Below are 144179 nucleotides of genomic sequence, written 5' to 3' on the forward strand. Positions count from 1 at the left end.
CTAGAAGACCAGTACTTCAGTAACCTTTTTAATAAATGTAAATGGATCTCTCATTATCTGCTCTCCTGAGACTTTGAAAGTGTTAGAATTCTTAGGTCCAACCTTATCTATTCCAAAAATCCTTGTGTCCCTATATGTCTTTCTGTCTTCCTTGGGTTCCTGAAGACTCTTTGAGACATGATGCATATTAAGAACTCTTCTTGTTTCAATAAAAACTCCAAAAAGGAAGATTCTTCATATGGTATAAATGTTACATTTCAAAGGACATTTCTAGATTTTACAACCCCAGAATTTAAGACTTTGAAAAAACATTATACTTTTAGGAAAATGGAACTTTATCAACAACATCTTTTGTGAAGTGGTTGTTTTGTTGTATCACAACCAAACACTGCCTATTCACTAATCATAGCATAAGGCTCTTTAAAAACATTTCTAATCCTTTCCCTTATTGATCTATTTAGGCTTTGAATTACATGCCAATATGCTCTGATTTTCATCAGTCACAAAGCCTACAAACTCATAAACTGAGAATCTTGGATAAATCACTTGACTCTAGAAACTGAAGATTTATGTGCATCTGTTTAAAAAAAGTAGCACTGCAAGTAAAAGCCTATAAACTAAAGGGAAAGAAAAGTTTATTACTTATTTCTAATCAAATTCAAGGAGTAGACAAGAAAATAAAGTGGGAAAACTAGATTAGCTACTTTAAGTATTTCTTTTTTCTATAAGAACTCTTGGTAGACAAGATGAGGCTTATTTATAACTGAAAGTATAACTTAATTGTTTAATTTTCCCTATTGTACTTCCACTCAGAGTTCCTAGTCACTTGTCTTGGACATGGAACATGGGTGTCTTGAAGGACACGTAGAACAATGGAAATTGTATGGCACTTCTTAAAAAAAGTAAAGCAAGGCTTCTTACTTCATGTAGAAGTACAGAAAACCTAAGCTCACTTCTCTGGAAATTGGAAAACCTCTTCCCTTTGATTGTTTTTTTAGAATTTATAACATTCAGAAGAAGGCTTGAATTTAATGACAGCAGAATGGATCATATCAACCCTACACAGTGATATCTGCTGCCTCAGATCTGCTGATGCTCCATTTTGAGGGGGATTGATCACCACATAAAAATCAGTCCTGTGAATTATGACTTCGCTTCAAAACTGTTTTGTGGTTATCTAATGCTTCCCATTACATTGCAGTGTTGCAATGACAGATATTTTACCCTGAATGAGAAATAGATGAAAAGTAGCTGGAAATGCAGTTTCTTTGGGTTTTTTTTCCAAAACAATATCAATTTATTTTCTCTATTCATAACCTAACTTGTTCAGCTGATCTTTACAAAGAGCAGGTATAAGTTTTCATAGTGCTTTTGTGTACATCATGCATCACATTTTACATAGCTACAGTGACATACTATAAAATGGGAAGACAACTTCCAAACAATGCTCACAAGTTTACCAACTTTCCCTGATAAACAGCAAATTTGGCTAGACCTTTAGTGATTTTCTTTCCAGTGCCATATGTCAACAAACTACGACTCATACCAAATTCACATAGCCCGTAAGAGAATAATATTAACTCTGGTTGAAGCCAAATAACTCAAAGTCTTTGTGTGTGAGCAGGAAACAGATCCAACACAAATTTTTGTTAGATTAACATAGCAATGAAGGGGCTACAGCAGGCAGAGGAATGAGCTGTTGGGTTGGATTTGCCTTGTGGTTTCTGAGAACTGACAAACTGTCTTTCAGAGCCTATGGGTATTTCCACAGAATCAGTAGGTCATGGCAAAAGTCCTACTGACTTAACTGAACTACTGCTGACTGGATGGATGTTCCCAGATATTTAACTGCTGACTTGCCTGGAATTCATCCTGACAGGTCAGCCTGCAGGCACTGATCCTGAATAACGCAGAAGAATTTGATAGCTACATTGGCTATGCAGTGCATGTTGTGTACCGCAAGCATAATAATAAAATTGTGTTACATTGCACAATAACCCTAAAGAACATACGCATGAAACCATAGTAACTATTGAGAGTTAACAACTTTTAATCTTTCTCCATTGTGCCAGTAAAGCAGGAGTAGCCCATTAGTTCAAGACACACACTCTTTTTCTAGTGTAGCTGCAAAATATTTTAGTGTATTATCACAAAATTCAAGAGAAAGTGTATACTAGTTTAAATGACCATATACTGAATATACAAGCTATGCAATAGTTATTAATGCAATTCTTAGCCAGTAAGGAGAAAATATTAAGACTATTAAAGGAAATCACAGTAGCTTTTAGCTGTTGTACAGTCCCCTGCTAATTTCTTGAAATACTCATCCATCTTTTCAATTAGTAAATATTTACTAAATCTGGAGTATTTTCTTTTTTTTCACAATTCTTTTTTTCACCCAAAACTTTTACTGCTATTGTTTCCACAATGAAGCCACGCAGCCAGCAATCCCAGCAATCACTTGCCCTTATTTGTGATGCTGTGTACCTCTGCAAGGCAGAGGGAAAAGGGAGTGTGCAGGAACGTGAAGTTTTTGGTCTCCTGCTGCTGCTCTCCTGCTGGCTCCAGGATCCTTGGAGGCTACCAGAAAAAGATTAAATTCAATCTCCTCTCACCCTCTGAGTATCTAGATAGGCACTGTATAAATACACAGAGATTGAAGCTTATTAGGTGACAGCATTATAAAAAAGAATATTGTAATGGGGTTCATTACTAAGGGGCTCACTCAGATTAACTTTTTCACCTCAACTTCTGCCTGGCAATTTTGAAAAATTAAAACTCTGCACTACCAATTACTGAACAGGCATCTGATTAGTTTTATACCATACATTTCAATATTTTATTTACAATTGTGGCTGATGTCTTATGTCTATTTTCCAAAGTAGTACCTGGGAATACCCTACCCTTTTATGATTAAAAAGTTGTAAGAATTGCTTAGCTTTGCTACTAGAGCACAGGAGCAGAGTGTTTGGCAAATGTAAATTGCTGTTTCTCTGAAACACATACGTGCAGAAAGTTGCAACAAACAGGCACTGAAACTAGTAAGCCCCACTTCTGTACGCTCAAATGGGGGTTAGAAAGAACACAAGACACATATGTGCTGAAAGCATATACATCCAGGATTATTGTGGCAGCATGAAAAACTAAGGATATAACTTTACAGCGTGGTACTGGGCGGGGGGCGGGGGGTATCTGCACTAGCTGAGACATTTGAAGCAGCATGTTCTGGCTCAGGCCACCTATCATGCTCCCTCAGCCCACAAACACTTCATACTGTATAGACAAAAGCTCTGTTTAAAAAGTGATCAGCATCCACAGAAACTGTGCTCAACAGCTTTGCTCCAGCTTTGCCCAAAAGCCCATGCTGACTCTGTATGGGACCTGTCACTTCTGCAGAGTGCAGGGAGGACAGCCTACAATGTTTCCTAAATTCATGGGCCAGACTACCTGAATGTCTGTGATTCAAATTGCCACTGCTACAAGCTGTCATAGTTTCATTGCTGACTTTTGCTCTCTTGTTCATACTGCCTTTGACCTCAGTGCCCAGACCTCCATTTGCTAAATTCATATTTATAGGTAAAACACCCACAGGACAGCACAAGGTCAGTGCAACAGAACTGTGTCAGAGAACCATATGCAAAGCTACCCAGCACATCTTTGCACTCACCGGGATAAGTAGCCCCACAACAAAATCTGGAAATGCGTGGGACTTGCCCATGCACACACCAGGTTATCATACTCATCTCCATACCCCACTTCTCCTCTGCTTTGCAGGCACCAGCCACAGCAATTACTCAGTCTCTCCTGAGCAGCTGTTCTCAGTGTGTATTTAGCTGCACAGGTTGCCAAGAATTTTAAACCCAGAGACCTTTTGCGATGCTTGCACGACAGAAGGTTTGTTATGGAAATCCAGTGTGTGCACACCCACCCTTTCAGCTTACACTGTATCCTGATATTGCAAACTGCTTTTGGACCTGAGAAGTCATGGGAGAGACAGACTACTCTTATGAAAGTAATCTGAAGCTGACACATCCCACACTCACAGCCAGCACTGCCAATATCAAACAAATGGTAAATGAAAATAAATGAAAGGGAAGTAGGTTGTAAATGAAATATTTGCAGATTGTTTGTAAAGAACAGTTAGGGACTTTCCAGAGATGTAAAACAGGATCACCTTTTTCCTGAAGAAACTAATAAACAAGGGCAGAGAAACACTGGAGGATTCTTATGCACAAGATACAGTAGAAAGTCACTGGAAATAATTTAATTAGAATGTAAAGAAAAAATATTTTTTATCATCAGAGGGAAAGTTGTTAAACAACCTCTGAATGCAGGCAAATTATCCTTCACCCAAAATTACCCTTACAAAATTTGTCATCACATACCATATTATTAACTGCCATGTTTAACAGGGAAAGAACTTTCTTTAAAATTCCACTAGTTTAAAATTAATCAGTAGATCATCAGCTGCAATAGCAAAGGCCATGGCAATGCTATAAAATAAGTACTTTCCAAGGCTGCAAGAGAGATTTCCTGCAGAAACCTGAAGGGAACTGCACAGCAACGGTGCTGTTCTGTACCTTCTCTAGGACATACACAATGTGGAACAGACATCAGAATCTGTCTTCTGCAAATGTCAGCAACCTTACTGCTTGCCTTGGTTTCATCTAGGATATCAACTTCTGATATGGTAAAAAATGTTTACAAAAATGCTTTATGTATGAAAATTAGGTACTAGTATTAAAGGCAACTCATTCTTCCTACAAAAAAAAAAAAACAAAAACATGTATTTTTATTGCTGTTACTGTAAATACTTTTCATCTTCAGGTACAGACTGTTTTCTCTCTGGGTTTTAGAGGAAACACTCTCCCAAAATTGCCATTAGCTCATATTGATCACCAGCTTATAAATGGGCCATTTGTGTGACTGAACTGCTGCAGTATCTGCTGCCATACTGGAAAGAAAGTTTGATGGCATTTTTCTCAACCGTGTCCCTGGGAGGTGATGGCTTGTCCTAGTTCACTCTGAGCTCCTGCCAAGGCCTGGGTTGACAGTCTCAGAAGAGAATAAATCCCAAAGAAAAAGAATTGCTGGCCTCTTTTTTGTACATGATTGATTTGATAGTTTGGAGCATGGAAACATATTCCTTTGTGCATTACTAGCAGAAAATTAATAGCCCCTTTCTTTTTGCCACAAGAGCGTTAGGTGCTTGCCTCATGAATTCTGCCCCCTTTCTCAGCTTAATTAGCAGGAATGAGTTTAGATGAGAAGCGCTTTGGATACTAAACCTTAGCTGATGATTAATGCTTTTGGGAGATTTCAGCATGGTAGTGTTTTAGACTCTCCTCCAAAACATCCATCATGTGTTCACCTGTCTCCAAAACATCTCTGATTCCGTGACATGCAGTGGCACACTACTCATCTATTGCAGCTGCTGATTTTTGCAGTTGTGTATGCTTTGCTTTGTAGTACTCTGACACAGGTAAATAAATATCCACTGAACACATTTAACAGCTTTTTTCTTGTATTTATCTAAAGCTTTTGTGGGCTGTTCTTGTTCCCTGACACAGGAGTTAATCAATGTGCCAAGCAAAGCTGCTTTGACATCTTGCTGCTGAAATGTAAAGCTGTAAAGTACTTAGGAGTTGATCCAACTTTCCTGGTTTAAGGAAGGCTACTGCATGCCTTAAGTCAAAATGTCTGTGGGAGAACAATTCTTGCCTTTATGGGACTGAAATCATGCAGTATTGCTTAGATGCAGTTACAGAAAGATACTGACACATAGGTAAATTGGGTGCCAATCAGTAAAAAAAGTTAATTTGGCCAAAATCTACATAATTTTTTTTTATTATTTTTAAAATAAGGGTTTGTATGTACTTGAAGATGTAAGTTTGAACAGATAGGTTTTAAGCAAGTGTGAGAATGAAGCTTGGTACCTACCCTGTCTCGCAGATGTGTTTTGGATCTGCTGAGTTTACAGCAGGTCAAACAGTTCTTACATAGTCAGCCCTGCAAAGCCTGCCAGAGAGCTGTCAAATTAGGGGGGTTTTGTTGTTTTGTTTTATTTTTTTTTTAATCTTCATTAATTAAGTTCCCACAGGGGGAAAGGTTTCCATTTTTCAGCATCAGCAATTGTATTCTACTCGTTGTTAAGCCATTTAAACTATACTGAAAACTATGAAGTGGCTTGAGGGTTGCTGACTGGCTTCCTGGTTACAAATAACATGGATTTTCATCCCAAGTGCACCTTAAGTAGAAAAATAATTTGTTGTGAGCACCTTAGTTTATGAGTCTTGCCTACAGTAGGGATTTTTTAAGACAAAAATCCCCAGTCACTTCAAGTAAAACTAAGAAGATACATAGTTAATGTGCTGTTGAAAAAAAAGTGAGGTGCCCTTAAGTTTTGTATTGGCAATATATCCAAAATTAACATTTAGAGATGTGATCTCATTAGAGGGAAGGTAAAAGATCTAATTATAGGTGGGTTTTTCTACATCAGTATTGTGATGCTAACAACTCTAAAACACATAAATCATTTATTTTAATTTCTAAAATATGCATAATTGATTTCAAATATAGCCTAGCTGCAAATTTATTGACACAGAAGACACCATTCTTATTGTCATGTGCAAAAGAATAATTGCTCTTTAAATATAATTAAAATCCTCAGAGAAACTTGTTCAAATATTTAGTGATTTGCAGGTCTTGCTAAAGTGATGCTGATTAGTTTTCAGATTCTGAAGCCTTCCAGCTTTGGGAGACATTTTTGCTCTGAGTGTTACATGTTCACATAGATATCTCATGACTACTAAGACTGGAATTTAAAATTAACAGGATAGTGGGGTTTTTTTCCAATTGTGATGACCACAGTGCACAGGATATGCAGAGTATCTGACAACTATAATGTCCTTCCTTCCTCCACCTCTTTAAATATTTGTTAACACTGTCTTTCTGCACATGCTGAATATTCTGTGAAGAAAACAAGATTAAATAAGAGTAAAATGTGTGGGGAAGAAGACAGGGGCAGAGGGAGAGGCAGATGACTTAAGGAGCAAGCTGGAGGGAATAAATGAGATGATTTCTAATGACTGCAGGTAGACAGCTGGTCCCTGGCCTGAGCTGATGCCATCTCTCTCAGCAGGACATGGAGAAACTGCTGGTGGTGACAGATGACAGCGGAGAAACTGGGTTTCACAGGGGACCGAGGGGAAGGTGTGTGAGCAAGGGGCAGACATGACAGCTGAAGGTTGTGCTGGGGACCTTTGGGCACACTGTACCTCCCAAGACCTGGGGATCCACTTTGGTAATGCCCTCCAAGGCTGAGGATGTTGCCAATAGCAAAGTTGAGGTCGGATGCAGCAAAACTGGGAGCAATGAGGAAAAAGTGATTTGGGGCAGGCTGTTTATCTGAGTGGAGATAGGAGGAGGTGGGGAAAGGGATGTTAAGAGGGAAGTTAAGGTGATCAAGAAATTAAAAAGGAAAGGATAAGAGAGAGCAAGATAAGGTGTAGAAACAATGTTAACTGGAGGTAGTTGCAGAGCAGCCCAGCTTGGCCACAGGCTCACAGCACCATTCAGGAGGTCTCAGCCCAACCTCCTGCTCACAGCCCTGAGGTCAGACTTAGCTGCTATTGGCTTTGTCCAGTTGAATCTTGAAAAACTGGGGGTCATCAATGCCAGGATGCCTAAACTATTATCATTGTCTCACACACACCAAATTTCATGCGTGCATCCACAGCCTGGATGGCTGGAGGCAGTGGGGTGCTTCCCCCTTCCAAGAAGCTGGACACATTGGGCATCAGCCTCCCTTACCAAAGCTGCACATTATGGCAATGCAACCCTCCAAAACTGTGTTTGGTATGTCTCCAATGACTATTTGAAAGCATCTTATCCTTTATGCCCCTCCTTGTCCCCATATCTTAGGTCATCTGATGGACACAGACACAGGGCAGGGGTTGTCAGAGGTAAGTGACCATACAAACCAGGATCAAACAAAAATTTGCCACCATTCACCTCACTTTAGCACTTTGCATCAAGCCTTTCCTGCAAAACTAAGGATAACATATAAGAAAGTGGTTTTAACCAGGATAATACAAGCCATTTATGCAAACCAGGCTGCCTACCCAGTGTTTCCACTTTAATAAATTGTGACCAATTCTTAACTTAGCTCATTAAAAAATTTGGTACCTAATCATGTAATCACTCAGTTCTCTGCATTTGTCAGATTAACCAGGACTAGAGAGGCCCCATTTCCTTATGTTTCATTTTTGATTGACTGTTTACATGAAAAACTCTGTGATCTCAATGCCATCACCTCATCCTCAGGCAGCAAACTTTGTGATTTAACCCCAGGAAATATAATTTGTGCAGCCATAAGGCAGTAAGAGACCTAAACATGTCAGCGAGTCTAGGTCTCACATCAAGGCCAGGGAAAATTACACATAAAAATAAACTGCCTAACCTGAAGGCCTTTGGTTGTCCTAGCTCCACAAGCACTCATGCAGGCTCTTCCACTGCTTCATATCCTTGGGATGTTACTGCAGCACGGTTGGACCTGGAGTCCCCAAATGTTCTCTGATCCTCCTTTGTGCAGTGATAGTACTCAGTGACTCCTGCTCAACTGTACCACCTTTCTTTTATCACTGTGATAAAAGTCATCCCTATCTCAAATTTCTCAACATTTTTTAATTCTAAACTTGTTCCCCTCTGCTCACATCTTCTTGTGGCCAAGAAAATCCGTGTAAGAGACACCTTGAGCTAGGTGTAAATTACCTGCTCTCTAATCTGGTGTGAGACACCAGTGAAGGCGTGGCTGGGTTCTCTCCACGTCGGCCTCCCACAGGCATTCTGTGTCCACACAGACTCTACTAGTGCTCTGATGCCCTTCAGGGCATTCTTTAATGAATTTCCCTTTGTAGCTATCTAGTTATTTTTACAAATAGTGTCAAACTTAGCATTTCCAAAACCTTTATCCCACTGCCAAATTCATTTGACAATAGCCAATAATTTCATAATTATTCAGCGGGAATAATACAGACTTCTGATACCAAAAGTGAGAATTCTCTAAAAAAATAATAAAAAGTTGGTTAAGGCATTTTGTGCCCACGTTAGTTAAATAATTTCTTCATTTGCTTAGAAAAATTAGACAAATCCACTCCTGTTTCTGCTATAATTTTCAAGCCCTGTCATAGAATAAGAACTCTTAAAGTAATGTCTCGGGCTTGGAAAAGATGAGATATTTTCTAGGTACTAAGAAAATAACTGATGAAAGAGTTACCTGTTCCATCCAAAAATATGCTATGATACTCAATTTAAGAGGTAGCTGTTTTCTATCCAGAATACCAAACTAAATGAAGAGGTGTATTTAGTGCAAAACTTTGTTTCTAATTTAAAAAAAGTTACTTTGAGGGTAGATTTTTTGATGGTTGATGTGTGGGTTTCTTTTGTTTTGTTTGGGTGGTTTTGGGGTTTTCTTGCTTAATTGGTTGGTTTGGTTGATTGCTGGGATTTTTTTTTTCATGGTAGAGAGTGTTGTTATTTTCACTTTGACTTCCAGACAACAATAAGCTTCTGATTCTCTTTTCTTCCCCCCCCCTCACAAAGTGTCTGTTCAAAAGAAGGAAGAAACAACTACTGGTACTGTGCCAGCACTTTAGATATGTACAATAATCTGTAGTTGACATATTTCAGCACTAGAGGGAAATCATTGCAGTGCTCTTCTCAGCAATGCTGGTAGGCGCACTGTTCTCTAGAGTTGCAAAATGTGCAACAGGTTTCAGTTGGGATGCAAAAGTCAGCACCTGCCCCAGGCCCTGCTCCAGCCCTAACATCCCTGAGGGTGATCTACATTCCTACGAGAAAGACAGAAATGAAAGAGAAATGCTAACAAGAGAGCAAACCTGATTTTCAGTGCTGTCTCTTTGGGATTTAGAGTACATTTTACCTTTGACTTCATTTGGTAGAAGTCAAAGTGAGTCAATGAGAGAATTTCTAGTGTAAATGTTTAATTTCAAGCTAATTTTGATTTCTGTCTCCAGAAACACCATTTACACTGTTTTTACAGTGACCTTCTGAGGTGAAGCACTACAGAAATAAGTATTGCATATGTATCTGGCATTATTTAGGTATTCAGTCAAATACTCATTTTTAATGGGAGAGTTCCCACGATTCAATTATTACTTTTTTCCCTTCTTAAATAGTTTTGTGTTCCTGACCCTTCAAATATTAAATCAAATTATCAAGATATTTCAAACCCTGAACTTGATGCTATGAATGAAAGAAATAATAAAGAGATTTCTGAGTGATTTCTTGATAGACAAATCCTTACTTTTCCATCCATGCTTTCAGAGTTTTTGTTCTGCTTTGCTCTCCTCTCCGTTGCAGTACTACACACCAGTAACTACTTTGCTGCTCTGGCATCCTACTCACAGATGCTGAAAGATGGAATAAATCTTTGGATTGACACAGGGTTACATTGACTTATACTGGGATCACCCTAAACTCTGATCAGGCTTCTATATAATTTCCCAATTATATTGTTCCTTTAACCCACTGCAAAGTGATTTTCATCTTCTTACACAACTTTCTTTGAATGCAGTAGAGGATTAGATTACAAAATTTTCAGGCTTCACAGATGACTGCCTGAACCTAAGCCTCATTAACCCTCAGAGATCAGACTGAAGAAACACTTGCTGTAATTCTAGTTTTGAACAGCTGTCAAAATCCATCCAACTTATTCTGTTTCAAAAAACTGGAGTAGCTCTGTGTTTGCATGTTGAAAAACCAGCACGCAGTAATACATCATGTGTCCTAGGAGGCTTTTTCTCCTAATGGTGTTTCATCTCCTAGGAACAAATACTTCAGCAGACATTTTATGGCCATATAAAAATGGCTTAGATGGGTTTTAGATTCTATTCCTAGATAACAGCAACTAGCAGACAGAAGAAAACAGGAATAGAGGGAGGAAAATAAAAACACTAGGGAGATTGTAATCAGGTAGCCAGCAACAGTTGATCAAGTCACGTTGGTGGAGACACCAACAACCTGCCTCCTCTGTCTTGTTGCTGTGTGTCCCTTTTTGCTGTGCAGGCAGGCAGGACTTCTCAACTTACCTGTTTTGGAGTGAGAAATAAAAAAAAAAATTAAAAAAAAATTCAGGACTGTTTCTAGATTTTTTTCCCTCCAAAAAACAAGTATATTGGGAAAAAGAAATTTAACTTTCAGAAATCTTAGAATAGTGGCCCTTTACTCACATAGGTCGGCTGCTCTGTGGCTGATTTAATTGCTTTCAATGTTTTAGAATTGAATTCAGAATTTAAAATTTAAATGCTCTAGAATAGTGAGATAAATAATTTTCTCTACTCCCTGATTTAGCCAAAGTGCCCTATGACAAATTTCATAGTGATGCTTTCGGTATGAAACTTACATCCTTAGCCTGGAGCCAGGGAGTAACATCTTTCAGTATTGTTTGCATACACATGTGTACATGTACACAAACTCCTAGAAAAACTTCAGTCCGAAGGATCCTCCTGATCTCATCTAGTCTGATCCCTGCTCAAAGCAGGGCCAACCTTGAAGTTAGAGTCAATGTTAAAATTAGATCGGGTCGCTCAGGGTCATGTCTAGTCAAGTTCTGATTATCTCCAAGGATGGAGATATTTGCTCTTTCCATAATAAACAAGTGGCTTAGATCTAGAGCGCAGACAGCTCAAGGACTTAACCTTTTGGGATTTATCTGCAAAACAAATTAAGGACACTAGTGGAAGGGATCATGTAAAAGCATAGACACTTCATCCCATCCACTAGACCCAGACCTGGGTTTCAATTATAACCTACTGCTCTGATGATTAATTTTGGTTTTTCAATTCTGGTGTTTTACGTTCATCCTAATATCACAAAAATCATAGGTATTTTTCCCCTTAGGAGAAAAAATTAATTACATTGCATGCAATTTAAGGGTTAAGCTTAAAATTGTATCAAGACATTTCCTTCTAGGTTCTCTCTCACCCACAGATGCTAAAACGCTTCTTTTACTGATTAATAGATTCTGGCAATCAAACAGTCCAAAGTTTTATTGGCAGGACTGAACTCTTTTGTACTTTTTCAATGATGAACCTTTTCAGAGAGCTATAAAAGTAATTAGTTAGGCTTTTTAATAAATTACCTTGGGAAAAAAAGTCTTTTTCACCACCTCAGAGTTATCAGTAAGCAAAATAATAAAATAAATTGGTGAAAATATATGTTTGCTTCAAGGTAAGTTTCAAAATGTGGCATTTGATCAGTTCCACATTTATTTTGGAAAGCTATGCAAATTGTTGATACTTCACATTATTAAATTTCTTACTTAAAAATATAATTGTTTTGAGAAAAAAACTAGCTCAGACAATGTTTTAAACATGCAAAATATTGAATAGCTATGTTAATTTTTTCAGATAGGTAGAACCCAAGTAAAATATAGGATGAGACTGGAAAACAAAGGCTGCTGTAACTTATGGCAAAGTAATTTCAGATGTTCTTTATCCTGCTAAAGGTCTCTGTGTTCACCAGTGAAGATTGCTGAGCCCTTGGAGACATTGTCCTGTATCCACTCTTCATCCATCACAGTCATGGCCACTGCAAAATTCTCACCTATGAAGATGGGCTTGTACTAATGTGCTGATTAGTAAACTGGGCTATATACCAACCTGGCACAAAGCTGACACCTCCAGCAGAATGGGGCTAAATCCTCCAGTCCACGTCTTTCAGAGCTATTAGGATCAACAGTATGCTTCAGAGCATTTTTCCCCAAATGAGGAAAAAACTCCAGATTCCTTCTCCTTTTACCTGCCTCTCATCTCTTAGAAGAAAAGCTTAGTCAAGTTTATACCAAGGCCATTCCTGCCAGATCATGCCATCAGGAACTTTACACAGAAGAACATCTATTTTATGGTTCCTATAATCAAGGTGTCAATCTTCTCAGCCTGGTTAATTCCTGGGAATTCTCTTGAACCACATATAGATGCTACAGAAGCCATTCAGAAAACTGAAGTCAGATGGGAAAGTTTTTTTGTGGATATTAGTGGCAGCACTTAGGCATGGCTTTTAGGACCGTTAGTTTTGGACGCTGGGCAATACTTTTGTCTGGCTTCTGACAGCCTCAGCAACAGCACATCAACAGCAGGAAATAAAAGAGGATCAAGGCCCAGGCTTCCACTGCACAGACCTAGTCCAGGCAGCTCTGTTCATCTCAGGGGTTGTGGGTGGCACTACACCCATAGCAGCAGCCAGACTACCTGCAGAGAATGAGCATATCCAAGGAGGTCACTGCCCTGTGACACAGCACTCCATGGAGTGCTCATTCCTTGCTCACTCCATGGAGGAGTGGTTAAGTGAGACAGCTTCACAATGAGATGACCACAAACCAGGGAAGTCGCTTCTGTAACCCCAGCTGGCCTCTCTCTGCTAGCCTGGGTCTCTTGTGAATTGGGATGCAATCAGCTCCTCTTGTCCTGCCTTCCAGGCAGGATATCAGCACATCAACACATCACTACAGTGAGAAGCCTGATCTTAAATCCATCCTTTAACAAGGCCTCATGTCTTATTTACCTGAATAAATGCAGCACTTCTTCTGAACCTAACCCTAGCCTTAGCTCAGTCTGTGCCATACTGTCCTCAAGCTGTTTGCATTCCATTTTCCTCTTGGGACATCAGAATTCAGCTATGACCCACCAGAGCATTTGTCCTGTGCTCAGTCTCTAGCTTCCTAAAGCTAAAACCACAAGTGCAGCATCAGTCATAATCTTACCAAAATATTGCCCACTTAGAAATTGGGTTGATCAAGAAATGAAATGGGATAAAGTTAAGAATACAAGTTACTGAAACAATAGCCAAGATTGTTATGAAATTAATTATTTTTTCCCTCTTGCCCAACCATATTAAAATTTACTTTCTGCAAAAACTTGGTCCCCAAACCCAGAAAGGATCCCATGCTTTTTTACAAAGTTGACATGGGAAGGGGATGCTGGCATGTGACCCATGCTGAACTTAAGCCAAAACACTGAGAAAAGAGCATTACCTGCTATTGCCAGAGCAAAATTCATCTGGCTACCTCTGACAGAGGCCAGAATTTTTCAAAACAGTTCCAGCCCTCTCTGCCTCTCTTTGAGGACACCATGATTTGATGGCTCCTGACACAGGAGAGCCAAAAGGGTTGGGGCTTTAAGTATGGACCTGAGGCTACAGTGAAGGTCTGGCTTCAGGCAGGACCTCCACCACGGTGGGAGGCCACTGTCCCAGTGCCAAGGACAGGACAAGGGATGAGGTTACAGAGCCATAACTCAAGGCTGTTGAGAAGGCACCAGGGGCTGACCAGCAAGCTGGCACCTGCAGGGGTCTCTGGACAAGCCTGGACTTGCTCTCTTGTGAGGGCTCCCACACCAACCATCCCATGGGAGATGGTTTGCTGGGTCAGGGGCTCATCCCAAGAGTATGGTGGAGCTCCAGGAGGAACCTGAGAACACATGCATGTGGAGCCATGGACTTAAGCTGGGTATAAGACCCTGCAAAGCCCTGTGCAGGAAGGTGACTGAGCTGGCCAGGGTTTGCTGGGCTGAGCTGTGGGCTGCTCTCTGTAATTAGTATCAAAACATTTCAGCACTTAAGGCTACACAGGATGCCTAGACCAGGATTAGGTTTGGGATAATTTTCAGGACAGCATGAGTACCCAGGTTTAAAAAAATGGGTTGTCCAGCACACCCTGCAGGCTGCTGCCCCTTAAAGCCAGCACAGCTCCTGCAAGTAACAGGACACAAGGCTTTGCTTTGGCTCTGCAGAGCTTTGGGATGGAAGTTTTGCTTTGCCTAAATTTGCCTAGATCTGCACGAGGCTTTCCTTTTACTTGGTTTGATTTGTGGCTTTAACAGACATTTTTCTAATGACCAAGTAGCTACACTGAACTTGCATTGTCCGCCTTCCAAAGGTATAACCATGGCTTTTATACGGAGTGTAGCAACATGCAGCTTTTGTATGGAGCGTGAAACTTTTACAATCCTTGCAGAATGATGCAATGCTGGCCTGGTATGAGAGAAGAGGCTGCAAAGGTGGGCTCCTAAGAGGTGCTGTAGAGGAATACAGGCACAGGATGTTGGAGACAGGACATGGGCTGATGCTGAGCACTGCAGGGCTATAACCAGCACACCAGTGGTGAGCAACAGAAGTGCTGACCTGGAAGCTGAACTACACCCATCTTAGGAGTAATGTACCATATATTGTAAATTCAGATGTAACATCAAATTGCAGAACAATGAAGGAAGAAAAAAACACAAAAGGTGTTGGGAAATATGAGTATTACCCTAAGTGGATCTTAGAGGAGGAGGAGGAGGAGGAAGAAACCACCACCACCACCACCATACTTATCCCATTGAAGGACTCCGAATGCTATTGTTGTGGGTATGAATGCATACCCAGTCTGCCCAGGCTGAAGTCATTAGCCCAGAGGAACAGTGCAAGAGTGAGTTGGACACCAGAGGAAAGGGGGAGCACCTACACCATGTGTGCACAATAGTTTTGACTGTACTATTATTATTTGACTGTACTATTATTGAGGCTTTCCATAAATAATTTTGAAAAACGAACCTGCAGAATGACAACTTTTCTATTAGTCTGATAAGACTTCAGTTACACTAATGTTAAATTCCTGGCTAAAGCTGGAGTCAGAATTTGGTTTAAGGCTGGATTCATGGCTCAGGTTTGGAGGGTTTTTTCCAGAGCGTGGGCTGCAAAAGGGCTATCAGGTGTGGCTGAACTAAACCCATGTCATTCACTGTAATCCCTCCACATCTGTAGCTACATTTTTGCATCCCCAACTCCAACAAAAGCACTGATCCCTGTTCAGTGACCCTGTGCAGAGGCAAAGCTCAGCAACCCTTGCAGGCATCAGCTCCACCTTTTTTAACTTATGAGTTGCCTTGGTATGTCCCAAATTCCAACCGTGGCCAGGCTGTGGGTAAGGATGATGGCTCAGGCTTGCACACACCTCTGAGTAGCGGTAGGCTGGAGCTGAGTCTAACTGGTACCACCAGCCCTCCCACCATCCTTCCCAGCTGCTCTGCTGCTTCTGCCTAAATCTGGAGGCTTGGAGCTCAGTAAAGGCTGATGCTGGGCCAACAGGCAAGGAAATGGAGAGAGGCTTCCCATGGAGACCCCAGAACAGCTCACTGTCCCCAAAGCAATCTGTTTTCCCTTGGGCTTCCTGCTCTCTGGTGTCTCTGAACTTGGATTAAGTCTGAAGGAATACATAACTCTGAACATTTTTCCTTCCAATTTGGATACTGGAACTTGACAATGGCTCTTAGGCAACAGAAATAGTTAATTAAGCTGTGAACTTCTGAATGGGGGTTGTCATGAAACAGGGTCAATTTAACTCTTTTGCCTTGGACTCTGTCCCGAGACTGTTGCCTTCACATAGTCCAGAAGGACACAAAGTTCAAGTAAACAAAAGATTATTGGTCTGCTTGGGCAACTGAGAAGGACTGGAAAGATAAATTAAACTGCCTGGATAACCATAAAAAGATTGATTGCTACCAGTGCAGGGATAGAGAAAGAATAGGAGGTTTATCCAAGTTTTGTGGTGACAAAAGATAGAAAAGACAACAAGAACAAAGCCTTTTCCATTTGTATTTATATGAAAATTATTCAGCACATAGACACTGAGTTTAAAAATTTACTGAATGCAGGAGGGAAAAGTTTCTTGTAATTTCTTCTCTTTTTAAAAAGAAATCAAAACCAAATGTAAAGACCATTATTACTTAAAAAAGATCAATCACCTTATATTCTTTTCTGTTTATACTCTTCAGGTTTAAAAATAATTTTCTAAGATTAAAACATTTTTTGACCTATTATTACACTGAAATAAATAGATCTTAAGGGGTTTTCCCACTTTTTTTTCCATTAAATGTTTTAGTAAAGAGTGTTTTTTTACAGAAGACAAGACAACACTACTGTGATTCAAAATGTTTGTTTCATTATGTCTCTGCAGTTAAGCCCACAGCCTGACTTAACTATATTCCTCATCCCCACAGAAAACCTTTTCGACAGTTAATCAACTTAACAAGACTCCTGAAAGGATGCCAGCATATGGTCCCTTAGCACAACTTCGTGATGCCCTGCTTCTAAGGTCACTGAATTTCTCCTCATTAATATTTACTTGTGTGACACAGCTGATCCTGGCACATCTTCAAAAGAGCCCCTCAAAGCCCTCAGGGAAGTGTTTGCTCTGAGAGCTTAGCAGCCTTCAGAGGTGCTAGTGGAAAGAGTCTTGCAAATACAGCCACACTAGCAGAAAGGGAAGAGTTACAGATGCACAAGGGACAGCCCTGAGCCATCACCCTTGTGACCCAACCCACTACAGCCAGGCGAGTTTAAAAACCTTCAGTTGTAGCTTTTAAACCCTTGGCCACAGAGGAGTCAGCAAATGCCTTCAGCCAACACACCAGCGCTGGCAAGCATTGTGAAAACACACAATGCATGATATGAATCTTCTGTGGTGGGTGGGCAGCTCTCTTTCCTCTGAACCATGACTACTTAAAAACAATAAAATCCACTAGGAATGTAAGCATCTTCCAAAAACTCCCCTGGACACAGACCAAGCCCCTCCATGGCTCAGAGCCCTGTTATTTCAGCAAGGTCAGAGGGAGTTAGCCTGAACTTATGGTCAAGAAGCATTTTGACCAATATTTCTTAAAGGCAGTTTCCTTCTGCCTCTGCCTAACTTTCAATTAAAGGCACAGCAAAACTGGGGAAGTGGGATTGAGTGGGGTGTTTATACAGATCCCCCAGCTGCCCCTGCCCATGGCATGCTCTGCATCACCCTGTGGGGGACAGAAAAGCTTTGAAAGAAGAAAACACTGCAGCAGAACTCACAAAAGCCATGTAATCCCATATGGTATAGATGTGAAGGAAAAAAATTAATGAATCAGCTCAACCTCTTAGAAAGTCTTTTGTTCCTTACTGCTCACATTGTCTGGCAACAGAACAGCTCTATGTTTGGGCTGAACTCTTTGTCTTGGCTGTATTTTGGCACAGCTACAAAACCCAGACACAGGTTTTGCCCCACAGGGGAAGGCATTAAGGACTCAAAAGAATATGGAAGAGAGCTAATCATTCTTAAGTAGAAGTGTGAACAGAAGTTTTCAAAAAGAAAATAAGTGTTCAGTGCTCAGTACCCAGAGATGAGCAGCTAAGTCTGAGAATTTAATTTATAATGAGAGCTTTCTCTTTTTCAGTTGTTAACATGTATCTCCATATATGCAGCTAGATAAATAATTGGCCAGATTTCAGCAGCACAGAACAATAATCCAGTGAGGCTTTGGCATTAAGCAACCTTAGGACAGACCTTAGCTCAGTGAATCTGTTTACTTTGCTCAAGTGTTTCTAATAAATACTGTCTTTCTTTCATGTCTGTGTCTCCAAGAAGTGCAGCTACCTTGGCACTAGGTCTCAAGAAGGCTGAAGTATAAATGGAAGAAGGGGGTGAAGGTGACCTTGTTTTACCAGCACAAGGCATCTCGTGAATGCAGCTTCTCTGGTACAAAATATCTTTAAACTGAGCCAATGGTGCCCATTTCAGAGGGACCAGCCTGGTCAGTGCAACAAAGCACTGCCAAAATGCTCAGCATGAGGATGTACTCTGATGTCTGAGGAGGCTGCAGCACCTGGAGCATGGTGGCTTAGCTCAGTACAGCAGCAACATGGGAGGGAGCAGTCAGATGGAAATCTGTCACTACCCAGAGATAACTTCAGAAGTCCTCTGCAATTGAAAATCAGCACTCCGAAAGTGGCATAAGAAAAGCAACTCCTATTTATTGAGAAGAGTTTCTAGGAGTTTTCAAATCCATGATCTTTGCCTTTGATGCCCATTGCCTGGAGCAAAACTTACTTTTTCATTTACCAATTAAAGACTGTTAAAATTGCACTTATCTTCCTCATTTTTTTTTTTCTATTGCCATCAATTGAAAAAGCCCTGGTGAGTCCCATGCACTTTTCTATTTTGCTATCATAATTCTAATTGCTGAACTGCCTGGTGACATGTTAACTCATAATATAATTAAAAACTAGAGGACCTTTTGGATGCAAACCTCAGTATTTGAAGTGTTGGCAAACCTTCCTTTAGTCTTTAGAGTGGAAATCAAATGAAGTTCTCACCTTGCAAAGTCATAGGATGTACCCAATGAAATTTTTATTACTAGGGCAGAGATATAAAATGCATATACTCTGACTTGGGCACATGAAATTGTAATAGAAAGGCTCACTCTGTGTAATCAAATGGAGGAACTGGGAGGAGGATGATAACTAGGGTATATGGTGTACCTTCCTCTAAGGTCTGAGCCACCTAAACAAAAGCCACTAAATTTTGGTTTGATACTATTTTCTGTTTATGCTGTTTATAGTGTAGCACATTGACAAAGATAGACTAATTTTATTGTACACATAAGAGAAAAAATTGGCATATGCTGAGCAGCTGCTTGTGGTCTACACATCCTACAAGGATTTGTGGCCTGCACATGACTGATTCACACAACAAGATGTTAAAAATACATAGACCTAAGCAAACGTGTTTCTGGAAAAAGACTGTTCTTTTTCAGGGCATTTTGATGGCACTTTGTTGCATAGACAGCGTTGATCCCTCTAAAATGAACACTGTTGCCTGAGTTTAAAGTTTCTTTGAAGTTTTAAATTAAAAATAGAGAAAGTATATTTATTATATACTTTGGATATATTTTTGTGGAAATCCTGTTTCCTTCATGATATTCCTAGTCACTGATCTCCAGAGTTAACATCTGAGCCAGGATACGACCAATGAATAATAGAAATCATGATATTTGTATGACATTTTCAAAATCTGTAAGGCCTTTTTCATTATATTAATAAAACAAGTATTAAAGTAAATTTAGCCTTCTTCCAATAGCATTGTGCTAGCGGATTCAAAATGAGAGTATTAAGGGAAGTTTTCCCAGAAGACATTTCCCAGAATTACCAGAGTGTTGTGTGCCAGAAGAAATAGGATGCTGACACATAGTCCCCTGGCTTGCTTTTCAGTAACACGGCACAGCACACAGCTGCAGTGCCTCACAGCGCTCACACGCCGGGGCTCAGTCCCTGCTTAGCTTCAAGACAAAGCTTGTTGTCTTAATTCATTCCACACTGCCCATTTTTAATTGTGCTGGTAGTCTACTTAGTAAACAAAAGGAAATCTAACAGGTCTACAAATTTGTACTTATGAGGGAATTTACACTCATCTGCTTGCTTGCAAGCTGCATTGCTGACACCCTTTTCAACAGTGTTACTGGAACTCCTGAGCATTCCAAACAAAATCAGAATCTGTTTGCCAGGGTTTCCTTTCACACATGAGAGTGAAGTCCCTGCAACAATTGATTTAAAATATATGGATTTTTAAAGTACAAAAGGAATGTAGTTTGGTGGTTTTTTAACCCTATGCTGCTTTGTTTGGTTTTTTTTTTTTTTTTTTTTAATTGCATAACAGAAGTTGGAAGTAGGAAGGCCATCTATTTTTAAGGGATTCATAATGACCTTGTGATGACTTCAAGAACAAACTGAAAAGTTCCCACATGAAAGTGTGTGACAAGTCTGGAGCTGCATTCTGATGCTTCATGCAAACCAGAAGTGAGGCCCAGCAGAAACCAGTGAGGTTACGCCTACAGGAATGATGCAGACATATCCAAACTCACTCTAAACTAGGCCAGAGTCTGCCCAGGCTGTAAAACTTTGTCCAAGAACCAGGATAAATATGCAATCAGTCCATCCGTTCCAGTAGAAACAACAATGCTGGATTCATAGCAGAGAGAAGAGAGTAAAAATCTCTGCACTTAGCAGTTTGCACACAGAGCTCGGAAAGAAAATTGTGGACAACAGTCCTTGTTTCACAGGCTGTTTCTCTCTTCTTCAGCCACCCTTCCTGCTCTTCCTCACCTGTTGACATTTATTTGAAGACACCAATTTACTAAGTGAAAAAGCTTAACATTTGTTTTGAAGAGTCTGATCCTGTAGATGTGTGTTATATGTGATCTGAGACACAATCCCAGATCAAGACTCTCCTGGGACCATGGGGCAGGATAATCTTGTCTGCCCAAGCTGGCACATCCAATAGATGCTGAGCTTCTCAAGCCTGTGATTGTCTTGCCTTCAGCAAAGGTGCAATAAATTATCTTGCATGCAACCAAGACTAAGAGCAACCCAAGAGCTGCCTGAGAACAGCTGGTTAACCCTAAGTCTGCACACCCCAGCTTGTACTCTAGTAACTTGTTCAACCACATCCTCATGCCTGAAGATCTCACCATGACAACAAGATATATAATAACCTGCATTCTCAAATGTCTTTGTGACTTCCATTGGGTCAAAAAGTAGTTCAACAGAATCACCTAAAAATAAAACAGTTTTCTCATTCTGACCCTGGAAGCTGTGACTACTCAAATACAAACTTCACTTGAGTGTTTTTAAATTGCTTGTCCTCCTCAGACTGATACAGAGAGTGTTATCAACTGCAACACTACTCTGAAAATGGATCCAAATAAATACAAGTTGTGAATCCACTCAGGTTATAAATGAAAGGATGTATTTTTCTGTTTCCAGGGACCAGCCCACCACCCTGCTTCTAAGGCTTCTAAAGCAGCAGGTTAAACTCTTCTTTCCTATCCTCAAGCACCTATGCAGAAAACACACCTCTTATGGATATCTCTGCAAGCCACATTAAGACAAGTGATACTAAAAGCATCAACTGCCTTCAGAAATCTGTGACAAGAGAATGATGTTTCCTTTTTGAAAAAAAGTCATTTAGGAAAGCACACCCCTAGCTTGGCTTACCTTTTTCTCTCTATTCATGCCCTCCTAAACCTTGAAGCAGTTTCCAGAACACATTTCCCATCGCTGACAGGTAAAACACCTATTAATTTCAAACAATACATGGCTGTTTTTATCCAAGACCTAAATAGGTGGGACTCCAGAGACACAGTAGAGAGCTCTCACCCTGCAACAGGATCAATCAGGTTTATCCACAGACCAGGGTCTGTGGAAAAAAGTGAAAATTTCTGTGGTAATTGTGCTACTGGGTACAGTTCCTGGACTCTGGAGGTCTGCAGGAGTTCTCTGGTGTTCTGTCCAGAACCACCGAAAAACCTTCCCTGAGGCTTTCCAATGCATAACTCTTCTAGCCTGACAGTGCTACTTTGAGTGAGCAGAACTGACAGCCATGGGCAGTACTTAGGCTGTGTCCACCTAAGTGCAGCAAACTGTTGAAGTACAGGCATAGGAATTCTACTACACAGGATAGAAGTAAAAATGTACTCCCTTACACATGAGACTGCAGTGTAATTCTGTTTATTCTGAGCTTTGTTTTAGCAGCATCAGTATGGACCATTGCATGGTCCCACTTTTAGAAAGTCACATTTTATGTCCCTGCTTACAAAAAACTTGCGAAGAAAATGTCCAGGATTGTTTTATGCACACTCCTACATGTAAAAAGATTAAGAACAAGTCTAACTTGTTTTTAGAAAGAACAGATAATCCAGCATTAATCATCTACCAAGATCCAATGTTCCAACATTTTCTCATTAATTCATGTGCTTGTCTGCCCACCTACTTAAAACCTCAAAGTATTTCAACACATAATGAATAAATCACAGGAAGGAATGTAATGAAGTATGAAAGTAAAGTGGAATTCAAATATGTCATCCATTAATTACTAGCTTCCCCATAGGTGTGGACAGGCATTAGAGCTAAGCATAGAGGAGCATTAGTTTCCTCCTGCTTCTTGTTCCTTCTATGCCAATTCCGAAATCCTTTTCTATATTAAAGAAAAAATGCTGTAATACTATTAATCTTCTGTATGTTTTGTGCACACTGATATAGCTCATTCATTCCCACTGAGTTTCAGTTAAATCATTGCCAGCCTTGCAGAAAATACAGGAACAGTTTTGCTTCAAATGCCCATGAATTTATAAACACTGTGTTACCCTCAGTAGTCAAACATACAGAAAATAAAAAATAGCACCTTTGCATCTTTTTGTCTCTGAAGAAAATTTGTGATCAGCTTCCATTTACCTAGCTTGCCAGCTTCCCTCTAGCATTCTGTAAAACCCTGACTGCAGCATGATGGCTAGGAAAAGGCACTGGACCAGCGTGATGGAGCAAGGAAGCCAGAGAAAGGAACAGCACACTACTTTTTTCCTTGTCATCTCAGAGGGAGCAAGCGAACAAGCTGTGAAGGCTTTACTGCACAGACACCAAGAAGCAGCCAAGGCCATCTCCCTTTAAGGGGGAACTCCCCATCACTGTGCATTCTTATGAACAGAGGACAGGCAAATAAAGGCCAAAAATGCAATGCCCAAATAATTTAAGGCAGTGTAAACATTACAAGGTTGTACAAGCAGACAATAAAAGATGACAACTGATTTAAAGCATCAACCACTAAAGCCAGCCTCTTAAAAAAATAGTATTTACTATCAGACAATTAGAGCAAATACTTTCAGATTGGATCTGTGAACAAAGAATTTTGTTCTGAGAAGAAAGCAGACTGTCAATTATTTTCCTTTTGCTGTCAGATTGTAAAAACATTGAATACCCTTAATTCACTTGCTTTTACAATAGCACAGTCATTCATTCCTCACCACACCCATATATATTTTCTCTTCTCCTAGTCATACTCAAAAGCTAGTCATCTATATGACACCTCTAAGGAAAGCAGCTCTAATCTTAAGATTATTAAAAAGGAAAATAAACCTGATCATTTTTCTAGTTTAGATCTATCTCCATTTATATTTAAAAACCCAAAAGGAATGTATCACTCTGAGGAACAACTTGTATTCACACCAGTGGAGGGGAGTGCACATCTACATTTGCATTTTTACTTGTATCAGTTATTGAAGCACTGCCTACTCATCTGTACTCACCATGTTTCTAGTTCACATTGTGGAAATTCCCTGCACATGCCAGCTTGAATACTTTTAGATGGGACTGAACTTCCATAGCTACTCCAGGGAATTGCACAAGTATCCACTATATAGGACCAAAATAGAGCTACATCATATTAAAACTCCAACATATACAGCATGGGAAAAAAGCATTTCACAGCAAGTGTTCCACATTACAGATCCACTTCAATAGCATTGCTCTATCTGATGTGGGCATACTTATCTGTCTGAAATTCTTGGGAGGGGGAAAGCTATGCTTTCTAAAGTTGCCCTTTTTTTTTTGCCTTGCCTAGATATATGGACTTAAGTGTTGTTTTAAAAATTAAACTTGATTCTAAATACTAACTCTGAGTTATTATATCCTTTTTAAAGGTTATCTATAAAAATACCAATAAAGCTTGAAGTTTTAAACTCTGTTTCACCACATTCAGAGGGAAAGCCATGGACAAACATGGACAAAAGTTAGTGCTTAATATGAAGTTGATGGGAGCTACAGTAAGTGCATTTCTAAGAAGTGCCCCAATAGGATATCCCTTTCAAGGCCTTCAAAGAATTTGGAAATGAAGGTGTTTGAGCCAGCAGGTGTAACCAATTAAACTTTTATTCATGATCATTTACATATGACTAAAAATGTTCACCATAAAATGCAAACTTGTAGTTATCTTGTATTCAGCAGTGAAAACAGTCGCCTCTTCATAATAAAGCACCAAAGCACATAACAGAAGAGTCAGAAATAGATTTAATTTATCAGTTTTTCCCCACACTATGTACTTAACAAAGTTGAAGATTTTATCAAAGGCTTAAAGTTCCAGAACAAATTCTACAGTCACCTGAGTGTTCGGCAGGAACAGTACTATTTATTAGCAGTTACTTTTTTCTGCCTTTTTTGAACAAAAGAGCTATTTTTGACAAAAATGAGACAGACATAATTGGGCCAAACACTGAGTTTCATATTTCACCTGAATTTTTCAATGGGAGACAAACAGAACAGTTTGCTATATGAGTACCTACAACAACTATAAGAGCAGTTGTCAAAAAAACAAGGAAAAAACCCCAGCTCATCACAGGTGATTGGTTAGGCCCAACCCACTTCCAGGCACTATAACTCCACTCAGTTTTAATCATTACGTTTAACTTGCATTTCATTCATACTACATTTAAAAAGACAACATGATGTTTTTAAGTTAAGTTGTGTACATGTACACAGTTTTGGTAGTTTTTTAAAGCTGTAAAATGTATAAGTAAAGAGAGTCCTAATGACCCTATTACAGATTAAAGAGCAATAACCAGAATCAGTGTAACATATAAAATAATATTCTACCACAGAAACCAATACAGTTATCATAAGTAATTAATTAGAGAATAAAAGTGTTATACAAAAAGAGAAATGGTGCCTTTTTATCACTTCACAGCAGCATATAAGAAGGCAACATTAAGAAAAGTGCACAGCAGAAAAAGAATTGTTTCATTTTCTGAAAAAGTTGAATTTTTCTTCAGACATCAGGCTTTTCTCCAGGAATATATGGGTTAGGATTGCTTATATTTTATTCCAGAGTATGTGTTCTCTTCTTGCATTAATTCTCAGTAAGGCATTTACTCTGACATGTAGGAACGATACATCAGGGCCACGATAATCGCTGCTATTGCCGGGATCACCCAGTTGGACCATGAACTAAAAGGGAAGTTTTTGAAAAGGCAGTTTAGAAGTGACAACCAGCAAGTTATAAAAAGAAAAAAGAATAAGTCATTGCTTAAAGAAGTCCTTTCTACCCACTCCAACAAATACTTCAAATTCACGGCAATAGAACACCTGGATTGGCCAGTAATACTCCAGACAAGGGAAGAAGTTCGTACAGTAAAGTTTTGTACTAAAACTTACAAGAAGTTTGCTTACTAGAGAAGAGCAAAACCCTAGGCACATTTGAAGTTATGGTGTGCTGCCCAGAATGTCATTCATTCAAAAGCTATTTAAGTAGCAGCATCACATGACACTTCTAAGCTCCCCACCCAGAGGGTCATAGAGGAGTCCTCTGAGGTTTCAGCAGTAGGCAATTGTCAGCAGGATATAACTGTAAAAAGTTTTTGCCATCCATGTCAGTAAAATAGTTGGCAATGGCACTAAGAGTCTTCCCTTCACGTGGCTCACGTGGCAGACTCCAGAAATAAAGGCCTGTGCAAATCAAACCATTTGGTAGATACTGAACACCTGCCAATATGAGAAAAATATCTACCTAGTAAGCTAACACACTTGTAAAGTAGTACACAGATGCCAACTTGGGCTTTACACAGAACAGAAATTTTCATGCACCACCCCCTGATATCCCAGCTTCCAGCAGATAAAAGCTATTCAGCTTTTTAAGCTTCAGAAAAACACAAGGAACTTCAAGTTTGACATCAGATGTCATACTGTACCTGGTAGTAGACTGAACAGTGGTAATAAGAGTTTCCTGGAAAGCAAAGCATAAGAAGATATTTACTTCAGGAAGACAACCCTCTCCACCTTAAGGAGCCTCACAGTTTCTCAAAACTCATCAAGTGAGACTAATTCAGAAACAACTCAGAGCATGCATTTGCACTAATTCCTACAGCAGTTCAGTTGTATTACAAGCTAGCTTGCAGTGATTTCTATCGCTAACCTGCCATCAAATTCCTAAAACTTTATCAACAAGAATTTTGCTGCACGTTTTCTATGAAGCTGACTTCAACCTTGGGTTACATTTGAAAAGTTTCAGTCATCTTTAAGACAGAAATCCTTTCATTGACTAAAATCAAATTGAAAAAAACTTGGAATTAATTAAAAATAATTTTTATATCAAAACTACATAAAGAAAGCTACTAATTTACATCTAAAAAGCTTATTAAAGTCAGGGGTTTCAGTGTGGTGTTTCAGATTGTGTAAGAATCAGTCAAATTGTTATAGCTGCTCCTGATACTGATTTGGACTTCTTGTTCTGTTTCTACAGAAAAAGCAGCACTACAAGGTCAAATCCCAGTTGGGCATATGTGCACAATTTACATGAAGACTTATTAATTTGAGTAACTCTACTTGTGTGTGACCCTAAAGTTCATTTTAAAAATCCAAGCATTAAAACCCTACCTAAATTTAGTGATGCAAGATCCATCACTGCAAAATTACCTGCTCTGGTACCAGAACATCTGCAATCAATTTAAAGAATGAAGGATTTTGCTGTAGTATAATGCTATCACACTTAGTAACCCCCTGGTATGAAGCCACACAAAGAAAATAACGGTTAAGGGAAAGAACCATTTGAAGCAGTATCAACAGGTCTAAGAGATTTAAAACCTGAAGCACTGAACTTAAACTGAATTATTTCTTTTTCTGGGGGTATATCATTCATACACAAACACTAGGACACTGTCTGTTATGTCCAAAAGAAACAATGTGGCATTTCAAGAAGCACACTTACTGTTGGTTTCTGAAGCTTGGATCTATCGTCCTGCAAGAGAAAAGAGCAAGAAACATTTAGACAAAATCTGAAGCATTGAAAACAAAACCAAACTCACACAATTTATCAAACTCACTAAACTAAATTCAGTTTGCTATTCATTCTGTTAATATGTAAGTATTTTTCCCTAAGTAAAAAAAGACTTGCAAGAGAGCAGATGTCAGTGATTGATTTTGAGCTAACGTAAACAAGATCACTTCCTTAAATAATATTCCCCAGTATGCAATGAAGAAGTGAAACATGAGCCTCCAAAAAATTTCATTATTCTTTGTGCCCACATTTTCACCTTTCCTTTGTCTCTGGAGAGTTCATAACCTTAGCTTATACATTGACTGCAATCATACTGATTCTGCTTACTGTAGTACTATCAGGTAATGTCAACTAACTGCTTGTGCCAATGTCCACTGGACCAAAGGTCCCAAAATCTAGGGATCTTTCATAAACTCAAAGCTCTGCTTGGCACAGTTACACTCACTACAAAAAAGCCCAACAGTATATAATCCTGTCAGTGCTGTATTTGTACATTACACTACCAAGCTGTTTGTTTCCTATCAAGTGGAAACAGGCACTTGCCAAACAAGGAAGAACTGGACTGATAGCCAGGTTAAGAACAACATTAGTGGCATCAGAAATAGACGCCAAGCCTGCAAAGCCACAAATACACAAATGTGCTTCAGAGCCAAATCACTTCCTATTAGGACAAGCTACATTAATAATATTTATCAAGAGATGACCTGAGACAAAAGAGACAAACAAGATCGGGAACCTTACTGTGAAATAGGCTACTCACAACAGTGATTTTTACCTGAAATGCAAGACAAGACATACATGAAACAAGAGGAAAAGAGAAGAGGCAGGAGTGGGCAGTAAAGTAGAGCAGATGGGCACACTAGCAGCCTAAATCTCCTAAGAGTGGTTTTCAACTACTAAGATGCAGGAGATTTTAACTATGGCCTAGCTGAAGGAAGTCAAGGCAGCAGCTCTGTAGCTAGAAAGAAATACTTAAAGACTTAAGACAGCAGAATGGTGCTCATTACAAGTACAAGAAATGGGATGGACAGTATAAAAAAGAGGACGTGACAGATGGTACAGTGGGAACTGATCATAAATAACTCTGACAACCACAAGTAGGGAACCATGACACAGCTAAAAATGGCAGGAGACAGAGAGGGGAAGACAGAGCAACAAACCAGAAGTACAGTGCTTATAATAACCATTTTCTAGACATATATACAAAGAGCCAGGATTGCACCTTTCGATGCAGGTGGGAGCCTGGCAGATATTTACAATGGTGAAGGCATGAAAGTGGTTGTTCAGTAGTCACTCTGCATAGTGGCATAAGAAAAGGCCTAGACATTCTGACATACCGCCTTCAGGGGTTACAGAGTTTCATTAAGAAGCTGACAACGTATACCAGAAATTACATGATTCCATGCTCAGTTTATTCAAGAACTAAGCTGTAAGACAATTTAAATAATGAAAAGATGTGACTATCCTTATGCTACACTAATCAAATCCCTTCACATTGGGGGAACTATCTTAAACCTAGGTCCATCCACAAACATTTGCAGGACTGGCATCCAACCAAACTAGCAGTTCTTGATTTTGAAGTAATTACCATACAAATAACTGGATGCAAAAGCAGTATAGTAAACACAAAAGTAAGGATACGCTCATATACTCACAGGATGAAGTTCCCCAACAATAAAGGATTCTGACAGTGTCCTTGCATCTGTGGAATGGCCAACATCTTCAAAGTTCTCAGTAGCATCTCCCCCAGCTTGCTCCCTAAGGACCTCTTCACCTCCTGGGTGCTGCAATTTTTAATGAGTTTGAATTTGTTACTGAAATACATTTCACATTCTAGAAATGGAAATTCTGCATTTTTACATTTCTAAAATTAAAAAAAAAACAAAATCAGAGGCTAGACTTTCTAGAGTAAACATAAGCCTTTCTGAAGAACTCGAGAGCTTTATGTACTCTCTGAAGCCAAAAACAAGGAAGCTAAGTCTCTATTTCATTGGCAAAGAAGCAGTAACAGGCATTACCCCTTGCAACTAAAGCATTTAGAAAGTTGTGTGGGAATCAGTCTGTATTTTAACACCAAAACATTCATTCTGTGTTTTCACTTCTTTAGGAAATGTGTATTTTTATCCAAGCAATGCTTTATACAGCAGAAGGATAAAAGCCAAAAAAGTATTAGCCATAGCAAGAACATTCCAGGAAGATAAAAAAATCTGTCCACAAGATGTGTGAATCAAGCATTGGCAAAACAAGCTGGCAAGGTACTAAGGAATCTGATTTTCTAGTTAATGCTGGTTTGAGTGGGGAGGTGGGCCAGATAAGTTTAAGGGTCCTTTCCAAAACAAATTATGGTACAAATATCAAGTAAGACAGCTCCTTTGGAAGTGATTAAGCACAAGTGAAAACTCACTCAAGACCCTAGAATAGCAATTTGGTTTTCATAGACTATGGAATCCCAAAACCACATTGTTGATAAAACCCCTGAGATACAGAGAAGTCATCTCCCGGCATCTTCTAATACCTCAATCCATCACCATTCCCTTAACATACACCTCTGTTCTCCATTAACTTTTATTCTTCCCCAGGATGCACTTTGGGGGTTTTATTAAATTTTTATGAAGTACATTTTTATCAAATAACTCTGCCTGAATATACTGCAAGATCTATCACATCTTCTAGTTCAGTGCATTTCCTCAGCTCCCAGTTTCTTATTCATGTAACAGGTAACATGCCACAAAAATTCACCACTCAACTTTCAAGCAGGCAAGTATTACATAAACATTGGGAATGATTAGGTAAACAAGTTAAAAGCACTTACTAGTACTGCCTTGGATTAAGGCAACCATGGAATATATATTAGCACCTTACCAGTAATAGAGAAGATACAAGGGTTTTGAAGATGAATTCAGTTTTTAATGCTCCTGAGTACAAGATACAACATTATGGAAAACAGGCAAAATTTCCACAATTTAGGGTCATCTTGTGGGGAGAACAGCTTACCAAAAAGCCCACAGGTTAAAGAAATGGCATTTCTACTAGTCTAGGCAATTCAGGTTAGCACTTAGTTCAAATCCTCCTATTAATCTCATATCAAAACTTCTCTTCTGACAAAACCAGTATTTGATCATACAGTTGAACCAAACTACTACTATGAATTTCCAGCAGTACCAGAACTCCATAACTTGAATCTTCACATTAAACACAGACATTTATTTAAACAGATTAAAGAAGTTGAGGAGAAAAAAATAATAAACAAAAAAGCCCAACACAACACTTTTTAAAGAACCAAGATACCATAGTTATTAGGGTAAAGGATCCCTAGCATGACTAAGCAAAAGCAAGATTAAGCAACTGATAGAGAGATTAGACACAGCAGCTGAGTCAAAAAAGGTCAGAAGAGTACAAGCAGAGTAAAGATTACACAAGCAACCTGCAAATATGGCATGCTCACCAAAATCCTGTCCTTGAATCCATTCTGGTAAGTATTCAGGGAAAGGAAAGGACAAAAGTTGAGGGAGCACTCAAGTTCAATGCCTTGAAATGGTACTTAAGAAGCTGAACTTGGGTCTAACCAGCACTCCAAGACATTACCTCAACTAAATCTTCCTAGAATTTTTTCTGCAATGTGGGTTTGGGTTTTTTAATACCAAGCTAAAGAATTTTGCCCCTCCAGATAGAAAAACATATGTGACCAACTTCAGCAGAAATGGTGGCACAACTCCTTGGAAAACATGCCTGACAAACAAGGTATCAACAAGCAGCAAAAGGCCCCAAAGTTAAACCACCCAAAAAGCACCAGCAGCATAAGCAGCATGTAAACTCCTACTCATGCATTGCAATGAACCCAAAACCCACTCATACAAGCACATAAAATACCAGTTACTCCAGCAAGTCAAAGATCACATGGTTTACACTACCTCACCAAAAAAAAAAAAAATCCACCATCCAGCCAAACAAGTGGATACCTACCAACATAACTGCATCTGCATTAAAATTATTTCATGGAGTACTTAAACAAACTACTTGCAGGTTGCCAGCTACCGAATGATCATGCACTAACTTGTGCTCCCAAATCCCTCCCTTGTGCCACTACAAACCAATCATGTAGCAGTATGGGCAGCACCACAGAGGCACTCCAGCTTTTCTCTGTAGAACTAGTTTTTTGTCTAATTAGCAACAGATCCCTCTGTCTATAAAACCACAATATTAGTATCCAGACAGTGACTGCAACCAATCCTTTCTACCAACCCTCTGATGACTATGACAGGTCAGCTAAAGAGGACAAATTCACCCTGACCTCTGCCACTACAGCTGGAAAACTGGTAATTTTTTTTATGACATGAGCAAGGCTAAGTATGGAGAATCACACACAGAATCCCAAACTTAAGCCATCTACCAGATAATGTTAATTATAACCTACTAGACATTGATGGAAGAAGTACTTTGAAGCTAAACGCTTTGCTTTTAGATGCCACCTCTGCTTAACGATATGAACTTACAAACCCTCTGTAAATAACTAGCACATAATACACACAATTAATGAAAAGATTTCACCTCCCCTAATGAAAGAGAGCAACTGTAATGTCTCACAGAAAGGGCAAGAACTGACTCTTCTATCAAAAAATGAGCACCTTTCATGGTTGGATGAGTTTTCCAAAGCTTATTTATACAAGGTTTTTGTTCATGATTCTTCCTGGTAAACAAAGCCTGCTACCAGAACTGCTACTTTAATGAAGATCCTCTGGATAGACGCTGGAACTGGAAAGCCCACAGGGTTAGAGATTAGTGACTCCTAAACCAAAATTCTGTTGATAAAAGTAATCAGAGTTCTTGCAGGTAAAACTGTAGTTCAGGGGAAATGAAAAAGCTTTTGATGATAAATTAAGACAGCCTAGCTCATTCCTAGGACATTCCCTTTATAATAAATAATCTAAGCTATATGCATAACAAATACCTATACAGAGCCAACACTACTACAGAGCACAGACAGATTCCTACCAGCAGCACATTAGAAAGTTTTAGATAAGGCAAATACGTAGTTAATCTTGCTGCTCTCATCTGGGTCAAAAGTCCAGCTCACCCCATCCTGAATACCACCTTCTCTCCCCCATGCAGATTTCTCAGTGTCATAGTACAAGACTCTATTAAATCATAAATACCTTAATTTGCAACTCCTGTGCCCTCTCCCTTCCTACACCAAGGAAATGAAATCTAGGGTCCAATTTAACTTTCAGGAAGATCAGCAAAGGTCTCCATTAGTGGCAGTCTCATAAACTCACATTTCCCTTTCTGCACTACAGGAATGAAAAGTAGCAAGGGGGCAGTGACAGAGCCAGGAACACTCAGAGAACCTCAGCTCTATTATGCAGGACAGACAGACAAATGCTTGTTTATTTCAAGGGCATTTTCATGTAGCCTGAAAAAAGAGTCCTCCAAATTATTTCTATCATCTATTTAAGTTTCAGGACAGAAACTGACAGCTTATGTAGAATGTCAGGAGGCTAGGAAAGAAGATCCCTCTCTGAAAGTGTATTTTTGAAAACTATCATTAGGCTTTTAGATAAAGTGCAAATTAAATACCCAGTAGCTTGGTGCCTGCCCTGATTTCAGCTGGAATAGAGTTGCATTTTCTTCTTGGAGACTGGTACAATGCTGTGCTTTGGATTCAGTGCTATGAGTGCTTATGATTCAGTGATATATGAGAACAATCAGTGATAACACACTGATGCTGCAGTTGTTGCTACGTAGCACTTGCCCTAATTCAAGGACTTCTCAATGTTCCATTCTCTGCCAGCAAGAAGGTGCACAAGAAGCCAGGAAGGAGCACAGCCAGGACAGCTGATCTGAAATGGCCAAAGGGGTATTCCATACCACAGAACATCATGCCCAGTATACCAACTGCAAGGAGTTGGCTGGAGGCTGCAGCTTGCTATTTGGCAATGAGCTAGGCATGGGTTAGCATTTCTTTTTGTCTCCTTTTTTGTTGCAATTGTTATATTTTATTTTATTTCAGTTATTAAACTGATCTTATCTCAACCCACACATTTTATCTTTTTTCCCTAATTCCCTTCCCCATCCCACCAAGGGGCTGTGGGGAGCAGTGAACAAGGGGCTGCAGGGCACTGAGGTTAAATCACAACAGTGCCCATTTCCCGACTTACAAAACAGTTACGGCTTGCAGAGTTTCACATGCAAGTGCTAAGAAGTACTATTTCTTAAAACATTTTCAAATTCTCCTGTGAGTTTCATCAGAGCTTAAGGAAGTGTTAACACTGGATTTAATCCTCAGGCTGCAAGGTTCTGCAGGAACATGTCCCATGGTTCACTGGCAGACTCCAAATGTGCCAATAAAGGCATCTTCCAGTGCAAGCTGATCATGACACTAAACATGGAAGGCACACTACACCTCTACAACACCATCACACTGCATGAATCTAACTTATTGCCACATAGGAGAGTGAACATTCTTCATCCTGACATAATAGAACAATATTTGTTTTTTGCACTTTACTTGACCAGCATTACAAAACGCATTTAGTGGCAGCTGTCCATTCTAGGAGAAGTTTAGGAAAAGTGCTATGGATGCACAAGTTCATACCATATGAAAAAAAAATATTTACCAATAATGTTTTTGCTGAATTCTTAGACCACTAACAGTTGAATTAACCTAAATAAATCTGTATTAGATTAATAGTAAATGAATGCTATAGTTGGTTTCCAGAACAAGAAACTCCTCATATATGTAATTATCTACAATACAGATATAGCCATGACATCCTGCTGTGAGTACACATGCATTTCTAGTAACTATCTTACTCTAAATGACATAGAACCATACCCTGGTTTCAGCTGAGATACAGTTCATTTTCTTCCTAGTAGCTGGTACACTACAGTGCTTTGGATTCAGCATGAGAACAATGTTGTTCATGAACTGATACTTTGGTTGCAGTCAAGTAGTGCTCACCTAAGTCACGGACTTTTCAGTGTCCCATGCTCTACCAGTGAGGAAGCACAGCCAGGACAGCTGACCCAAAATGAGCAAAGAGATATTCCACACCACAAAATGTCACACTCCATCCATAAACTGGAAGGAGTTGTCTGTGAGTCACCAATCACTGCTCAGGAGAAGGCTGGGCATCAGTCAGTGAGTGGAGAACACGCTGCACCATTTGTTTCTGTTGGGTTTTCTACTTCTCTCTCTCCTTATCATTACCATTATTGTTACATTTACTTTATTTCAGTTATTAAACTGATCTTATATTAACCTTTTTCTGATTCTCCTCCCCATGCACTGGGCAGTTGCAATAAGCAATCATATTTTTAAAAATCATGCAAGCCCTCAAGAAACTCATAGCAAGAACAAGGTCAGATGCCTTGCCTGAGGCTGGACAAGCTGCTGCTAAGCCGGAGTTACTGCGTGGTACATGGGTACTCCGTGGGGATAAACCACAAGACCTGAAGCTAAGGAAAAGGTTTCCCTCTTCTGCAACACAGGTCCGACAGCCTTTAATGACAAACAACATCAAAGTTTCTGGTTTCAAGAATACTCTTTCTTGCCAAGACCTTTTAAATAATGCATTCTGTAAGCTGGGGTCTCTTGATTTCTTCTCCCAAACTTGGAAAACGAAAGAAAATTCTGAGATGAATATTCAAGCTATGAATTTTCCCCAACATCTGCCACTTAAAAAAAAAAAATAAAAAACAAAACAAAAACCCCAAAACAAAAAAAAAAAAAAGAAAAAAATCAAACTGACTAAAAAAAAGCAGTTGCTGGAATCTTCATTAACCCCATAGATAAGATATCAAAGCACACAACTGTTCCCTCATTCAGCAGTTTTTCTGTAACTTGTATGATCTTTTTTAAGCCTTGTCCTGTAGGAAGCCAAGCTACTATGGGTCACACCATGCCATGCCTCCACTCCCAACACATACATGTCACCATCCCCACCCCATTTCCTATCTAACTTCAATCAAGCATCCACAGAGGCTGATTGTTCCCCAAAGCCAAACAAGTTCCACTAAACATCTACAAGCTCCATGAAGACACAACAGCTGGACAGAGGGAATACACCCTTTAGCTACTGCCATGGAGTGAAAAACAGCACCACACTTTCACTTATTAAGCACAAGAGCATCCAAGGTGACTTCAAGATTGAAGCACAGTAAAGTTTTCAACTTCATCGTTAATAAGAAAATATTTCCATAGATTAATGCAGTAGCTGAAAAGATGGCTTATTGGTTTAAGAAACAGGACAGGTGAGCTTAGCTGCTGCTCCCAGCTCTTCACTCCCCAGTAAACTAATACTTATGTACGGCCTGGGAATAGCATGAGTGAGGTGACGCTTTAGCAGTCCACCCTTTTTAATACTATTGGACTCAAATTTCAGTGGCCCACATTTAAGTCATATAATATGTTAAGCTTTTCTACTTCCAAAAGGAACTGCAAGAAATAAACCCGAGTTTAACCAATAATGCTATCGAAACCTCTAACATAATCCCCACCTTGAGTAGGGTTTACTGGATTCTGGAATGAACTAGTAAGAGGCTAGCTTCAATTTCTCCTCAGCTGTCACATGTAAGTGTCTCAGGGTGTCTGACACTATCAAAAGAATTAGAATAATACTTGATAAACTAAGTACCAAAAGCATTCAAAAAAAGATTAAAAAAGTGCCCTACGAAGTATCTTGATCAAAGCCTCCCATAACAAAAATCACCTACACAATCAATATTAAAATGTCAAAGAACTTTCCCTAGAACTGCAGCTTCACTTAAAATATTTTGGGTAACTATTTCCAACAATCTCAGTGATTACCTCAGAATGTCTTCAAAATTCCAGCTCAAAACCAGCCATGTTCTATTGAAAGCTGTTTAGTGTGAGGTTGAAGTCTGACTTATGCATACCAGAGCATCTCAAGACATCCCTTACATTGTTCAAAACCCAACTATTTAAATACTTACAAACTGAATTATTTTGATATGCTATGAAATGATCAGTGTTGGCCTGAAAGATGAAAATGAGGTTTTCTTGGAGAAATTTACACAAGGTGATGCCTCTTAATATTTACCAATTTCACCATATGTACTGAAGGAAGAGGCTGTGCAACTACTTAAACTCACAAGCTCATTAGATCCTGGATTTTTTTTTTTGTCAAATGTTTTTTTTTTTCTTGGGTGGGGTTAGGTCTAGGGTTTTTCTAAGGTGCGCCTTTTTGTTTCTGCCTCCTCAGTCTGAACAATATGTACAAACAATAAAATTATGTATCAATCAAAACTGATCAAGTTCCCAAAAGCTAATTCAGCTTTGCAGACTAGACAAAAAACTGCATTCTCCTCCAGAGCTTCTATAATTAAATTGGCCCTGACTGCATAATGATATAGCAATGTCCATAACTAATGGATGAAGATGAACAGGGGCACTGCTAGATGAGAAATAATGAAGGAAGAGTCAGTAGATCAGTTTCATAATCTGCCTTGCTGAAAAGCCAAACAATTTACATTGACACACAGCTTAAGAATGAAATACTACCTGTGTCAACACTGCCTTTGAAAAATTGCTTTTCAATCCTCCTTTGGAGAATGCTCAGTTTCTCCTTTGAATTGGAAGTTTACAAGCACAAAAATCAAGATGGGGCTACAGAACTACTGATGCTTAAAATCCATCATGTCTCTACCCATCTAAACTGTTTTCTTTAAGAAGTTAATGTGAGTCTACCATACACTTTTTAACTGATTGCTTTTAAGAAGAATTTCTTCATAGAAAGAGTAATTAGACATTGAAATGGGCCGCCAAAAGAGGTGGCAGTCACTGTCCCGGACAGTTTTAAAGAAAGACTGGATGTGGCACTTACTACCATGGTCTAATTGACACAGTGGTGCTTGGTCAAAGACTGGATGAGATCTCAGAAGTCTTTTCCAACTAAATTGATCCTGTGATTCTACCTTTGCTAACTGGAAATACAGAGCAAGGGGGAAAATTCAAAATATCAAAATCCCAGCGCCATTCAATTACTGAAAAAAAAAAGTGGTAGTTTTATTTCTGCATTTCCACTGAATAATGTTTTAGTCCAATAACTAAAATGCTTCTTTATTAACCATGACTATCAATGATTACATCAACTGCTGTCTGCCAGAGATCAAAAACATCAACCACTAACTGGGAAGAAAAAAGTCCAACAAAACAGAACCAAAGGAATTGAACTTGCCTCTAGTGCTCTACACTAGAGCTGGAACTGCTGCAGCTTTGCAGCACCGCACATTCCTGCACAGAGTGGATTAGGGCAGCAGTGCGAGCCACCTAATTTTCTGAACCTGACTGCCTGTATGTAATGCCACATCCGCCATGTCCCGCAAAAAAAGACCACCCAGGGCTTAAGGCTACCCCAGGATGTACGAATTTGGCAGACAGGAGCACAAGCCACTGTGACCAAGAGGCTTTACCAAGGACTGGATATAAGGAAGAATGTTTTTACAGTGACAGAAGTGAGGCATTGGCAGAGGCTGCACAGAGAAGCTGGGAATGCTCCATCCCTGTATGTATTCAAGGACAGGGGCTGGGAGTAACCTGGTCTAGTGGAAAGTGCCTCTGCCCTTGGCAGGGGGCTGGAATGAGATGAGCTCTAACGTCTCTTCCAACCCAAACGATTTTACGATTCTGTGACTATTAGAGTAATCCCAAGATCTGTGATATTCTGCGTGTTGTGGTACTTTCCTTTTACGTTGTGAAGTTTCTTTCCTATTCCATAATACAACACACACTACAATAGTGTGAAGAGAGGATCTGCTGACCTTTTAGTTCACAACATAATATGGCTCTGGGTCCCAGGTGAGTCTCCACTTTTAATTCTGTTTTCATTTGGCACACCAAAGCAAGAAGCAAAAGAATTCAGCCCCACTCTTGGTACCCAAGATTCACGCAGCCAGCCCGCCTATCTCAGCCCTCAACATTGACTCCAGTTTTTCCTCCTTGTCCTTATTTACTGGAAATTCAAGCCCCAAAGTGCCAGGCGGGCGCGGGCGCACAGCGGATGGCACGGCAGCGTAGCCGGCGTGCAGAGCACTCGCGGGTTTCTCCTGCCCGAGAGGCGCCCGGAGCCCGGGCCCGCCCCGCGGCTCTTCCACCAGGGTGCTATCGCGGCTCCCGCCGTGCCGCACCCGCGGGCCGGAGCAGGCGGAGGGGAGCCCGCCAGGGGCACAGCGCAGGGAGCCGAGGAGCCGCCAGCGAGCCCGCCCCGTGGGGCTCCGGTGCCCTCAGCGTCCCGGCAACGCGGGCACCCACCTCGTCCAGGAACTTGGTGACATCGTAGATGCGGTTGTGGATGATGATCCAGGTGCTCTGGCTGTTGTTGTGCTTCTGCACCTCCTCCAGCCGGTAGTAGCGGCCCCGCCACGGCTCCTTCCCGGTCTCGCTGGAGCCCACCATCTCCTGCGCTGCGCTGGCCCGCGCCGCACTCGCCACAGGCCGACACCGCGCACACCGCCAGGACCCCGCCGCAGGCCCTATCACCACCCGCCACCGCCCCGCCCCTCCCGCCCTGCCGGCTTCTCATTGGCGGAGAGCAATGCCACTCAAAGCAGACGGGCAGCCTGGCGGCGGCCGCCGCGGCCGGGGGCGGGACTTTTGACGTCGTGCCCCGCCCGCTCCCGCCTCCCCGCCGACCCACGTGACCGGCCGCTGGCGGGCGGGGCGGGGCGGGGCGGGGGCGGTGCCGGGACGGTCCCCGCTGGGCTCGGCCGGGCCTCCGCCGGTGCGGGCCGCCCGAGTCGCAGCTGCTCTCCTATCCACGCCCTGGGGTGGTAGTCACCCCAGCGTTCGCCACCTTTGGCAGCCCCGGGCTGCGGGGCTGCCGGTGTGCGCTGCGACGAGCTAATCGCCGACTTGCAATGTAGAACCGCACTGGAATGGTTTGGGTTGAAAGGGACCTTTTAGGTCATCTAGTTCCAATTCCCCTGATGTGGGGACCACTAGACAAGATTGTTCAAAGTCCGATCCAGCCTGACCTTGAACATTTCCAGTTCAAGAAAGATAAGGAACTGCTGGAGAGTGTACAGCACAGGGCCACAAAGATGTTTAGGAGTCTATAGCACTTCTTATGGGAAAAGACTCAGACTCTTCTCAGTGAGACAGGACGAGAAGCAATGGCCATAAACTGAAAAACAAGAAGTTTCACCTTAACGTTTACACTGAGAGTGGCACAGATGGGCCGGGTGGGGCCGCCCAGGGAGGTCGTGGAGTCCCTCTCTCTGGAGACATTAAAAACCGACTTGTACGTGTTCCCGTGAAGCCTGCTCCAGGTGACCCTGCCTTGGCAGGAGCGGTGGACTAGATAATCTCCAGAGGTCCCTTCCAACCCTAACAATCTGTGATTCTGTGATTCAGGCTCCCTGGGCAGCCTGTTCCAGTGCCTCAGCACCCTCGCAGTAAAGATTTTTTTTCCGAACATCTAAGCTGAATTATCCTCGTTCCTCTGTGGTAAAGCCGGCTGGCGCCCCGGCTCGGCGGAGGGCTGCCTGCGCCCGGCTAAAGCGCCCTTGCCACGGGCACACGTAGCGCCGGGCGCGGGCTGAGTTACACCCGGACACAACGTGGCTTTGCCGGGGCTCTGGCCGGCGCCGTGACCGCCCGAGCACCCTGCCCTCTCCTGCCGGTGTCCCAGCAGGCAGGGGCTGCCCGGGAAGTCACACACCCTCGCTGATCCCGGCAGGCGGCAGTGCCCGAAGGCGGGAGGCGCGCGGCTGCCGTTTTTCCCGCGCAGCCCGTGAGGCGATGCCGGCGGGAGCGCCCCTGCCACAGGTGCTTCCACACAGCTCCTCAAAGCCTCCCGGCTGTCGCACGAGTCCCTCGCCCCGCCTTGGGAGAGCTCCCCCGCGGGGCTTGGAGCGAGGCTTCCCCGTGGCACTGCCCCGCTTTGCTGCCAGGTGGGCTGAGGACGCAGGGAGCAGCAGTGCCTTCCCCTTCTCTCGGTGAGGCTCTGTCACCAGTCCAGCACCCTGTTTCCTGCTTCCCAGCAAACTGTTTCCCTGCAGTTTTGGCTGAGGTAAAGTACGTTTCCTTTTCTCTGGTCTCAGATGTGTTCCATGGCTTTTTCTGTATTTCAGACCAGTATGGGTCCCCACATCCCCCTGTCACGGCCATACACAACGTGGGTGCCTCAGCAGCAATAACCTCGTGGACACACTCAGGCGTGATTATAGGCTGGATTTGTGGGGGTTTTTTGTAGCATAAAATTTACCCAGCGTGACATGTCACCCTTCCTGAAAGCTGGTGTTTAACTTCTGCTCCCTGAACCTGAGTGCAGGACAGCTGTGTACTTCATTGAATGTCACCACCATCTTCAGATCCTGCCTCAACTTTTCAGTCAGCCTGACAGTAAGAGTAGGTACTCTCCCTCCGATTGGTGTTGTGCCCAGCTTTAATAAGGAGGTTCTTCATTCCGACTTCCAGGCTGTCACTGAAAATTGCAAATACTGCTGCCGAGCTCTGGGCTTTAGTTGCCTGTTCAGACAGAAAAGACAGGGATAGCCATTCCCTGAGTGATGTTCTGTTCAGTTTAGCAGGAGCTCAGGTTTCAAGTTCACGTGCTGTGATTATTGGCATGTAAAGGTACGATTTCCCCCACACACGTAAAGTGCTCTTGTACAGAGGGCGGTTGTGTTCGTTTCCGAGGATTTATAACCATGTTTATTTCTTAACGGGCAGTTCTGTGTTAACTGCTACTTTTCTCTTTATCCTCTCCCCTGAAGGGAGAAGCCTTTCGCAAGCACTCTGTCCCATTAGCTTTTAAGATGTCTGGGAAGATTTAACTTAGGCTTAATACAGCAAGTTGTTTCCACAGGGGAGTCATCCTCAAACAGCAAGCAGGGCACTGGAGCATTGCAGCATGTGTTTTACAACATCTCTGCCACAAAACCCCCCAATAAACATTATGAAAGCCTCAGACTCAGGCTTTCTTTTCCATGGTTGCAAAAGGACGAAATTTTTTCTCATTTGTTTAAAATTGAGCTTTCCCTTGAGCTGTAGCTTTTGGAATTCTCTGATGAAGTGATAGTCTTGCCTGGCATTTAAAAAAACCTTACTTTTCATGACTGATGAAAAAAACTGAAATGCGTTTTCCTTTAAGGGTAAGAAAGAAGAAAGCATTATTTTCTTTTAAATTACATTTATAAAACACTCACCTTGTGATTTTTCTTGGATATGATGGAGGTTAATCTGTTTAAAGTGTTACACTGTAAAGAAAGCAAAGCAAAATCAGAACAGCAAAGTTATCTTTGACCTTGTTCCTCAAAATACACTTCCAGTTCATAATAGTTTTATCACAATTTACAGAATTTCTTTTCAGGTGAATACCTGGTGAGTTCCTAAAATTTGGGATCAAAATATTTATTGCTGTCTTCATTGTGCTGGTGAGATCATTTCCTAAAATTTTTTTAGGGTTTGGAGAGGGGAGAAATATTAAACCAGCTTTTTCTGGTGTGCAGTGTTCGTTCCTGGCTTTCTAACTACGTGTCTTTCTTTGAAATACTTTGAATGAAAAAGATGCTCCAGTTAAAAGGTATATTTTTGTTCAAGTAGTGAAATGTTAGATTTTTTTTTTCTGTCATGAATATTCTACCTCATTACACTGTGCCTGGCCTGTGCTGCAGGGCAAAGGAGCACACCACAGGCACTCAACAAGATGGGTAATATGAGTTCATGTTATCCCCATTCACATGTAATTTGTTAGTACTGCATCAAAGAGTCATATTCTTAGTCGGAAATTCTTGTTCTTTGGGTTCTTTTTGGTGTTTTTTATGAAGTTCCAAAAATGACAGAATTCCATTGCATGTGCTTTGTTAATATGGCAAGGATCACACATGTACTCTGTATTCTTTTGTCCTTGTCTTTACTCTGAATATTTTGGCTCTTGCAAATAATTATTTTTTCAAGTATAATGAATTATATATACAAAAAGGATATTCAGCTGTTTTAGCTGACCAAATTATGTTGTATTTTCTCTATATTCTTAATCAAGAGATAATTGATTATTCATTTACCTAATAACATATAAAGTTCTGTAAACAAATACCTACCTGCTTTACAAAAATGAATTATTTTTTTTATTTTAATACCCAGGTGCTGCATCGGGGCAATCAACAACATACCATGAATAGCACCAGACACCAGTCTCTGTTCTTTGTCAGTCTGCCTGAGCTGCAAAAACTGTGTGCTGCTACAGTAACACTGAGTTCTCAAATACGAGAAACTGAGGCAAGGACTACACAGATAAAAACTTGCAGGTAAAGAGTTTTGAGGACTATTATTTCCAGAAGCTGCTAGTGGTTGTTATTCAAATATTTTATTAGCTGTACTAGAATTAACTGTAATAAAATCAGCAAAATTCTTATCAGTGGCAAGAGTACAAAATTGTTTAAAATAGCTTTTTTTTTTTCTTGGGCAGGGGACTTGCTTGCTATTGGGGAACAAAAAAAAATTCTATTTATGTTTTAAATTTCATAGGCTAAAACTAATGAATCCACATACTTCAAAATAGTAAATGGTTATAATTAATCTGTGTTTACCTGCGAAGCTGGAGTGCTTCACGTAGGTTGAGACTAAGTGGAAAGACTATTTGGAAAGCAGATGTAGGCTCCTTAGCATTCACCAAGCATTATGTTATTCCCTTTAAAAGAAAAGGGGAGAAATGAGAAATTCTGCCAAAAGGAACACTTTTGGAGAGCTCCATTTGTGTGCCAAAAGCCTGTAATCTTTGTCTTAGACCATTGTGGGTCATCTAGAGCAAGTAACTTGGACTAATCCAATTTATTATACTGAACCAATGGAAACTGATTAAAAGTGGAATGTATTGTGTTTTCAAAAGGGAAGGAAAATAAATTTAAGCTGAGAAAATAAAACATTTTTAATTTCTTTCTCACATTTTTCATAGACAATTATTATTCCTGTATGAAGAGATCCTTTCTGCACCTGTTATGGGGACACTGAATCAAATTTCGGTTGTGATGGCGGTCAGTATCACTGTGTAAATAAGTATCTGTAATTACAGACTTCTGTAGATGAGCAGAGTGCACCTCACTTAAAAGAGAGAAGTAGCACTATGTTTTATTGAGGTAAAATAATAATTTGACAGAGTTTGATGGGTCTGATGGAATTTAGCAAGGTTTTAACAGTGTTCTGTCAGGTTAGCAAGGTTTTAACAGTGTTTCGGTTCATAAAACAGGAAGTTTGATGCCAAGGTTTTCCTTAATAATTACACATGGAAGAACCATGAAAAGGAAAACTGAGTTAGAATGACTCAGAGAGAGACCAGAGTAAAGAGATGTCAGGTTCTGTGGAGACATGAGGTTCAGAGTGGATGCCTTTTTGGAATTCCTTTTTGGAGCCTATGTGTGGCTGTATCCAATCTTTGTCTCAGACTTGGTCAACGGTTCATGCCTAATGGAATTATCCCTACAATGTTTATAGTATCTGAGTAGCTGCATGGACTAGTAATTCTTCATAGCATGAATTCAGCATGCTTTCAGTCACTAACTACAAATCACAGGTAAGGGGTATTTTGACCTTTTGTAAGGAAGGTTCTCTGAATTTTCAGTATGGAATCTTTAAACTTGAGAAGAGTCCCTGCTCAAAACAGAGTCACCTGCCATACAGGCCAGCTGTCGTACAGTCTGGCATTCAGGGAGTGCTCAGATTGGGCCCATCCTGATTTTAATAATTAAAGGGTGGAGAAGTAGGCTCTTTATCAATAGTATAGGCAAGACAGGTGTCTTTGATTTAGTGCTGATAGCTCTTTCTGTACTTTGGTTATCTTGTACTTTTGGGTTTTGAAAACACCTTTTGAAATATTTTTCAAGACACCTTCACTCCTTTGTAGATGAGCCAGGGACTTTCCAGCTTGCAAGTTCATCCCAAAGATGTGAGGCCTGTTGCTTCTTGGTCAGTCTGAACCAAAGTATGTCTAGGGGTCAGTTGTATTTGTCACACATACATGTTATGTTTCTCTAAGAAGTGTTTTGTTTGAGGAGCAAGGATAAGTAAAAATATTTCATTTAAAGCAGACTTTTTTTTGTGCATTAGCGGTGTAGGGCAACTTAAGTCCATTGCTTTTTTGATGAAATGGCCTTTTCAGATGATGAACCAATCTGTGGGATGAAATGGACTCAATTGGTAAGGTACCACCCAATTCACAAGATAAGAAGCAGGTGCAGAGTGCTGCAACTTTGTTTTGGGCAGTCTTTGGCTCACTTGACTTGCTTGTGAATGTATCTTTAGCTAGAAATGAGATTGCATGATGACAAATGCCTGAGCTGATTTTAGTTTTCTCCTTTAAAACACAAGATAAAATGTTTGCTTAACTATTCCCTTGCATGATTTTCAAAGGCAAAGTTACTGTCGTACCAGAATTTAATTTATGCTTAATGCCAAAACCTTGATTTATTTTTTTATTCTTATTTTTAGATACCATTTTATGAATCAGGAATATGTCAAGCCTATGTAGAGAGACATGGAGCTACTGTAAGTGATGAAATATGACAGAGTTCTTTAGGCTATTATACTTGTCTGCAATTGCTGTTGCCAGAGATGAGTGTTTTTCATAGGCCCTGCACTTTGCACTACAGAAGCCAAGTTTCAGGGTTGAGAATTCTGCCCAATAGACAAAATGTGTCCTGTGAACTGGGGCATGGTAAATACAGTTTGTTAGACTCAATAGTTTTAAGAAGTTTGTGAGCGATACCTCTAGATTTCTCTGCTGCAGTGGCATCCTGCTCCTGCTCAGAGGCATTGGGGACTGACCTTGAGACATCCTTTGGGCCACAGACCTGCAGCTTTCCTGCTGGTATCATGCCCTTCATCCAGCGGGAATGTTCAGGTAGCTGAACTGTCTCCCCATTCACCTTTGGGTTTACCCAGCCTGTACAGGACAGTCTCAGGGAATCCAAACAAAAGCATAGGGAAGAAATGGAACACCTGAGCTTAACAGCCGATATATTTTTAGACCATTATGCATATGATTTACTATCTTCTAGTATGCAACATCTATGGAGTTTATGAATGTACATGTGGATGCACTAAAATTGGTGAGTCAGAAGACTGATTGTAACCAAAGCCAGTAGCTCTCATAATTCATTTGCACAGCCAGCTGGGTGTATCTTAATTTGTTCCAAATAGTGCAAATGCATATGCAGATTAGTAAGACATACACGGTTCAACTATGCTTACCTTACAGAGCTGTTTATGTTGATATGTGTAGGTGATGTGTCATTGTTAGGTTTTCCAACACCAAGCAGTTCCTTGCAGGAATCATTAGAAACATCCTTCTGGAGGTGTATTACTTAACTCTTTTTAACCTGCTGTAGTTAGTTTCTTAACTAATGCTGATGATCAAGAGAAAACTCTTCAGGACAGGCAGGCAAGTAGAGCTGTAGGGTGAGCAAAGCTGTGTTTATCTACTGTGATTGCCAGAAAATGTCTCTGGTCTTGACTCTGACAGCAGAGGTAACATCAAGCTTTGGATGTTGTGCCTGTTGCCTGGAGGGAGTTGCATATCTAGTAAAGTACTCCAGAGGGTTCAATTAATCTTTTCCCCAAGTCTATTAGCAGCTCTGTGAAAGCATTCTAGGAACTGTTATGCACCTCACTTTTATGGCACATGAAATCCAAATGCCGACTTCAAATACTGTGCAATCTTCCTCTTGAAGTGGATAAAAGCTAAACATGTGTGACACATACTAGCATTTGGCCCCAAGATGAATTAGCCGTATATTTGCTTAAATTTTGACTGAGGCCTTTAAAAAAATCTGTTAAATTATTAAAAATGTATGTTTCTTTTTGTCACTGTTGTTATTAGCTGAAAGCACCGCAAACAGTTACTCCAGCCCTTCTCCAAACCTGTCTCTCCTACACACTTACAGCCAGGCTTGCACCCAGATGGAACAAGGCTGGTCATCTCTTGGTGCAAGGTATTTGACTCACTTTGGTCAAGGATCAGGCATTTAGTTTTCAGTTCTTTATTGTAGCATTTATTTTCCATCATTTAAATTCCATAATTAGTTCATTCATTATAATAAATTGTTTCATTCCTTTATCGTATTACTTTTTTTTTCTTTATTTAATCTTTTATTGTTTTGTTATCCAAGTTAAACGACTCAGTATTCTGAATGGACATGATATTCACCTTTTCGTCTTCTTCTTTATCTTTATAATATATCAAATGATTATGTCAACTGTATGCAATGTACCAGATAAAACCAAATATTGTTGGACAGAGAATGTCTTCTGAAAATTTGGCTGGTTTTTTTGAGTCATGCTTTCAGCAATGACACTTCTGCACATGATTTGTAGGCTCTTCTAAACAGAAGTAGTTTTCTGTCAGACCCTCTCCTTCTACCAAGTTCTCTCTTTTTTGGATCATAGTTGCTTTACCTGACATCTCTGCTAACTCCTGTGTAGTATAAATGTGAATTACCAAAGTATAAAAAACTGTAGTGTGCTCATAATAATTAGAGCAATTGTATACATAATTTCAAATATGTGCTGAGAAAAGTGTGCATGTTGTTATCTTATTTACAGCCACAATAACAACAGTATCCTGTTCTCAGTATCTTCAAAATATATGGTTATCAGATTGAAATCAGCTGATTCAGGAGTAGTGGCTGAAGAAGAGGGTTAGGAGGAAAAAGTGATGTATAGATTGCTGCCCACTAATATACCTTTACATATCTTTCTTTCTTATAGATGTTAATGAATCAGTGAAAAGTTAATTCATAGAGGGGATTTTATCTCCTTGAAAGGAACACACTTTCTGTATTTGGGATAGACACAAACAAAACTGTGATTTCTCATTTTCTTTTTTTTCACATAAAGACTTTAGACATACGGTTTAGAAAATAATGTCTGTCTATTCTATTTATTAAGGGAAAGACTTTTTGTCTCATTCAGGAAGGCAAAATGCTGTTGGTAAGTACAATATTCTGTTAATGGCAAAGTTGAGAGAGCAAGGTAAAGTCAAGCACTTTCCTACTGCCATAATCTTGGTATTACCAGCACAGGGTCTTTGGTTTTCATTCTGAAATAACTTCTGTCAAAGTACTCTTGGTGGCAGGTAATGTTCTGTCTGTAATAGTTGTCAGCTCAACTGAAAAATTACTCACAAAGAAGATAATTTTTATACTATCAATCTACAGACGTAGACTGATATTTGCCATTTTGAAGTTATAATTATTGCAATTAAATGCACTTGCCTTAAATTAAGAGTCTTGCAAGTGATGTGAAAGTTCTATAATAATAGATAGGAAAATGAGCTATGGTGACTGTCCAGAATGTACTGTTTGCTGTTCACAAAAGTGAAGTCAAAAAGCATGCTGGTTAGCTATTGCAAAAATTACAAAGTAGTATTTTTATTCCAGTATAAAAGTTAAAGATTACATTTGGTGATATTGGAGCCTAAATTTGTAGCAGAGATATATGTTTAAGAACTCAGAACTGAATGAAAGTTCTGGAGGTGTGTCCATAAATGCTTGCCTTGCTCATTTAGTCTTTCCTATTGACAACTCCTGGATGGAAAATACTGTGCTGAATGACTCAGTGCAGCAAATGGTTATATGAACTACATTTCCTTTGAAAATGGTGTTTGTTTGTCAAGGATATGAGGATCAAGCACACAGTTGCACAGCCAGCCTTAAGTATCTGAGTTACTATATGACACTAATTCATTATTATTTTTATTTTTCACAGTTAAAATGCACCTAATTTTAATTTCTGTGCTGAGAAAGTCTAGCCTTTTGATTTTCAAACACAGCATTTTGACTAACAATTACCTTAAATAAATATTTAGGTAAACTTTCTGCCTAAGACATGAGCTGTAATTCAAAATAGGGCATTGTGCTTCTTTTTTTTCAATTTAGTTATAGACCTCAATGTGTCAGAGAGACAGCTTTGCATCAGTGTGGAGCCTTGCTCAATTCGGCTGCCACCCCCTGAGGTATAAGCCAATTATATTTTCTATGTCTGTGTTTGTTTTATTAGTCCTTATCTTCTTTTCTGTTAGGTGACTTCCAGTTAGCATGGAGGGCATAGAAGTGCTTATTTCTGATTGCATTGAGACATTAACCATATTCCCTGACTATCTGCACAGGTTATAAAAGCTTAACATCCGTATTGTATCTGTATTGACGCATTCTAGCAAGTGTTGTAAAACTGAGATTCAAAGCTAAGAGAGCTTTCAAAAATGCTAACAGAATATAGCAGTGACGTGTCTTTTTGACTCTAGATTTCCTTCTAGCTGTGTTTTCTAGAAAGCTTTCAGTCACACTGTAGTACACAGACAGTTTTGAGTAAAAACAGAGCAGCTACAGGTGAGCTGTAGGTGCCATGTTCAAGGTCCCTTTATATAGTTATTATGGAATCTGCTAAATTTCCATGCAGCTTCCAAAATATTGGAGCAGCTAGGACTATGCTGCTTGTAAGTTTAATTTATACATTGTTTAAGAAATCACAATTGAGGTTGAAAACTTATTATCCTTTTTGACAGCCATGCCACCTGTGGTGAGTATATCCATACGTGCAGGGCATATTTGTCAGGCTTGCTGGTTTCTTCTAAAATAAATATTTCTGATCCAAGCTCTTTTTTTGTTGAAATAGAAAAACAGGATTTCTTCTGAGACCTGCTTGGGACAGCATAAATATTAAAGCTATGTATAAGAAGCCAGTTCCCAAATTATATAGACCAATGATAGAAAAGATCATGATGTGGCTTTATTACCAGTTTGATCCTTTCAATACTCTTCTAAAAAACAGAAATGGCTAGATTTTCTTCTCAGTGAATAAATGCAAACCCTTGTAGATTATAGAAAGATAAAATGTTTCTCAAATCTCTGTTTTTGATTGTTCCCTACAGTCAAATTCTGACACTGTGAAAAAGTGTGGTGGTTTTTGACTTCTCAGAGGATGAAACTGCATGTCCCATTAATTCTGTTCCTTGAATACTTGCACATGTCTAGGCAAAGTGACACACACAGTTACTAGAATGTCGAGCATGGGTATCTGATTTGAACTTTTTAAAAATGTGTGTGGAAGTGAGACAGCTCTCAGTTTGAGAAATTCCTTCTATACTCACATTAAACCATTTCAAATAAAGTTTTAATCTCTCTGATTTCAATAAACTTTAAACCTTGTACTTGCATTGCTTGTGGAAGTGTAGGCTCTAACATAAGATAGTGTGCAATTTGATGATGGGAATATCTTCTGAAATAATTAGTCTCTGAGAGCTGATGAAAGAATGATAATATATCAAGTTTAAGTGTATCATGATGCACAATTATTTTTGAAGATTTTAAATTTGCACTGCTGTAGAATTATTTGCAAATAAGCTTTCTTTTCTGTTTTAAGCTGGGAGATTTTGATATTTCAGCAAACACCGTAAAGCTGTTTGACAGCAATGAAAACACAGTTATTCAGCAACATTCCATACTAAGTAACTGGTGCTATGTTTTGCCAAGGTAGGAATCTGTTCACATTTCAGCAGAAACAAACATTTCTTGAAATGTTTGCCCTACAAATTGTGAATTTGATGCTAATGATAAGAACACTTCTGTTTTGCAATCTGTTTTAAATTCAGGCATTTGTTGTTTTTATTATCTCATTGTTAAGGAAAATAAGAAAAATTAATCAACAAATCATAAATTACACATTTAAATACTATTTCAATTTACTAATCTTTGTGCTACTTATATGGTATGCAAGAGCATCAGTTTTTCTCAAATACAGTTTTACCAGAAAGTCGATTTAAAGAAAAAGTATTTCAACCTTTGCCATTAACTACTTTCATTTTTATCTAATATTTTTCATCATTACATATAGATGTAATGATGATATTTGCTTTTATTCTATATCCACTGCTAGCGAGTGTTGAAGAGAAATGTCACTTGTAGCTGTCACTTTATTCTGTACCATACTTCAGAAAATATTGCTATTGTTATGTCATAAACTTATGAGCTAAAGGTATTAGTCTTCAAAACATAAAAATAATATCTAAATACTTTGAATTCCAAAAATAAGATCTTTTTTTTCCCCAAAAAAACCAATATATTTTCAAGTGGATTTTATGACACCCTTTCTAAGCAGCCCTTCTTTATCCATACACAGCATGAAAATGGGTCAGATCATAAACATCAGCCACATAATTCCTCCAGAATCTCCTTTCCATTCATATAAGGATTTTCAAATGCACTGGAAGAGTCTAGTAAGAAACACATACATTGTTTTCATTTTTCCCTCCCTTTTTTGTTTGTCTATTGAGTTTGTCCTTGTAATACCTGTTTTTATTTGGTTTATCTAAGTATGGATATATTCTTCCTGAGGATCTTGAAGAGACAAAAATATACTTGAGTATTTACTTCAAACCAATAGGGGAAAGGTTCTTCACGTATCCTTTCAGAATGTATTTGTTATGTTTCCTCTCCTACAATTCTAGCAAAGCTCTGCTTTTCATTTTTGAATGTGCCAGATATCCTTCTTTCAGAATTTCATAGTAGTCACTATAGAGGTGTTTTAATAGACAAATTGAAACAAAATGTTTAGTCAAATCTCTGTCCCAGTATCGAATAATCGGAAATCAAATAGAGCAGTTTATATCATGGCTTCCATAAATGTGATAATGCCACTTTAAATGTGATGCAAAAGAAAGTGGTGTAAAAGAAAGTCAAATTGTGTAAAAATGTGACCAACAAAAATTTCTTTTAAAGAGAATTTTCCTGCCAGGAAACACTAGACTAAGGGTTTCTTATATTGAGTAATCTTTGCTGTTATAGGTTGGCGTGGTATAATTGTGCTGAAGTCCTGTAACTCTATAAACTTCATGCCCATAAGAAGTTAAGTGCTTTTGTTCATCTTTTTAAAAAACATTTAGACAAACTCATGTTTTCTTCTCAACAAAGATGATTAATAATTATAGAAATATAAAGAAACTTGATATGCATCCTTGAACACTTACTCAGGTATCCTTTAAGTTGCATCCGAAGTCAGCCAGTGCAGTATTTCCCCAGAACAGATGCAGAAAGTGTAGTGAGCTCTTTTCTTTCTGACATAAAGAGCAATTTTTCACAGCTGTGTGGATTTCCAGTAAAGATGACAAGTAAAGCACTTTATGCTACAAAGGAACTCTCCAGGGCTTCGGTGCATGTAAGGCTTTCTTTATAAACATATTAATGGCACATTCTTTTTCATTGCATGAAGTGGTCTTTATCATATTCTGAGCACAGTAAGGGTATATAACTATGCTTTTCACAACAAACTATCAATCCTGTAACTTTTAATTATCATGTAAGTAAAGGCTACAGTATTTGCCATTCTAAAGTTGTTATTAACATTATAAATGCAATTAAAAACTGATTTGGTGTTAATTAGTTGCTAGCAGTATTTGCAATTCTGTAGATTTTTTTTTTTTTTTTTACATTTGGATAGCCAGAACTTTCTCAAATCTCTTCCACAGTAATAAAAACAACAGTAATAACAACAATAATAACAGGTGAGGCACTGGAACAGGTTGCCCAAAGATGTAGATTCTCCATCTCTGAAAGTGTTCAAGGCCAGGCTGGATGGGGCTTTGAGCAACCTGGTCTGGTCAAAGTTGTCTATGCCCATGGCAGTGGGGCTGGAACTAGATGATCTGTCAGGTCCCTTCCAACCCAAACCATTCATGATTCTATTATTATTGTTACTAGCAGAGTAGTAGTATCACAATTTATTTAAAAGTAAAAAAAGAGGACTATGTGGACATAAGCATTTTAAAACACTCAAGCTGTAATATTTACTCCACATCTGGTGATGAAAAGGAGGCAAGTAATCAAAACTCCTATAATTTGAGGTTGTGACAGAGGCTAAGGCTCAAATTTCTTTGGTAGTAGTGTGTGAAAGAAGAAATGAAGTAATTAATTCTGAACAAATAATAGTGACAGAAGTTGCAGAGGTTCTAAAATACTATAATCCTCTTTCAGAAAGCAGTTTCTGTTTATGTCTCTCCAGTGATCAAAGATAGAATGGGTCCTCTGTGTCATGTGCAGTTTTATAGACATCCAAACTGTCTTTTGCTCAGAATACAGATGCTCTTAGAAGTCTTAAGAGATGAGGAGCCCTGTCAGTCAAACCCTCTGTAGAACTCCTCAAAAGGGGTAGACATTATCCAGTTGGAAAGCACTAAACCAAGATAATTACTATAATTTAAGTCTTTCCTTCTGAGAAATACGATATTCTAGCATGGTTTGTAAACAACAAACTCGGGGATGATAAAAAAAACCCCTTAATTTATAGTGACAACTAAATATTTTTATAAAATATAGTCATTCTAATCCAAAACACAAAATTGTATTCTTATATGTTGTGATGTCTATTAGGTTGATACCATATAGCAATGCATTAGGTGGCACTATTAGATCGTTAAATGCAGTTTATTCAATTTAGCAGCTCTTGATGTGTTGCAGGAAATAAAACCTAAGCATACAAAATTGGACGGTGAGATGGTTTGTGTAGTATCTCTAACGCAGGCTCCTCCAAGAAAACCTAGTTTGCCTGGAATTCCTTCACCGTGCAGTACGGAAAACAGCCACTGGATGGAGCGTTTGATCAAAGAGCCAGGAGCAAACAGTTTTCCCCGTAGCAGTAACCGTGCAGGAGGGGTTAGCATTGAAGCAACAGAGAAATCAATGAGCAGTAAGCAAATACCAGGCGTTCCACAGTTACCAACTGCAAAATCTTTAGGAACACCTGTAAACTCAGCCTTTGAAGCCACGCTCCCAAAAGTCAGCAAAATTATACCAATTTTCAAAGGAAAGTTGATGCAAATGAATGGAAAGATCACAAATCAAAGAGATAGGAAGAAAAAGGAAAATGCTGAAAGGCATTCACCAATAAAAAGTGTGGCTGTTTCATCTTCTATGCTGTCTGTGCACAAATCCAGCATAACTCAGATTTTCAAACACATTCAAAATATGCCAGTCAAAACTCCTACTGACAGCAGCGTGCTTCAGGTAAAAAACATGAAGACACACACAAAACATGGTACACCCATATTCCAATGGAAAACCCAGTCTAGTGGACAAATGGCTAACTCTGATTTTTCTGAAAACTCAGCTTCAGGTGGGAATCCAAGTGAAGTCAGTCACAAAAAGGCAAATTCTCCGGTCTTTCTTAAGAATTTTGGGCCAGTGCTGCAGAAATCAAACACCAGTCCACGTCTGAATACGCATGAATCTATTACTTCCAGTGCAAGAAGGGGGAAAAAGTTTACAAGTCAAAATACTGCTCAATTTCTTGAGAAACAACACCAGTCAATGGAAGTGCATTTGCAGATTTGTAAATTAGACAGTGAAATGACAAATTCCAGTTTGTCACTGCAACAAACAAAGAGATCAAATAAAGGATCTGGGTTAAATATTCATGAATCTCTCTTCAAAGATACAGTGTGCATGGCCAAAAGTGAAGAAAACAAAGCAGCATGCCACTCTAAGGACTGTACTGCAGAGACAAGCAGTCGTCATTCCAAACCTAACTTTGAACAGGTAAAGGGCTCATTCTCAATACTACTCACACATTCAAAAACAACGTTAGGCAATAAAGAGCATGACTTTCATCGTGTTCTACCATCATTCTCAATATAGTTTTCTAAAATTTACCATATAACTTAATGTTTTCAGCCACTGCTGCTTTTTTTTTTTTTTTTCTGAAAGGGAAGATGATTTACTGTGTTTTTTGAAATAAACACTTCCTTAATTTGAGACTTTTATGGTGGGGTAATTAGTTTTCCTTTGTTTTAGACAGTTTATCCAGGTATGTGTGAGGTTAACATGGTGACATTTTTTTGGTGTTCAGTCTCCATACAAAACCATATTGATGGAATAATTCCTTCCTCCTGGAAGGAATCTCAAACTTCATCAATTGTGTAGTGCTGACAGCACTTGTGTGTAAGGCATTGTGCTGCTAGACAAACATGGACGTTTTGCAAATACAGGTTTAATTGTAGTTTCACAAAAAGCACAAGTTGCAACAGAAAAAAAATCCCTCTGGTCAGGAGGAAAAAATCCTCAGTGTGAGAACAGCTAGTCAACTACTAGAACAAGTTGCAGAGGGAGGTTTTTGGGTTTGCTAGCCTTCCATATTCTCAGATTTTTACTGAATGGGACCCAAAGCAAGATGATCTATCTTTGAAGCTAGCTCTATTTTGAGTAAGAGTTATGATTAGGTGACAGCTAAAAGTACTTTACCACCTAATTTTTCTGTGCTTCTCCCTGCATTTCAATTTAAAAAATAGTTGAGCTGATTTCAGTGTAATTTTTACGAGGATTATATTCCATATATTTGGTACATGAATGAAATGTCTTGGGCTTATCATGTTTTTCATCTATACAGTGTAATTTAGTGGGTTATCTCAGCTTTGTGTGATGAGAGCACCTTTTGAAAAAGCAGGGAATTTTAAAAGTTTGAGATCTTGTTCAAAATGTTGTGGGGTATTTTTCTAATGAAGGTATAAACTTCTGTGCTTTAAGATGATTACAGGGAACAAGTATCTGACCTGTGAAACACTGACCTCAAAACCGACTTTGCCAGTCAAGGAGAGCAACATGGAAGCATCTGTAAAGAAAAGTTGTGCCAGAAGAAGACAGGTAAACCCCGCCCCCCACACACACACACACATACACTCCTTAATCTAGTACAGAAGGACCTGAATTAAGAGACAAAAAAGATATTTAGAAATGTTTAGTATGTTCCAATTAAAATGGGCAGGCTAAGAAATCTTACTGACCTCTCTGGATAAAATTAACCTTAACCAGGATAAAAGTAACAGTTACCATTGGGTATGATACTGTCACTTGAAGGGTTCATTTAAAATGTTTGTCTCCAGCAAAAGATGCTACTGAAATGTTTAATGATGTTACTGTTTCTGAAGCAAATTTTCTGATTCTACAGAAAAGTTCTATCCTGCCCAGTATAACTCTGGGCATTCTCAGTGGCTCTGTGAAATTTTCATCTCAAGGACTTTAGCAACATGCTGTGGAAATTACTTTTTGTTTAGTTATGCTTTTAAAGCCAAGTACAAGGCAATTCAGGATGTTTTAACTGTAATTAAAGGAACACAGTCTGTGCTCTCCGTGCAGATCAGAAAAGGCCAGTGTAGCAACGCCAGGGGCCTCCTGCAGGAACACACTCATACCCCAGAGCTCGAGCTGCAGCAGGGAAGAGAGAGGAGTCTGTGTGGGAAGAGCCAGCCCAGCTGCTCTGAGCTGGCCCCATCCAACTGCAGCTGGGAAAGGCCCTTCCACAGGGCCACAACCGAGTCAGTGGCTACAGGCCCAGCACTGCAGCACTACAGCAGTAGAGTCACTCTCAAAAAGACAAGAAATACAGCAACTAAAAATAGCTGTTTATAGGATTAACAACTTCAGGGGTCTGGGTTTTGAGGGGAGACTTTCACCACAATATGAATTAATGAAGTCCTTCGCCTGCTCCTGGGAATGACACCAGGGCTTGTGAGCATGGAGAGCTTGTAGCTGCTCTGGCAGCTCTGTTGGAATGGGGAAGGGGCACTGTCCTGTCCTAGTCAGGAGCCACAAGTGCCCCATGCATTCCTCACTCTCCAGGCAGGCTGTGAGTAGTACAGGTACCTGCCTGAGCCCTGCAAGCTACTTCTGGGAAGTGTCAGGACACAGCAAGTTCTCACTGTCACAGTGCCACTGCAGTGCTGCCACTGCTGGACTCAAGAGAGGTGAATGTGCAGCTCTCAGGAAGTTTTTTTGGTGTGTCAGGAATAGAAAAGAGGCTTGTCTGTTAATTGGGGTCAGGATGGACTCTCTGATGCTTATTGGGCTGATTCCCCCTGTTCCCCTATTAAAATATAATGGTGCTAATTGGGGAGAGTGCTAAAGACATCTCTGAAGAAAAGGCCTTTGTCATTACCGATCATCAGAAATGATAGCTGGTTTTGAAAGTCATGGTTATCAACATATAAAGGGTATTTTCAAAGCAGCCATGTTCCTAATTATTTAGCCACAGTGTTTATAAACATACTTCAAATTATTTATATTGGAAAACAGAAATTTTTATTAATTACTTCTTATTCAACTAAGAATTTCACTCAGAAACAACTTTTTTTAGTTGAACTTTTAGCTTAGTATTGCTGCTTCATTTGCTCTATTGGCTTTTGCCCTTTTCTGTCTGTCTTGGTTTTGTAAGCAGAAAGAAGAAGGTTATTCAAAGTTAAAGAGAGCCAAAAGAAGTAAAACTTCTACTTAAGATGTTCTGGAGCATTGAAAGAAAACTCTGGGTATGTTTATTAGAAATTTAAAATATTTTCTTTTATTAAAACAGTATTGCATGTCTGTAATAGTTCCTGCGCTTTTGGATCATGATGATGGTATCAGCTGTCTACGAAAGAGTCACTTTACTATAGAAATGGCTTCTAGAGTAAACTGATGGGGTAACTGAGGTAACTAAATTGCAAAAGACACTAGCAAATAAAACACTGTGCTTTTTTGTGAAACGAGCTATATTAAAAAAAAGGCATTTTGTACTTCCTAGAACTTGGAGTTTGACATAAATTTGTCAAACCATTTTTAAGTGGCTCATTTTTCTCTCAGATTAAAATAAACCTGATTTTTGGGCTTCGAAGTTTCCCTTGAATCTGAGCTGAAGTTAAAACCAAAAACCATTAAAGTGGAGCTATGTATATTATTTGATATCATTACAAGAAATGTGTCTAAATGCTCTTGTATTGCTGAGATCTAATCACAGGACAAAATTGTCTGTCATAAAAACTGAATAAATTTAGTTTTGTTACAAGATATTTCAACCCACATTGTGGGTGGTTGTCAATAATAGTCTTGCAGGATAAAACAAGCTTGTCCTTTGAACGTTCCTTTGAATATCAAGAATACAGCATTAGGACATAGTATGAGAAGCTCACCAGGTTGAAGGACCAAATGCCTATCACAAGTTATCAGTAGTAAAACGTGCAGGAAAGGGTAGCCTATGCAGTTAACTGTTTCAGAGGTTAATGGAAGTATATTTATTCAGATTAAAATATTGATGTAAGCAAGATGGTCACACAGACAGCACAAAAAAAAAGTATATTATACAAAGCATATAGAAAGAGAAATAAAGATGCAAAATATAAACTACGTCTTTTAACCTGGCTTTTAGCTTTAATGGAAGTGATAGCAAGTAGCCAAATGTGCATTTTGTCTCAGAGATGCACTTTGTGTCCTTCCTTTCCTTATTGGGATATATTTCCTCCAGTGAACAAATATATCAGTTGTCTGCTTTTCCTAAAGAAAGTCTCTGGTATGGATGGAAGCTTTCCATCTCTGGCCTTCACACTTTGATATTCATCATATTCCATCCCTGGGTTTAGCATTTCATCTCTCCTGCTTCAAGCCAGGCAGTTCAGGTATGATCCTTCTTCAGAGGTGATCTGTTCTAGTGATCAGCACAGATATCCACAGGTCCAAAGTCTGTGACTTTCACTGAGGACTGATGAGCAGAAGTGGTGTTACTGTGAATGGTCAGAACTTTACTTTTTTAACTCTGTTTTTTTTTCTTATTTATGATTAAATGCCACAGCATCACATTGATCATGGTAGACAGTGCTTAAACCCCTGAGAGAAAACAGTGTTTTCCATACAGTGTTTAAAATATGGTTTCCAAGAATCCCACTGGTAAGGGTTCTTCCATTGGTGTTGATGATTTAAAAAGAAAACTAGAGCTAAAACAACTTCTGCTGTTGGACTCTTGCCTACAGTTTTGGTTCTGTAAATCTGGACTCTAAATTCCTATATTATGGACTACTACACATGCATTCAGAATGCATGTTTTCATTTGAACACTTGGGAATTACTTGTGAGTTTTCCAATTTACTGTGTAGCAAGATTTATGTGTGAGAAGTCCTTACACTGGAATTCAGTGATGTAGTCAGCAGAAAGGACTTTGTTTTATAACTCATGACAAAAAAAGCATTTTTTACAATTATCTTGCAAAAATGGTTAGTTTTTATGACTTATGTGCCAAGTTGCACAGCCTCTTGGCTTGTCCAGGAAATCACAGCATAATCCTAATTTTTTTCTTTGTTTTGTTGGAGTGTGTTAATAAAGCAATGTGACAGAAGTATGTAACATTTTAAGAAGCTGAACATTTGATTCTAACACTAACAGTCTCCATGCTTAGTTCCTTATTAATAAAAGTCACCCTATCATTTTCAAGGTCACAAACTACTGTGAAAGAGAAATTTGTTTTCTAAGACAAATCAGAAGAGCAGAGTTTCCAAAGCACAGCACATACTACTACAGAAAGATGTTTTTAAAGAAGCATTTGCAGCATTGCAATTGTTGGTGGAAGAACAGACATATTAAAAATGTCAGCTCTGAAGCTTCCAAGCTTTTTCCACTGATCTGCAAAACTCTTCCTGTTGTTCTGCTCCTGTGTTGTAGTGAGATACTACTGGCCTTTGTTTCAGTTGCCAAATTTCATTGAGCAAATGAGAAGATAGAAATTCATCACAGACAACAACAATAGCAGGATTTCACCTGAAAGTATTTGCTGTTATTACTGTAAGGATATTAAGGTAGTTAAGGTAGTAGTTCCTCACAATTGGAATTATAAAAAAATTCTCAGCAGTCTTGGGCTGAGATCTATTGGACTGTTTCTTCTAAAAGGTGCATCTCTTAAGCCTACATTTAGGAATTTATCTTATAATTTGAAGCTATTCTGCAGAAATTTCAACAAAGCTGTCTTTCAAATGTTTTCTTCATGTGAAATAGTAGGCTAAAATAATATCTTTCCTATGTAGTGAAAATATTTGGCTTCATTAAAAAAAGGACTCTGAAAATGTTCAGTCTTTCAATGAAAAAGCAAATTATTTTATGATGGGGGAAAATATCCTAATCAAATCTAGTAGCAGAAATAACCTTTGGACTGTGTACATCAGTAGGTTGTGGGTACCTCAGTACCCAAAAAAGAGTTGCTATTGTGATTTTTTTTCTGTTATCCTGTCCATTTTCTATTTCTATGGGATTGATTCGGGTTAATACTTAATTTATTTTATGGTTGACCATTTATAAATGCTAAAGAATGATATCTTATGATTCCATCTCTTACTTTCTCATAGAGTTAAGAATGTAGTTTAGCTGTCTAACCTCAGCCAAAGGTCAAGAAGGTGTGAATAGACTTCTGCAACAGAAGTTCCTTCTTCTGGCACCAACAACATATTTTGAGAGCTTTAAATCTAAAAGGCCATGATCTAAGAGAAAGAATAAATATCCTTTATGCATATATGTGTACATATATGTGCATTATACCACATAATTATGATGGAGAGAATTCTTTCTTGTTCTGTATAAAAATGCAGACATTAAATTTGAATGCCCTGAACATAAACTTTGTAAACAGAATGCAAATACAGATATGGGAATACAGCAATGTTTTTTTCCTTCATATTAGCCATAGAGTTCTCAGCTTTTGTTTTCTTCTATGATGTAAATTTTTTCTATGTTTTCCTCCATTCAGGTTCCCAAGAGGGAAGTAACATACTTGAGGATCTCTGAACTTCATGTATTTTGCTGTTTGTCATTGGTAGCTGTTTCTGGAAAAAAATTTGAGGGTTAAATACAGTCAAGTATCATCTACTTCTTCAGACAGTTCAGGTTAATAAGCCTCTAATGCATTTGAAAATTTAACTAAATTGTTTAGTTTTTGAATCACATTATGTATGTCCTACTGCTTGCTTACACAGTTAATCATTCTTCCAAATTATTTTGTTGTTTCTAGTCGTGTTTTTAAAGATAAAATATTTAATTCTTTGTTACAGTGTCTGGGCCAGTTTGATTCATCAGTAAAACATTCCCAAATAAGTTTTCCTTGTCAAGTTAAATGATTGAAAAATAAACAATTTTATTCCTACGGGAATATTTTAAAGGCTGGATTTGACTCAAGCTGCATTAATTTTTGTTGTATTTTTTGATGACTTTTCAGATATGAAACTGCTCTGTAAAAGATTTTTTAAGTTTAATTGACAACCCCATTCTTCAGAAGCTCATAGAGAACCTGTAGTTGCCCTTTGAATAATTTTATTGTTATAAGTGTGACTTCAGTGACCTACTTTGACATGCAGAAACAAATATATACACGTATATAAGATTGTTGCCTCATAATCACTGCTTTGAAGTGAATGCTATTATGTTACCTGGAAAATAAGAACCCAATGTCACACTAGCTCCTAAACTCAGATGTTACAGAACTATAGTCTAACACTTGTTTTAGACATACATTTGCAAATCTTTTTTTCTAAAGGGCTTGATACAATGGGACTTTATGCCCTTCATTAAACTTTTTTTTTTAGGTTTATATTGCAATAGCTGTATTTCTCTTCACTTCATTTTTCCAGGTTGGATTTTGTCCTACTACTATGGCAATTTTTGTTTTGTTTTGTTTTTTTCTTGACTGGTGACTGTCAACATAGCTCTAATTTCATGGTGCCAATGTTTAAAAGGAAGTGAGCTCTTCAGCAACATGTCATTTTCTCATACATAATATAAAAAAAAAATCAAGCCAAGACAAATAATAAAAGAAATTAGTGCAATATGCTCAGCAAGAAATCAAATTATATTTACCCTTTGTCTGGAAGCTGGTATACAAGGCTACTTTTCAAATGCTCTGGTTTAGTCACCTTTCATAGGTTTAGCTGTATGTAACTGATCTTTTTCCTGTCTTACATGGAAAAGCCTGTAGATTAATTGCATTTCTGCCATGCTATATAAATTAGTGCTTTGCCTAATCTGTTTCCTGTTGTTGCTTTTAAAATGCTGCTGGTTGCCAACATTTGTCTTGTATTATCACAGAAATAATTTTGCACTATTTTTGCATTTTTAAATGTTTACTACATTTTGTGTTATCTGTTATAAAACTGAAAATATAGAAAAATGTATTTATCTCAGCTCCAATGTGTTCCATTTAAATAAACTATAGAGTTACTCCTCTGTGCAAAATTGCCAGCTACTTCCTGGTCTAAACTGTGGGGAAGAACCTTGTTACTTCACCCCCCCCACCCATTCCTTGTAAATGCATGGGAAGGTGTTTATAGTGAGCGGACCTGCGCTGGGTGCAGGAATGGTGGTGGTGGAAATGCCACTAGTGGGAAGGAAGGAAGGAAGGATTGCTGTGAGTGCCTTGGGAGGATTTGGTGATGCTGAAGGGACTTACTCTTCACTAGTGGTGCTGCTGCCTTACTTTCCACTGTTTATGTGTAAGAGCCCACCTCAGTTTCTGCTTTTAATCAGTTCTCACTAACGGGGCAGAACACCCTCACTTCTGTCAGGAGCCAGAACCTGTCAAAGCAGAGGAACCCTCAACGTCCAGGATCACATGGAGCTTCCACATGTGATATCTGCATGCTTAGTTTCTCAAGATTAAAGAAACACACTACTCCACGGGTCCCAAATATACAAATGTACATAGGAACAAATGAAAATGTAAAAGGTTAAAACAATTCCCAGGTGTGAGAAGCTGGTGAAGAGGTCAACTGGCAAAAATTATCACTTGCCCATTGACATCCAATGGGTTTTATAATGTTTTATAGCTTTGCCATCAGTTCTCAAAATATCTGATTCTATATCTAAGTCAGTTCAGATTTACATTTGCCAAAGCTTTCTTTGGCCTCTGTATTAGAGGATTCAGCAAATATTTGTTGGGTTGAAGTATTCATGATGAGTTCACAATATTTAGTAAATATCCATTTCCAGAGAGTGATCTTTCCTCAAGTGTATTCCTAAGCTGACACTGTTCTTATCCTCCCTCGTCTTCACAGATGTAAGCCAGAGGGAATTTTTATGTACTTTAAATTGGCGTACGCTCAAGCCTTCTGTCAAATCTCAATTTAAAAGTTTACAGATTATCTTGTAGGTGCTTATAACTTCAGGGAATCTTGCTGTTTAGTTCCTTTGGTGCCAGCTTCATACCAGCTTGTGGTTCAAACCAGATGGTTTAAAAAAAATCCACAGATTAAGATCTCTGGAAGTATTATGTCACTCTATCACAAAGTAACTTAGCAAATGCAGCACTTTAAGAACTTTGGGCTGCGTGTTTTCTTGCACCAGCATGATCATCCTACCTTCATGGAGAACCAGGTACTGAAGAATTGTGGCATATCCTGAACTAGCTCAGGAAAACATCTTATCCTAGCCCTAAAAATTATACAGTATTCTTCTGTCTCTGCAAATCTGAGTGGTTCTATTGACCCATGCACAGCACAGAGCAGCAGCTCAACCTCTCACTTAAAAATTCGCAGCCAGGATGAGCAAGTCTGTTTTCCCTCAGATTTGTGCAGAACTCAATGCAAACGCTGTACATCTTATCCCCCCAGGGTAGTGCTAGAATCTGGAACAAGGCAGTCCAACTTTGCTGGAAAATATGTGAAAACTGTTTGCAAAGAGCTTACAGATCCACCAGGAACACACACAGATTCTTGCAACCATTTCTTATTGTTCAAAACAGTGACCACAAATTTCTTATTTAACCCAATATGTAGAAGAGATTTAAGCTTGTTCCAGTGGGAGAAGTTCAAAAGTATTGAAGGCTAATATGTCTGATCTTCTTGCAGGAAGCTCTTTGTCTGGGATTAAATAATCACTTTCAGAGAGACACTTCTGTTCCATGGTGTTAACAGCTAAATACGTGTGTATGTTTATACATAAACATGCACACACATCTGTGTGTATTAGAGCACATGTGAATATGCATATACATACATATGGCTGTGCTTCATTAGAGATGTTTAAAAAATATGCTGAGTGTGTGTCATGTGAAAAATATTATTCTAGTACAGACAGTTCAGATTGGGCAGCAGCATTGGGAAATAGGGAAGTTCCCTGTTGCCAAGTACCAGGGGGTGGTGCAAGAGGGATAATTTTCATCTTGTTTCCCTGATTCCCCTGTCCACAATACAAAACTCAATTTGCAATGACAGGAGTGGCTGTCAAAGTTTAGCAAAAAAAAAAAAGTTTAACTGTACTGAGCTTAATTAAATACTGTTAAACCATCAGCTGGTATCTAAATAAATCAACAGTAAGAGAAGTGTGCTGGTAGCTGCAGATTGCAGCATGGTTATGGCATGAAATCTTGGGTGATGCCAACTCAGTAGTGAAGGTAAAACTTTGACTCTTCTCTGTGTGCCAGGACCTACCTGTTCCAACACTTGTCTGTGCACTGCAGGTACCTGGGAGTTGAAAGTGGTCACCTTGGTGGATGACCCAAATCTGAACTTCAACATAAATAAACACAGAGCATGTTGTTACGTGCTTCTCAGCTTCTACGGTCAAATAAAATGCATTTCCCTTAATTATGCATAGTATCACAGCACAGATTTTGGCAAGAAGGAGCGTTTGTCTTGCAAAGCAGGTGGCCACCTGTCTCAGTGCAGCCAGTGAGTACCAGGGAATGGTGACCAGTAGGTTGAGGGAGGGGATTTTCCCCTCTGCTCTCATGAGACCCCACCTGGAGTGCTGCATCCAGCTCTGAGCCTACCAACACAAGAAGCAAGTGGACCTTTTGAAGGAGTTCCAGAGTAGGGCCCCGAGGATGATCAGAGCACTGGAGCATCTCTGCTATGGGGACAGGCTGAGGGAGCTGCGGTTATTCAGGCTGGAGGAGAGAAGGCTCTGAGGGTTCTCACAGCAGCTTTCCAGCCAAAGGGTACAAGAGTGTGGGACAGGGGCTGTCTACAAGGGCACACAGTAATGGCATTAGACTGAAAGAGGCAGGTTTGGATCAGATGTTAGGAGATATTACTGTGAGCATGGTGAGGCACTGGAGTGAGCTGCCCAGAGAAGCTGTGGGTGCCCCATCCCTGGAAGTGTTCCAGGCCTTCCAGGGGCCCTGAGCAACCTGGTCTAGTGGAAGATGTCCCTGCCCATGAGAGAAGGCGTTGGAACGATTTTTATGGCCCCTTCCAAAACTTTCCATGATTTTATCGAATCAGCTAAAACTGCTCAGTGCCAAAGTGTTTTCCAGAATAAAAATAAGAAGGGTAATTCTCCTGGGAGGTACAAGCAAGAAACCCCTATTTCCACACATCCAAAAAAGAAAGGTACCTATTTAATTTTTTATGTCACCTTTTTTATTACATTATGCAGCAAAAATATTTTTATTGCAACTGAAGTTTCACGTCTCTGGGATATTTCAAAGCACATGAGGTAAATGAAACTAAATTAAACCTCTGCTGAAGAGGGAAAAAAGGGGTGGTAAATCATAATTCAAAGTCGTAACATATAGTTCTTAGTCTTCAAAATAAAAAAAAATCAGAACATTAACTTAATTTATTTTCCATTTATACAATGGAAAATAATATGTGAAGAAATAAAATGGAACCCTGGTAAAGCAGATAACATTCTGCAGCTTACTGTGCAGCTCTTACAGTTACTTCACTGTAAAGTACAGAAGTATGTGTAAATTCAAACATTTGTTAACCAGGAAAATTCTGTAGCTCTCCTTGTATTGCAAGAGAGATTTAAGTAAGGTTCAGTTCCATAAGTTTGTGTTTTCTGGGAGTTTGGATGCTTTGAAGACTGACAAAATCTTTTCACTGTATATCAGATTTTGCAGCTCCTGTAGGAATGCCCTAAGTAAAATGCCACTCAAAGTGAACACATTGTCCCAGGTTATTGTTTTTCAGTCTCATACTACTAGTTGAATACTCTGCCTCAGCAGTTTTTTCTTTTAATTTAGAAAGATTAACAATAAAGTCCAAAATCTGCCCATCCAGTGAAAATAAATGCATTCCAGTAATGGAAAACACATAGCTCCCAATACCTGGGCACCCAGCCAGCCCAGCTTGGCATTAATCATACATATTCATTAATTCCCATTTAGAGATGAGTCAATTGTGTTAGCAGTATAAGTGCACACAGTATGAGCCACCATTCAGCTTTAGAGGGAAAAACAACACCAGTTTGGGGATTTCATGTGCACTGGGAATACTGGATAAGCACACATCCCTTGGCCACTGGCATGCCTGCATCTACTGAAGTCTGAGGCTACAGCTGGGTGAGGGATGCTGAACCACACTCCCTTGTACCCTGCACTCCCCTGGCACAGCCAGATCTGCTGTCCTTTGTACCAGAATGCCAATTTTACCTATTTTCCTAGGCTTTTTGTGGGATGGAGGGAGCCAGCTGGGTGGGAGTGGGCAAGAAGTTGAGTTAAATCACAGAGACTCTCCTTTAGAAAGCTGATTTTCATGTTTGATATACGACTACAGAGATCAATTGATTTTAAATTACTTATATTAAAAGGTTAAAAGCTACTTATTTGCTGCATTTTTAGTTAGTGATAATAACCCTGAGGGAATTTGTTGTAACAATTATGCTGGAAGTTTCAATACTCTGAATGCCTTAACTTTTGCAGCTTTATGGAGAAAAGTTCTCATCTACTGGGATCTTTTTAATTAGTAATGGAAATTTTAACATGTGCCATAGAAAAAAGATTTCTTTTGAAATATTTGAGGTTTTTTCCAAACTTCAGTTTAAAAAAAATATTTTTATGCTATTATATGGAATTTTAAACCCAGGCTGAAGATCTAACACAGTCGTATTGACAACTGGAAAGGAGAAGGAGCTCTCACAGAAAGTCCCTGCAGATTAAATAGAAAAAGGCAAAGAGAAGGAAAGTTTTTTGGTGATCTAAGCCCATTCCCTGCCGAGGGGGGATACACACCCCTGACTAAGTACCTGCCTAGCCGGAATCTCATCTGAACCTACTGAGCTGTGCATCAGTAATGAGATAGCACGGAAAGTATGCATCATTAATTTTTAAGAGAGCTGCTGTTAGAAGAAAACTATCAGACTTCGTGAAGAGTGTAATAGACCTGTCAGGGCCACGTTTTAACACCAGAATATTTTTATTTTCATGTCTCTGAGAGTCAGTATCTGTTTAAGTTACAGCAACACTCATTTATTGTGCAGTTTCACACAGCACCCGGGGGAAATTTGATGCAAAGTTTAGCTCCTTCAGATCAACTGCACATGCCTGCTACTGCATAATCAGGGCAAGTATTTTAAATAATTCAGAATAATAGCAGTAGCCTTTTAACATGTTCATTACAAAAAAAAAAAAAAAAAAAAAAGTTTAGCATACAGTGCACCAGGGATTTTTTTTTTGTATTTTTGTGAACTTAGGCTAAAACACTTATTCAATAACTCACTATTTTATCAAGATATAATATGTTGCATTTTCATTTTCATGTATAACGGTCACATAAGTTCAGAAAGTCTGTAAAAATTTAAGAGTCACATAGCATCAGTGGATGTGGTACTTGCAGTTCTGATGAGCTTATACTCAAGCAGAACAGACACTTTTGGAGGCACAAATTATGGACAGAAACAGAGAGCTAGTGAGTATCAAAATTTACAGCTGGTTCTGTGTCACAGTTCCCATCCAGCTCCTTGCACATTTAATCAAATCTCCCTTTATGATTATGGTGGTACTTGCATTAAAGGCAATTAATCAGTCATACTGAATTCTGTGTATTTTTTGTCACTCCTCTCTCCCACGAGTTTATGCATGCTCAGTCCAAAGGTGCAGTTCTCTGCCTCCATCCAAATGAGGGTCTTCCCACCTCTGCCTCATGAGCTACAATGTGCTTAGAACTGCAGTGTGAATAATGCACATTTGGGAATGCTCTACAGAACATAATTAATGGGACTGGCTTTCATTGCTGGGGTGTCATGTTTGGTCCAGTAACAATTTTCATATGGTTTAGGTTGCTCAATCTTGTTTAATAAGACAGTTGTGATTAAATGCATTCAGAGCATCCGAGCCAGGTGTCTTTTGAAAAGGAAATCTAACAAGAATTGAAATAAGCTTTATTTTTCCCATTTTGGTCTTTTGAGATTGAGGTTTTTTGTTCATCACCAAACACATTAGATTTCTTTTATCTTTTCCTTCTAACATTTCTTCTTGGAGGGAAAAACATATTTTGGCTTAAAACCAAACTGTGAGCATAGGTATTCAGCTCATGTATATGCTCGTGTCTTTGTACATGTCTTTTTTTATCCTTGGTCTTTTTGCACCAACTTCTATTGCTTCTTGCTTGTGCTTACAGTGTGTTGTCTCACAAAGCTGCCAACTCCCATTTGTGATGACGTTTTGCTGCTTGATGCTTTTCCTCCTGCTCTCTTCCCAAGTGCATCACCCACAACTGCAGCTCCTCAGGGTGTCCCTGCCCAAGGTGTCCCTGTACCTGCTCCAGGGTGTCTGTGTGTCTGCCAGCATCTCTCTGGCCAGGAGTGTCAGCCCAGCTATGCAGTACCAACACCATCATCTCCTGTAGGTGGACATCCCTGGGATGGCAGGGCTCTCAGGCAGTGCGACACGGCTGCAGCCCTGGTCAGACAGCAGGACTCTGCCTTCTGTGCCTCACACTCTCCTTGCATGCAGTATGAGAAAAGATCTTAACACACATGATCTTTGTTTGAGTGCAAACTTTTTGCTTTAAAGTGCTGATCCCACTTGGTACCCCAGCTCTGGCCAACCGGATGCCTCCCATAATGTTCTGATGCCCATCCCTCCATTTCCCCATCAGAGGTTTCAAGTGATTATGCAGTTTGGTTGATGCTGCTACATGAGTTATATGGAGATGATTCCCTCCCAGGCCAGGAAGGGCCCAGGACCAGCTAATTCTGTCTGTGAGTACATGCCAGAAGTCTATTTATGAGCAGCCCTGTGCGTCCCAGAAAACCAGACAGTGCCGACTTCTCCCACAAGGCTTGGTCTCTCTCACAGTCTTACTCCAGCCTGATGTTTTCTTAGTTTCCCAGACAGAAATCTCTGTCACTAATCAGTGTTTTCTTACCCCTGACTTGACTTCCACAATTGTATCTGTCCAAGCAAAGATCCAGGGAGGAACAAGAAGTTTTCCAATTTTTTACTCTTTTGGTATTTACTTTGAAGGGACCTTTGAAAGATGGAGTTTGAGACATGTCTTTTAGAGCAGTGATTTTTTCAGCATGCAAGATTAAGGGAATGTGCTGCTGATTTCAGACAGATGATGTTCTTCCCCTGACTGCACCACTACCTTTCTTCCAGCTCCTACAGCCTTTCATGCCTAATGATCCATGATCACTGCCAAAATATATGTTCTTCCAGTTGTGTATCTGGATATCTGGAAACAGATCCTCTAGCATCCCAAGATGAGTTGGCATGCCAGTACAACCTCCCCATTCCTGCCAGAGCTAGAGTTGACACAGAAACCATCCTAACAGGAAGGTTTGCGGTGCCTGTGCTGCCTGCACAGCTTTAGGCAGTACCAGACCTGCCCAGTGAACAGGTGCACAGAGGGCATTAAAGGCTTAAAAATCCCAGAGGAGCTAGATCCATGACTGACACTCATCAGTAGCCCTGCAAGCAACTAGGTTTCCATATATAAGATTTGGACCCAAACTATTCCTAGTACTTGGGGAGGACATTTTGTTGCTTATAGTTTGTGATTAAATGGGGAAGTAAGTTCTCATGCCCCTTTGTCTCCCATTCATCAGCATGACTGCATCAAAATGAAAATAAATTACCTTAGAAAAGATAACTTTATGTTACAAAAGTACCCTTACAGAATGTATGGAAAGCATGTGAATATTTCTGAAATATGATGAAAACAAAACCCAGATGACTGTAAGAGGTTGAAGTAACATTATCTTTTCTTTATTCAACGCACCCAGAGTTAAAATCTGCTGCAGGCGGTCTTTAGAAATAGCACTTAATGCAATGCCAGAGCATCCTGCAGAAAAGGTACAGCATATTAATGTGCGTGGATTGTCTTTGATTTCCTCTAGCTCTGTGAAAAGGCTTAACTGGACAACTGCACTAATGGTAATTGTGTAATTGATTCATTCACAACAATTACCTAAGTGCAGTGTTGTTCTTCCATGGTGGAGAACAAAAACAAGAAGTTAGATTATTGAATCAGTTATTAAAAGAGATCTTGGTCACTTTGGTTTGTAGGGGTCTTTGACATTTGAGTGAGAAAGATGACAGTAACTTTCAAAAGTAGCTCTGGGGAGGCTAAACCCTGTTTGGAGCCTTTTTAAATATTTTTACTTTTCCTGCCCTTGCCCCTGGGCTCTGCCTGATTTAACATCTCTGTGGGCTCTGAGGTTGGTGGATTGTCTTAGATTGTTGGCATGTCCTTTTCTTGCCATCCTTCTCAACCCAGCCTGTAAAGACAGAACCAATGGATCCACCCTACAACAGTGGTGTTGACAGGGCATGACACTGACAGTCCTTGAATCTCATGGGACTGTGAAACAGAAATATTTCAATCAAAGTAGTAAAGCATATCTTAGCACTGAGAGCAAAACTTCCATCAGTTCCAGCTGATGCAGACACAGATTTTTTAATTCTTCTATCTACTGTATGTTTAATATTTTTGAGTCATACCTATTTTTTCTGGGTATCTGAGGACTAAGTTTCTCTATCCATACTGATTTCAGAGTAGATTTTGCAGAGAGGAAACAGCTTTCTAATAAAAATATAGTTATTTAATGCTATGGCTGGGTCTTTAAGGGGTTTTTTTGGAATGAGTTTTATTAGAGATAGGTGAAGCTTTGAGCTTTATTTCATTCTCTTTAGTCAGACTGTCATCTGGAGTTTCTTTTGAGTTTTCAGTACCGTTCTGGCCTACTGCTTATGTAGAGGATTTCTCTAACTTCATAAACAGACACTTGAGGTAGAAGAGAATGCAGATGTTCATAATAGAAAGCAGAAGAACAAATACATAGTTTGTTTTTTTTTTTATTTTGTCAGTTCTCAGTAATACCTGCCTAGAGAAACATTAAAATAAAACCACATGTTTATAGAGCACAATGCCTTTTAAATTCTGTACAAAACACTAATCTGCTGTGGTTTGTTTTTCTGGTTTTTTTTTTTTTAATTTCAATTCATTTAAATAAATATGCAAAGAGTTTTTCAATTAAAAATGCCAACAAGCATTCTTGCAGAGCATTTTGCTTGAGTAGACATAGTGTGCCAGTGCCTGACCCTGCCTTACCCAAAGCTGTCTTACTTCATGAGAAAGACACTGGAAGAATAGGAGGCTGGAAGCCAGCATCAAGCAGACTTAACTGAGAAACAAGTAAGGGTGATGAGCCACTGGAACAAACTGGGAAGAGAAGTGAAGGGCTTTCCCACATCTGGATGTCTTCAAATCAACAATCAAATCTCACATGGAAGAAATTACTAATCAAACAAACAATGTTGAGGCTCATCAATGGGTAACTGCATTAAAGCCTGTGACCTACAGAAGATTACATTATTCAACAATTCCTTCTGGATTTAAGCCTGAGCTTGGGGCAAATTAGAATACTGATAACATGAGTGTGGCTTTCTGAACCCTGAATTCCCTTTCACAGATATTTTTTCTTCAACTCTGCCAAACTCTGAACACCCAACTATTCAGTGAGTATGGAAATAATTTTCAAAAAGGCCAGTTTTAAAAAGTTGACAAGAAAATCATGGGACCACATGTTACAATAGACATCTGAAGGTGAAAACTCCTCACAGCAGAAAGAAGCTGTTTTCATCCTGATGGGCCATCAAGGAGCCAACTCGACTGAGATGTTTTAATGGTGGCGTCTTTGGCCCAGAAACCCTTTTGGTGACCTCAAAGGTCAGACCAAGATAATTCTATTACTCAGAAAGTTGGTCTGGATGGACATCAAATGCAAATGCTGACAAGATTTGATTGTCTTCATGCTTGACAAGTCTAAGGACAGAAAAATGGATTGAGCAAACTGACTGGTAAGCTATCACCAGTTCTCCCAATCACATTTTCCATCTAAGCACTCACTCGTGTGATAAAAGCATTTTATCATTTGATAAAACTGAGCTGTCAAGGTTTAAAGTGCAAGAACAGGTTACCACATGGCAAAGAATTAATTCCACACACTTATTTATTCAGATGTTTGTGGTGGTGGAGTCTGTGCTCTGAGCCCAGTCAACAGACACCCCTCAGGACTGCCCTGGTTGGTGCTGCAGCGAGGGTAGGGAGCACAAGTAATCCAATCACCCCTCTGTGGGAACAGCTTGGATAGTAAGAAAAATGTCAGTATTTCAAATACCTACATGAACAGTGGTACATCTTCTGCCCAAAACTCACAAATTAATAGTAATTAGAGGAGGAAGAATTCAGTGGCTCTTCCCTTAGCAATAAATTATAATCTGTGAGATATTAAAAGAGCTTCATCTCTTTAAACCCATTTTTTTACTAGTTCTCTAGCAAAATAAGTAGATACATGCTTTAATTTCAGGCAAGCACTGTAGCCAGTGGGGTTTTGTTGTTTTTCAAAGTTTGAAAAATTGGTTCCTTTGCTGAGTGGATTCCTGTAATCTAAAGCTGCAGTGCCTGTTATCAGTATGCAGCTGCTTGCTTTAAATCATTAACTTCTGAAACACTTTCTCAAGAATTCCTGAAATAGAATATTTAATGTGGAAATAAATGAGTTTGTGAAACCCTTTTAATTATTTTGCTTTAGTAAAAAGATTAAGATCTAAATCTCTCTCGCTCCACATCCATGTTGCAACTTAGAGAATATAAGAGATTTATCATTTTCAAATGCTGAATACAGAACAAAGTCTATTTTTTCCTTTCCTCCACACAATTTGAAAGCCCTCAAACTCCCCCATCCACCTACTGTGCATATGAGTTGAACATTGCCAAGTACAAATTAAGGATCTGAGCTAGCAATTGCTTCCAAGCATAGGCTTACAGAGCCGTGCCAGCTGTGCCAGGGAAATCCCAGGCTTGATTCAAAGGCTGCAGAGCACTTCCCAAGGACAAGGGGGATCAAGCATCTCAGAGGACTAAGAAGGCTCTGAATCTGCAATTATGGCCATATATAATTGTGGATCTAAAAAAAAAAAAAAAAAAAATATATATATATATATATATATATATATAGTAGGAAAATTTATTATCATTTAGCAATAGGGTGGCCTGATGTATTTTTGGAGGGGAGGGTGTATTTGTCTTGAGGGGTTGTTTAAGTCTCATGTTGGTGAGAAAGCAGACATCAAGATTTGAGTTCATATGGTCTTGCAGTGCCATTTATTTTCAGGGAACATAGTAAGCCTCCTGCCCGGCTCCCAGGGAAGCTGTTCCCTGGGAATACATTAGGGAACAAGGGCTTTTATGTAGCCTAGGCTACAGCTGGTGAATGCCATGCCACTCACTGCAGAGCCATGAAAACCTTGATTGCAGTTTGGATCGCTGTAATTAGCATTTTGTATTTGCAATATGCATTTTAAATCAGGTGCACATTAATACATCAGTTATCAAGAATGAGCAGCACAGAGCATCAAAATTTTTATAAAGACTTATTCAACGTTAGATGATTTTTAATGTGTGTGATTAGTTGCAGCCAAAATTACAGTAATAAATAAAATTATATACAAAACAGAATAGGAGGATTTTATATAAGAATGAGGCAACTGGTACAACAAATGCCAAATTAATTTCTAACGCTGGTTCAAATAAAATATTTATAGTAATTGCTTATGCTTTGATCTCAGTACTGAAAAATGTGAAGTTTTTGTTTATTAAAAATATTTTAAAGCTATTAAACTCTGTTAATGTAGAGCATGCAAGTATTTGTAAATGCCTTAAAGAGTGACACAAAAATTAGAAGTTTGTTTTATGCAGCATAATGCATAAATGTCATGTTGCTGTGATGTCATTCACAGCAACAGAGGAATCCCCAATGTTATGGAGAGCTTATCTCAAAGTCCCCCTTTGCTCAAAATTTCCAGCTCCCAAATGATGGGTCTGTTCTCTGTAAATCATTATTTGAGTTGGGACTTTTACAGTGCCAGTTTTGCAAAACAGTTTTTGAAACTCTGGGGAAATTATGCTTTGAGGCAGCTCACAAATTGGGGCTATTCTTATGTATCAAAATTTAGGCATTTGCAGGACTGCTCCTTTTGCTGAGAAGCCACAGATCAACAGATTCTAGACATTAAGCACAGTAGGTAATTTGGGCAAAAAATGCACTAGTTCCATGCAATTTTTATATTCTTGTGGATATTTTTCAAAGCAGATACTTTCTTTTTTCAAAATATTTGCTTTGATTAATTTGTTTTTCTCATTCTTTAAAAAGGTGCTAAAACATTCCCAAGCAGCTGGCTGAGGAGGGTTTACACTAGAAAAGATACTGAAGCACCCTTGAATCCAATCCTCATGAGCACTGCACTTCTCTAGAGCAGTTTATCCCCAAAGTCTTCTGTAGGGTTTGATCAACTGTTTTCTGTTTTCCCTGGCTCTGCTCCAGGCCTTGGAGTAATTTCTGTCCCCAGCTCTCTCAGTGGCTTCACCCTGAATAGCTTTTCTGCTCAGTTTCAATTTTTTCCCATGTCTCTCAGGCATTCTGGGGTTCCTAATGGAATTAGTTTGTGCCCCTCAGCTGTGATTTAGCTGATAGGAAAAAGGCTCTCTGTTCTTTGTATTAGATGTTTATTCACCTGTTTCTCCATTTGTAGCATATGTGTTTCAACACATTTCATCACCTGCTTCCCTCTGGAACACTGCCAGATGCCACCACACCTTTGCAGCCTGCAAAGTAAAGGGAATGAGCTGGCAGTGAGCTCAGGATGTCCTGGGTGCCTGAGCCACCCTATGTCACCTCCAGTCCCTGCAGCTCTAGTGGAGGCTTTGCTGTGACTCCTCTTCCCCCTTCCAAAAAGAGTGAAGGAGAGAGGCATAGACATCTCCATGGAGATCCCCACCACCTGATTTCTTTCCAGTGCTGCAGACCATGGATATGGTTGGGGCTTTTGAGCTGTCGATGCCAGCACTACCTCGGGCTGTGCTTTGCTGGGCAGGCAGGATGCCAGCCCAGGCTGGCAAGGCAAGGCATGGTAATGCTGGCAGCTTCAGGGTGAAGATGCTGTCCCAAAGGTCAGGGATACTTTTCTTCCTGTATTTTTTGTAGGCTGTTTTTGTTTTTTTTTTTTTTTTTTTTAGGGAAGGCCAAACCCTCGAGGAATTCAATCCTAGATGTCACCTGCACATTTCTCATTAATAAAAATGAATTTACTCCTCTGCCCTGAGGTAACCAGTAAGAAATATGAGGTAGTTCATAACAAATGCATGTCTCAGAGCACAACTTGACTGTGTAATTTCACTTGCAACACTAGACGAGATGTTAGTCTGTCACTAGAACCATGCCAGATTGTAACCAGTGAGGATCTGACTGCTAATTTTTCTCTCCCAGTGGTATGTACTATTTTGCAAAGAAGTTTTCTTTAATGAAAATTCCATTAACACTATTCTCTTTCACTCCCATGACCAAAGAAGTTTTCATTTACTTTATTAAAAAATGGTTTTTCAAATGCACTTATTCTGACACTTTCTTGTTCTGGTGATGAGAAAATCTGTGAATAACGTGAGAAGAATAAAAATGCACTGCCCTTTTTTTATTCCATAAGTAACATATTGTAAAAGATACCAGTTTCACCAGAACTGTTTTTGTGACAGCATTTGTGGCTTTCCTGATAGCAGGGCTGTTAGACAACTCTTTTGTCTGACTCAAGAGTTGCTGACATGTCTTATTTGATAACTGATGCAATTGCACAGCCAGTTTTAAATGTTCAGCACCAGGTCCTTAGACCATGTGAAAAGCCCCAGCTCCATTAACTTCATTGGAGATGTGTCTATTATTATCAGCTGGCACAGTGGGAAAGGCAGCTATTGTCCAAGGAGGGAAGAGGATAGGAAATGCCGGACAGGCAGCCACTGACCGATAGATTATTTCTGACAACAGAAGTGGAGCAGAGTGAAATTCCCATCACTTTTTTTTCAATACTGCTATTAAATGCTGATTCACTAACTAATGCCACAAATATTTTTCCTCCTTCAAGCAGCAGGCTGGCATCACAATTTATAAAGTGCTCACAATTTCTGAGGGGTCTACTGAGGAGTATCCTAAAGTTACACTCAGATATTTGCAACAAAATTACACCAAAGATCCTCAGGTATTCATCCTGGATGTTAAAAAGTCAAAATGCTGTTGTCAATGGTCACAAAACAGCTTGTATCAGAATTCCTGTGAAGGCTGTGCACCTGCTGAAGAGAGTTTGATAGGCTTCTGTGCTACAGCCACTTCAAGTTCTGATTCATGACAATAAAACCCCAGGGTGCCCCAGAGATTCAGCAATTCCTGCCAGCAATTTCCAGCTGCTGACTTGGTGGATGACAATATCCCTAATTCTCAGCAGCAAGCCTTTACTCTCTCTCTGAGCCCACTGACTCAGAGGAGTCAGATTTGGTTTTGCTTTTAGCAGACACTGTTCTCTGTTTCCTTCTCCAAGCGGCAAAGAGCACGGTGCTGATTAGAAAACAAGGGGGTTTATTGCCCCCTCTCTACAGATCTGATAAGTTCTGGCAAGGTATACTTAGCCTTTATCCTTTCTGGCTTTCTGATGAACTGCCTTAATGATGTTTTGGCATTGCCCTCTCACTACAATGGAAGGATGAAGGCAAGGCTGGAGCATCTGTGCCTACAGCTGAATGCCCTTGCAGCTTCAAGCAGAGGAGGAATCCCAGGCTGCCTGAGCTTGTTCCTGTTTAGAGACCCATGGGACACATTCAGCCCTCTCCCTCATCTCATATGGGTCAGATTTATGAAGAAATAGTGGCTTTGCAGCCTTGCAGGTGGCCAATTTTGAGGTCTTCAGCACTGTTTTATTAATGAAAATCTATATGGTAGAAAACTGCTAATTAAGAGATCTTAACACCCTTCAACTTAATCTTCAGATCTGTTGTAGGTTATGTATGAAGGATTATTATTTCATGCCATTATAAATTAATGAGGAGTATGTTATTAGTGACAATGAACTCTTTGTGGTTTATGGTTTACTGAAGAATATTTTTTAAAAGAAGACTTTGTGCTCTCAGGGCAATTTATGCTGGAACAAGAGTGTGCGTAAACTGCAGGTGTCTCATTAAATTCTGCTGGTGATTAGAAGAAGCAGCCATGTGCAGAGATCTTCATCAGAGGCTCCGTGATTTGTGCTGTCATGCTCAGTTTTTCCCTAATAGCTACACATTACTTAGCATTGATGTTCAGCTGCTGTGAGCAGAGCTCTGCAAAAAATTGTTGGTTTACATTCAGATGCAAATGGCATCGAGCCAGCTATTGATTTATAGACTGACACATTCCCCTTTAAAATGGCTATAAGAACATTGGCTACTTACCTGTTACCTTTCTCTAGAAGCGTGTTAAAAATAATTTTCCACTTGATAAATGGAAACACAGTGTGTAATATTTATACTGGTCATTTTCATAGAGAGCTCTGAAAAGGGCTACTTTATACAATTGCACTGGAGAGAGAGAGAGGGGTTGAGAAAGTTTGTCAGTATTCCCAGTTCTGGTTAAATGGTTTGGCCTGAAGGCAAGATGGATACATGCCCATTTCTTCCCAGCATGGACATGTGTTTGAAAACAGAAACTTGGCATAATGTTTTTAAAAAAACCAACACTAAACACAAAACAACAACCCTTTTGTATCTGCAACATATAGTGCTTCTTTGGGGGAAAAAGGCAATGCTATCCAAGCTTATAACTTCAATGATACATTATTTAGAACTGTGCTATGTCTTGTTCATCTGAACAACTAAAGGTCATTTATTTTCATATTCCTACAGAGGTAATTTCATAATTCTCTGCTAGTAATGTGACAGCTACTTTTTTAAATTTTTGTACCTCCAGTGCTTGGCTGTTTTTTTTTTGTTGTGTTTTTTTTTTTTTTTTTTTTTTTTTTTTTTTTTTTTTTCCCTTCATCTTGCAATTGTGCTTGGGATAAAGGAGGAGTACTGGCTTTTTCTCAGGACTGAGGTTCTGTTTGGGAGAGACTCTAAGCCACATAAAAGAATACACCAAACTATTTGGTGTGATTCTGATTTTTCCTCATGTTCAGGTGTTGCAGTGGACATAGATTATACTGATACCAACTTGCAGCTCTGAAGGGCCAGAAAAGCCCAAATATGAATGCAAACTCAGGCATTGTTTATTACCCTGCTCCTGTTCAGCCCCTGGCACAGTCAGGCCCTTATCCAGTTGGCCTGGGACAGATACCAAAATATTTAAACTATGATCATATTTTCCTAGAAGTTCAGATGGAGATTGTTTTGGGATTCAAGAATTTTGCAGAGGATTCATCCTATTAGCAATGCAACTCTGCTGTTCCTTGGCATTCTCAAAGCCCTTGTTCTTCCCATTCCTCAGCTTCCTCAGCTAGCTTGAGTTGGCTTTGGCTAGGCCAGAGTATGAAATCTGTTGAAGAAGATTGCCTGCAAACTGGATGGGCCACCTGTTAGATGGAGACCAAATACATGCTTTTGGCTTCTTCACATGAATAAGAGCCAAATTTAAAAGAAACATTTAGGTATTTTGAGTAATAATAGTTTGCAAAGGCCATTATGTTTCTCTGATTTTCAAACTGTGGTTAACATTTTTGAAAGGCTCCATGCTGGCACTGAGCCATAAAACCCACCCATTCCAAGCTCGTGCTCAAAGGTGGACCAGTTAGACTGGATTTCTTAGGGTTTTGTCCAGTCAAGCTTAGATATCTCCAGGAACATAGACTCTAAAACCTCTTTGGAACACTGTTCCAGTTCTTGAGACTTTTCATTGTATAAAAGCTTTTCTTAATACCAAGCTGGAATTTCCTGTGTTCCTGCTTGTGCCTGTTGTCTCTTGTCCTGCTATTGTGCACTTCCAAGGAGAGTTTGGCTCCATCTCCTGTACATGCCTCCATTAGCTGTACACAGGAGTCACTGCTTAAGGCTAAACAAGCCCTGTCCTCTGAGCCTCTCCTCATAACAATGTTCCATGTTTCTATGCAAGAGAGAGGATGTGAGATTTTTTTGTAGGGCTTGCTTCTTCTCATGAAAAGCCACTGTTATCTTCTGCTTTTAATAGCAAGGATTTCACAGTACCAGAAGTGTCTGCAGAGATCCATACAAGCACCCTTTAAAAGCCCATACCTATTGATTTGGCATTGCTCCAGCTGTGCTCTGCTTTCCAGCATCTTTGCAGCTTGAGAGCATGCACTCAGAGCAGCCAGTTTAAATATTTATAGCTGTGTAGTTGCACACTCCAGCTACCAGACTTTTATCCAAATGCCCAGACAGGTGTATGTGCCTGCGTTTAAATCCCTGTTACTTACAGAGATGGCATCTGAGCTGGCTGACAGCTTTGTGAACTCCTGGAATAAAAACTAGACACACCCTTGCAGTGTTGTGCTTTGTCATCTATTATATAAAAGGATGGAGCACAAAAAGTTCTTTCTCTTCCTTTACACATAGAAAAACACTGCTCTATTTTGTACTGATTATTCAGACAATCCTTCTCAGTTTCCTACATGGAAAAGCAGATAGTATTAAATACACCCCCACAATTTTTGCAGCAGTCTACACTATGAGAGTAGGTCTTTCTCAGCAAAGTTTGTGTAAAGGCTATGGGATGGAGTGATAGCAACAGATGAGGAACATTCATGGTGCCACATTTGTTTTGTGTTCCTTCACTGCTGTTCTTGGCATGAATGTGGTGTTCCCGTGAAGTGGCAGTCTCACCATAGAAAAGGTTATTTCCTTCTCTTCTGCAGTCAGAAGAGCAGGATGGCAGGGGTGAGCTCCCCACCATTGTGCTGGGACTGGGAAGGGTCCAGCTATGAACGAGACTTTCCTGGGTGAGACACTTCAGTACATGGAATGATGCTAGAGGTTTGCCCTCCAGCACCCTGTGGAGATCCATTAGAGAAGTAGTTTTATTTCCCAGTGAGCTTTCACTCACGGACTGGGAGAGTGACCACTTGTAGCTCATTGCCTAATGGTCAGTGCTGTCAGAGAGGGGCCGAGATTCAGCCTTCAGCCAGCAGGGCAGTCTGCTCTATCTGCTCATTTTCCAGGTGCAGGAGAGAAGACCTCTCCTGAGCTGCACCCCCAAGCTCCTTGCCCTGCCCAAGCACCACCCAGAGGAGGTGCCTGCAGTGAGAGCAGAGCCCAGGCTCAGAGCCAGGCATCATTGTGAGCCAGTGTGTATGGAGGGCTAGCAATGGGCTGCGCCACAGTCCTTGAGGAAGATCCCTGGATCATGTCTGAGTGGGTGCAGCCATGTGTTGGTGTTTCCACAGAGATTCTCACTATGGAAAGGAAAAAAAGTGCTGGGCTGTGGTTAAACATCTGCATTCTCACTTTTATTAAATGAGTTTATTGCTCATTTTACTCCTATCTCTGCCATTTAAAAATGCAAGGAGGCCCTGCTCTCCTGCTGACATGAATCAAGAGCACACACTTAAATGCCACTGAATTCTGCTGGTGTAAATCCAGCCTGAGCCTTCAAACATGCCAGTATCACGCGTGACTTCATACTCGGGGGGAAAAGGGATGCAAAATGAATGAGGTGGAAATGAAGAACTGTCCCTGCATAGTCCATTTCCAGGCTTTTCAGTGGAGCTTATCGCTGTCCTGTCCAGTTCTTGGCTTCATTTCTTCACTTGTGAAAGATATCTATTGAAATGGCAATGGAAATTCAGGCAGTATACTTGCATTATCTAATGCCTCTTCAATGATATTGCTTTGGCTAATATAACACTGTTTATCCAATATTTTCTAAGAGTTGGAGACTAGAATCTGATCCAAAAAATGTAACTCTTTAATTACTTAAGAAAGCTCAGTGAAATCAGTGGGTAAAAACACAGAATTGGATTAAGCATCCTGTTAATTTTTCATTATTTCTGTGCACTGTGTGATGTTCATTCATGTTGCTAATTACTCTTTCTTTTCCCCAATTTATATAAAATATAATATGAAAAAGAAAACTCCAGGCATTTGTGGTCTGCCCACTGAGCATTTGTGACTTGAAGTTACAGTTCAACAGAGGAATGCCTGAGTATCTGTGTGCATACTGCCTTTACTCCACAAAAAATAGAATACAAAGACTAAAAGAAAGATCATGGCTATAGCATTCCAAGGGATAGTTTGCTCCTCCGTGCTCTGGTCACAGTTTTGCCAAGAGTCAGATGCAGGCTGAATCCATGTGAATGCACCTCTGGACATGTCTGGCAAAGCACTCACATGAGCATATATAATCTAGAATCAGATAGACAAATACTGGTATCATTACATTAAAAGAAATTCTGAACACAGGAGTAATTAAATAGGCCCTGGTTCATGTAATAAATATTTAGCCACTGATTAACTCCCTGCAAGATTTAATAACCCTTGTACAAGAGATAAAAAAAAACCCACAAAAACCCCCCTGCCTTTTCCCAGCTATTCCCTTTCTTGAAATAAAGGAACAAATAAATTTCCTAAGGACAAAGATACAGCCTGAAATCTCTGACATAGACATGAAAAAGAAGTTAATTACCATACCTGTGAAATTTGGAGTAGTAAACACATTGTGCTTTTAAAATTTTCTTCTGAATTGGAAAGAAGCAGAGGGCTTTGAATTATGCAAATAGCGAGGAATGTTAGCTCATTAATGTATGTGGGATATTGGTTGAAAGATCTATTTTTTTCAGCTACTTATATTTAACTTCCTCTTTAGAAATAAGAGCTGACCTCTGTTCTTTCCTGCAGCTTTGCATGTCATACCTTTAAGAGAATGAACCCATCCTGAACTCAAGGCAGTTTGCTCTTTTCCTGCTCTAGCATTAATCTTGGAGAGATTATAACCAATTTAAGCAGGATGGGGGGATTATGTTTCTAACTAGCTAGAAGCAAACTGCTAAGGAACCAGCAAGGTAAAATGAGAGTTATTCACAATAGTCCCCAGCTTGGATTACATGTATCTTGAAAGCACTAGCAGCAGATGCTTGTGGAAGTGATTATGCTCTGGATCATACGCACATCCTTCTGGCTGCCAACATCATTTAGGCACATTTTGTAGTGTAGGAAAAATCCCCTCCAGTTTACAGGAGAAGGAGCTCAGAGTACACTGCAGAAGGCACCAAGAATTGTGGTGTTTAAAGGAGCTCAGCAGTCACTCTGCTGCTCTGGAGCCCAAGCCTGCAGGATCAAAACTGTACCCACAGGATTATGGAATGTAGCCTTTCAGGGATTTCAGCATTTTGCCATACTTTAATTTATAGACATAATAACACTTTTAGTGACAAAAAGACTCCTTTCTCTCTTTTTGGCTGACATTGTTTGTTGCTAATTAGGACAGTTTTATGCATTTATGTAAATAGTAGTTCTAAAAGCTTTTTTCAAGTGATTTTATTCTGTCTAGCCTTTACGCTGCAGATGTCATTATACAGCTCCACACTCTCTTTGACAGATCCTTAGACACATACAGCAAATGTCTTTGGTGATGCTGCACTATATCCCCTGTGCTACTGCATTTTTTTATTTTAAGAACTACAATGGAAATGTTGGGATTTTTTTTCGCAATCAATTCATTGACATTCTCTGATTTTTCAGTATAGAGTCTCTTATCTCTTTGGTTCTGAGTTCAACTGTCCTGGATTTTCATTCTTCCAAGCATCTCATTCTTTCCCTCACTATGCGTTGCTGACTTTTTTTGCTACTGAAAGCCCAGTAGCCTTTCTCCTGATTTCACTGAGGATCCAGGAAAGTAGCAGCGACTGAGGCTCCTGCAGAGTGACTCTGCTTATTGTCTGGACTCACCACAGGTGGCCCAGACAGAGGGATTTCATTTTTCATTTGTACTAGGCTTCAGAGAACATCTGACAAAATAGCTAATCTGGTTGTTCGCATCCATTGATACAGGTTCTGGGTTTGTTTTATAGTTGGCTGTCCAGATGCCTAGACTGGCATCACAACTACAAGGCTCCCATGTTACAGCCAGAAAGTCATTAAAAGCTGCAATTTATCACCTTCCTGGCCATTACATATGACATGATTTGCTGAAAGACAGGCAACCTGGTACATGGCTTCTTTAAAATTTTTTTGTTTGTTTTGGGTTTTTTTTTTTTGTTTTGTTTGGGGTTTTTTATTTGATTTGTTTTGTTTTGTTTTTATCTACACCAAAAGAAATAGGCCAGCTTGGGTCTACATTTTATAACAAGGAAAAAAATTTCAATGAGGAGTCCCTAACCTCTTTGAGTATCTGATCCCATTTTTCACCTTTAGGAAATGCATTGTTCAGTCAATGTTTCTAACTTAAAAAAAAAAAAAGAAAACCCTCCCCTCTCTTCTCTCCCAGACCCAAATATCTGTTGTTATCTCTAGTGCTGCCTTCAGCAATGCATCTGAATGCCTTCAGTGAAGGGGGAGTCTGGGAAGTCCCATTAAAGAGCAGTAGTATCTGTAAGAACAACTCTGGCTACAGCAATGACCTGCTTTTCTGGGCTAGTCACCATTGAGTCAACCTACAAACTCAAGGGGGACCACATAAACCCTTTGGGGTGAGGAGCTCTGTTCTGTTTTGTATCATCCTAGTGCAGGACTATTGCTTTTGCAGAGCATAAAATGCCAGTTGGAGAAAATCAGAAGTAGTTCTTTGAAAATCTTGAGCACTAGGTTGAATTCATCTTTCCTAAAGATTTCCTAAAGATGAAGTAGACCTCTAACTGGACTCACCTCTTGTAAAATGTGGAAACAGACAGTGTATTTGGATTACTGCAGAGTTGAAGCACATGCTGCTAACTGTGATGCAAAGAATGAATAAACAATGACTTAATGCCATTCCTGTTTCAGAGGGAGTTATAAATATGGGGTAGAAGTTGCTGACTAAGGCACTAATTCAGCAAGAGGTAGAAATTAATCAGGAGGTAATGCCACTTTCATAGGGCAAAAAGGATATGGGAACAGAATAACAGAGCAAAGGGATGGGGCTGAGATCAATTGAATGGGAACAGACATCTTGGACTAAAGTGGCTGTTGCCAGTGCAACCAAATGCTATTAGTGAACCTGTGTAAGTCATCTTTTATATGGAAGGGATGAGCAGTGGGAAGACTCTTACACAGTCTTTGTAAAGCTATGGTGCACTAATGACCAAAGAGGGGTGGGCAGTGTTGCCAGGGCAGCATGAAAGGGGCTTTGTCAGAAAGGAGCAGCAGTCCTGGGTCTTCCTGTCAAACATCTGTATAGATTTTTCAATAAAAAAAAAAGATATTTTCACCAAAAATGTCATTATAACCACAAAAATGTGGTTATAAAGTCATACAGGCTCAAATTACAGCACTTTGCACTTGTCTCCTTAAGGTAAATGGCAACTAAACCAGTGCCTTAACTTTTTCTTCCTGTCCCAGAGACATAGAGGCACAATTACTGTTTTATTCCTGTTTTGGTCATTGCTATCTCTGTTAATTAAATTACAGTATTTCATTTGCTTCACTGGTAGTGCTTTCTCTCCTGTTATCCAGGATTTAGTGATTTTACAAAGCACATGGGGGACTGTGAAGAATCAAGCCCTGTGTTCACAGAGCCTGTCAGATTCTCCTTGTCTCCTTGAAGGTGTGCACCAAAGTCTGCCTGGAGCTGGCTGCATCAGTGATATGTAATCTCACAGCCCAGCCAAGGACAAATAACCCAATTGTGTTATCTTGAGAGGTTTCTGAGGATTATTCTCTGTATCCTGAAAAGAAGTGAAACCTAATGTCCTGGGAAAGTGTGGTGTGGGGGAAGGAGGTCCCTGCCAGGTGGAGGTGACTGCAGCCAGGCCCTGAAGGGTTTGGAGAAATCTGTCAAAGGCAGCTTCCCTTCCTATATCCTGCCAAGGAAAAAGGATCTTCTGAACAGAGTCACATTCCACCAGCATTTGGCTGCCACCAGTTTTCATTTCACTATGTTTTTTTCCATCTGTTTTAAAAGAGGAATATCTCACCCAAAAGAAATTTATCCTGTCTGAAATGCAAACTTGGAAATGGGAAGGGGATCCCTGGCATGGGGGGAGCCTGACTGTTCTGCAAAGCACCAGGCGTCTGTGTGCTGCCTGCTTTTCCCTGAAGGTACCCTCTGAGCTTGGAAAGGAGGAAAGAATGAGACCAGGGAAACAGGAGCATCTTCATGTGTGAAGATGTATAATATCTTCAGGTTCCCCAGCAGCATTTGGGACTTATATTGAGTCCCTCCTGACCTAGCAAGGATCAGGAAGGGGGGATTTTTTGTGCAGGAGCACAAAAATTGATTTGTGTCATGAGAGCACAAATGCAAACTGGTGATAACATAATCACATGACTTGGAGGTAAAGGTTACCTCAAGGCAGCATCACCAACTTAACTTCATGTACGTAATTCCTGACAGGCACTCACTCTTGCCTGTAGTTAAAAACCACAATTTGTGAAGGCTGAAGCTTTCCCAGATGATTTGTGTCATATCTTCATGTTCCTTTCTATCAGAAAACCTGTAGCAAATGTCTTACCTGTTTTCTTCCTTGCTACAGTTTAAGCTCATTGCTGGTCATATCCACCAAGGAAATCTGGACCGGGCAGTTCTCTCCTCTTCTCTTTTTATCAATCTCTTTCTGTTTTTGAAGGGAGTTATCATGTTTATCTTTAGTGTCTTCTTCCTCAGACTAAATGTCACTTTATTGAATCTTGCATCATAAATCATGTTTCTACAAAGGCTAACGCATTTTTTACTTCATTTTTTTTTTCTAGTTTTCCTTAATCTCTCTTTCCTTGACTTCCCTCTAGCTGATACTTTACCTATCTCTGTTCCTTTGCTACAAGCTGATTCTGTTCTTAATTATTTTCTTCATCTATTTCATGACTTTGTAACAGGGCTAGTTCTGGAATTCGTGTTTCTCCTTATTCTGCTTTGCCCTCCTGCTTTTGCAAAGAATGATCTTAAAGTATTGAAACATTCTTTGCCTGCCTGGTTAAAGGAGAAGCGTGGACTGAGAGCAACTTTACCAGTCAGGAGCTCCTAAGCTGGAGCTCCAGCTTAGCAGCAGCTTGTACAGCCTCAGGCAAGGCATCTGACCTTGTTCCTGCTATGAGTTTCTAGAGGGCTTGCATGATTTTTAAAAATATGATAGCTTATTGCAAGAAATAAATCTAAAAACACACTAGCGCCAGTCTGAAAATTTGAGCTAGGTTTTAAGGGGTCAAGTTCTCCTCAGCAGCTCCCATTTTTCTGGTCACAGGCAGTCTTTAGCTTAAAGAACCACTCCGGAAATGGAAAGTTTATGTCTAATTAGTGCTCACAGGTTTCACAGCTGTCATAAGGCTGAGGGACATAAAGATGGAGCAGATTAAGTGTTGTTACATGTCTCACATCCACAAACCAGTATTGTTGGTCTTAAAAATGATTCCTCCAAGCTGAGGGCTGCCATAGGCTGCTGAGATTCCTGTTTGTGGGGTTTGTAATGTCCTCATGCCAAAACCAGATCATGGGGACGTTGTCTGGTATTGGGCCTATGCACTTGAAGTGTCTCCTGAACCCACGTTAGTTTCTCTACACACAGCTCTGCACATTTTAAAGGCAAAGTTAATGTTTTTAAGTTAATCTAGAGGTCTTTATTTACACAACTGATTGCAAGATAATGAATTTGTACAAAAATTTTCCTTTTGTTCATTAAAAAAATACTGTGGAAGAAAACTCTGCATCTGGATTTTGTTCTGTGCAAAGGACAGACTGTTGACATTCCTGGGCAATTCTGCTCTCTGGCAAAGGAGTGCTTCTTATCAAGTGCTCTGATGTACAAGTGCCCGAGGGCTTGTTCACATGGGAAAATCCAGTAGCATTATTCATACCTCTTCACTGCAGAATATGAATACCCACATGGGAGCTCAGCAGGGGTATAATTATTTTGCTCTAGAAAAGTCCAAAGTACCTTTATATAATTTTTACCCAAAAGAGTTAGCAATGGCACAGGTAATAAAATGCCCCAGAGAAAATGCATTTGGGGACATCAGAAAGGATTGCTTTGTACAAAAGCAACTCTTTCCTTGTGTGACAGCACATTTCCCTGTTTGAGATCCCCCCTTTTTTTTCTCCACACAAAATGCTCTGTATCTACTGTAAAAACCCACCTCATTTGACAGAGAAACTAAAACAGACACCATGCATGCACTTATTCACACCCACCCACCCATTCTTTTAATTATTGATTGAGTTTTGCTGCACTTACACTTTTCTTCTGTAAATACATCCTCTGAGCACCACACTCAGACATGCTATCTGAGCAGTGACTGCAGCTCAGAAGGATGTGCTGTATGCTGATGGAGAGGCGTAGTGCTTCCTCAGGAAAATAAGCAAGAACAGAATCCAAGTAATGTAAAGCAATTTAACGCTTGACAGGATATTATCAGGACGTGCTGCACCTGCAGCTATGAACTTGATTTGCATAGCAGAAAAACAATCTCTGTGCTGTAAAAGTACAGGGTTAGGAGGGATGGCAGAGAGACTGGGATGTGGCCTTTGCAGTTCTGCCTTTTATGTCTACTCTGCCCCTTGCAGTTCTCGCTGAGTGACCCGAAGCAGGTGGTACAGCTCGGAGAGAGATTTCAGAGTCCTCTGGTGCCCGGTGGCACCCGTGTGCCCTGGCTGAGCACACTCCTGCACGGCTTTCTGCAGCTGCAGCTGCAGGGGCAGGGAAACCAGTGGTCCTCTGAGATTTGGGGAAAACCAGCGACGGAATATTTTGTCACAAATTACCTGGGGAAAGGAAAAAGAGCAGATCATTGTATTTCAGAAGCTACGACTGATGCCCTGCCGCTTCCCTGGGACTGTAGCAAAATGTCATCTGAATCCAAAGTGCCTTTAGCCATTCAAAGAGGGAGGTATAGGAAAGAAGCATCCATAAAGGCTATACTCCAGCTGAGGGATGGCCCTTCTCAGCCTGCTCCTGCACTTCACACATCTTATGAGCGGCTGGGGGAGCTGGGGTTGTTTAGTCTAGGAAAGAGGATGCTGAGGGAAGACCTTATAGCCCTCTATAAGTACCTGAAAGGAGGTTGTAGCCAAGTGAGGATCAGCCTCTGCTCCCAAGTGACAAGCAATACAAGGGGAAATGGCCTCAAGTTGTGCTAGGGGAGGTTTAGATTGGATATTAGGAAAAATTTCTTTACCAAAATGGTTGTCAAGCGCTGGAACAAGCTGCCCAGAGAATTAGATGAGTCACTATCCCTGGAATATTGAAAAGACATGTAGATGTGGCACTAGAGGTGTGATCTGTTGGTGGACCTGGCAGTGTTGGGTTAACAGTTGGACTTGACGATCTTAAAGGTGTTTTCCAACCTAAATAATCCTGTGATTCTGCATAACGAGTGGTGAGGGTGAGGGGGTGGGAGAAGCAGGCACAAGGCCAACAAGCTACATCCCCCCAGCCTTTCTGTTTTGCCAAGGCCTCCCACCAACACAAGCTGGGTGAGCTGTAAGACACCTCATCCTAGACCCAAGAACCCCTTTCTAGTACACCCACACACTACATCTGTGGAGTGGAGAATAACAACCACTGCTTACACTTGGACAGCCTCAACTTTCACAGAATCATAGAATCACTAAGGTTGGAAAAGACCTTTAAGATCATTGAGTCCAAGTATCAATGCAGCACTGCCAAGTCCACCACTAAATCATGACCCAAGTGCCACATCTACAAGTTTTTTTAACACTTATAGGGACAGTGATTCCACCACTTCCCTAGGCAGCCTGTTCCAATGCTTGACCATTCTTTCAGGAATTTTTTCTCATATTCAAACTAAATCCTCCATGGTGCAAGCTGGTGTCATTTTGTCTTGTCCTACCCCTTGTTATATGGGAGAAGAGGCCAACACCCACCTCACTGCAACCTCCTTTCAGGTAGTTATAAAGCGCAATAAGATGTCCCTGAGCCTCTTTTTTTTTTCCAGCCTAAACATCTCCAGCTTCCTCAGCCACTCCTTACAAGACTTGTGAGCCAGATCCTTCATCACTTTGTTGCCCTTCTCTGGACTTTCTCCAGCACCTCAATGTCTTTGTTGAAGTGAGGGGCCCAGAAATGAACACAGGATTTGAAGTGGAACTCAAGAATGTGACTTTACCATCAATGAAGACAGAAGTGCTAATCCCCTGCCCCTGCTTACTCTGGTCTCCTGTCTGTGGCACTGGGCTAACACCTACAGAAAATCACAGCAAATAAACACTATATAGAGAGAATATAAAGATCTGTTTGTGTGCCCCATGACAGGATTTCTGAACAGGACACTTACATGGACACATGTAAAAACCTGACTGTCTTCATCTCGCAGTCTCCTTGTACATACCGTGCATTTTATAGTCAGTGTGATTTTAAAAGGAATGGATGCATAAAACAGCTGTGTCTACTCACTTGCAAGTTGTTATTGGCTCTCTGTGCTCCACATTTTCTGATTTTCAGATTGCATTTTGAAAAGCAATCAAAGAAATTACAATCTTCGTCTCCTGTGCACTTCTGTTCCAGGATGTCTCTCATTTTGGGTTCAAAAAAGGCCATATCCACATCAATGGCCACCACCTGTGAATCAAAACATTCCATCAGATCTGGCACAGCACAGCCTCTGGGACAGGGTCGAGCAGGCATTCTTTGCTGCTGGCTTTGGGAAATGCTGTGCTGAGAGCATCTGCTGGTGGGGAACTGGGATCACAGAGACTTTATTTCACTTAACTGAGCCACACTAACCTTATGAACACCACTTTTTAAACAAAAACATAAACCAATGCTTATGACACCAGGAATGGAAAAATTATTTTTGAACAATATGCATCCCTGGGGTCAATTGGATTGATTCACCTTAAAGTGGTCCTATCCAATCTGAAGATTGATTTACTTGCTGGTGCAGCATATGCAGATGGCACCTCAACCTCCCAAATACATGATGGTGCACAATTACCCATGGGCCAGAGAGTATCATTTAGAACTCAGCATTCAGACTAAACCCCTGACTTTGCCACTGTGGAGAGGAGCAGTGGGATGTGTAAGGATAGCTGCACGTGGTACAGCTCCTGCAAACCTGTCCTTGCATCCTGGGGGTTTGAGTCTGTTCAGTTGTAGGAGATCCCTGACTTTGCTGACAGCTGGGTGTGGCTTTGCCCAGTCTTCTTTGCTATGGTTTGACACATTTATTGTGCCCAGTTCATGCTCTTATAGTCCAGAAATACGTCCTGTAACAGTCCAGCCAGAAGCTGGTCACAGCAGAAAAAACCTGAGTGAAAAGGGTCAGTCACTTTCCTCTGAGAGCACAAGGCACTCAGAGAAGTGCGTACGCAGCACCAAGTGTTTGCAGAACTGCTGCCCATGCTGGGGGTGACACCTCCCTGGAAGCCAAGGGCTGTGGTCTCAGTTTCTGCCAGTGCCACTCCAGCCCTGAATGCTTCACTTAAAGAAATCACAGCAATAAAGAGGGAAAGAAAGAAATCCAGTATGGGGATGGCAGCTGCCTGATGTGAGCCAAGGTGTGGGTAACCACAGGGAAGGAAGCCCGTCTCCAACATCATGGATGTGCAGCCAGCAAATGTTCACAGCTGCATTTCACACTTGACAGTCAGGATCAGGGATGTTCTCTCTCAGCATCTGACACATATTTTCGTAGAGGAAAATATCTGGGACCTGGGCAAAGCAGAGTTACTTGGGCTCAAATGATAGTTTCATTTTTCAGATTCGACCTCCCAAGTAACCAGAGAAGATGAACTGTGTGACTGGAACAGCAACTGGATCAACCCCAGAAACTAAAGATGTCTGGTTTGGTAGAAGGCCAAATAAACTTTCCACAGGCAAAATAAAGAACATGGTCTAATCTTCATCTTGTTCTACTCCTTTTTCCATAGGGAAAAATTTTACAGAGATGAGGCATATCTTAAAAACATAAGTATTTTTAAGCATTTTGGAGAGCTCTATAACGATGATGTAGCCTAAGGAATTTTACATGTTTGGACAGGCAATTTTTTTTTTTTTTTTTTTTTTTTTTTTTTTTTTTTTTTTTTTGGTTCTGTACTTCCTTAAGCTTTCTGTGGTTTTGTTGTTTAGTTCTTTGGAGAAGAGACAGTGAGAGCACTGCAAGGTTTCCCCAGTCTCAATGTCACTGTTCCACCTCCTAGATGGGGTCTTTGTCAGCATATTTGACAATCTTATCCATTGCTCCTCTAGGAAAACCAGCCCTGATTCCCAAATAAGTGGCTGCCAAAGAGTTCAGTGGCTTCACTGAAATTCTTTTACAAAAATGTGTGGGCATCTATTGGTGTTGCATTCCCCAATGAAGGAAGAATGATGTGCAGAACTCTATGATATCAGAAGGTTAATTAATTACTTTATTATACTATATTATACTATATTATACTAACAAGAACTATTACTAACTAACTAGTTAGAAAACTCGTGACTCTCTCTCGAGAGTCCTGATACACACATGGATCTAATTGGTTAATGAATCTAAACAACTACTAGTAGAGTCTAATTAACAAATCACTCTTCAGTAAACAATCTCCATAACACATTCCACATGTGTACAAACACAGGCGCAGTACATGAGATAAGAATTAGCTTGATTCTCTTTTTTCTGCTTCTTTCACAGCTTCTCTCAGGAGAAATTCTGAGAAAGCTAAGTCTCTCTCTGTTCAGAGGACATGTGAATACCACAGGCATCCAGCTAGATCCTGTGAAGACACATCTAGGTGACACTCTGCCTATAAATAGCTACGTGTTTTGGTGGGCTTTGCTATATCCATAGATGGTGAAAAAAGTTCCTAAGGAAATACAGGAAGGACCCAACTTGGCTCATTACCTGATTTTAAATCATGTTTAACGTGCTGTAATCTTTCCAGCTTTCCCGGAAGTGTTGGTAAAAGAGGAATCTCTTCCAGAGCACTGTGCACTCGCCCAAACCTCCTTCTAACTCTACCTTATGTGGCTTCATGGCAGCTTAAATTTCTCCTGGATGATCTACCAGACAGCTCCTCTCTGTGTGGCAGGAGAGCACGTGAAAGCTGGAGGCTTATACCCACCACATGAAAATAATCCTCAAAGTAAAACTATTGCATTCCAGGCACATTTCTTTGGGCATTAGAAGTGTCATTACTCAAATGAGGAATAGTGGTACAATTGTGGGTTTCTTTATTATCCTATACAAGAAACCAGCAAGTGAAAAAATTGCTTAAAACAAACATAAGAGACAAAAAAGAGGCGGCAATGCTGTGTTCCCATTCTGGAACTGGTTGCTCACTGGAAGATCCTGGCAAAGCAAGCCTCACCAAAAGGACTCATAAGAGAAGACACGTCCAGTATTCGTCCGCTTTCCCTAAATGGAATATATTTTCTTGTAAGTAGGTTGTGAAACAGATGCTCTGGCGTGTGCTCAGCCACAGGCAGCCACAGCCCTGAGAAAATGAGGAAGATGGGCAAAGCCTGCCTTGAGGAATTCCTGCTTTGCCTAAATAGTGGTACAGCCTGCTTTAGTTGTTTGTTGTAGCTCCTCACCCATTCCCTGCTCTGCTGCTGTATTGCACCTGAATAAACAATGGGAGGGGAGGGAAGGGTGAGGGGGAAACACTCTAATTGCTCTTAATGGCTGTATGTTTCGGTAGTGTTTGTCTAGCACTCTGAAGATACAAGTGTTACATTAACACTCAGTGAGTATTAAAAAAGAGTCTTAAAGTCCCTGAAAATGCTTTATAGTCACTCAGAGTGCAGAAACTCCACTGATGACACTGCAAATTGGGAGTAAACAAACACTAGTTCAAATATTTACTCACTGCATGGTATCCCAAATCTGTAGATAAAATTCCAACCAAAGCCAGAGGAATTTCTATCCACAGAACGAATGTAAGCTGCACTACTATTTAGAAAATATATATAGCTATAAGGTCCGAGTTACAGCTGCACAATGAAAAGTCAAAGAGTGACCATAGCAGGGAGTTTCATGTTGCTGTCCTTGCATAGTTTCCAGACCAGGTAAGCTGACCATGGAAGCACAAATATGTATGTTTGTATGTGGGGAGTTCCTCTTATGTCAGACCCTGAATTCAGCCTTACCTTTCAAATTCATACAGTTTTTTCATTTCAGCATAACTGCCAGAAATATTACTCAAATTACAGCTTCATTTAGAGCTTTTGAAATCCCCTTGCCTCCAGGAGGCATCCCTCACCACATCCAAGGGATCTTGCACTGGTGCCTTTGAAGAAGTGAAACAAAACGGAAGCGAGCGACAAGTTTATGAAGTAAGCAGCAGGATTTAGTGTTCCAAAAATGTGCCTGTACACATTACAAAGAGGAAAAGCAGCAGAGCATCTCCCTTGATGCTTGTAAATTCATTGGCTTTGCAAACAGACAAAAGCTGTACAAGGAGGGGAGTGTCATTTTTACAGTCACCTTCAGACTAGAATTTGACCTCAAATTCCTGGAACACTACCCCAAAGGCCTAACTTACCGTGAGATCGTGCCTGATAGCGAAGTTTTCCGGTTTGATGTCGCACAGGTGAAGTCGGTGAGAGAAATCATTATCAAAATGCTGCACCATGTCCAGAAAGCTGAGTGCAATGTCAATGATGGCTCTCACCCTGCTTCTGTGTCCAGTAAGGGAGGGGCCAATCACGTTTTCCAAGGGAAAAAGAGTTTTGTGCCAGGCATGTCCAGCTGTGAGATACTCCACAGCATAAAAGTGTCCACAAGAGCCAATAATTCGTAGCACATGTTTGCTGAAGTCCTGCAGCAAACTGAAGTAGATATATTCTTCCTGCTGGAGCAAGGACCACATGCTGGCCACCTGTGCTTTCCAACGTGGTCCCTTCTTCCTTGTCCACAGGGGCCCCATGGTATTGTTAGACAGTTCTAGTCCCAGGGCATTTTTTACCTCCAAAGCTACCATAAGCAGAAGCTCTGTTTCAGGGATATCCTGTGTTTCTACCTCCTCTAGCATACTGAGGTGCTGGTAGCTTGAAAAACTTTCTTTTTTGGATTTCAGTATGATGGGCTGGCCTCTCCAATCAGCCTGAATGACCTTCTTACCTCTGTCATAGTAAAGGCAGTGTTTGTACACCAGCTTCTGTGCCACACACAGGTCTTCACAGAGGTCCCCAGTCAGGGCTCCACTGCTGTAGTCGAGGCACTGGAGTGAAAGAGCAGAATATTCATAGCAGAACCATACCCCTATGGACCATGCAGAAGAAAGACAAATAATGAGCAACAGTCCTAAGCTTGAGAGGTTTGCAGCAGTCATGGAACTGCAAACACATACCTACAACCATTGGGTCATTCAATGGTTTTCCAGAAGTCTCTAGAGATCTATTACTGGGGGAGTTTTGCTTCAAAATGGGGATTATGGGGATGGAAAAGGGCAGGCTTTTCAGGGGCAAGGAAAGGGACTGGATGACCTGTTAATCTGAAATTTTTTACACATATGAGTTCAGTGAGACAAACTTTAAACACTTGGGCTGTGCTGTGTATGATTATGGGTTGTAACGCTTTAAAGCCCAGAGTAATGCAGGACTTCTCTGGAAGGTTCAGGGTAGCATAACTCAGATATTACCACTAAAACTAAAGGAAAATCCACGCGTAACTGGATTGCTGGGACATTTCACAGCTCTGCATGTTCCAGCCTGGCACTCAACATACCATGAAGGAAGCTGTGATAACCTCTTCCTGTATCACCAGGAAACACAGAGGTTGCATTGAATGAGTTTTGGACCAATATCTTTCAGAATTTTTGTGTATGTAAATGCTGCAGAACACAATGAATCTCCTGTTTTTTTATGTAGTTATCAGAAGTGACATTTTAATATATTGCTTCAATACTTAATATTTTTTTAACTGGAAAAAAATCAGTCTTTCGAAACAAGGGAACTGTTGCTTAATAGTTTAGTGGTCAATGCAAATTAGTGCAAGAGCGGCAAGGATTCCCTCACCAGTCCTTCTCTCTAGTCAGAATAATTTCCATAATATCATTTCCAAAAGTGGAGGGAGTTGATGTATTCCTATGGTCATTCAGAAGTGCAGCTGTAGGGACTGCTTTGGATTGCGCAGTAGAGGGGATGATCAGAGGTCTCTGGTGAAAGGGGAATAGAGGGGGTAGCGTAGAAAGCCAAACATCTGTGAGGCAGCTTGACAGTGTCATCCACGTCCATTGCTTTCTGGCATTTGAACCTTCATTTAAACAAACTGGCAGGTCCCCCCTGCACATGCAGAACTTTCAGTGGCCGCCTGAGCCCCACCTCATTTGTGACTGGCTGTTACACGAGGAAAGTGGTCATAGCATTCAAGTAATGTATTCTCCTGGGACAGTCCCTAACGTGTGTACATCAGAGGAATATGTTCTGATGCCAAGCAACATTTAGAGTCCAGCCTTAAACAACACACCTAGGAGTGCGTGGAGGATTAAGTCCAAAATCCAAGAATGGTGATCAGTTGACAGAAACAGCTCACTGAGGGCAGTTCAGAGAGACATCATATTTATTTATATTCTGATGTTCTCACAGCCCAAGTGAGAAAATTCAATGCCAGCAATGACAGTCAGGTAGGCAAATTCTTGCATGAGTGTCTGGACACTGAGTCCATGCATGGACACGCACATCTATATCCTCATCCACATCAGAATGACTAAAGAGACTCACTCAGACTTCTGAGACTCACTCAGACTCAGATCTGCAGACTTCAGAGCATACAGATCAACGTTCTTGCTTTTGAAAATCTACTCCTACTAATGTAATACAATTTTACTCTACCTTTTTAAGTAGGAAATGTAGTTTTCTCAACAAAAGTAGGTTAGCAGTTCTTACCATCTGGAACTCTAAACAATTTTGGAAAGAAAATTACAAACAGAAGGAATTGTGGGGGTTTCTTTGGACTGTAAGTATAAGCACACTTAAAACTCTATTGACAGACCACAATCTAATTCTCTTCTTGTACAGTAAGATAAGATAGGACTTAGTCATATAATTGGGTTCACATGGGTGGACACTTGCCCCTGTGGGCAATTTTACTGTGGTTCACTCTTAGAGGGTTCACATGCATGGACTTCTGGCATCTAAAAGAACACACGACCATGACCTGTAGACAAACATGCCAATGTGCAGCTTATTTTCCTGTGTTGACATCATGTCATTCTTAATGGCATTCATGAAAAAAAGTAGTTGTGGAAAAAGCAGGCTCAGATTTCACAGACAGAGGAGACAGGTCCTTTTTGAACCTGGTTGCTGTTTAGGACTTTTCTGCTGTGTTTTTCAGTTGATGCTATTAATATTTGATTATTAACCTAGTATCTGAAAAACACTGTTGGAATCATATTCTTCTTACAATGAACTTGTGCAGTGTTTTTCAAAATGGGATCTTGGAAGACGAAGAGTGGAAGAGGACTTGACCAAAGAGCTCATGGTCTCACAATGATGAAACACAGATCAGCCTTCCAGAAGTGCATTCTCAGCTGGCCACAAAGGCAAGCAAGGCTTTCAAAAAGGCTTCCTCAAGGAAGCAATCAAGAAGATTGAACCATTTCCTATCAGCCTTTTAGGCACAGTCTGCACTGGTAGTTCATCTTGAAGCAATTACCTGAACCTTACATCCATTCTAAACACAGTTTTACAGGACAGTCTTCCATCATATTGGCACAGCTTGTACTGTTGTGCTCCCCAGTGTACTAGCTTGCATTTTACAGTATTAAAACACAAATCCGGTGGACTGAAAACATTTAACCAGGTAATATGGATTACCCTGCTATGACACGATGGACCATTTATTATTTACCAAAACAAGAAGCTTTCCACTAACTTCAGACTTCATTATACAGGATTGTCCATCATCCTGCTGGTAAAAGGAAGAATCAATTCCCCAAAGAAATATTTCAGAAATGGTCCTCCACACTGCCATCCCTGTCTTAATGACTGAAGTTTAAGATCTGTTGATGAGACAGTTTTAAATTGACCTAGTGATCAACCTTTGAAAGCCACAGATTCTTCTTTAAGTGCCAGATACTTAAAACTAAAATATCAAAGTGCTACTAAGCCAAAAGCCTTATAAAGAAGCAGCTGTACTACACAAAAATGCACACACAAGCATGGTTTGGACTCACTCCTATGTATCTTATTAAAATTGGCTACATTATTTTTAATGTCTTCAGTGGACTTATCAAGATAAGTTTAAAGAGCTAGGTTTAAATTAATGTAAAAGCTTAAATTAATGTAAACCTTGCTAAGGATTTAAGTAAATTTAAATAACTCACTGTACCACCATCAGTGCCCTGTAACTGATGTTTTGCCTAGTTAGCTACTATTTCTATGTAAATGCAATGCCAGGTTTGGAAGGCATCAAAATTAATTGATTTCTCTAGAGGGAACAGAAATTGATTGCTATGACTTAGTGTGTTCAGTGTAAATGAAGATGAGACTGGCATTAGGAAAGAGCAAGGGGATTTTTTCTGAGAGTTGAAGTTGGTCCCTGCAAATTGCCCAGTGCTATTTTAGCCTTCTCAGAGCAGGATACATCTGCACAGATGCATATCTTACTCAGAATAAGGAAATAAAACCTTCAGAAATGCCACTTGAAAGGGCATTTGCACCCACTTCCTTAAAATACCTCATCTCCTACTGAGAGATGACTGGTAAAATAGTTTTCTTAGAAGCTGATTTTTGCTGAATAGAAGGTGTGAGACTCAAGCTATCAGGTTATTTGTTTCACGGATCAGTTACACTTTCTGTAACTGTGAAACTCATACCATGTTCAGAAGATGTAGAAAAACTTATTTGGGAGCAGATGAAGAGGAGTTCATTTTCTAATTATTCCACTAGAAGGACAATCCCTTTCTAACGTCATCTGACAAAACTGTTGCTTACAAACCTTAAGGACACTGCTGAGGATCCACCTACTCACAGACAAGCACAGCAATTTCAGCCACTCTTCCTCTGGAAGGAGGGTCTGAACCTGAGCTGTCACGGTGATAGAGACAACTTTCGAAGCTTGCGACTGAAATCTGATCCCTGGGCTTTTGAAGCCCTGCCTGACGCTTTCCAAACTGAAGAACAGCAACAAGTCTCTGTCCATCTGTTTATTGGTGACTGCGATGGCAAGGACCCGGACCTTCCTGAGCTTGGCAGCTCCGTGGACCTCCATATCTCGATATTCTTCCCGAGCACGTAAGGATGAGGCAGGAATCATTCCTTCAGCTGCAAACCTGAGCTCAGCCCTACTTCCATCTGGCTCCTGAGGTACTGAAACTGGAGCTCACTACCATTAAAATCACGCTGTCAGGACCACTGCCTACACTTGCTTTTCCTTTATTATGCAGAATTAAGGAAAATCTATGGTCAGTTTTTGCTTTCTTGCAGTGATAGATTATTTAATTCCCACTAGGATTCCTCCTTTCCCACCTAACCACTGGCACTACAGATACCCTAAGAAACGAAATTGAACTAAAAGCATTAACCCACGCTGCTCCTCTTCTCAAAGTGTTTCCTACACAATCCTAAATCCGAAATCCTAATTTAGGATAATCTATCCTAAATTATTTTTAAGGGAAATTTTAATGAATATTCGCAAATCCTTTCTTGAATTTTAACCACATCTTACACGCCAACCCCCACCAGACCATAAAGGAAGCGATACAAGCTACCTGGCACTTCTGAAGGACGACTTTTGTACGAACAGCTTTTCGGCTAAAAACAAACAAAAACCCCCAACACCCGGAGGAAGGCTTTCCTCCGCTTCGGAGCGTTCGGCTTGGGCAGCGCACCCGCATCCCACGCCCGGTAGCCGGCCGCGCCGCCTGCACCTGACTTCGCCCCGGGGAGAGAGGCAGGGAGGGAGGGGAGAAGGGAGGGAGGCAGGGAGGGAAGGTGGTCGGGAGGCAGCCGCCCGCCCGTGCGCACCGGGGGCGCCGGCGATGCGGCACCTCCGGCGGCCGGAGCCGGGCAAGGCGCCCCGGAGAGCAGCTCCGACGGACCTCCCGCGCCTCATCCTGCGGGGCAGCCCCCGGGAGATGCCTCGCGTCCCGCCGGGGCACATACCAGCCTGGCCAGGATCCGGTGGCTTTTCTCGTCCGTGCAGCTCTCGGAGAAGACGCTCCTGTGGAGGAGGAACAGCGCAGCGCTCACCACCACCCAGCAGGCAGCCCAGAGGAGGAGCAGCAGCAGGGCGCATCGCCGCCAGATTTTGAGCCGCAGCCTCTTTAAGCCCCTCATCGCCGCACCGGGGCTGGGCTGGGGCTGCCGCTTCAGCTGCGGCGGCCCCGAGCGAGCAGCGGCGGGGCCGGGGGAGCCGCGCTGCGCCCCCCGCACGCCCGTCCCACTCCCGCCGGAGCCGAGCGCCCGCCGCCCTCCGCCGGGCTGCCCCGGCCCCGGCCCGCTCCCGCCCCCTCCCCGGGCCGGGGCTGCCCTGGCGGAGCCCGGAGCGCCCCTTTTGAATTTAAGCCACGTAGTTCCGCCGGCTTTTGTCTGCGCTCCCCTGTGCCAAGCGGCCCCTGCAGCCACTTGGCGGCTGCTGCCCGCGCCCCCCCCCTCTCCTCTGCGAGTTTCTCACCCGAGAATAAAAGGAGTTTGAAGGGTGATGAATGCTGCTCTGGGAACCCTTTGCCGTCCAGGCGGCTGCTCGATACTTTGAAAGACGCAGCCTGGAGACGGACAGGTCCCTCTGGTGAAAGCTTCGTGTCCCGACAAATGGGAAAAGGAATAAAAAGTTGTCATTTATTCTGGAGTAACTTCTCAGTTTTATCCTCCCGGAGCTGATGGAGGAAGAGAGAGAAGCGACTCAGATGCCCTTTCAGTAACGCAGCCCCCACGGTGGGTCGCCCCTTGGCTCCCCAGCAGCTCCCCCAGCCCCAGTGACGGGGTGCAGGCTGGCCCTGCCCGGCACCCCGGGGTCCTGCCTCCCTCGGCGGCCGGCGGACAACGCCAGCCGAGCGGCCACTGGGGAGACGTTGCCAAAACAGACAGGATGTTCTGGGTCCCAGGATGCTGGGGTCGATAGATCGCCTCCCTGCCCTCTCGTTGTCTCCCTGTGGCTATGTCCCTGTTTTGGTGTGGTCAGCTCCACCGGACAGCCTCTATTTGACTTCGTTAACCTTTCTGAGGGGTCAAAGACTCAGATGTTTGTTCCCGTGCAACAAGGAAGATCCTGGCATCCTTTCCTCACTCCAGGTGCAGATGCTCACTGTCTCTGTTCAGAGAGCTCGGTCCAGTGATATATGTTCTTAGCATCATGCCTAACTTAATGAGAAAAGCTTCCTTGACAAGTCTTTAAAAAGAAAGATGTCTCTATTGATATGATCGAATTTTATCTCTCAGAACAGCAAGGGAAGAACACAGGTGCAGCAGACTTGCTATTATCCACACCTTTTACATGATCAGTGCAGTTCTCCTCTACCTGGCAGAGCAGGGCTTGAAATGGATCTTCTAAGTAGATGGCAGATTGTGGCAGAAAAGAAAGATAAAAATATTGCTGGACATATTCCAGCTTTCCTTTCTAGAGACTGTCAGTGGGGAGGGAGATGCAAGAAGAGCAAAATTACTTTCATCTCCAAAGTCTCAGAAGCAGAATCATTATCATTAGCCACATCTTCTGCCAGTATGTTTTGCTTGATTTCTCCACCATCTCATTTCTTCACCCGCTGAGGCTGCCTTTTCAAATTTCCTTTTTCTTTCCCCTGATCCTTTTACTGAGAGGCTCACTTTTGAAGCACTGGTCATACAGTCTGTTTCTTGGGAATGTGGCAAGCAGCAAAGACCAAGGAGGCAGCTAGGAACTAAAATATTTTAATCCTGTTTCTGAGTCTGATAGAAAATGCTTTCAGAAGCTGTCTCTGAACAGCTTGGGGTGTTCTTCAGAAATTTCTGGGACAATAAGTGGACAAGGAGGAGTTTTGCTCAGCCATTCCTCTGTAGGAGTACCAGCTAAGCTTGAACACAGCCAACCTCCATCAGCGACTGCTGCCATCTAGGAGATAAAATTGTAGATCTGCCATAGTGATGTCTGGAACAATCCCAAGATATGTCCCACATGGGAGAGGGATGGAGGTGGTGGGGAAAAGTCACGCATAAGTCCCTATTGCTTGGTCCTAAACTGTCTGGGTAATAGTTTAGACACTACCAAACTCACGTGTATTTTAAAGTGTGGATCTTGACTTCTCTGTGTCTCAGCAATCCCCAAAGGATATTATGTATTTTTATTAAATGTCTGTGAAATTCTGTATGTGTGTCATGTCATTGGTGTTTCAATAATAGCTCTGAAAACAAATCTAATTACACCTGACTTTAAGCCAGGAACAAAATACAGAGATTTCAGACAAGGTTAGGTGTCACAGCTGACCTCTAATTGCTGCTCAAAAAAAACAAGGATGTTCCTTCCTCCTCCTCCTCCTCCTCCTCTGCTGCCACCTCCCTGTTTTCCTTTTTGTCTTGCCTGCCTAGTCCAGTCCCTTTCCCCAGTGAAAGATATTCCTTGCTGCCCAGGGAGCTTTCTCAACTTGCTAACAGGGCAGAGAAACGTAAAGCTGTTTCTTGCTGAGATTATTTTCAGAGAGGTCAGCAAGCCCTGAGGATGCCGCCAGGCTGGTGCGGGGAGGCACATTGCAGGGTTGGGAGCTCTGGGGTGCTGGAGGCAGAACTGTATCAAATGTCTGCACCTTAAAGATGCAACGAGATATTGCAGATAAGGTGATCTTAATGGAAATGGTTGCTGAAAGAAGCAGTTTGTCCCTTTTTCCACCCCACCCATATGCTGCCACTGCTCCCTCAGCAGCTGGATCGAGGTAGTTAGCCCAGCAGGCAGCATCAGTAGGGTATCTGGCTGCACTTTTCATTTCATCCCAAGATGCCAGCTAAAATTCACTGGATTTTAGGGTCTGCAAGGAGCCCACATCCTCCTCTTTGGTTTGGAAACAGCTGCTACATGTAAGAGCAATTCTAACTTTAACAGGTATCTGCTGCTTTGAAATTACAGAATATGAAGAAATAAACTAAGGAAATAATAATAGGTTTTCATGTAGTTGTTATATTGCTTTAATAGTTTAATAAAAACAAAAGTACAAGATGAACGGAGCTTAATGAAGCAAATGCAAGTTATAGGACACTTATACTGAGTAGTTTAACAGTTTCATTTTATGGCAAATTTCACAGGAAGAATTTGCAGGGAATAAAGCCCTGTCTTCCCAAAAGATTTCAGTACAGCATTCAGGCAGGGGAAGAAGTTGTATCTAGTTCTTCAGGCTCTGAATTTTTAAATATCTCACTGACTTTAGTGGATGGGAAAAGTTGGACAAGTCTGGTAAATATCTATGTATGTGTGTACACATGCCTTCTTGTATATGTGAACATAGAGAGCTTCAGAACAGGTCAAGAATTGACCCAGAAAGCTTGGATTTATTAAAAGATAAAATCCCAGGTGGTTTAGGATCGAGTCAGTTAGCCTTTAATAACAACCTATTGCTAACTGTAAAATTCAAGTCTAAATTCAGATTTCCCTAAGCTTCAAGGTTAAGACTAACAGGTTTTTTTTATTAAATTTATATATATATATATATATATATATATATATATATATATATATCCCTATGTGCTATAGCAATTTTTTTAAAAAAAAAACCCTCTGCATCAGAGAACCTTTGCTTTCCATATATATTAAACTGTGGCTGCTTCACATTGTACTCCCGTGTTCCCAAAGGAAGCTATATTCCTATTCTCATTTTGACTGAGAATTAAACTTGATGGAAATTAATTAGTAGAAGTTGAATTAAGGCAAGCGACATCAGGGGCAGTAAAAATAATCCAGGACTAACTAAATTAGTTGCTACCCAATTAATCTTTGAATTAGTGCTTAGAGCATGATGTCAGCATCAAGCTGGCCTCCTCTTTGTCACTGTGTTGGGCACATCACAAAATTGTGCATCACCAGTGACAGTTCAGATGTGGAATAACCAGAGGCTTTAGTATCCAGATGTCTTGGCAGAGCCAAGCAGGAGCCTGACATGGCATCCCCCTGTGCTGTGTGCCTCTGCAGGGGCTCAGCAGCTCCTCAGACCAGGGCCATGAAGAGTCCTCAGCCCAAGGAACTGCTGAGCCCTCATGTTTCTCATCACCTTCAGACACAAACTGCATTGCAGGCTCAAGTTGTATTATGCTCTTAGACCTTATTTTCCTAATTACCGAATTCTTCATGAAGAAAGAAACTAAACCTTAGTCATTAAGAACTACCTTGGCACTCAAGTTAATGAAATGTAAAACTGGCTCATTAGGACTTATTGTTCTCTTTGATTGATTTTATCACCTTCTGTCATTGGTTGTCTATGGAAAAGTGTACATGTCTGGTAATCTTTCACAAGGCATGTAAATCTCCTATTTTCCTTCTAGGAGGCCTGTTCAAGTCTGTTTAAGGGCTGTTCAAATCGACTTTGAAAATATATTTTAACATACAAATATTTCTTTCTGATTTCCTTTAGCAAAGCTGCTGCTGAAAAACCTCTCAAGGTTAGACATAGGTTTGAACATGGCCTTTAGGCAGTGAAATTCCCCTGCAGAGTACTGAGTCTACCAGAGGAATCCAAATGTATTTTCTCATTAATACCATTAATCAAAAAGAGTATGTTGCAAACTACTCAGAGAAGTTTTATGGCATCAGTGAGCAGTGAGTTTATTGGGTCACATTGTGAAATAGAAGCAGAAAAATGGCACAGTATAAAATAGAGAGTACAGCTTTGTGGGCAAGGGAAAAGCCTGGTATAATTCACTGATTCAAACAAGGGCAGGTGTTTAGACAGAAAAAGCTTTCCCGTGTATAAGTAGAATTAAATAATTATATTTACTCCTGTTTGCTTTTTAATTTTTGAAATATTTCTTAGGTATAGTTGCGCAGGAAAGCCAAAGATATTAGCTGTCTCTTTCCCTTTTACCACTATCTAGATTTCACATAGCAGAGTTTAATTGTCCTGCTCTTCTCATATATCCCCTTTTAATTAATCTCTTTATTAACCTCATGCCAAGTTTTTCCTTCTCATTTGGAAACAGTATTGCCTGAAGAAGCCAGTAAGATACCTTGGAAATCACTGTAGCAGATTGTGGTTTACTTGTAATTCTTCAAAAGAGATGGAAAAGTTAAGATGTAAAAAATATTCTGGAATTTTTGTCCATATATCCCAAATAGTGCCTGATACAATATTGCCTATTGCTTCTCTGCTACATTCTTTGCCTGTTTACTTTACCAGTCACCAAAAGGAAAATAAGCTATAAGATGAAGCTTAATCAGTTTGTGAAGGGAATTATAAGTGGAATTTTCTTTGCTTGGTATTGGAATCAGTGGCATGAGAGCAATTTTCCAAGCCTAAGAGGATGCTCTGCAGTGGAATTTGCTGCTGAGTGGCATGCTGTGTGTCTGTTCACAGTGTGTGAAAGGGTGAACAAAGAAGGGAAAATGCTGAGATTGTTTTCCAGTCTTTGCATCAAGTTCAGGCCAAGTGATCTCACTGTGCCAATACTGAATCTGGCTCTTTGTAGCCTCTCTTTATGAGTGTCTGAAGCAATTCCAGAAATACTTAGAAGTTGCAATAGGGTTGTGTAGAAAGAAACACTCCACCATCTAATAAGCTATTTCCATCTGGCATTGGGCTGTTATTTACATGAATGGTTTAAAGTAATTTAAATGGGCAGAATATTACACATAATAAACTGATGGCATTCACAGGGCTGTGATCATTTAGATATGTGGTAGCTCAAAAGAGAAAAAGTTAAGTGTCATCTTTTCTAGTCAAATGACCAGACTTATTATTTCAGTGCATTAAAAAGACATTTTGACAGCTGATACTACCAGAAAAGATATTATGTTGTCATACAGATTAAATCAATCCAGTTCTATGGCTGCAGACTCTGAAATGAGTTTATATTAGGAATCTGTACCAGACTGATTTTAAATTAGTTTCTACTGGCAAGAGTGACATAGGATACCCAAAGTCCACAAGTTCGTGTCTTGTTATGCCATAAATTGTAAAATGCAGCCGGATGTCTGCATGCTGTCTGTTACTAGAAGAGAAATGGAAAGAAAACTGATTATTGGAGATGGAAAAAAGCATCTCCTTTGTTGGCACAAGTAACCACCAAGTGGATACTTAGGATACTGCATGTGAAAGGTTTTGTAAATTGGAAACGAACTTTCCAGGGAGAATCTGTGCTGCTTTTCTCCACTCACATAAGCAAATCTTAATTTATAGCATTCTTCTGATTCTTTGGCTTTGTTGTTTTGGCTTAAGGTCTGTGTACTATAGTACTGCATGTTTAAAAATCAAATTAAATGGAGCCATCACATACAGTAGATCATGATACATTTACATATGAGTATGTCCATTTTTTGACTTCTAAAATTCAAAATATGAAGTAGAAAAAAATGAGGGCTTAGGAAGATCATGGATGATTTTCAGTACCAGTTCTGTAAAACTTAATTATTTTCAGTTATTTCCTTGAAGCTATTCACTGCAGTTTCTTTGCAAATGATGAATAGCTGGGCATGGAGCAAACTGCAAAATGATCCATTAGTGAAATCCAATTTTCTATCAGACTTTCAAAGTAATTAGCTTTTCTTTAGGCAATATATTGTTAGTTTGCATGCATCCAATTTCGTATGACATTTGTTTAGGGAAGAGTAGATTATTCAATTTCTGTATTGCTTGCAACAAACAAACAACTCATAACTCTATCAAGGTTAAGCATCCCTTAGTGCAAGTGAATCCCCTGTGTTAGTCCCAAGCAAGAAATATGAGTGACCAGCAGCAGTGCCACTGCTCTACAATGTTCCTCCTGTTAGATGCAAGCATCCTGCAAGAACCTGAGTGGTTCTGGTGGCCAGGCATGTTTCTGGGGCATCACTGCTATCCAGACATCAGCCAATATAACGTCAAGGAGTGCCATGGTGCTGCCTCCTGCTTTGAGCAGAATAGTTGGTGACTGAGAAGCCTCAGAAGCAGATTTCTGTAGCTTCTTCCACAGGCACAATCTTCTGTTTTCCATCACTTGTCCTCAGTACAATCTTATTTTCTTCCCTACTTACATTTTTCTCCTTATTCTTCAATGATTTACCTTTTCAGTTCTTCATAGCCCTTGTCTACCACCAACGTCCTCTGTCAGTCGCCTCTCTCCTCAGAAGACTTTGTGTGTTTTAGAAGGAGTCCCTCTCCCCCACCTCTAGCAACAGCATTCTTCTTCTTGGAAAAAAAAAAAGAAAGAAAAAAAAAAAGAGTCCTTAATTCTGATCCAGAATCAGTGGATTTGGTTTTGATTTATACAAAGGAACATAAAAGGAGGAATATGCAGAGATGCAACTCCCTGTTTCCTGTATAGAACAAAATTGTGCTTTCAGTCCATGCTGTACAGATGCACACACACGTTCTTAGCAAAAGAACTCATGGCAAGTCTTGCAAAATGAAAAACAGGGATTGCAATGTTCTGGATGTGATCCTTAGTCCTGGAAGAGAGGAGATCCACCAAAGGAGGGGGAATGGAACCACAGTGAAACCACAAGAGGAACCACAAGAGATACCAAAAGCAGCCCTGCAGAGCTGCATCTCTGTAGTAAAATTCCAGCTGGGGAAGCACTTAGGCTCCATTTTATTGAGGAGAGCATGCATTGCTGGCCAAACCTCTTTAATATTTCTCTTTCACACTGACAAATCAACAACTTTTAAAAGACTGAAATGAAGTCTCCCAACAGCCCAAAATATATTCAAGGAGAAATTGAAAATGATATCTACTCACATATATGGCACATTCCATGCACATTCAGCATGGATATACTGGGCATGGATCTGGGATGAAACACTGGAATGAAATACAGGATAGTTGAAATGAAGCAGAAAAAGGGTGAATGTTTTTGTATTTGGGCTTTTTGGTCATTCCAAAGAAAAGTGCTGGACTGAAGCAGTGCCCAAGGGCTGTGGTTCTCATTTGCAGTCAGCGCACATCTAGCTGGGTTATTGACTCTTTGCTTGCCTGTCCTTTACATGAGCCATTGACTTGTTATATTAATGCAGAGTACTGGAACAAGCAGGCAGAAGCACAGAGTACTTTAGTCCCTCAGGCAGAAGAATAGACAATGAACAAAGGGATGTAGGTGTGTTTTTACTCCCTTTGGAGCACTGGCATAGCTGGACTAACACTTAGCAAACAAGGAATCTTTGGCATGGCCATTCATTCACTTTCGAAGATATGTTGGCTCTGCAGTTTGCAAGCCAGTACTCTCAGGTGCTGGAAAAGAGCAATTTACTAACAGCCTCTCACATCATTCTTTAATCAGTGCTTCAAAAATCAGAAGCAGGAACAGTACTTGCCCTCCCTGAACACAAGATCTCCAAAATAGACTGCCTGTTCCTGGACAATGTTAGGGCAATGTAATGGGGAGAATGCTGCCAAAAGCAAATTGATATCTCGGCAATTTGCACATTGAATTTAGAAGAGGGGGGAGGGTTGGTGGGTTTTTGTGGCTGGCTCTCCGCCACTCTCTCTAATTTTGAGGGACTCTCTCCAGCCCTCTGGAAAGGTTAGTTTTGATGTTTCTGACAGTGACATTGCCAACGTGTCACTGGTGCATCCTGAGAAAAGGACATGGAAAACACAGGTTGCAATATAGTGTACAGGCTCAACAAAATAGCACTTCTGGGGAAGGGCAAGCCACCTTATATAGAGCCAGGAAAAAAAGGAGGAAAGAGCTATCCAGCAGTGCACAGCAAGACCCTTGTATTCTACTTTGTGCTGTAATGGTTTGCAGATAAATCTAGTGCCTAGCATGAAAGACTTCAAGATCTATGGTGTCCTGAACTGACTTAGTAAAGCAATTAGTGACTGCTGAAGGATGAGTAATTTAGGATGTGTTGGTACTTTGTTAAGATACTGGAGGATCTAAAGTTGCAGCAAGCTGATTTTTATGAGAAAAGTTACAACCTTATTGATACGGGGGCTACCAGACCTGCATAAAAGTTTGATGTGTCAACCACTGAGCTAGGAGGCTGGGGACAGGAAGAGGTTTGTAGGGACTGGTGAGGAAGGAGAAGTTCTGTGAGCATGCTGGGCTTCCTGAGTATCCAACCCACCACTGCAGGGGAAATTAGCTCCTCATGCTTTCAGCAACCCAGCCAGAGAGTCAACCTAGCACAGCAGCACAGTCACCCTGTGTATCTGTCTGCCCCACAGTGCCACAGCACTGAGAGGGCTCATGCAATAGCAGTGCAGATGTTCTGAGTTAGACTGGATGGAGCTACAGGGAATATAAATCCTCCACTTGTCAGGCTCAGCATAGTGAGAGGACACAGAAGATGACAAAAGGAGCGGTCAGTAAATGGTAGAGAAAGGAAGGAGCAGAGGCACGGAAAAGGATCCTTTAGCTGTGGTAGCCTGTTATTTTACAGTTTGTTCTTCTGTAGTAGGTTTCAATATTCCTTGTTATAAGTTTGTAATGGTTCATCTCTGTACCCCATTTGGCTTCCCTAATGGTTCAGTCCTGAGTTGTTTACCACAGTTTTCCCCACCAAAATGTATGTCAATCCACATGTCAATCCGCCTGTATACCTCCCTTGTTCCCTTGTCTCATCCCTGTCTGTCAAAGATAGCACACACCTTTGGTTCTAGAGTGCTCCCTGTCTTTCATCCCTTCCTCAGGGCAGAATTGGGTTGTGGGGTTTGCTGCGTCCCCATGTTGGATTCTTTTGGGGAGCCCTTACCCTGCACCCCTCCCTTAATGCCCTCCTACTGGTCAAAGGTTGTGTCCTCCCCGTGTTCCCCCCACCCCTATAAAAGTAGCCCCTTCAGGTTCAGATTTGGTTCACTTGCTCTGCCCCTACTTCGGCATTAAACGTTTGGAGACTCAGACAAGTGTCCCTCCCTTATTCCTTTGCCTCGGTTTCCTCATGCCCTGTGCCTCTGCTGTGCTACCCACGTCACAGCAATCACCGCCACACGCAACAGTCTCGGCAGAGACTCAGGAGCGGCCACTCGCGTGTCTGCCCTGCGGCCACAAGCGGGACAGCGAGCCAGCGAACCTCCATCCCATGGCCGCGGAGAGCCAGGCGCATTTAGCGTGTATTATTCCTTGGGCTACTGAGCCACACAGGTTTCATTTCACACTAGTGCTCCTTTATGCAAGGATGGGAAGAAGAATCACAGGACCAGGACTCTAGATTTTGATTCAGTTCTTGTCTCAGTTGCAGCATTAGTCTGTGTGCACGTTTCACAGCAGCAAAAGTTGAGGGCAGAGTCCAAGGAAGTGCCATGAACATTCTAACTGGGTTCTGACCAGGGACTCAGGTACACAGACACCCCACGGGGCTCTCCATGTAAACATCAACATTTTCTACATGGTTAAGTCTAGGTTAAATGTAATCTGCCCTGTATTTTGATTTATCACCTATTAATAAGTTATTTTGTTGGAAGAAGCTCGTGAGGATCAAGCTCATTAATTACTGCCTGGCACACATGCATATGTAGATTAGGAAGGGCATGAACACGCCCAAGTGTTCAGCACTCTACAATTACAGTACGTCACATAAGTAGCCCTGCTTCTTTGGAGGCCAGGGCAAGGTTACCTCTGAAGCCAAAGTACTGACTGGATAGTAAATGATTCTTTGATTTGTTTTGGTTTAGTGATATGCCTCTAAATGAGTTTGGGCTTTAAGGCCACCTGGTTTTGAAAAGCCAGGGGAAATAGGTGAGGCTAACGTTGCTGGAATGCCAGTGCCAATGCAATTTCCAGGGATAAGCAGCTCTGTTCACCTTTAGTCAACAAAATCAAACACAACAGAAGTGGATTTACTTAAGGTAAGCAATGTTAATGGAGTCAAAATGTCCACATAGGCACGTGCACATGGGTGTGATGTAGATAGAACAGAGTTTGAAAGGGATTAAAGCAACCAGTGAGGACTTCCTTAAACATCCTTCTTTAAATTTGTTGTCACTAGCTCAAAAACTATTGTTTGCAAGAAAGCAAAGAAATCCAACAAAGCTGCACTGTTCTGCACATCCATATTTGCAATCTTTCAAACTTAGCAGTTTAGGATTATATGGTTATACGGTTTATATAGCAATCAATGTTTAGAAAGTTGGGCTTGTGAATCACCTAAGCAGAAACATACAAAATAAAGGGGAAAGGGGAAGACAGAGCAGGAAATAGCAAGATACAATAAAGGTGCTGAAGACAACTAATTTCAGCTTTCTATGATGCTCAGAAGTGCACTAAAGTAGATGTTGTGACATTACCTCATGTAAGAAAAAAGACAAAAAAATTGAGCAATGTGAATTTTTTATATGGCACACACCTGCAAACTGGGACATGACCGCCACTTGAAATTTATTTCAAAAGAAGCGAGAGTGAGTTTTGCATGTGTACTGTAGTATCCATAGAAACTTTCTGTCCCCTTTCATCATTTCACATGGAATTTTTCAGAAAGGATAGCCACACTATTAATGGCATTTCTGCTGGCCTCCCACAGCCCTGTGGCTCTCAGTCCACAGCCATCCAAAAAACTGATTTACACAGTTGTCCTCTCCCAGACCAGTGCTTATGTTTCAGGCTCCTCACTTATTCTGCTGCTACTGCTTCAGCTGATTCATACATGCTACATCCCTGTGATTAAAAGCAGTGGCACAAATACCTACAAATTATTTCTTTAGAACAAAATTATTTCAAAGACAATCATATTAAAAAAAGAAATAGAGCAGCTTAAGGATGCCCAGAATATAAGGATGCTCAGCATTCTATGGTCCTGACAGAGATATGTTTAGATATCTCTGTCAGGACCATAGAATGCTGAGCATCCTTATATTTTCTTTATACTTTGCTTTGTCATCCCCTGTCCTTAAACCATTTCTGATAAATGTGTCTTTTCCCACCTCTCCTTTCTCTTCTATTCCCAAAGGGTTTTTATGTATGCATATGTTATTTTCACCTACAAATTAACAGCCTTGTAAAACAAAACTGTGTTTCCATAAAGACAATTTACAAGGCTTTCAAAGCTGATAATTGGGCCTGTTACCTTTTTTAAAAAAAAGTTGTTGTTTTCCCTCAGGTAACTTACTGTGTGGTTTTTGTGTTTGTTCTTCACATAATCCTTTGTGGATTTAGATCAATACAGGCTTGCAGAAAGCTGTGATAATACAGTGCACAACATTTGCTACACAACAAATGCTTCTTTAATGCTTTTTTTTGTCAGCTCGCGTCCTTGATTCTTATTTTGGTTTGTGAATTTTTTAAGGATGTGGGAAAAAAGTACCAAAGATTACTTCCATGTAGGAATATGAGAATAAAATAGGTCACCAGAAATCATCCTGTGTCATGTCACTTAATACCCTTCATAAATGCAACAAACTGCTTTTTAGAAGCAGTTTCTCTTTCCTTTTATTAATTTTTAAATTTTTTAATCTTTTTCCCCCTGTTGCTTCCAGGCAAGATTTTTCCTAACATACGTGTAGATAGAAACTTTACTGCAGTTTCTAAGTTCCATTTGTCCATTTGGGGTACATTTTGCCATCAGGTCTCCCACCAATACAGAAGAGTACCAGATGTCCTGGTGTCAGGGGCTCCTCAGAATCTGGGCTGCCAGGAGTGGCAGGAGCTCCTCATGGGGGCCTGCCAGGGCAAAACCTAGCAACCAGGGCCCATCCCATCCCATCCCATCCCATCCCATCCCATCCCATCCCATCCCATCCCATTCCCAGCCAGAAGCCAGGTATCTGGGGGGTACCAGGGCAGCCCCAGCTCCAGGCAACTCCCTGGGGACAAGCCAAGGCTGGCATCAGCCTGTGAATCTCCAGCTCAGCATGACCTGCGGCCAGACCTGCCTCGTGCAAGGCCCTAGCACTTACCTTACCCCACACAGCACCACCAGCCAAGTTCCAAAATTATGTAGCTCTCCCCCATGGCAGCTCACAGACCATCTAGCATGCCCCACTGTTTCTCACTTGTTTCTAGCTCTCCAGCTCCCAGCTACGTAATTTCATCCTGGTTGTATGTACAGACCAGGGAACGAGATGCTGGAAAGCAGTGCCACAGAAGGGGACCTGGGGGTGCTGGTTGATGGCAAGTTGAATCTGAGCAGTGCCCTGGCAGCCAGGAGGGCCAAGCCTGTCCTGGGGTGCATCAGGCACAGCATTGCCAACCGGGCAAGGGAGGGGATTGTCCTGCTGTGCTCTGAGCTGGGCCAGCCTCAGCTCAAGTGCTGGGGGCAGTTCTGGGTGCCACAATATAAAATATTAAACTATTAGAGAGTGTCCAAAGGAGGGCAATGAAGATGGTGAAGGGCCTTGCAGCTGAGGTCACTTGGTCTGTTCAGCCTGGAGAAGAGGAGACTGAAGGGAGACATCATTGTAGTTAGAACTTCCTTGTGAGGGGAAGAGGAGGGGCAGGCACTGATCTCCTGTCTGTGGTGACCAGTGACAGGACCTGAGGGAAAGACTTGGACTTGTGTCAGGGGAGGTTTAGGTTGGATATTAGGAAAAGGTTCTTCACCCTGGGGATTGGGCATTGACACAGGCTCCCCCGGGAAGTGGTCACAGCACCAGCTTATCAGGGTTCAAGAAGCGTTTGGACAGTGCTCTCAGGCACATAGTGTGATTTTTGGGGATGTCCTGTGCAGGGCCAGAAGTTGGACTTTGACAATCCTTGTGGATCCCTTCCAACGCAGCATATTCTATAATTAATTCCAATTCTAGGAACCTGTCTAAACCACATCTAAATCTATTAAACCTATCTAAACCACAAATGCTGGAAGATCATAAGGATACTCCCAGCTTTGGCTGGAATAGTTCAGTTGTCCAGACTGGTCTCTGCCCCGCAGCCCATGTTATATTCGCCGATATATTACATTCCCTTTATTACACTCCTGTATTATTCCGGCCCCGCCCCACAGGGGCCGCCCCCCGGCAGGCCGCAGCCCCGCGCTGAGGCCCCGCCCCTTCTCGGCTCAAGCCCCGCCCCCGAGGCGCTCATTGCCCGCGGATTGGCCGGCGTGGCTTGGCGCGTGTCACGGGGCGGGGCTGGCGCGGGGGTATTTAAAGCGCCGGTCACAGCGTTGTTCAGTTGGCTGCAGGTGGAAGCCGGCGCTGCGTGGGTACAGTGGGTGAGTGTCGGGAGGGGTCGGGGGGGCCCCGTCCCTTGGTCTTGCCGTGCGGCGGCACCGGCGTACGCGGCCGCCGCGGCCCTGCCCGGCCTGGCGGGGAGGAGCCGGGAATGCCGGGTGCGCGACGCCGCCGGCGGGCCGGGCCTTGCTCCGTGGGGAGCGTCTACTCGGCCCTGGGGCGCGGCGGCGCCGTGGCTGTCCCCGGGGAGAAGCTGCTCCTGCCTCTCCCATCCTGGCCCCTTCCTCGCTGTCGCTCTCGCTCCCCGTGAGCCTTCCCCCCGCGCTGTCCTTAGGAAGCCCGCCGTGCGCCTGCCTGCCTCCTTCCCTCCCGTCCCGAGGCTGTCACCGACCTGGGGGCTGCGGGGAGCTCGTCCCGGTGCTGAAAACCCTGTAAAGAAACCCGTGTTTAAGCTTCAAGTCAGCCTCGGCCCGAAGTGCTGAGCCTGCGACGTGAGCGTGGGGCTCAGCGGTGGCTGTAGAGAGCTCTTGACTTGGTTCAGTGCTCTCCTCTGGGATATTAATGTTGTTTGTGGATAAGGAGGGCAAAGTTGTAATGGTGCAACGACAGTCCCTTGGGTTGTCTTATTTCAAGGTGCAACTTCTGTAGTCCCGTGAAAAGGTAAAACTGTAGAGCCTTTTCTGCATAGGTAGGAAGGGTTCAGCTCTCCGTTCTGAAGGACTTACAGGAAGTTCAAACCCTGGTTTTGAAGACGAAGGGGGCAGTAATGTCCAGCCTTTTGCTGTGTAGTAACCAATGCTTACTTTTTGTAGTTTGCAGCTATCTGGAGCAGGCTTCTGTGCAGCTCTTCAGTGTGACTTGTGTGATTCACTGCCCTTGTGATTTCAGAACTATTTAACTATGGTTAAAGTAGTCCCTGACTTAACAAGTAGTTCAGATCTTGTTTGTGTTGGACAGAAAGTCAGCCTCCATGTAACTTGTATTCTGTGTCTGTGCTGTGGAGCTGGAGCCCTGAGGTTGCTATAGAAACCGGTTGAGTGAAGGGGAGGGTCGGATGCCCTGGACTGATGCCTGCGTGCTGGATTCCTGAAAAGCTCCACATGAATCCTGCCTGAGCTCTAACTGCATGTGAGGAGGGTGGCTTCATTAAGGAGCCCCAGCTTCAGTGAGAAGCATTGCTTTAACTTGGTTATGTCTGTGTAGTCCTTCTGAAGGTGTTCCGTTTTCACCTTTAATGACTATTAAAGTGAATACTTACCTGTCTGGTGATTTGGGATTGTTCTAATTGGTGTTTAAAAATAGTTATCCAAACTTAAACTTGATGGATGCTTTAAATTAAATTGATGCTATCTCTGGTGAGGGAAAGGATTTCTGTATGTCAAACACCAGTATCTGTGCAAGTACAGCCTTGCTTGAAAGAAAACTTGGGGTGGTGCTTGTATTGCAGTATATTGTGTGGTACAACCTACAGCTGAAAAGGATTTCTTTCAGATATGTAGAGTAGTCAGCTGCTCAAGAAATCTTAAGACGAGCAGTCAGATGTTTTAACAGCTGTCTTGTGACTACCATGTAGAAGCAGAAGAAAGGCTTAAAGGATCTGGCATAAAGCTGACTCAACAAAATACTGAATCACAGTGGCTGGAGCTGCTGAACCTGCTTGTATTACATGGACACTGGAGTTTTTCCTCCTAGTCTGGGCACTTGGATTCCAGAGGCAGACTTCAGGGAGCCTCCCCTGGAGTTAACTCAAAAGGCTCCTGGAAACTATCCTGAGTAATGTGTTGTAGGGCCACATCTTAGACCAGCTGATCTCCAGTGGTCCCTTTAACCTTAGCAATTCTGGGATTTGTAAAGCTCATTATTTTCCTGGCTTAAATGAGGTGCTGTATCTTTAGTTCTAACTTGAGAGTTAAGCTTAAGCTTATTTCCTTTGTTGCTTTAGTGGGCAATATTTATTTTCAGTATTGATTTTGGAATGGTAAGGAAGACAGTAAACTGAAAAGGGGAGAGGTCTTGGGTTTTCTTATGTGAACTTCAGTTGAAATAAAAAGAAGGAAGTGGTAGCACTGAAGTAGTCCCTGGCAACTTGCTCATGACCTGCTGGGGCTGGCCTCTGTTCCCATGGCTTCATTCTGACCTTATTTGTGAAATCTGAGTGGCAGGCTGAGACTTATGGCTGAAAAAGCACAGTTTTCCAGCTGCCCGTTTTTAACCTCTGCAGAGCAGAGTGTGGTGCTTTCTTGGACCTGGCTATCAGCATTCAAGCCTATGGCATGTATTAGTTGAGCTCATAATGAAATCTAATGAAATCTTTGAAGCTGCATTTTACTTGTGTAACATTTTTCCTGTAAGTCTGCAGTAAAATGAAGTGTATGATTTCCTTGAAGTATCTCTAAAGACAAGACTGCTCAGTTTAACTTTGAAAGTTATTTTGAGGGGAGAGGCATAGAGTGCTACTGAAATTTAAATATGTTTTGTTTAACCACTTCACTGTGGTGATTTCATGAAAGGGAGAGGCCTCAAGTTTTATATTAGTACAGCTTGGTGTGTGGCATTAGAAGCTGAAAGGTGAAAGTCTCCTGTGGCTCTTGATTACTGACTGTTGCTTCTTAACCCTGTGAAAGCTAAATTATTTTTCTGTCACAGAATCTTCAGCAACACTGTTCTGAAAACTAGTCCAAAAATGTCTGCTCTTGAAACCCTCTTTAAATACATTGATGAGCACCAGGACCTCTATGTTCAGGTAAGTTTTTTGAGTTTTGTCCTGCAGCATGGGCACCTATGTGATATGAGAAGTTAGGTGGTCAGCTTCAAGCTTGTTGTTACATCTATATGATATGGCCAGTAATAATGTCAAGTAATGGGAGAGAGGGGAGAACAGGCAGCAAGTGTGAGGGATTTGAGTCAGGCCAGAAAACTGGATCTTAAATTTAGGCATAATTCTGTTCAAAAACCTTAATGTCCATGGTAAATTTATTAGGAAATTACTATTACTGTATAGTGCAACTGGTGAGCTATTTAGAGGTACAGGAAGCTGACACTGGTTTCTGAATGCCAAACTAGGTTTACAGTTTCTTCCCTTTGGAGATGGGAGATGAAACATACTATAAACGAGTCTGGAACAAAGCTTTCGTGTATAAAACAATTTATGTTGGGGTACAGAGGGAGAGGTTGCCCTCTCCAAAGATGTTCTTTGCTGCTTGACCTGCTGTTACCTGCTGTTTAGTTACAGGTTGTATTATAATCCCTTTCATCCATGAAGGAATCAGTGGTACAGCATGGTGAGCCCAGGCAAGGACTGTGCCAAGTGTTCAGCTTGATTTCAGGCAGTTGTTCTTGCTGAACTCATGCAGGGAGAAAAAGCTAAAATGGCCTTTCTGAGAGGCCCAAAATACTTTAGCTGGTTCTGGATACTTAAAGAACAACTAAAGGGGTACAATAAGTACAAGTTTTGATACTCTTAAGCTTACTTGATGTGTCTGTAGACCTTGTGCTATGCAGCAAGGACAGCTGTAGGCAAGTGAAGTTTTAGAGAACTTTTGAGAATAATATTAATGGTCAAAAAGTCTTTGTGCAGATGACAGAGTTGATTTGCCTCAATTTGATCTTGACTTAAGCCAGTGTTTGTTGAATTACAAGGTGTGGTGGTATTTGCATGGTGCCTGTTGTGTAGTAAAACTTGTAGCTCTTCCATCTCTGCAGCGCCTGGCAGAGTGGGTGGCAATCCAGAGCGTGTCAGCATGGCCAGAGAAGAGGAGTGAAATCAAGCACATGATGGAGGTTGCTGCGAAGGAGATTGAGCGACTGGGAGGCACAACCAAACTTATGGATATTGGGAAACAAAAGGTATGTGAGCGTCTCCATGCCAGCTTAGTAGGAAAAAATCTCTTTAGAAGACAAGGTGTTTTGCATGAGAAAGTGCTGGTTTCTTATGTTCTCAGTATGAAAGGCACCTAGACTCCATTGAAAGGCTGTTTATTGGACTTATCACTATAAAGAAAGATGATAGTATGGGTATTCTGAAGTCCCTGCAGATACTGGCACCTCCAAACTGTGCACCATCTAGCAGGCATCCAACCAGCATCCAATATATTGTGCAGATCCCATGCATAGAAATGTTTTTCCATTTTATTTATTCAAGCTGTTCAGTTCCACTGACAAAAAGGATTTTGTGTGAGAATTTCTTGATGCACTTAGATTAAGTCAAAGACATGCAGGTGATGTAATCCCCAGTGCCCAGTGGCATCTGCCTTCTGGTTACAGTCAAGTGGCTTTATTTATCCTACAGTCCAGGGATATGCACAGCACAATACAGGCAGGAAGGTGAAGCTGTGTGTGCAGCATAGCATGGCACAAGCTTTGGGCTACTCAGCTTATCTTTGTGGGTCACTAATTCCTTGGTGCCTGGTGGACTTCTAGGTCAGGACCACCACACAAGGGTCCTGTGGGCAGTGGCCTTGAAAGGAAGTAGCCTGTTGGGGTTTAGGATAATGAATTTGCTACCACAGAGTCTGAACCTTCTGTTAGAAAACTTTGTTTATAGTAAACCTTGGGAGCCAATTAAAGATGCTGAATTAAATTTTGGACTGTATTAAATGAGTTTTAAATACTTTTTGAACTGAACATGAACAGGGCGCCTGCAAACAAAAATTATAGCCATTTAAACAACAGGCTCCTATTGGTCCTTAAACCCATAGATGATAAAGATACTGACAGAAGTTTCAGTAAGTCTGCCAAAAGACTTCTGGACTCTTTCAGAAGCGTTACATTTGTCACAGGATTGCATTGCTCCCTTACTAGATACAAAAGTATCATTAAAAGAATGATTTGCCTCCTCATTTTTAGCTATCCAGACTGCTTTTTTTTTTTCCCCTGAGAAATGTATGTGCCTGTGAGAATGATGATGACGATCTTATCCTAGGGATATCCACTTGATATGCTCCTCCTTTGAGGTGCCTAGCTGCTTCCTGCCTCAGAGTAAGACCCATATCAAAATTGTTAAACTAGGATTTGGATAGTGGCATTAAAAACCTTGTACTGGAATGTTTACTAGTTTTAGGAGGTTGTCCTTGTAATTGGTTTGAAAGGCTGCTGAGTGAGATCTGTGTTTATGGGAACCTTCTGAGCTGTTTTTGCTTTGGGCAACTGGATTACATTTGTTTGTAGCTAGAGGTTACATCAAGAAAACGGCTGACTTGGGAGGGAATCTGTAGGTTAATTCTAGCTCTGCTACTACCTACAGCCTAAAACCCCATCAAAAGCATTTCAATTATTTCAGAGACAAAGTTGTTCTTTTCATCACTGTAACATTTTGGTAGCAAGAACTGATTTTAGAGTTTTATATGTAATATTTTTATTAGGTAACTTTAATCTTCAAGAGTTACCTTCAGTGTTTTGTTTTATATTAAGTATAGAGAGACCTAGTCAATGTATTGTGTGTTGCTGCTATATCTGTGAGGGGCAATGTAAAGCAACTGAACTTGTCAGATCAAAGTTGCTTTACTGCTGCACAGCAATTTGTTGTGTGTTGATTACTGTAAATTCTTGCAGTAGTGTTTTAATCATGTAGAACTGCAGCTGGCTAAGGACTATGTAACCTGTTGATAAAAAATCTGGAGCTTGGGACCCATATAAGCAAAAAGTCAAAGCTGATCTTGCATCTGCCGAACCGTGTGTAGAAGTACATTTTCACTGGAAGGGAAATAGTTGCTGACTGGGAATAGCATGTGATAATTGCTTATGGGGTATTCCAAGGGATTAAGCTAAGGTCAACTCTTGAACTCCTGAACTGAGTTCATCAGCACTGCCCTGCCCTTAGCGTAACAATGTAGGCTGGTACGGAGAAATGTCTGTTATGCTGATCTTATTTGGGTGTAGGCATATGTTACACCCAGCCTTACCACTGTCAGGAGATTTTTGTCCAGAGAGCTATACTGTGGACAGGATGAAAGTGCAGTGACAAGCAATATAGAATGGAGTTTATCACTTATGCTTAGGACAGCATTAGATATAGCAGTTTGGCGTGCGGACAACTTGCTCTGCTAAAATCTGATGTAGGATTAGTAGTTTAAAGTTAACAGTTCTAAGTGGCTTGGAACATTTTGACTGTTACTGGGATTTGTCAGGAAACTAACTGGCATGATGCCATCAGGCCTTCTATGGCACGCTGCTTCTGGCAATTGGTTTAAGTAGATTAGTTTTATTTAGCTGTCTGTGCCTCTACTCTCATAACCTCCATAGTATTAAGGTAATTCATGTATCTGATTAAAACTCAGACTCTACATTGTAATAAAACTTCTGCCTTCCTATTTCTAGCTGCCTGATGGATCAGAGATCCCCCTACCGCCAATTGTTTTGGGAACACTGGGCACGGATCCACGCAAAAAGACAGTGTGTGTATATGGTCACCTGGATGTTCAGCCAGCCGCACTAGAGGATGGCTGGGATAGTGAGCCCTTCACTCTGGTAGAAAGAGATGGTAAGAGCAGTGGACCTCACAAACTGATGAACATTTGTGTAACAAGTGGGGTATTCCTCAATTTTCCAAAGCTGTGCCATTGATTGAAAGGGCGGAGTAAGAACTGGTATGGGTGTTTATTTAATACTGTTGAGGTAAAAATGTGCAGGTGGGGAAATGGCAAAAAAATCTAGCTGCAAAATCCCAGCTATTCTTGGGATTGTTTCTTTTTCTGATAGTCTAGGCTGTAATTTGCATGTTTTCTTCCTTGTAGCTACAGTACAATCTTAACTGCTGCCTTCCATGGTGCTGGCTTATTGCCAGAGATTTTTAGAACTAAATGTCAGACTGCAGGAATTTTGAACTGTTACTGAGAAAAAATACACAACACAACTTCTTTATGCCTGGAGACTGGAGTGGCACAGCAGCCTCTCTGGGTTGCCTTGTATTTAACTGCTCTATAATGAGTACTACAGAAGCTCTTTTGCAGAGGTACTGCCCTAAAATTTGTCCCTCTCCCATAAATGGGGATGAAGAAATGGTGCAGTATCTCCTGTTGAAACAACATTGCCAGCACTCAAGAAGACTTAAAAGTTCTTTTTCTATTAAAAGCTGATGCTACCCACAGCTTCTTTGTTTCACTTTCTCAGTGTTAGAGGGCATATCAATAGGACATTAACCACTTGTGTTCCATAATCATTAATGATTGCCAGAAAGGAGTATCTGTGCTAATTAGTACTTCTGCTTGGGCACTTAGTCATAGGCAGCAGAGTCCAAGTTACTAAACTGGACTATCTCATTTCCTACCAAGACCTAGACTTGCCTCAGGCTGTGGCTTGTCTCTGTGGAGCCTGGCCATGCAGGAGACATTCACCAATGGCTCTTTACCTTTGCAAGGTGTCTGGCCTGTTCTCTCACTGGTTACATGGAGTGCTTAGGAGTTGTAGTCACAGCTCTGAGTTGTGCAGATAATTGCCTCTGCTGTGATCGCATGTGCTACATTTTTTGGGAATCCCCTGTGGCCTCTGAAACTTGTCTTTGACTAAATTCTTCTTTCTAGGGAGAACTGCTTTTATCTGGAGAATCCAGAGAAGTGGTTTGTCAGTAGCTACTGAATTTTTACTCTTCTATCAAAAAAGTAATGAACTGAAAATAATACTTGATAGATTTCTGTTAAAAGCAGAAAACTTGTTTCTATACACTGAGGTGTTTGTAGAAAATTATATTATTGTGAAGGATAAGGCAGCTATGGCTTTTCCTGGCTTTATAATAAACTGCTATTGAGGGAGCAGCTGGGAGAAGAGGTGGGGAAGCTCTGTAAGTGGGAGAACGATTGCAGTTCTGTACCTGTCCCACTTAAAAGGGTATGTGAAGCAGGATGTAAAACTGCTACTTATGAAGAATCAGAAATGAAAGTTTATCTTAGCAGCGTTAAAAAAAGTTATCCAAAACCAAATGTTCTTGTCTAGGCTAGAGGAAGCTTCATACTATTTTTTTTCCTCACTGGTTAATTAGTATCTTGTTTCTACAGGAAAGTTGTATGGGAGAGGATCAACAGATGACAAAGGTCCAGTGCTTGCCTGGCTGAATGCCTTGGAGGCTTATCAACAAACTAACCAGGTATGTGCCCAAAACATATTCTGCTTTTTCACACACAGCTGAGTCTAGCAATAAAAGTTATCCAAGCCACAAACCCTTGTGAGGGAGGCCTGCTTATTCAGCTGATTGGAGGAATGATGCAATAGTCCTGTAAATTTCCTGATTTCCTAGTAGGGTTAAGTTGACTTACTGACAAGTTAGTCCTATAGATGCCTAGGCTGCACTTCTAACAGTTTTCCTTTAATGAAATATGTAGGAAGGAAAATACATATGCAAGCATGTGGAGCAGGAGGAATAATCACATGTGATCACTATCATGTAAGGATGTCAAATTACTTTGGCCTTTATCAAAGCTTAATGTCTCACTGTCACTGAGCTCTAAGAGGAAGTTAACTTAGTAACACTAAAACTGGGAGCTTTGCTTATTTCTGTTAAACAAAATGTGCAATCAGAAATAGCTCAGGATCTCTGCTTTATCTTGCAAGACAAGTTCCTATTGCTTTTGAGAGGAATAACCAGTTCTCAGCTGCTGTCTAGGTATATAGAATATATTAGACTGGATAGACAGGATAGCTCTGTTCCTACTGTGGCATGCAATTCCTGTGGCTTATATTAGTTTTCCTAGCCTGGTGGCTAACCTTTGGCAACAGGTTTCTTCTGTGTTCCCATGCTTAAGGGGTCTGGGGGCAAGTTTTTATGACTTTTTTTCAAGAGTTTGGATTCCATCAAATAAAGGGTGGTGTAAGTGCTCTCAACATAAGCACAGTCCAAACTTTAAACCAGTTTGTGTATAATTAACAAATTCCACTGTCATGGAACTATTTTAGCTGTGTCTGTTTTTCCGCTTTGAATGCGACAGATGAGAATTACTGATTACTGAAGGAGTCAAGTGTTTTCACATGCTTAATCTGTTCTTGTTTTTCATTTCAAAGGAGTTTCCAGTAAATATTAGGTTTTGCCTAGAGGGTATGGAAGAATCAGGATCTGAAGGCCTTGATGAACTGATTTTTGCTCAGCGAGATACTTTCTTTAAAGATGTGGATTATGTTTGCATTTCTGACAACTACTGGCTAGGCAAGAAGAAGCCTTGTATCACTTATGGTTTGAGAGGTATCTGCTACTACTTCATAGAGGTAAGTGCTGAAATACACTGCAAATCCATTATTATTAATCTGATTTTTCCACTGGAGAAGAGTGGTAGTGCAAACATTTTCATGGCAGTAGCTTTTTTTCAGAAACAATGAAATTGGCTACTTATGTGGAATGGTTTTTCCTAATTGTCTAAACATCCTTCTCTTGCTATTCTGTCTGATACTTGGGTGCGTGGGACAGCTTTCAGATGTGTGAAGCAAGATAAGCCAGCACCTTCACTGAAGGATTGTCTCATAGCATAGCTATCTTCATTCACATACACCCTTCTTATAGATGGGTGTCACATTTGTGCTTTTCCAGTCAGCTTGAACATCTCCAATAATCCAGAACTGCTGGTAGATGATTGAGAATGGTTTGACAAGTTTTTACCAGCTCCTTCAATACTTTGGGGTGAGATGGATCCCATCTGGGCCCATAGATTTGTGGGTGGCTAATTGACATAGCAGGTCACTAACCATCCCACTAACCACACCCATGGATTATGGGTTTCCCTCATCTCTCCATCACCAACTTTCCAGCTCAGGGAGCTGGGCATTCTGAGGACAACTGATCTGGATATTGAAGACTGAGGCAAAGAAGACATTAAATACCTCTGCCTTTTTCTCATTCCTTGACACTGTACTGCCCTCTGCTTTGAACAAATGATGGGGATACTCCTTGACCCTTGGCCAGATCAAGTTCTAGCTGTGCTTTGACTGTTCTTATCTCCTCCCTGCATGGCAAAATCTCCATGCTGAATCTTCTTTCACTTCAATCAGGTGGAATGTTGTGACAAAGACCTACACTCCGGAGTTTATGGTGGTTCGGTACATGAGGCCATGACAGATCTCATTGCTCTAATGGGTAAGAAAACACAGGTTTCACTGAATGCATTTAAAATGGGAGCAAGAACCATCCAAGCATGACTGAGTTTGCAGTAGCAAAGAAGTGACCAGTGAAATGGTGCTTGCCAGGTATGCAAAGCCTACTGCCTTAGATACAGAAACACGGTGAAGGTTTTGCCAAGAATTTCTGTTTACTCTTAGCTTTCCCTGAAACCTTGCTGCAAATTTGCATGCTAATTAAATCAGCTGTCTTCTCAAATTCTGCTGTGGGTGTGATATTGAAGTCTTTGGGAATCCTACCTTCAGACAGCCAGTGAAATGTAGCAGTAGAATTAAATACAGTAGCAAGGAAGTGCACATTTTAGATACAAGCAAATTCTTTAAAGTGTCTTCCATGCTTAGTGGTGCATGGTCTGGAAAACAGAAGTCTGAATTTCATTTCATTTACAGAGTTTTTAAAAGGCCAAGACTTCTGTTTCCCAAGGAAAGTGTTCCCAGCAATGACATCTTGTATCTTCTGGTTGAATACTGATATTAGGTGCTTTTTGTTTACAGGTTCTCTTGTAGACAAGAAAGGGAAAATCCTCATCCCAGGTGTTAATGAAGCAGTGGCACCTGTTACTGATGAGGAGCTGGCATTATACGAGAAGATTGATTTTGACCTGACAGAATATGCAAAAGATGTAGGAGCAACAAGACTTCTGCATGATGCAAAGGTGTGCTGCATTCCCCCCCTACCCTGTCTAGATCAAGCTGTCTATATTCAAGGAGACAGAAACAAGCTTCTGTGGATGTGTGTGTATAGTTAAGTAATTTATTAGGCAGAGAATTCATCTGATGTCTTCAAAATGGTGAGAATGCCTTGAAGATAATTTTGCTTACTGTATGGTTGACTGCATACTTTGCACTGTTCCACTTTGCAGAGGAACTGCTAGTGTTAGGTGCTTGAAAACTTATTCTAGGTTATCCCATGTTTAATTCAAGCAGTCTTGACAACTCTAAATTTGCTCCTTACTCTATATAAATAGTATTTGAAACTTGTACAGAACTTAAATGCTGTTCTCTTAATGCTAGATAAGAATGTTGGCAACTTTCCAGAGGTCAGGTGACAATCTACACAAAGTCTGATTTTCTACATCTGTAGGAAGTTGAATGTTATCAGAAATAAAGCAGTTTCTCAGAGATGATTTCTCCTTAGGTGAGAAAAGAGCTTGAAACCTAGCTTTGCCGAATTCAAGGCTGACATGCTGAATGTGTTCCTAGACCTGGCAAACAAGGACTGTTTTGCAGTCGTGAACTAGGCAGCCCAAATCTTTGAACAATCTCAATATTAACTCATGTCTAAAGTTAAATCTTCATCCTGGGACCTCTCCAAATGAATGCTTTTAACAGCATTGAATCTTACAAGGTATAGGTATTACATACTAATTTTAAAACCCTAGATGTAAATACATCTTCTGTCATAAAAAGCAGACACAGGTGTTGTAAAAGGCAAGTTTACATGTGCAGATCTGTCTTCTGTCCTAGTACTGTCAGGAGATTTCAAACTTAAATAGGTATAAGTAACAATTTATATCCTCAACCTTGTCTTTACATGCTCAGGTTTATATCAACTGTGGGAGCACACAGGCTTCCTTGCTGAGCCTTGTCCTTTAAAGTAATGGATGAATTATAGCTTGGATATAAGGAGGAGCTGGCAAGATGTTCTTTGTGATACTGAACTGAAGCTGTTCAGTCTTGGCTCAACAGGAATTCCAGCTAAGGGGCTTCTAAGCTGCATACATGCAGGAAAGGCTTTAGGTCTAGGAAGAGATGACTGTAAATTCCAGATGGGAAGCAAATGTGCTTGAGACATTTGAACTGTGACAGCTACATTTGCTTTGAGAGGAGATTGGAGGCAGGTTGTACCTGGAAAAAAACCAACTTGTAATATAAAGGACACAAAATTAAGTGTCCTGTATTTCTGCTGTGAAGTTCATGCTGGAGACAGTGCACCTGTGTCTGCTCAGGGCAACTCAACAACTGCACTGAATTTGGGATCCAGTGTAGTGAACAGCTGTGCTCAAGGTAACAGAGAGGAAATGCAGGAAAGCAGTGGTGGTCAGTTTAATCAACCTGGACTTCAGGCTTTTTAATACAGCTGATGATACAAAGAAAAGCACACTGTAAGCCTCAGTTTGAGCAGTGGTGAGGCTTTTAGAAAATGTGAATGTAAGCAGTTTCTTGGTGATGAAAGCACCTGCCTGTCCTGAGGCAGTGGGAATCAGAGCTTTCAATGTTACCTACAAACTGTGCTTGACCACCTTATAAATGCTGCTTGTGTCCTTATCAGAATCAGACTGGTCATGTCCCATAAGTTCCACAGAGCTAGGAGAGAGCCAGACTAGAACTGCTGAGTCTCTTAAGGTGCTGAGAACCCAGCTGTGTTGTCAAAATATGTGCTTAATGGGAGTAACAGCTTCTGAGTGATCTTCAAGGAGCTGCATTTCTGCATGGGGAAAAAGCACTATTTCTTGCAAGTTCTTTATTAGGTTGAAGAAATCATTAGTTTAGGGAGCTCTGTCAAACTTCATGTAACCTTGCATCTTTCTCTTTGCTTCTGCAGAGAGAGATCCTCATGCACAGATGGAGATACCCTTCCTTGTCTCTTCATGGAATTGAAGGAGCCTTCTCAGCCTCTGGTGCCAAGACTGTGATTCCTAGGAAAGTGATTGGCAAGTTCTCAATCAGGCTTGTGCCAAACATGACTCCTGAGGAAGTCACAAAGAATGTATGTTGTGATGAATTGCTGCTATCCAAACAAGTGTCTCTAAACTTCTGTTCACCTTGCCTTGGGGGAAGAGTTATTCTGTTTTCTAAAGCAGTTCTGTTCATTTCCTTTCCTGCTGTCTTTCCCGTATTACACCTCAACATGAGATAACTGAGGGAATCCTGTGGTGCCCCAGTGGCCTGTAGTGGTCTGATTACTCAGTTTCTCTAAACTCAAAGGGGCTTAGGAGTAAATGCTAACCAAATTGTAGGGCACTTGGGCTGCCAGAAATGCATATTCAAAAGCAGCAGTGTTTGACATACTGGCTAATTGTTTTGCATTATGTTGTTAATTTGACTAAAGAAGATATTCTGACTTCAGAGCAGAGAATCATTGGAATAATACAAAATAAGAGCAATAGGAAAAGTATTGTTGCACAGTTGTAGTGATCTGCAAGTCCCTAAGATGCTTTTAGAATATGAACTTTGCCAGTGCTCATACAAAAGCTAACAGTAAATAAGATCATTCAATCTTTCTTACAGGTTGAAGACTACTTGAACAAAAAGTTTGCGGAGCTGCAGAGTCCCAACAAATTCAAAGTGTACTTAGGCCATGGTGGAAAACCCTGGGTGTCAGACTTCAACCACCCCCACTACATGGCTGGTAGGAGGGCCATGAAGACAGGTCAGTGGGCTTTTCACTGAGCACTGGTAGGGTTAAAAGCTTCTTGTTCCAGCACCTCAAGAAACACTGAGGAGGTCATGTTCTGAGTGTTAAGTGCTCTGCACTCATGTTTAATAACTTTGGCTCACTAAGTGAGGAAGCATGTCATGTGCAACCTTTAAATGGAAATCTGAGGTACCAGAAGCAAAGATACTCAATATCAAAATCACTTTTACTGTTCTGGGACAAGTTTGTTGGTGTGGTGTTGCTTTTGCATAAGGATGAGACTGTCGGTTCAGATCACCTGCTAAGCCAAATTCTATGAATTTTAGTCACAGCACCCCTCTTAATCAATTTTGCTAGATTGTATTGGGCAGCTAGAGCAACTCTAACTTGTGTTGCAATACAGACAGGCCTTCAGATGAAGTGTTGGTGTGTAACTGAACTCTGTCAGTGACAATATTCCAGTGCTACATCTGTGGGGAGAAGCTCCACAGTTCTGTGGCCTTTGCACTCTAGCTGATTTGGCCAGCACCTGGTACAGATGGGTACATGAAGGCTTAAGTGAGGGTTTGTGGGGAAAAAACACAGACTTCAAACTGACTAGAGTATCACTTTTCTAGTTTTTGGAGTTGAACCAGACTTGACGAGGGAGGGAGGAAGCATTCCTGTTACCCTTACTTTTCAAGAAGCCACAGGCAAGAATGTCATGCTGCTTCCTGTTGGAGCTGCAGATGATGGTGCTCACTCTCAAAATGAAAAACTAAATAGGTAAGAGAATATCTATTCCTCTGTTAGTGTTTCTTGGTATGTATTATGAAAAACACCAGGAATTGAGCTCTTGATTTTGTTTAATTCTCTGGATGGAAAATGCCATTCTCCCCAGCAGAGAGACTGACTGGGTAACTAGTGTGTAGCTCAATCTTGATTTCTAGATTGACACACTTGAAACCAGAAGCAGGTTTTATATTTTGGTCTCTAAGCTTGGCTACCCTCTCCCCCAAGAGTGATGTTTCTGTCTTGGCAGGGAGGATGTAGGGGTTTGGGGAGTTGTGCCTGTTGCCTGCAGCAGCAATTCCCACGGAGTTTATCGTGTACACAGGACTCATGTGTGGGCTTTGCAAATAGGACATTAGCTAGAAATAAAGCTCAGTAAAGACACTGCTAAAGGAAACTGTTTTCTTTGCAGGTACAACTACATCCAGGGGGTGAAGATGCTTGGTGCATACCTCTATGAAGTTTCCCAGCTGAAGGACTAAGTTAGGCACATCACCTTCTCGTTTATAGATCGGAAGTCTGAATTTTCTTGCAAAATGTCATCAATTACCAAGTCTTACCATGGCTCCCCTTTTCTACCAACACTCCACTGCTTTGGTGGGGGAGAGGGAAAGGGGCAGCCCACTTGACAAAGAACGTGATACACCAAAAATACTTCTCTAAATGCTTACTTTATATGAACAGACTGTTCCTTAACTGGTCAGCAGTCCTGAACTGCGTCTTCATCCCTCTATCACTTCAGTTTGCTGTATTCATCTACTTTTCCTGTAAATGAAGAGGAATGGTTTACTCTCAGCAGTTTAAGCAGCCACAGCAGTGGCAGAACTTCCAGCCAATTTAAGGTTCTTATTCCTGGGTATGTCCTGGAAACAAGTAGTCAAGATTATGGGCCGACACTGGAATGTGCTGAAGCTGTACTGAGACATCTGTCTTTGCTAACTGAGTGATTTGGAAGAGAGTTTGTCTCTTATAGTTGATGCCTGCCTGCAGGTTTCAGTTTACAGTGAATCAGGTTTTAACAAATTTCACTGTGGTAGTGACTACTGGCCATTTTTGTAAAGCTGCCTTTGTACTACCAAAAAAGAATAATAAATAATCATGCTGTAGTTTGGCTCTTGATCTCCAAGGTTTAAATAATGGCTTGGGTGGGAAAGCAACTTTGGGAATTGGGAACTTGGGAGGGACACTTCTGTGGCTATAAAGGCAGATGAGCAACATGGCTACACAGGCTGTATCTTGTGGGAATTCAAATTTTTATTCCTGGGCTCTGGCTCTGTAAGAATTTGTTTACTTGAAGCTGATGTTGCAAACTCCAGTTCTTCTGTGAGAAAATGAACTCAAAATGTTTCATTTTGGCTCTGTAAACCAGGTCATCACACTGTAGTATAACTGATAATACTGCATGGGAGCAAACAGAATTTGTAGGCATAAACAGGGAGAGAAGAGCTCACTTGTTGCAGTTACTACTGACATCCAACTTCAAGCTGTCTACTGGATGCATTAAACTCCAATACTTTTGTTATGTCAAAAAACTCCAGAAAAAACAAACCTCTTAAATGATTGCTATCTGAACTGGATTGGGCTCCCTGTTTCTGAATTACCTGATCATCACTGGCAGCCTAAAGTAGGTAAGTGTTTCAAGTGATGGTGCTTTGCTCTGAAAGCATGGTACAGTCCTGTGTCCTGACACAGGTCAGCAGCATAGGATGATTCCCCCTTTGAAGGGTGGAAGGTTGGAAAATCTTTTCTACTGGGTTTTTGCTGTTGCTTGATCTGGATACTTTATGGTGGAGAGCTGTTGGGCTAGGGAGCCTTCTGGTGTCACTGAAGACTTGTTTTAGTTTCTTTGCTTTGTCATTGAAGTTGATGGCTGGAGATAATCTGGTACCATTAACCGTTGCACTTGGAGCTGGAGTACAGTCAGACCACCCTGTGTCAGTTCTTGTGAGCACTGAACACAAACACTGAGGAGTGAAGGTTTTTGTTGTGAACTATGTTCAAAAGCCATATGTACTTGTCCTATTGCATTTGTAACAAATTTCTTGAGAATCAGTTAATTGGCTCCAGCCCTGCACTGCAGGCAATGTATCAGATCCTGTACTAATGAGTAAGTACATCATGGCAGAGTTGTAAAGGAGGCCTGAACAGAAGAAAGGGTGTCAAGGGGTTTGTGGAAAAGGCTGAGAAGCAGATACTCTTGAATATACAGCAGAAATATTTTGGTATGGGGAGAGTGCCAGAACCCTGTGAAAAAGGCATTAAAATGGGTCTTTGGCCTGAGCAACCTGCAGGATTCTATTTAAGCCCACAGGAGTAGATTGCCAAAGTAATCAGTACTTAATGATATTTAATGGGACTTCAAATTTGTTTAGATGAATAATTTTAAATCCAGAAAGCATCAGTATCTGTTAGCTTGCTACAATGGGGCTTGATTTAGCTGCAACCTCTCTTGTTCCTGCAGAAGGTGACCACAAAAGCAGTAGAACATGAACAGCAGTACTCCATGACAGGCAGGCAGAAGGGGACTAGTGGTGCCACGTTATTTCTGTGGCCTGAGTGCTTCAGACCTGGCATCCTTGAATGCTTGTGCATGGTGTTAAGAGTTTGCTTTAGCCCAAGTTGTTTTAATAACAGCACTGTTGTACTACACAGAAGTGTCTGATGTGACAAATTGTGAGCTGATCATGAAAACAAAGATGCATCAGTGAAGCCCAGAGCCTGACACTTCCATCTGCTGCGTGTACAAAGGCCACTTGGCACATCCCACACAGGACTTCACAGCATTGCTTTACCTGTTGAGTTTGACACTGGGACATCTCTTGATCAGTGGCATGTAGCTGTCAGCAAGTCTAGTTTCCTTGTGCTTCCAGTTCTCTCAGTCCAAGAAGGGAGAAAGATCTACAACATGGATTTTACAGCTACTTGTTTTCAGGGTGCATCTACTGCAAAACTGAGAATGTGGACTTGTGCCCTCATTGCTCACTAGATGGCTTATGTCTTAGCAAAATCCATGGCAATGTATCTTGATATGGAATATGCACTTAAAAGAGCAGATGGAATTATTACAAGCTATTATCTCTAAATAAGCCCTAAGTACCATTTAAAATGTGGGTTTTTTTTTTATTTTTTTGTGTTCTGGGAAACACAAGCATGCACATTGAAACACAGCCGTAATTCTCAACTATGATGCACTATGTTTTAGGCTCATCCAGTGCAATGTTTCCTAATTTGAAACTGTTTTTAACTTGCAAAGTAGACTTTGGTTTACCATAATGAGTTTGCATGCACTAACTAAATCAAAACTTGAAGAGCTTCTGCTCTGTGATCTTGACCTTGAACCAGTGTGAAGAGTGGAGATAACATAGAGCTAATATAGATAAAGCATTCCACTTTGTTCATTCTGTTAACTATTAGCTCAAAAACATTACCTCTTTTTGTGTTATCTGTGCTCATTCAATTAAAATATAATAGGTTAATGTGTTATATATGCATTTAAATTGAGGCATCCATCTGAATAAATTTCCTTCCTGATAATTAATAAGGTTATGCAGGGGCTTTAAATTAGTCTTCAGAGAATCTTCTTAGGCTACCCAGGGAAGTTTAGTGGGTAATTTTGATTCTAGTTCCTTGCTAGCTTGATCATACTGTTTTACATCATGAAGTTAAGTTATGACAAGCCCTGAATGCTGAGACATGTTTTTCTAGTACTTTTAAATATTCATTTTTCTATTAATTTTGCATACACTTAGTGATTCTGAGATTTCCTGAGGAAAACTTAACATGCATGCTAATGAAATGGGCCTGCTGATGCTCAAGCAGCAGTATGCAGTGTTCTCCTCTCTGTGCAGGCTTTTTATTTTCGGTCATGGAGAGGCAGCTTTTATGTTTCTGCCCTTTAGATTGAAAAATGCAATAACAAGCACAGTTGAGCAGCTTTTTTTTTGTCACTGTTACTGTGCTGTGCTTGCCTTCACAAAGGGAGCTGTCCTGTATAATTCCACTGGGATAACCACCATGGAGTCACTCTTCAGGTTCTCTTTATGTACTGGGGTTGTGAGCAAGGTTCTGGGCAGGGCTATGGGAATGGCTGCTGTGAGGACCTGCCAGAAGCTTCCATGTCCAACAGAGACAATGTCAGATGGCTCCAAGACAGATCTGCCACTGGCCAAGGCTGAGCCCATCAGTGATGGTGGCAGAGCCTTTGGGACAGCATAACTAAGAAGGGAAAGAAGTTCCTGCACAGAAGTAATTGCAACCAGAGAAGAGAGGAGTGAGAATATGGGAGAGAAGCAGCCCTGCAGACACCAAGGTCAGTGATGGAGGGGGGGGAGTAGGTGCTCCAGGTATCAGAGCTGAGACTTCTGCAGCCTGTGGTGCAGACCATGGTGAGACAGGCTGTGCTCCTCAGCCCATGGAGAACCAAGACTGTCTCCCTGCACCTCTGGGGTAAAGGAGGTAGAGAACTGGGAATCAAGTTAAGCCTGGGAAGGAAGAAGGGATCAGAGGAAGATGTTTCACAGATTTTTTATTTCTCATTATCATACTTTGATTTGATTGGTCGTAAATTAATTTATCCAAGTTGAGTCTGTTTTGCCTGTGATGGTACCTTATCTCAGCCCATGACTCTTTCATTGTATTTTTCTCTCCCCTAGCCAGGTGAGGAATGGAGTAATAGAGCAGTGTTAGTGGCCACTTGAAATCCAGCCAGAGTCAATCCCTCATGCTGTTGCAACACTGCACAAATTTGACCCACTGCACAAAATGCCGAAATATTTGAAAGTGAAATATGTTCAATTATTAGAGATACTTCTGTGTTGGCTCTTGCTTGTGAAAATGTGTGCCCCACAGTTGTCAGTGACAGTCCACCGGTCTGTACTGAAAGAGCTTCATTTAAAGCTGAAGTGTTGCTCATAAGCAGTGTGTATGGATAGAATTTAAGGTAGGGTCCTTTGAAGGCTGCTGCCACTGCCTATGTGTGAATACAAGTAAAAACATGCATAAGAATGCTAAATATATTCATGCAAAGGTGAACCTTTGGAGGACCGTTTCCTTGCTATTTTGGACATTGCAAATGTCCATTCCAAATTTGCATTTGAAATTGCAAATATGAGCTGTTAATCTTTGCAAAACTGTAGCTAATTCCTGAATTCCAAGATAGATGCTAAGATATGTGATGAAATCAAATATGATGTTTCTGTAGTACTTAGTGGATTTAATGTTGGTGTAGTGAATAGTGGAGTCCATGTTAGGTTTGAGACTAAATGCTGTATTGCCTTGGACTGTTTTAAATGCTTTGATGTAGAATTTTGAGATTCTGCTGCTTAATTTCAAGAACACCTATTAAACGCTTCCTTAGATTTGTAGAAAGAAACAATATAACTAGACTAAGTGTTAAAGTAGTACAATGGCTGCAAAAGTCTTTTGAAAACTGGAATGCTATAAAATATCTATTTATTTATAAATATCTTTGATAAGGTGTTGGTTTAGACTATCTCACTGTATTAGTAATGGGTTGACAACTTTTTCTCTTCATTTTTCAACTGTTTAGCAGTGCATCATTAGAAACCTTTTAAACATAAAAATTATTTCTTTTGATGGATTTTTAATAGTGCAAGCAGAGTACAGGATACCTGCCCTTTGCTGCCTCACATATTCTCTGCTGTTGCTGCTCCCCCACTCCTGTTTTTCTCAGTCATTCACATGAGGGTAACTAATCCTGTGAGGGGAACCTATGAAGTTTCCTAGGAATATTACTGAGCTTTTGATGTATAATGTGATAGTTACATGTTGACTGGATTGAGTCTCTTCTGCTTTTAGTATAAAAACTGTAGTTCTAACTCTAACATGGGAGCTGATAAGAGGAAATGACCTTCAATTTTACTCTGTAGTTGCCTCTGCAATAGTTTTCAGTTTTTGGAAGTCAGCATACCATTATAATAACACTAAATAGAGTAGGAGAAAATAACCTTTTTTTTCCAAATTCCTCTCCCTTAACCTCTTTACTATGTAAGTGAATAGCAACCAGTGAAAATTTGGGTAGAAGAGCAGCTATATCTGCAAATCCACTGGAACTTTTTAATTTGTGGAAATGCCAGAAGTTAAAAGCATCAGAAAAAAGGAATTGGAAATGGTTCCAGGCATATCTCTTTAGGTTTTTATATTGTGTTGAACACTTGGCTGCAGGACTGTAGTTCAAAGCTGAAAGAATACAATAGAAACTCAAAATACAGTATAGCCTACGTGTCATTTTCAGGAAATAGTTGTCAAACAGAGAATTAATACAAAGAAATCAAAAGATTTATTTCTGCATAGCTTTGAATCTTGTTAATATTTCCAAAATATCCTGTAATGTGTTGCCAACCATATCCTAAACTTTTGTACAAGGAGAGGCAGTGCTGCTTGTGATTAGTTTAAGGCAGTTTTATTTCTGAGCAGATGGGTTCAGGAATACAAATCAAGAAGCGGGAAGACGGCATCAGGAGCTGAGGCACACAGGGCTACCAATTCTGTTGCCTGGCAACAGAATTTCAATATATAGTTGTGCATAAAGTTACCTTGAACGTGGACTGGCTTGGGAGAAACACAGGTAGAGAACAGGCCTCTGAAATGAACTAAAGGGCTTCATGAGAGAGGTGAAAGTGAATGTATAAATACATGTTCCAGGAGAATAGAGCACCAGAATTCATTAGCTTCCAGTCTTTAGTCGGCTAATGTTCCTTTGCACTTATCTGGAACTTATATTTGATAGAATATGGCTGTCTATGAATTTAGAGCTTTTAGAACTGCATATAATTTTTGGAAGCTTTCCTTGGACCTGTCTGATACTCATAGATGAAACTTAAATACCTTGAGACCAGTTCAGAAATAATTTTTTAAGTTTATATGAGTTTTGAGGAAGGGATTTGAGAAATGGCATAGTAAAATTTTGTTAACTGCAGATAAGTTCATGCATTGAGTGGTTTAAAATAGAAATAGATTAAAATGTAGCAAACACATCTGTGTGGGTTTTTTCCCCATGGAAAATTGGAGCACCAGATTAACTGAGTATTAAATTAATAGAAAACTGTGCTGTGTTACATCACCCACTGTGTGAAAGTGTTCCTATAGGATATGACAGGTAATTGAGTCATCAACATAAAATATTAATAATTAAGATGATAAATTTTATTCTCCTAATGTGCTGTAGTTCCACATCTATCTACGTGTAAATATGACACGCATTTACTGGGACAGAGCAGTCACCTTGAAGCTGTGCTCAGTAGCAGCTGATTAGCATTATCTCCTCCAAATGCAAAATAAGTTCAGCTTCTCTGACCTCATTAGAGGCAGCTGAGAGTGCCTCAGTAATAAATGCTCATCTAGCTTCTTCCAATAATTTGATTTATGTGGAAGAAAGTTTTAATGACACATTCCCTGCCACCACTAATAGGCCAGCAGTCCTTACTGGTGTAGAAGAAGGATTCTGAATATAATTAGACATAGCACTAAAAATTAAAAAGGGGGCTCAAGTAGGAAAATATTATTTTTTCACTTGAACTCAGTCTGTAGTGCAGCTGCCTTTTCACACACTTGTATTCATACACATCAACACAGAAATAAGGCTAATGCATCCAGAAGTGTTTGATAATCTGTAAACTTAGATACATGCACTTGTTTGCTTTTGAATTTTAATTACTAGGGTTTATGCCCATCAAAAATAATTATCATAGAGGCACACTATTAGTTTTATTTTCCATTGCTGAATAGAAAGAATTTGGTTGATAAAATGATAAAGTGCTCTGTGAAGCTGAGAGGCTGGTTCTTTAAGTTTGGGTCTAAATTAAAATAGAGGAGGTAGTGAATTGAAATTGTGAAATATTCAGAAACTTGTTTGCTTTATAACAGAGCATGATGGTAAATTTTAATTTCACACACTTTGCATAAGATTATAATGCAAAAATACAGAATGCAATCAGTCTGTTCCAAATAAAATCTTATCTCTCTTGATGGAAATTAATATGTTATCCTGAGTTCTTTAAACCTATCAAGTTAATCTGCAACTCAAAACTAACCAACAGCAAAATGGTATAAAAGCTTCTTCTGTAGTCCGTGATTAGGCAGAATTGGTTACTTCAGGAAATACAGATATGTTGGCAAATGATACATAAGTTTATAAGCTTGGTCTGTCACTCATTTTTCACAGATGTGTCAATATTCCGACTTTTCAAGATGGCAGAAGCTAAGAGTGACTTAGATCTTACTATTAGCAAAGGAACACACCAAATACCAAAAAGCCTGCTCCCCAACCCCCTTATTGCAGTACTTGAAATGTCACATGGATAACATCCATTTATCTTTCAGTTTAAAGATCAAAAATTCTCTTTGTGTTTTTGCAGTGCTCTGAATTTGAGAGCTTGATCCTGCTAAATCTGGTAGTCAGTTTAGGGCCCAATTACTAGACACAGGGAGAAATGAAAACTTCAGATAAGATTACACCATGCTGAGATAATTCAAAAGCAATCAGTCACACTACTTCAGGCTTTTTTATTTTTCCTTGAAATGTGGCTCTTTGAAAACTCTTTATGAGGAAAAGAAAGGCACTCTTTTCTTTTTTTTTTTTTTTTTCCCTTTACTTGCACAGTTCACCTAAAGCCTCAACTGTGTGAGATGCATTATCTTTCTAATATCTCCACAGAGCATTTTCCTCCCTCCCAGGTAAAATAGAGCAAGTCTAGGTAGATAAAAGACATGTTTACTTGTGGCTGAGAAGGCTGCACACAGATGAAGGATCTGACATATCTGACACCTTTGTATTTAGCTGAGATTGCTCGCAAGGTACTAAATGGATGGTTTGGACTGTTTAAATCTGTCATATTCCAGAGTTAGATTTTTCACTATGACTTCTTCATATAATTTCTGCTTTGGAAATGGATATATGTATTGCCTCTAGCAAAATTTTCAGTAGTAACTTTTCCTTTACCCTAGTGAATGATCAGATAGGTAAAAGCAGACTTGCTGCAAGTGGAGAAACTGAGGCTGATATTATAAACACATATGTAGATCTCTGAATGTGACAGAAACTGGGTTCATTTCATGATGGCATTACCTTCAGTCCCCTGTACTGAATTCCTGGTGTGGGGGATTGTGTATGCTCCTCAGTTAGCTTTTTGTTAAGGGAATATCCTTGCCCAACCAGTTTCCCTGTAGGTACTAAGATGAAAACAAACTATCCTAAACTCTATAGCCTTAAAGAGGAAAGGCACATGGCAAAGTTAGGGGACATCAGAATGTGTTTTTTTGGTTCCTATGTGCTTTTCTGCAATCTAAGATTGTTGCCCTGATTTTTAAAAGTGTTAGGTTTTCTTTTATAGTTCTTTTGAAAGTTTTAATGTTCTCATAAAACGTCTTTAACCTTCTAATAATGTTTACATATTTGAAAGTCAGAGTTCCCACACAATTTCATGTATAAATAGAATAGCTTACATATTTCTCTGTGGGTAGAGAGAAATGATTGATTAATCTTTGGACCAGTTGCTTGGAGAGGTGGTAATTCCATCCTCCAATCCATGGTCACCTTTAGAATTCTATAAATACCAGATGTTTGAATAAAACTGTCTTTTCTCTTTTGAACTTACCAAGTACCTGTGTACTCATTTTGTGTCCAATAGCGACATAAGATATTGACTTCTGGCATAAGAAATAAAAAGAAAAAAGACTACCTTTTTTTTTTTTTTGTACTCTAATTAGGAGGCATAGCAAAAGAACACATGTGTTGTGGGTTTTTCCATATAAAGAAGAAATTATAAAAAAATGCTATGTCTAAATTTTAAGTGTTTATGGGCAGTTTCTATGCAATTGCATGTTATAGACTGAGATTTACTGCTGAACTTAACTTAAAGGTATTTTCCAACCTAAATGATTGTGTGATAAAAGGTTATCCAACTCTACCACTGACTGTCCAGGACAGGGGAAACAGTCAAAAAATACAATGGGATTGCACAAGTAAATGAGAAACAAAAGCAATGGGTGTGTCAGACTGGTGAGGTTTGTGATTAATAGTCAGAGTTTGAAAACCTGGTGTTGTTTGTTTAGGATGCCAAATAGCACTAGGGAGGGCTTTGGATGATCAGTTTGGAATGAGTCTTTGGAATGTCTGGGGAGCTTGGAGCAGCGCCTGTAGCAACGCACTGGATGTGGTTCCTTGCTGTCACCAGCTCTGCAAGCCAAGGCAGCAAGCTGAGCGCTGCCCTAAAGCTCAAGCCAGCATGGTGTGCACAGCCCAGCACCTCCTCTCTAAGGTGGGTGATGATAACCTTGTATTTTAGGGGCCTGGTCAGCAAACTCTCACTAAAAATAGTTGAAGCTGAAGCCTGTGATAGTGTTGCTCATCTAGAGCACCTAAAGTCTGGTGACTCAGGCAAGATGTATCCAAGATGCCATTCCCTCCCCAGCCTTCCCCTTTCCTGTCTTGTAGAAAAGGGTACATTGAGTGTTGCAAACAGGGAGAAGATGTAGATGTGGCAGCTTGGTCAGAGAGTGAGAATATGAGATTTGTTTTCTCACAGTGGACTTGTGAGACTTTTTAAGGAGTTGTAGAGAAATGATGATAACTCATTAATATAAACAACTTGCAGGTGGTGTTTTCCTACTCTGTTTTTCTGTTCTTCTCAAGGTCTGTTTGTGAGAAAGATGTTTTTGTTAATTAGCCAATCAAGTAGAATGTGTCAAAGCTGTCTATAAAAGAGGAGGGTTTTTTGTATTTAAGCTGCTGTTGTGCAAACCAGCCTTCTGGTGAATCTGTGTCATTTCTTGCTGAATGGCAACAGAGAAGATGCTTTTTTCCTGGCCACACTGTGCTCTGCTCAAAGACTGGCTTCCAGGCATGGGGACAGGAGCACATGGTGGAACTGCTCTTTTAACAGCTGTTTGTGCACTTCACATTTAATAGCTAATGACTTAAATGCATTTTTAAATATTGCCATGGGACTTCCCCTCTTTCTCTATTTTAGTTCACAGTAAAATTTAATTCCCTCTGAAGTGCAGTGTGTGATAGGGTACAAACTCTATGCATCTTCATGAACTATCTCAAATATTTAAACCAAAATTTCATAATTTAAATAAGGATTTAGGCACTCAGAGTGTGGGATTAGTGGCTTATATCCAAACCAGTGATTTGCAGAACTGTCATTTTCTTAGAAGTTAGGAGCTTTAAAAAAAAATTAGTTCTAAATGTTTGATTTTCTATAGTACTGAAAATAAAAAGCCATCATTGCCTTTTAGGCCATGTCAAAGCACATGCTATAGTTTTGTTGAAAGACCTTTGAATATATGACAAATTTCTCTGCTTGAAAAGACTGTAACAAAGAGAGCAAAAATACTTGTCTGTAGGGAAAGAGAGGAATGAGTAGAGAACTACTTTCCAGAGAAGTTGTAATTAAGTTTATAGCAACTCAATTAAAGATCCTGATCTGCTAGCCATGCATCTGCCTTGGTTACTAGCAGGCTCAGTGCCTGGGCTCAGGTGTTTAATTAAGATGTCCAGATATGAACCAGTTGTCTAACCAAATGCTCCAGTCTTGTAATTATCTGTCTGTTTTTGTTGAGGTGCTGTTGCATTTTTCACAGAAAGGCCCATGGCTGGCATGAGGTTCACAATGAGTGAGTGGTGCAGAGCCCTGGTTCAATGGCCATTCCTCTGCTGAGGAGGGTGCTGTACCCTTGTTGAAGGCAGTGGCACTTCTACAGAAGAGATGTGCTATGAAATAGCTCACACTCCTCCTTAAGGAGGTCACAGTCACAAAGTTTTGCAGTGGTAACATCTGTTAGCAAGAGGCAACATTATTGTGAGTGTGTATATATGTATTCATATATGTATAAACAGTGGGTTCTTTTATTTTTCAGATATTTAAGCTGAAGAAAGCTTATATTTAAGCTATTTTTTTTTTTCATTTCAGCTTAAAAAAGCTTGTGTTTGTCAAGAGAAGAACCTTGGCTTGCTTTGGCTTTCTCCCAAATACACTTCAATGACAGGCAGACCGCAATGGAAAAATACTCCTAAGCCTTTCTTGGAAGGCGGTTGGTCCTGGGACACCCAGCTGAGATGCAGAAGTCAGCAAAGTGACAAACTGAGTTAACTTTGTGGTGCTCCGGACGTGTGCCTTGAAGGACACCTTGCGCATCACCACCTCAGTGACTCGTGTCCTGACTCTGACAATTCCTGGACCTCACAGAAAGGTGGGAGGAGGCAGTAGGAAGAGCTCCATAAACACAGTGCTGCACAGTTGGTGTCAGCTTTACTCTGTGAGCCTGAAAAGCCAGTCTCTGGTGTGTCTGTTTGGCAATGACTATGAGTTATCAGCTGGATAAAAGCCTCACCTGCAAGGAGGGCATTAATCATCCCTAAGCAACACCTATATTATTTGGCTGAGAAAAGCTGTCTGAAGGATATCAAGGTGGAAATAACCTCTTGCCGTCATTCCAGTGTGATTAATATCTGAAAAAAATTTGCTTAATTATTAAGCCAAATGAATTTACAATGTTGCTTTTGGAAAAATAGGACAGTCTCCTATCTCAGCACTCAGAGCAGTGTACTGGCATTGGCACTGGACAAGAACTTGTTTGTTTCTCTTATCACTTAAAGCCTAGAGTGCTTGGAGCTCTGGGTACAGAGAGGTTGCTGAATGAGTCACGAGGTGGTGAGAGGGCTCCGTGTTATTGCTCCTCCTCCACACAGTACCTCAAATCTTTGTGGCCCTGCTCCTGGAAGGTGCTGGGCGTCATTGCTCTGTACAGAGGACAGTCTGCAGCCAACTATCCTTGTGAAGCATCTCCTGCCTGGGTAAGGGGACCTTTTCTAAGTCAATCTCCTTCCACTGACATAGCCAGGTATGATTATGGACATCCAGGTGACAACTACTAAGTCAGGGTCTTGGGGATCTTTTCCTCTCTACCAGCACAATCTCACCCCACTGTTGACAAGCTCTCACAGTGGACAATGTTGCTTAACTTGTGTTTTGGCATCAGTTGTGGTTATCTTGAAGGATGTTGGCTGGGAAATACTCTTCTAACTGCAGTGTGAAGTGAGAAGAAGCCAAGAGGTGGAAGGGCTTGCTGCTGCTACTGCACAGGGAAGTAGAAATATCTGTAGGGAAGGAAGATTTGGGGAATTGTGTGAAAGGGCCTCTCCATTCTACACCAATACTTCTGGGATGCAATAAGTTATATTAAGGGAGTACATTGAGAAAGGACAGTAAGCTGCAATAACAACCAGGTACCACTGATTATGATGTGACAATAGCATTCCTGCTTTTCTGCGCTACGATTTCAAGAAATGAAGAATAGCTGTCTTGAACTAGAGATAGCTCCTTATAGAGTGACAGGAAGCATTGAAAACCATCATATAATTTTTTCTGTCAATGAAATATTGCTCCCAATAGCATATTTCTTACATATTTTTTTACTCAAACTTAGGATTGTAATTATTTAAGATACTCTTTTAATTAAGGTAAAAATTAAAGCATGCTAATTCTGCTGAAGTGAAGGTACCATCACTTTGTAACCAAGTCAGGGTGCTACACTTTGCCCTGAGGTAGTAATGGAAACACAAAGTGGGGGACCATCTCTGCCCTAGATTGTTTACATTTTCAAATAGCAAGAGAAACAGCCAGTGATGCTTCACCTTTATCCTACTGTTTCAGTTCTGCTCTTATTTTCCTTTAATCAGTCTATTTCCTCCTGCTTAAATACTTACTGTATCCCAAAGAGAATATTCAACCAAACTATTTGAGTTGGTTCTTTCATTTCTTGTAGTTAATAAGCTGCCATCAAAGAGTGTTTTTATTAAAGAGATAAACCTGCCTACATTTAAAAATCCTTCTAAAAAATGTTGGCAATGTTTATGATATCCCATAAATGGAATAAGGACCATAACAAAACAAATCTCTTATATTGTGGACCTTAAACCTTGTTACAAGTTATAGGTTATAAAATAAGGGACAATTAGGAATGAAATACTAAGCTATAAAGTAATAATAGCTTTTTTTCCCCCATGGTAGTATAGTTCCTCAGTAGTATTATGTGATAAATAGGCAAATAGTTGAATGGATCTACTAGATACAATAGATCTATTTTTAATCTGACTTGTACTATTCTAACTCAAGAATAACTCCAGTGTGAAACTCTTAAAGCTAAGATAAATGAAGGCAGGATTCATGTAAAAATAAAATTATTTTAAATTAAAACAAACATTGAATTCCCTCTCCCCCCCCAACTTTGCATTTCATTTGCAAATGAGGTTTTACACATTAATCAAATGAAGAACAAGTACTTAAAAAAATGAAAGGCCTTTGTAAGGCTCTGATACAGGACCTGGACCACTCTTATTATGCCTATTATTGAATTTGACCATGTCAACAGAGGTTCTTTCAAAATGGGCAGAGGACTTTAAGGGTAGAAATTTGTATGCAGATATAAGCACCTTAAATTTACTACACGTTCAGCAGTTCTCCTTTCTGCTATGCAAGATGTGGCAGGAAGAAGATGCTGAAGCTATCCACATCTAAGTACAAATACTGCATATCCCACAGTTCTTTCCTACGAACCTTTTTGCCATAAAAAGAGCAAGAGCCAGCAGAGCTATCTTTCCAGGAAGAATATTTTTATACCCACGTTTATCTGATTGCAAACCAATCAGCAGAAAATTTTCTTAGGTAAATAGTTAATTACTCCTCCTCACTGGGCACAAAGGGCAATACCACTTCCTGGGAGAGGGGCTTTGCCTTTACAGAAATGTATCCCTTTTTTCCCACTTTTCAAGACAAAGCAAAATCCACCTCTTTTCTCTCAGTCCTCCAACATAATACTGTAAAGCAGCAACACTTAGCAGCAATGTTAAAGTGCTTTCTGGCACTGGGATTCCTGTTGGGATACTGGAATTCCAGGAGGAAAAAGGAGATAGGAAAATTTCTCATGACTTGATGTGTTACTGATCTGGCTATCCTGATTTGATTTTTGTATGATGGAGAAGAAGTAGTGAGCATCTAAACCCAAAATTAATCTTTAACTTAAAACTATCTCTTCATTAACTGCAGAACTTATCAGTAAAATTGAGATAAAATGCCCCTGTTCTGCAGGTGAAAGAGGAGACCTTTCCAGTTCAGGCTCCCATCATCAGCAACAAGGGCAGCTGCAAAGAGCACCTAGAGATAAGGACATTTTTAAAAATATCATCTGTATTACAGCAAAACAGAACTGATAAACAGGGCCTCACAAGGGTTGGCTTGAGCATAGGCAGGGCTGGTCATTGCTGTTCTCCAAAGCACCATTCAGGCAATTGATATTGCAACACTTTGACAGCTGGAAATAGCACTGGGTGTTGCAGTGTCACCTGCCTGCAAGTGCAGACCTTGCCTATGCTTCCCACCAGACATGTTCATTGCTGTTACACAGTCTATTGATTGGGATGATACTTATTTAGTAATCTTCTACTATTACTTTGTAGTAATCTTTAGCAATCTACTTATTTAGTAATCTTCAAATGCAGTCAGGTGCTGTGAGCTGGCATTTGCTCCCCTGCAGGTGTCTGGATATCTGCAGCTGCTGGTCCTCACGACAACAGCGGCTGCATGTGGTCAGGGTTGGGCTTGAGAACTTCCACGTCAAAAATTGTCATCCTTCTCCTCCTCCAAGGGTCCCACTCAGGTGGAGAGGTGCCTGTGGCTTGATTGCCTGCTTCTACCAAACGTATGCCACTTATCAATGAGTATTGTTAAAGGAAGTTAAAAAATAAACCTATTATCTCAGTTACCTTCCTTGTTGGTGATTGCTCAGAGGGAATGTTCCTTTCAATGGAGTCCACCATTGATTTGGTAAATTCTGACCGCCATAAACATCTTTATCTCCTTTAATGTCAAAGGTACTTTGTTATTTGCAAACCAGATGAGTCCTGACTGTTTTTTCTCTGGGGTGTTTGCAAGCCAGTGTTCAGTTTTCATTGGCACCCTCCTCCCTGCACCCACCTGAAACGTTGTGTCACAGGCAGGGAAGTGCATGCTTCAGGAGAGGCAAGGAGGCCTTCAAAGCATGTTCAGGAGCTACTTCTCAAATGTTTTTAAGTTTAGTTGATATTTCATCAAAGAATCATCCTAGTTAAAGAATCAACTTGGATTTCTTGTTAAATCACCACAGAAAACACTAAGTTTTCTTTTAACAGTGCTTAACAACATGAGAGGAAGCGAGACAAAAAAATGTTCTTACTACTAAGGAACAAAGGAAGAGAAAGAGCACAACTGACTGCCATGCATTATTTCTAAAAATAGGCATACTACATTTTTCAATAGAGCAGCAACTGCTCCTATAAATGACATCAAATAAAATACACTTGACATTGAACGCTGAAGTCTTTGTCTGATATCCCCCCTGAGTTTATCATTCTTTCAAATCATTTTTCCCCTCCTCATGACACTGAGATATTTCAGCCTTGCCTGAAATCTTTCTACAGCTTTATTAAACCGAATCCCTTTTTGATATGAGCTGTTCCAGTTGCTATCCAAATGCTCCTGAACAACACTTTGTGTATTAGTAGTGCATTAACATGAAGTTTCACCAGCTACTCCCCTCCCTCCCTCCTTCTACAGCAAAACATAGCTTTACCTAATTTCTTGTTTGAATTATTTATATTTTGTGCACTCTGCTACTTTCTATCTCCTTACATTCATTTTCCAATCTTTGCCACACTTCCTTACTTTAATTTTTGTGATTTTTTTTATTTTTGTGATATTCTATGATCTTTTCATTAAGTTCGGTCTGTTTTGAAAATATCACCGAATAATTCCAAATTTCTCTAGGATATTTTGCTTGGTTGGTTGGGTTTTTTTTCCTTCATAGCATTTTAGCTTCCTTGTTTCATTTTCTTAAACAGTTAAATGCTAATGAAACATGACAAAGACCTAGGTCTCTTGTCTGCCTCTTTCCAGGTCATTTGCACGTAACTGAGACAAAAAGAGAAAGATATCAGCACCACAGCACACATCCTCTGTAAAAGCAAGCAGCCCTTTTCTGTTCCTGCCATTAAAAGGTACGTATTTATTCAAGCCATGTATTTATTCAAGTGACCATAAGGTGACTTATATATCTATAAATATACTAGTTTTTTTAGAGTGAAAATGCATAGAATACAGCAATATCAAACATTTGACTAGAGGGAGAGTAAATAATATGTGATGGAGACAGTGATATTTAAATCCATTACATGAGCTTGGTGCCTCTAGCAGCTGTGTTCCAGCCTCTGCTATGATCTTCCTTGTTCAAGAGTGGCATAACCAAAAATCTATTTTTTACATAAATGAACCTGAGAAGCCTGTCTAGTTTTCTATAGTAAGGTTAAATGAGGGGGTGCATTCAAGTGGCATCTGTTGTAAATGTTTTCCAAATTGAGGTTTGGAAATTACAAGGTAGAAAAATGGGTGAAATACATGTCAAACTGAGGTATCCAGCCAGCTTCATGGTAAAGCAAGATGATGGCCCTGATGTCTCCCTAGATGAACAACTGATTGAAATCCTGGAATGTCTTGACCATGGAAAAA

At 40.6% G+C, this 144179-nt stretch overlaps 4 protein-coding genes and 1 long non-coding RNA gene across 10 annotated transcripts; 2 read left to right on the plus strand and 3 right to left on the minus strand.

Moving 5' to 3' along the window:
• Positions 1 to 25062: 25062 nt before the first annotated feature.
• CYB5A (cytochrome b5 type A) lies at positions 25063 to 38921 on the minus strand. The gene is made up of 5 exons (XM_068193703.1): positions 38727 to 38921; positions 29113 to 29241; positions 27389 to 27418; positions 26373 to 26407; positions 25063 to 25632 (listed from the first exon to the last, which is right to left on the minus strand). Exons 1-5 carry the CDS (start codon positions 38868 to 38870, stop codon positions 25554 to 25556), a joined length of 417 nt encoding a protein of 138 aa, XP_068049804.1. The 5' UTR covers positions 38871 to 38921; the 3' UTR covers positions 25063 to 25553.
• A 1820-nt stretch (positions 38922 to 40741) lies between these two features.
• On the minus strand, positions 40742 to 43191 carry LOC137475851 (uncharacterized). Its single transcript, XR_011000098.1, has 3 exons — positions 43007 to 43191; positions 41624 to 41674; positions 40742 to 40943 (listed from the first exon to the last, which is right to left on the minus strand). It is a non-coding gene; the product is annotated as an uncharacterized lncRNA (long non-coding RNA).
• C1H18orf63 (chromosome 1 C18orf63 homolog) lies at positions 42533 to 56951 on the plus strand. Of its 5 annotated transcripts, none has more exons than XM_068193605.1 (13): positions 42533 to 42724; positions 43372 to 43450; positions 44901 to 44957; positions 46291 to 46402; positions 47358 to 47399; positions 48347 to 48423; positions 49830 to 49939; positions 50586 to 50682; positions 50780 to 50865; positions 51437 to 51620; positions 52919 to 53995; positions 54980 to 55096; positions 56664 to 56950. In XM_068193605.1, exons 1-13 carry the CDS (start codon positions 42591 to 42593, stop codon positions 56721 to 56723), a joined length of 2232 nt encoding a protein of 743 aa, XP_068049706.1. In that variant the 5' UTR covers positions 42533 to 42590; the 3' UTR covers positions 56724 to 56950. The 5 variants fall into 5 exon arrangements, with proteins under 5 accessions (XP_068049706.1, XP_068049717.1, XP_068049728.1 ...); XM_068193616.1 differs by having other exon boundaries at positions 56667 to 56948; XM_068193627.1 differs by lacking the exon at positions 44901 to 44957 and having other exon boundaries at positions 56664 to 56951.
• A 28132-nt stretch (positions 56952 to 85083) lies between these two features.
• Positions 85084 to 98610, minus strand: DIPK1C (divergent protein kinase domain 1C). Of its 2 annotated transcripts, none has more exons than XM_068193670.1 (4): positions 98370 to 98610; positions 92807 to 93484; positions 88737 to 88901; positions 85084 to 87085 (listed from the first exon to the last, which is right to left on the minus strand). In XM_068193670.1, exons 1-4 carry the CDS (start codon positions 98541 to 98543, stop codon positions 86870 to 86872), a joined length of 1233 nt encoding a protein of 410 aa, XP_068049771.1. In that variant the 5' UTR covers positions 98544 to 98610; the 3' UTR covers positions 85084 to 86869. The 2 variants fall into 2 exon arrangements, with proteins under 2 accessions (XP_068049771.1, XP_068049779.1); XM_068193678.1 differs by having other exon boundaries at positions 92807 to 93525.
• A 16371-nt stretch (positions 98611 to 114981) lies between these two features.
• CNDP2 (carnosine dipeptidase 2) lies at positions 114982 to 127724 on the plus strand. Its single transcript, XM_068193689.1, has 11 exons — positions 114982 to 115140; positions 116100 to 116243; positions 118713 to 118875; positions 120386 to 120474; positions 121386 to 121586; positions 122364 to 122448; positions 122985 to 123145; positions 125035 to 125199; positions 125721 to 125862; positions 126465 to 126612; positions 127031 to 127724. The coding sequence occupies exons 1-11, from the start codon at positions 115081 to 115083 to the stop codon at positions 127098 to 127100; spliced, it is 1428 nt and encodes a 475-aa protein (XP_068049790.1). The 5' UTR covers positions 114982 to 115080; the 3' UTR covers positions 127101 to 127724.
• Positions 127725 to 144179: the final 16455 nt, after the last annotated feature.

This window comes from Anomalospiza imberbis, chromosome 1, assembly GCF_031753505.1.
Source record: "Anomalospiza imberbis isolate Cuckoo-Finch-1a 21T00152 chromosome 1, ASM3175350v1, whole genome shotgun sequence".
NCBI lineage: Eukaryota > Metazoa > Chordata > Aves > Passeriformes > Viduidae > Anomalospiza > Anomalospiza imberbis.

Excerpts from the sequence above, each read along its gene's own strand:
- CYB5A (XM_068193703.1), bottom strand. The coding sequence starts at position 38,870 with ATGGTGGGCTCCAGCGAGACCGGGAAGGAGCCGTGGCGGGGCCGCTAC. Across the intron at positions 27,419-29,112 it reads TTGTTGGGGAACTTCATCCT|GACGATAGATCCAAGCTTCA; the intron begins GTGAGTATATGA and ends TTTCTCTTGCAG. Across the intron at positions 26,408-27,388 it reads CCAAGCTTCAGAAACCAACA|GAAACTCTTATTACCACTGT; the intron begins GTAAGTGTGCTT and ends TTTGCTTTCCAG.
- C1H18orf63 (XM_068193605.1), top strand. The coding sequence starts at position 42,591 with ATGAATAGCACCAGACACCAGTCTCTGTTCTTTGTCAGTCTGCCTGAG. Across the intron at positions 44,958-46,290 it reads TAGAGAGACATGGAGCTACT|CTGAAAGCACCGCAAACAGT; the intron begins GTAAGTGATGAA and ends TGTTGTTATTAG. Across the intron at positions 50,683-50,779 it reads AAATGCACTGGAAGAGTCTA|TATGGATATATTCTTCCTGA; the intron begins GTAAGAAACACA and ends GGTTTATCTAAG.
- DIPK1C (XM_068193670.1), bottom strand. The coding sequence starts at position 98,543 with ATGAGGGGCTTAAAGAGGCTGCGGCTCAAAATCTGGCGGCGATGCGCC. Across the intron at positions 93,485-98,369 it reads ACCGGATCCTGGCCAGGCTG|TGCCTCGACTACAGCAGTGG; the intron begins GTATGTGCCCCG and ends CTTTCACTCCAG. Across the intron at positions 87,086-88,736 it reads GAGCCAATAACAACTTGCAA|GTAATTTGTGACAAAATATT; the intron begins GTGAGTAGACAC and ends TCCTTTCCCCAG.
- CNDP2 (XM_068193689.1), top strand. The coding sequence starts at position 115,081 with ATGTCTGCTCTTGAAACCCTCTTTAAATACATTGATGAGCACCAGGAC. Across the intron at positions 116,244-118,712 it reads TGGATATTGGGAAACAAAAG|CTGCCTGATGGATCAGAGAT; the intron begins GTATGTGAGCGT and ends TCCTATTTCTAG. Across the intron at positions 118,876-120,385 it reads CACTCTGGTAGAAAGAGATG|GAAAGTTGTATGGGAGAGGA; the intron begins GTAAGAGCAGTG and ends TTGTTTCTACAG.